At 41.2% G+C, this 144,179-nt stretch overlaps 1 protein-coding gene and 1 long non-coding RNA gene across 3 annotated transcripts; both read left to right on the forward strand.

Annotated features, from left to right (window-relative positions):
* The first annotated feature begins 33,260 nt into the window (after nucleotides 1-33,260).
* On the forward strand, nucleotides 33,261-116,169 carry LOC134631013 (ephrin-A5b-like). Of its 2 annotated transcripts, XM_063478906.1 has the most exons (5): nucleotides 33,261-34,143; nucleotides 103,297-103,589; nucleotides 113,764-113,829; nucleotides 113,966-114,046; nucleotides 115,692-116,169. In XM_063478906.1, exons 1-5 carry the CDS (start codon nucleotides 34,019-34,021, stop codon nucleotides 115,814-115,816), a joined length of 690 nt encoding a protein of 229 aa, XP_063334976.1. In that variant the 5' UTR covers nucleotides 33,261-34,018; the 3' UTR covers nucleotides 115,817-116,169. The 2 variants fall into 2 exon arrangements, with proteins under 2 accessions (XP_063334976.1, XP_063334977.1); XM_063478907.1 differs by lacking the exon at nucleotides 113,966-114,046.
* Nucleotides 116,170-137,026: 20,857 nt separating this feature from the next.
* LOC134632210 (uncharacterized) lies at nucleotides 137,027-138,623 on the forward strand. The gene is made up of 3 exons (XR_010094481.1): nucleotides 137,027-137,347; nucleotides 138,238-138,321; nucleotides 138,445-138,623. It is a non-coding gene; the product is annotated as an uncharacterized LOC134632210 (long non-coding RNA).
* Nucleotides 138,624-144,179: the final 5,556 nt, after the last annotated feature.

Here is a 144,179-nt window from a genome sequence, read left to right on the forward strand (position 1 = left end):
ACCAGTCTATGGAGTACGAACAGTGTTGTTGAGCGAGAACGTGCTGTCTAAAAGGTGGGGGTGGGAGGGTTAAAGGGTTAATGAAGGGAATAAATTAGTTAAAAAGAAGAAAAAGCAGTGTGTCGTCTTGTTTAAAGTCCTTGGCTTAGGCGTGGGGTCATATCCCTCCCTCTGGAGGCTCTTTGGCTCTAAAAAGAGCTGAGTGTTAGGGTTGGATAAACTCAAAGGGAGTAAAGACTCTTCAAATCAGTATGAGCCACAACTATGGGTTCAGTCACCAGGATATAAAATGTAACCAGTGTCCTCTCACGGAGCTAACGAGCACTAGGTTGTGACCTGTGACCCTTAATGTGGTAAAGGTCACTACACTCATGTGAAATTAAGAGCTATTAACAGACAGGTCATTGCTAATGAGGACCCCTGTCTGGATGTCCGAGGAGCGCTCAGCCTGTGGAATGTGGACTCCTCGTGCGCTCAGGAAAAAGTTATCATAACAAACTCCTGCGAGGCGTGATGAGGTGGCGTTGCAATACACATCACACTGCATTTTAGGAATTTAATTGTGCTCTGTGGGACTTGCAACGAATGCAGGTTTTGCTCATTACAAACAGCAGTAGTTGCATGATAGTAATGCTGTAATGATGAGGAAAGAAAGACAACAAACATCTTTTTCCCTTCAAAGATGAAGCATAGCTTCTGTTTGCCGCAGGACGACAGAAGTCACTCTGATCTGTGATCTGATGAACTGTTCCCTTGATTTCAGAAAACTTTTGTGTTGATATTCAGCCTCCAGTGGTTCATTAGTTGTTCTTGTTTTTTTAAATATTTTCTCCGGTCTTTTTTTTTTTTATAGCACCAACAGTGGACCATGAATTTTAAGTCTTTGTGGTACACTTATCTCTGTGTACACGAGACAAAGTGTACACTTGGTCACTACTTTTTTGGTCAGATATTACTGTAGTCTATGAGTCTACAGTAATACTACTGCAATATCCAATGCTTGAGTAGATCCAAGTGAACAATCTGCACTAGGCACAAGGTCCATCACAAGTGAAAGAAATGAGGTCCTGCTGCTGTTGATTAGGTTGGTTCATAACTTATCGTAACTCTTCTCAAACCCCTCTAAATAAAAAAAAACATTTCCCTTTTTATGAATGATTATTAAACAGCTTTCATGCTGTTTAATAACAGCATGAAAGTATGAACAGTGCTCCAAGGCCTAAGTAGCAAAACAAAATTATCACATGGCTAATTAGCATATCATTACATAATGCACATTACCAACCACTGTTATTTATACTATATATGAAATACTTGCTGTTTATACTTTCTCAAATTGTGCTCCCTAATATAAAAAATGGTTTAACAGAGTCTCTTTTGAACAAAGTATTTCATCACAGCTTGGTTACTGTTAGCTCCCTACAGCAGGCTACAGTAATAATGGAATCCCTCCTTTTCTCAGTCATGGTTGTCACGTAATTCCCCTGATGTGTTTTTGTTACATAGTCTTACTGTTTTGTGCAGGGTGGCTGCAATTAACTTTAACAACATGTAGCTATGATCAACGCCTTGATGACTAATGTAATAAGAGCTTACCAAATGTGGCAGCAGCTCAGACAGCCCGTGTACGTGTCTCGATTTCAGAACCATTACACCCCTACTCTTGGTGGAGCATCATGTTCCAGCCAGTGTGGGTGTTGTTTGGCCTATTTCAAGCCCACACTCACGTTTCCTTTTGGGTTCCTTTTTCTTTGAAAATGTTTTATACGTGTCATATTGCATGTTCAGCTAATACAGTACTGTTCGAAAGACTCGAACGAGCGATTTCTCATTTTTAAATACTTTGCTAGAAAAATGGGAAATAGGTGCAGCGATTTATTGAAACATATGCAAACATACATGGAAATACAGTATATAAAGCAGACTTTGTGCAATTTTAACAAGCTTGAAAGTCAATATTTGATATGACCATTTTTATTTTTCAACACATCCTGAACTCTCTGAGGCAAGCTTTCTTGTAATTATTTTTTCTTTAGTCTTCAGGAATAGTTCTCCAGGCTTTTTCAAGGACATCCAAAGCTCTTCTTTGCATGTTGGCTGCATTTTCTTCTGTTCTCTGTCAAGATGATCCCACACTGCTTCAATAATATTGAGGTTCGGCCTCTGGGGACGTCATTCCATTACTGATAGGGCTTCATTCTGTGCTTTTTCGATCCATGTATGCTTTTACGTTATTGGCAGTATATTTGGGATCATTGTTATGCTATTAAAATAAAAAAACAAAAAACAAATCAAAAATCAAGCAATTGCCAGATGCTTTCCAGTTGTTATTTCATGGTGGATCCTTCTACCACCTGCTGAAACGCAAACTCAAACCATGACAGAGTCTGAACTGTGTTTTACAGATGGCTCCAGACACTCACTGCTGTACCTCTGTCCTGACCTCCTTCTTATGTATTGACAATGATTTGAACCAAACATTTCACTTTTGGATTCATCACTCTATAAGATCTGTCAGCACTGATTTTTAGTCCAGTTCTTGTGTAATTTGACATACCTCAGCCTTGCTTCCCATCCTTAAGAATGACTTTTTGACAGCCACCCTTCCACTGAGACTATTTCTGATGAGGCTTCAGTGAACAGTAGATAATTCAACTGAAGGGCCAGATGGTTCTCTCAGGTCTGTATCAGGTCTTTGCTGGATTTTTTCCCCCCTATTTCTTAAAGGCATAACTTTCACATACTGTTCTTTTACTGTAGATAGTTTATAGGCTTGCCACTTCTTTTTGTCCTCTACTTGTCCACTGACAGGTTGCTAGTAAGAAACTGCATAAAGATACAGTTTAAGACTAGTTCTTTGTTCAGTTATCTGTTATGTGGAGACATAACGCTGCGACATTCTTTGAATTAGGTGTGTTTTTGCACTTGAATGATTCATAGCTCAGTGTTAAGTGGTTTAACAAAAAAGTCCATTGAAAATGATCAGGTACAAGAACAGAAAAGAAAATGAGCATCGACCTTAAATCTTTTGTCAAAGTTGGGAAAGGTCAACTTGTGGTCCGCCCACTTCATATCATTTATGCTCCAGGTAGCTGAAATTCATTCACATTTAACAGTCTCTGGTCAGTATACTGCGAAAAGACTTTTAGATTAAAAATACAAAGACATTATTGTAGAATATTTCTCATTTAGGATATATTTTTAGCACACACAAACATGCACACTCTGAGAGTGTATTTTCTTCATCAACTTCTTCAGTGACTGGCAGAAGGGAGTTAAAGAAATGCCCTAACTTAAAACAGTTTTGCCTATTTAACTTGTGAGATATCATTATTATGTTTCCTTTTCTCTGAATCATTATTGTGCATCCATGGCTAAATGCTCCCATATGTGCTGTTCCCAGACCTGGTGTGTCTGTGATTTAATTTTCTCCATGTGAATGTAGCTACTGTCTGTGCTGATACGGACTAATTGGATTCGGAGTATCTCATTGTGATTATTTGATTACAGTTCATTACCCTGTGAACTCACACCACCCTGAGCTGCAGATTTTCAAGCACCAGGAGGTGCTGCGGGTCATACAGGGGTCCATCACTTCCTGTGAGGTCTAAAGTAAGGCAATGATAATGTCTCTCCTTCACTTACTGGTTTGATTTGATAGAGAACACACCAGAATAAGATGATTATGGGTGGGAAAGCAAAGTGAGCACAGACTGTGTTGTGTGTTGATCCTTTTACCAGAACAACTATGTGTTATAATACAGTATAATATAAGGGGAATATAGAAACTGTGGATTGTAGACAGTGATGGTGATAAAGTTTAAGATGGAGGCTCGCATGGGGCTCTGAGTGACCAGGGTGAGGCAGAGATGATAGAACTTGGTTGGATTAATACGAGTGCTAAAGGCAGAATGACAGAAGAAGCACACAGAAGGCAGGCAACAAAATGATTGGACTAGAGTAATGATGTCAGCAGTGAGGCTGACAGTGTGGGAAAGAGGAACTGATGATCAGAATAGACTAGCAGACTATCCTAACACCAAGAAAAGCCGGCAGATGAGTGATTACAGATCTTCTTTATTGAACTTTTTCTTCAAAGTGTGGCTCTGTGACCTCAGGAAACATTTTCCTTATGATTTTATGGGATCATTCACCAGTTGCTGTCATGGTCTGTAGCTTTTGTGGACTTTAGTTTTAGCTTTTCATTGATAATTTTGAGATTTAGTTTTGGCTTTCTATTTTAGGTTGAGTTTTACTAGTTTGAGTGATTATTCTTGGATTTAAAATTCTGTTATAATTGTGTTCATGTTCACTTGTATTCTTGTATATTTCCTTAATGTTTTGATGTCAAGACTTTGTTTCTGTGTTAGGTGTTTTCCTGTTTTTTTTTTTATTGTTTTGTTTTTTTAATTTGTCCCTTGTCTCTTGGATTTAGGTTAACTTCCCCCCTCTTGTCTCAGTGGTCTTGATTGTCTTCAGCTGCATTTTGTCACCCTCCTGTGTTCCAAACCAAATTGACCTCATGTGTACATATAATCCAGTCTTTACCTCAGTCTTTGTCACAGTGTCTGTTTGGTCCTTTGCGTGCCTTATGCTCCAGTTCCTAAGTTTGGACTTTGTTCTCTTTGGGCTTCTACACTCAACCTAATTAAAGGTTAGTTTTTCCATTTACCTGTTTGCCCACATACCTGGATATGGGTCCTCTTCCTTTTTTCTTTTTTTTTCCCCTGTCATATTTAGTAATACAAAGCTCAAATTATGATTATTATTAGAGTCAGGAAGATTTCATTAGTATACTCATTGGCTAGCCACTGGTGTATCCAAACCTTCATTTAGGTTGAATGCCCAAAAAGAAACTAATTCAAATCTAGGAATTCAAATCTAAACATGCAAACTAGGAAGTACATGAGGACAGATACCCAGATGCTATGAGTAAGAACAAACGTGAACGACAGGACTATTTATACACACTGAGGTCTAACTGGGGAACAGGAAATGGGTTGGGAACAAGCAACAGCTGCTATTAATTAGGACAACCATGGGGGAGGAATCAAAAATCCAAAAAACCCAGGCATATAAGACAACCGACTATCCCAAAAAACAACAACAAAAAGAGGTAATAACATAAGCGATAGCAAGGAGGCTACAAAAGTAACCCAAGATGCAAAGAAAACCTTAAAGGACTAAGCTCAAGTAGACAACTCCATTACATCTAACTAGAACTCCGATATAGCAGATATATCAGAACTTAATAATAACAGAAACTAAAATCTCAAAGAGACAAAGTAAACAACAAACCCACATACCATGACACCTCCAAAGTGTAGACATTGGTGGTGATGGAACAGGATAAGCACATGAATGATAGGATATTTTGGCTGAGATGCAGTTGGCGCTGAGGAGGCGACGATGGAGGAGGAGAAGGAACACATGACAGGAAGCCTGAACGGTAGAATGAAAATTTACAATAAATTCAATCAGCAGTCAAACTTTCCTGTATTTCCACTGCCAAGCCCTTCCAACCTTCAAATGTGGACCGATCTAAGTGGTACACTTTTTATACCTGTAATAACTTCACTTTGTGTTCATGCAAATTAAAGTAAATTAAAAATGTATGTTCATCCATAGACTAATCTTTGTATTTAATGAACTGCTATGAGAGTTAGTTGCCTAGTTACTGAAACCAGAACCACCGTTGACAGAAAGTCAGAAAACAATAATGGCGCTGTGATTTCTGAGAAAGGGCGTTTAAATATGAAAACATCAACAATGAACTCTTGGCAAGCTCAGTTGAGCTTTGATATGTCAGCAGCTGCAATGAGCCGGAAAGGTGACAAGTTCTCCAGGCCTAATTAAACACAGATGATTTAACAAGTAATGCTATGAAAATAGTTGCCTGTTTTTTTCCCTCCAAAGAGTGTGGGAGGTAGGCCTACCAGATTTTCGCTATGATGGTATGATTTTTATATGCCTCCCATGACTGACAATTCTTAATAGCCTTTTTGGAGTTGATGTGGCTCCTAAACGCTTCCACTTTGCAATCACACCACTTACAGCTGAAGATGTTTCACGGACTGACTTGTTGCAACACTGGCATCTTATTAGAGTACCACACTTTAATTTAGCGAGCTCTTTAGAGTAATCCATTCTTTCACAAATGTTGGTAAATGTAGACTTTATGGCTGCATGCCTGTTATTGTTATACACCTGTGGCAATGGGACTGAAAACACCAAAAATCAAAGATTAAGAGGCGCGACCCAATACTGTCCATATAGTGTAGTTAGCATTATATTTAATCACTATTATCTACTCCATTCACCACTGTCTTGCTTTTTTCTCATCTTCACTCCCAGTACTATGCCTCACTTTTTAAGTGGCTTTCCTTCTTGTAATTAGGTTTCCTTAAATCAGACGGGGCCCTCTTAGAGAGACTGGGCCTCTCCTACTGTCACTGGAAACTGCATATCACTACTGCTGTAGTTTAAAGTTTGTCAGCCTTTGGGAATCCAAAGATGTTCCCTGCCCTGCCTGCATCTCTGAAAATATCTATGCAGTTACCTCCTTTGTAAATAGAGGTAGGCAGTGTTGGGAAGGTTACTTTTAAAATGTATTCCATTACAGATTACAGAATACATGCCCCAAAATGTATTCTGTAACGTATTCCATTACGTTACTCAATGAGAGTAACATATTCTGAATACTTTGGATTACTTAATATATTATCATGCTTTTTACAACTACGTGAATGTACTATTGCTGTGATTTATTACTGTTACTGAAGGTCCGCGGCTCCGAACCGTAGTAAAGGGACCTCTGGCTAATACAGTGGGTGGCTCGTAACCAAAAAATAGCTTTACTTTGTTGTGTGGGTCAACTTTGCTTGTGAGAGACAGAGAGAGGCGTTGAAAGGCTGCTCCAACGGAACTTATTGTTTCGGAGGAAAACACGAACACAGTGTACAGTCGAGTCTTAATAGCTTACTTACAACTGGGCTCGTCAGGCACTCTTCTTGGCTGCAGTGGTTATTATTATATTTACATGCTTCCAGCTCCCGTTTTTGCTCGATGACAACTCGTAGGACAACTCACAGACACATAACAAGTATGGCAGTCCATTCTCCCTGCAGCACGGACTACACTGCCCATGATGCTACATTCTTTAGAGCCATACCTGTAGCATTCTGCCAACAACAACAACAAGGCGCTCTCTCACCCAGGAAACACGCAGAGAGAGAGCGTCACCCTGTAACCATGGCAACCGTAACGCTGCCGCCTGGAACAACAAAACGTAGCTGTCAAACAAAACCCAAACAGTCCTGACCCGCCACAATATGAAACAGGAAAGTACCGCCGTGTAATCCATTTATTTCAACAAAGTAACTGTATTCTAAATACCACCTTTTTAAACGGTAACTGTAACGGAATACAGTTACTCATATTTTGTATTTTAAATAAGTAACGGCGGTACATGTATTCCGTTACTCCCCAACACTGGAGGTAGGTTTGTGTTTCTTCATGAAGTAGTTCTCCTGTTCTGGGTGATTTAGATACTTAGATACTTTCTATATAAGTCTATATCAAATATGCAAATGCTGCTTATTGCAGTTTGTTAGATTAATGCTGGCTTGTTTTCAGTTCAGTTTTATATTAGGTTTCATTTACTTTCAATTGAGCTTTTTCTGTTTTTCTTGTCAAGCTACTGGGTCTAGATTTAAGAAGTTCATAACAGCTTACAACACTTGATTGACGATATACTGTACAATGGATGTGTCTGTGTTTTGTAATTCCTGGGTGTGTACAGTGTGTTTGTACTTTAACTTGTTCTTTTTTTTTTCTTTTAAATGATTATATTCTTTGTATGTGTATCTTTTTTAGTTTAGAAAGCAAGTGTGTGTGTGTCCTAACTGTATGACCACTCAGGAAGCACATTTTTGTACATCTGTACAATTACAACTAAAAGGAATTCTGTTTCATTCTGATATCAATATATGCACCAAAGTCTCCTAAAACTTGACCAGTTGAGAAACTGAAACTAAAGAGCTGTTTCTGTAACTTTGTAAGTTCACGGCATTGTTTTTGGTCAGTTTATATGTTTAGAAATTGAGCATTTTTCTTGTTGTGTCTGTTTCTGTGTCATTTTCTTCCTATAGTGTCCTTTTTGACTTTGAGCAACTTTATGAGACAATCTTGAAAATCTGTCAGAACATCACAGCTTTCCCACGGCTGTGAGTGTCACAGCGTTTATGTCTTTTTGGAGTGTTTGCCACATAAAGCGGTCCATCTCCACTCCCTGGGCGATGCTGACCTGTGTATCATCAGTGTATCTGCTGCTGTAGCATCCGACAGTTGCCACATAATGGATAGCCGGGGCGGTAGAGTAAACAGTCCGGGGCGTGAGCTGTGTGCAGTGGAGGTCAGGCATGTTGATTTATTGCCTCTGTGATAAATCGCCTGCTCTTTCAGGGAGGAGGTCACCATCAGGATCTTCCTGAGTGAGGAGCATCTGTAGATTCAGCTGTGGCCTCCGTGACCTGCAGGCGGGGCTGCTGATGCAGCCTGGAGCCTCAGTGCCAATCGAAGTCTCCTCCTACTCCTTGTCACTCATCTCCTCCTCCACGTCTTTCTTTTCTTCCCTTCTTTGCCTCACATTTGCTTTCCTTTTGCCATCCATCTCATCTTTTTCATTCCTCTTGTCCCTATTTTCTGCCTACACATTTTTGTCCTCTTCTGTTTATTTCTCGTCCTCTTTCTGTCTCAAATATCACAAAAGTTTTCTTGTCGATCTCCTTCTTCTTCTCCTCTTACAGTTTATTCTTCCCCCCTGTGTCTTGTGGCTATTTGCCTCCTACTCTTTTCCCCCTTGTCATCTCTTGCCGCTCCTTCACCCATCTTCTTGTATCCTCTGTCAGCCGTCACAAGTGCTTCTCTCCTTCCTCCCCCACTTTCTCCGACTTAATCAGACGACACGAATTAATGTTCACGCAGATATCATTTAAGGGTCATGCAAATGCTTATTTCAAGGGAGACTGAGGACACACAAGAAAGCGGCATATTTACCAAGCCCGCCTCAAAATCAGCGGTGATTATCGCACGTATTTTCAGTTCAGCAGGGTATTTATTAGACTAAAATGTTAATGAGTCCAGCTGCGGTTCATTTGCATTTGCATGAGGTGCCCCTGTTGTAAATAACACCTGATGCCTAGATATTTAGACACATGTTGCACATGTCTGGAAAGAAACGGAGCACAAAGTAAAGTGTCTGCTCCTATATCACTAACCAGGCTTCAAGTATGGAGCTGCTGTGAGCTGTTAAAAGCCAAAAAATAAGAAGAAGCCAAAAGAAATGATCATGGTGTGGGGAAAATGATTGGCCTGCTTGTAGATGTAGTCTGACTATACACTATATAACCTTGCTTGTTTGAAAAAATACTAGTATCTACAAGTACGGCACACAAATGAAAACAGACTTTTTTCAACCCAAGGTAATTACACTCTGAGTATGATCATCGAAAGTGACTGCTTCTATTCTTTCATTGTTCATTTGCTCATAGCCCTGAGTGTTATGAAATGCTACTGAAGGGAAGAAGTCCGTGACATGTATTAAACTTTCAGCAAACATACATATTTCATTTGAGGAGATTTATTTACCATTTTTTGCTTTAATCTCTGTTCTTTATCTACTTTTTTGTAGGATGTTGCCATTTTGAAACTGTCAGTCAAGGCTCATTTTTCATCTATTCACTCCTGTGTTTTCAGTATAATGTCTTTGTATGAGTGAGCCCTCTCTTTGTTGAATTGCCCTCATAATTATGAACATAGTTTTACAGTCAAGGAAAAAAAAAGAAATATATGAATCTCTGACTTAAAAATGTAATTTCTTTCATAGAGACTTGTTACTATAAATATTGTATTTACATTGCCCTTTGTGCCTTATATTTATTACAAAAATCTCCTAGAAGAAGATTAACTCTAAATAGGAATACAGATTAAATATTATTGAAGGTGGATATGTGCTTTTTTTTTTTTTTTTTAACCCTGAGCACAGTCTGCAGGTATTTTTTCCCCGCACTAACCAGTAGGAGATATCATGGTGGCTACATTCAGTCACCATGAGCCTGGTTTCTTCCTGTTAAAAAGGAGTTTTTCCTTTCCACTATCGCCAAAGCGCTTGCTCATCTGATTGTTGAGTTTTTCTCTGTTTTCTGTGCATTGCATTGCTGTGATTTGGCACCATATAAGTAAACCTGAACTGAATCGAGTATTCCTTGATAGTGTAATGTAATGGTCCAGCATGTACAAAGAGCTCGTTTTAATTTATATTTTGTGACTTATATGAGACCCAAACCAGGTAAAAAGGAAAACAAAAACACTTTGTAAACCTGATGCTCTGTTTGAACCCAGTCACCCAGCGACAAATTGAAATAACATTATCCGATCAATGTTCCTCATCAGCATGGGACAGGTGATCTCTGCGTGTCTGTCTCATTCTTCACTTCTCTAATTATCTCAAATTCCAGTAAACACACGTGGATGCAGTGATGGGAAGCATTCGCTTGGGAGATCTGTGTATGCGTTCGCAGTCTGGATTCATCCAGCATGTCTGACTGTGTTGGTATTTGCATGTGATGTTTTGATACAGAGATGGGCAGAAATCACCTTCTGCAGTGTCTGTGTGTGTGTGTGTGTGTGTGTGTGTGTCACCAGACCCTGTCATTCGATTACAGGTCACACTAATCTAATCATCCAGCTGTGAGCTCAGTGAGCAACCATTTATGAAAGGGGCTGTAGTGCTGGTGAACACAGACCTCAGTCTGTCACCATGTTACCTTTTGCTCAATGACAAGCTGTGTCTGGGCTTACTCTGATAGCCCGCGGCTATTTCCCAGACTGATTGCTGTGGGAGTGAGCAGCCTTTGCTTCAATTTAGACACCGCACCAGCTCTAGTTAGACATGGAAGTGTAAACAAGAGGTCACATCTGGCCTCCCAAACGCATGCAGGTCTGTGTGAAACCTGGAAGATGTCCAGGTGTGATGGAGGACAGAGGGACCTCGGAGATAAATCTGTTATCAGTGTGACTTACAGGACTGGACAGGACAAGCAACTCAACTCTCCTCGCTGAAATCATATTGACAGGAAATACGGCTCCTTCAGATGAACTCTGAGACGTTTCGTCTGGTTTATCATTCTCATGCCCGCTTGTGAGGGTTGGCAGCTGATACAGATTTTCTCAGGCTCAATCAGCTGAGCGGCTTGAGGTAAAGGAGATCAATACTTTTCATTTTTTACCACAGAGGCAATATCGACCGTCTGGAGCTGCCTCTTCAGTGGGCACAGAGAGGCTTTCTGCGCCACGATAAGAGGCGTATTATTTTAATCATCCTCATCTCTCATCTGATCCCTCTTATCTGTCGCCCGTAAACAGGAAGATGGTGGAGGACACGGTGGCAATATAAAAAGCTTGACAGAATGCTTTGGAGTCACATAGGTGTTTAAAAAATAACGGGTTGATTCATGTGTGAATCGGCGACTTCTAATTTTTTTACACCCTTTTTTTTAAATTAAAGTCGGTGCTAATAAAATGACATGCTATCAGGTTGTGAAAACAGGCAGGCTCATAGATGCAACCACCACCATAACGTGCTACCGCTATCACATCCAAACCTAGAAGTAACCACAGTCAACTCATACAGATAACTGGAGTTTTAGCACTCACCATTGGTAGCAAAAGTGTTACAATACTTTTAAGGACAAAGTACATCAGAAATAATTTGTCACTGAAGAGAGGCAAAGAGAATTAATTAAGAGCAAGAACTACCATCAGACTGTTCTATTCAAAGGAAATGCAGAGTGTGATTAGCAATGAACAGATAAAGAAATTGGAACTAAGGCTCTGAAATACTTACTGTCTATTTTGAGTATGACTAACAATGGTTATAAAATTGACAGGCCAGCATCGTAGACCTGTGAGCCACAGAGTACCCCGTCTTTTGCCCTGTGACTACTGCGATAGGTTCCAGACCTGCCCGAATGGGATAAATGCCAAATGGATGAATGGATCATACTTTATCAACATGCTGTAAATACATGGCTCACTGTTTCAGTTCGAGACAGCATATAGTGTATCTCTTGTACTACATGATGAAGTGCAGTAATACAAGTATTTGAATTCTCCAAGACAGCACCATTGTCCATTTATTTTGCTTCCACTCTTCCTCTGATGAGGCTTTGGTAAACAGTAGATGGATCAACTGAAGGCCCAGATGCATGTCTCAGCTCCTGTGTCAGGTCTACTGTTTTATGCCTGTCAAACTTTGTTATCTTTAACATTTATCACAGATTCAGGTAAAGAACTTGGAACAAATATTCTTTGTATTGGTCTTTCACAAACAACTGGAAACTTTCATGTGTTAATCTGATGCACATCTGGCAAAGTAGATATATTCTTAATCAAACTGAAGCTGAAGTGTTGTTTTAGTGCTGCTGCTGCTATGTGGACACTAACGGACCCACCTGTTACATTAGGCGGCCTTCATAGTCAGGGGTTAAAGTGGGCTGGAACGATCCGGACCAGCCTTCTGGTACCTTCAGTTACTGAGCAATTAAATCTAATAGGTTTCATATCGATTTTGAATGAGTTATAGTGTTGCTTTCAGTGACGGCATGGAGATACTTGCTCAGTACCTAATCAATCCAACTTCCAATCCAACTTTATTTATATAGCAGTTTAAAAACAACAAAGTTGACCAAAGTGCTTTCCAATAATAAAACAGAGATAGCAGTTAAAAACCATACATTAAGCAGACAAAGAAATAAATATAAATAACAATAAAATGAATACATAAATGAAAAAGAAGATAAAAATAAATCAGTATATATATATAAAATATTAAAACAAGAGTAAAATAGACAATAAGATATACAATGAATAAAATTAACAAAATATAAAGATTAAGAGAAAAACAGCTGATTAAAACTGACTACAAGCTGACTCTGGTACTACTCCTAAAAAGCCTTTGAAAAAAAAGTGTGTTTTTAAAAGTGATTTAAACATTTCAAGTGTTGGGGCCAGCCTAATATGGAGGGGCAGTTTATTCCATAATCAGAATGTAATGTTCATCCTTGTGATGTACTCATGGTGCAGATGTTAAATTTTGATGACTGCTCTTTAACACTTAGCTCGAGCTACAGAAGATCAGCGAGCCTAAACAGAGTTTCTTTATAAATGGCAGTTAATTTTAAAGACAACTTTTCTAATGATAAAATAAATTTCAGGAAACACACAAACTGTTTCTGTGCAGTTTCCACAAAATCTGTCTGCAAGCTGTGTGTTGCTGTATTTCCACAGGAAGGGAAAAAATACATTAACGTGCAAAACTCAGAGACAGAGAAACATGTAAGAAAATCAGGACAAGAGAAGGCGATGAGAGATTATCTGAAACGGTCTGACAGCAGAGTTTACTACAGGCAGGCATTGGCGTGGAGTGGACATCGAACGTGCTACCTCTGCTTGACAATAGATTACGCTTGAGTAACATGAAAAACTGATCCTGCCTTAGACCCTGCTCATCACGCAATACTTGAAGCCTTGGTGAAATTTAAGTGGGTAACATATATAAAAATGAACCTACAGTGAATGAAATGAAATCATCTCTAAACATGTTTTATTTCTTCTGTAAAGTTCAATATAGGAATCTGTGGATGTGACCATGTTTTGAACCAGCCTCAAGTGGCAGCTAGAGGAACTGCAGTTTCCAATTTCTTTACTGGCTTAATGTTTAAGCCCCAAAGGTTGCAGCTTAAACAGTACACATCAACGTACTACTTCTCCTCTGGCTGCTGCGGCCACAAGACTTGTTACCTCTGCTGCTACAGATTTACTGTTTACAGCTTTATTGCTGCGGCAGCCACGACTCAGCAAGTCGAACCCATTGATCGCAGGTTTTGGTGTTTTGATCCCCGGCACTTCCCTGAAGTGTCCTTGAGCAACATGCTTAATCCCTAACTTGTTTATAATAGTAAATCTAGGGCCTTACATGGATGCCTCAGCACTGGTGTATGAGCGGCAGAATGCAAAAGCACATTGTAAAATCCTTTGGATAATGGCACCAAATGATCCCATTTTATGCGTATTTAAGAGTGAAACTACGTGTTCTGCATCTGCAAGAATCCATTCTGCTGACATGCTGTTTAGCATGACTCTGAAGCCCACCTAGATGCCGAGGTGGTGCTGACACAGTGCTTTGACCTGCCTGCGGATGGGGGCGAGCGAAGAATCGTTTCTATTTTGGGACAAGTGAAAAATGGTTTCCATCTTGAGATCACCATTATCATGAGCTGCAATAACAGATAGCTGTGTAAACACTCAGAGGAGCCAGGAGACAATGTAATGGTCATATTATCATAAGAAAACAATGATTATTTATATTCACATGCATGCACACTCTATGATGAAGCTATAATATTTCAGAGAAAAAGAATCATGTGATCACGTACCATCATGCAGCCTTATGAAGAGGAGAACAGTTGGGTTCCATCACAGTTTTTCAGGAGGCAGAGAAACCAACAAACTGCTTATTGTAAATTTATTCATTGACCAAACTGGCATATGAAATGCAAACCATTTCCATAAAGTGGCAAAAAGAGGCAGATGCAATACAAAGCTAATGGCTGCACTAGTAAAGTTGTTGTTTCAGTGCACTAATAGACTCTTGAGGATTAAACTGTTGTTCAGAAGTAGTAGAAAGAAAATGACGTAATTATTCTGACAAATTAAATCATGTGGACCCCTGCCTTTGTCCTTACGTTTTGATAGTCTCCATTAATGCAATTCGAAACGATTACTTGTCTCACTTTATTGGATTTCTTTGTAAAAGTTGCAGCAGATCCTCATATAAGTCTTTCCAATTGGTCCGTGTGACTGCAGAGAAACAAGGTGTGTGAAAATCCCACTTTTACAATGGAGGTTATTAAGTTTAGTTGACTGTAACTGTTTTGTGGTGGTCAGGGAAAAGTCATTGTCATGGTAGATGGGATACATTGGGTTCTTTTCTCTTTAACCCAGCTCACTTCAGTCCATTATGTTTTGTTTCATCGTGACAAGGTTACAATAACCAGGCACCTCAGTGCCGCCAAATGCTGATTACCTTGAACTATCGCTGCCAGCTCCCATTCAGCCTCCCTATGAATCACTTCTGCTACATCCATTGTGTGACACAAACCAGAGATAGTGAGGAATTTACTCTCTCTGTGCACCTCTGCTGTCAGGAATGTCAAAGTTTCGTTCTTCTGGGGCTGGAAAATATATTTTCAGATCGAAACCATTTATTATTAGAAGACACTTGATTTTTTTGAACCCAAGAGATGCTGAAATATTTCTTAATGATCATCCAGTTCAATAAGCTCACCAAGATTGTAGTCAAGGGACTCAACCTTCTTAAAAACATGTGACCCATGCTTCCACTTTAAGCAGTCCCACACAGATTTACCCAATAATCCTTGCTGACAATTCACCAGCGAGAGCTTTCAGGATGGTAAAGGAGATTAGCTAAACAAATACGGCACCTTTTGGAGGCTAAATCTTTCTTCAAGGAGACTGGTGAGGAAAAGGCCTCTGTGCAGGGTAGTAAAGACAATGAATGGTGTGCGTATGTGACGACAGGATGATCAGATAGCTACTGAGGACAGCCTGTGCCCTGGAAAATCACACATTTCATCTTTACAGCATTCAAGCGTCACTCACTGTTGAAGTGTCCTTGAGCAAAAGCTTTATACAAAAATTGAAGGAAAAAAAACAGAAAAACAGTGACTTGCTTTTACAAGCCTCTGATCTTCTGGTGTCTATGACCTTTTTGAGAGTAATACAGGTAATAAGGTCTTTCTTTTGCTTTGTGTAAAAACAGGGAATTAAATAAAGGAGCCACAAGGTCTCCACCTGGAGATCAATAGGGTGCATTAAAGCACTGAAGACTTATGACTTTTGAGAGTGGTGGATAACTAATACAGTTTCATCATTTTTGCAATTTAATAAATGAGATTATAAGATGATCTGAATGTTATTTTGGATACTATGGGTTTTCTCTTTTTTCCCCTCACTGCAACATGCAGCGACATGAAAATCTCAAGGATGGACATCACATCAATTGTACCTTGTTGGAAAAAATAGTATTCATAGAGCAGTCCTTCAAGTACAAATGTCCATAAAACAGAAATATATGTAAACGAAAACTCTGTCAGTCCCAATTCATGTTCAGCTAAGCCATTGTGGAAGTGTCAAAAATCTGCATTCTGCAGTGGCAAAAGCAAGTTCCTACATAAACAACCCCTCTTCTCACTTAAGACTCAATTAATACATTCCTGTTCAATTTACACTTTATTAGAAACACTGGTTCAGCTGCTCACCAACACCTAATCAGCCAGACTGCTTCAAGCTGATAAGCAATAGTATCCTAAATAACCACTCATTACAACCAAGGTATGACTTTGACCATAGCACGGTTGTTGGTACCAGAGACGCTACTCTACTGGGATTTTCCCCTCAAACATTTCTAGGCTTCACAGGGAATGGTCCAAAAAAGTAAATATCCATTGAGTTCTCTGGCAGAAAATCTCTTGATGCTGGAGTTTAGAGGAGAATGGCCAGACTGCTGTGAGCTGACAGGAACGCATCAGTAACCACTTGTTACAAACGAGGTATGCAGAAGAGCATCTCTGAATGCACAGTACATCAAGCCCTGAAACAAGCAGACTGCAGCAGCAGAAGACCATACCTGGGGCCACACCTGTCTGCTAATATGAGAAAACTGTTATTTGTTTTCTTTAATTTGGCAAAAGTGACAAACAATCACACTGTGCTCTCACTATCCTTCATGCAGTGTGAGAAACACAACCCAGTCCATATGTCCTTGGAGAGACTGTCTGAAAAATACAGGCTGTTATCCTTGTTTCCCTTACCTTACCTGATACGATGGCCACGCTTCACCTTCTAGGAAAGCATTAAAAATAGCTACAAACACAATTTGATTTTAACATGGTCAGACAGCAAACCTGAAGAATTTGTCCTGAGAGACTACACAACAGCTCTTATTCTAGCCTGAGAGTAATATGTAAAATTGTCACATTTTGAGAGGGGCTAAAATAAATCTGAAAGATATAAGCATGTTTTTGGCCTTTGGCTCTCACTGCTGCTAGTGAGACAGAAGGCAAACAACACACACCTGTGCTTTCTTACCTGATATCGTTCGCTCCTCTTATCCTTATTTGTTTTCAGAATCACACCTACTTGTATCACATCTCTTTACGGTTGGTTGTTCTTTTTTTTCTTAGGTTTTGAAAAGAGAGGCGTTTCCTTTGGGAGTTTATCTATTTGCTTTGTGATTGCCTCCTCCTTATATCTCCTCTCTGTCTCACTCAGATAAATGTGTTTCATTTTTGTTGTGGAAATTGTTATAAGAAGCTCTGCCATCAGCTGCCTCAATGGTCTACTTGGATTCTTTCTTCACAGGTGTACAGAGAGCTGAACTGTGTAATTTTGTCTAAACAGAACAATTTAGTGTATGAAATAGTTTGGGGTATAATTTTGACTTAATGTGGGGACCTCCTGATGATTACTAGTGTACCAGCAGTGCCAGTCTATAGTCGTAAAGGCAATTTTAGCTGCAGATGTAGTTCTTGGTGCAAAAAATTACTTTATCTTTGGCATTAATCAGACAATGGTTACCATCTGTTATCTGTAAGAATTCTCAAAAAGACGATAGTTTTGTTCATTAATTAATTAACTTATTGAGCCCACAATCCTTGAAGTTGGCCTTTCTAGTCGGTATATTTCAGATGAGGTGCACAATCTACGCTTTAGGTCACACAGGCTGAAAGACTGGTCTGGTACCCTCAGGTTGCTTGGGAAAAATTTGTATAATACTGATTTCTCTCCACGTTTCTATTAAACCTACCTCCAGCCAAGCTTAGTAGATTCATGCAATATCTGACCTTTTTGTTATATCTGTTGTCTTTGATGCTTACTCTAACTTGAGACCAGAAGAGTCCTTGTTGCTGCTCTTCCAGCTTTAAATCGGGGTATCCCCCCTTTAGGGGACGCCCAAAAACAGAGCAGATCTACAAAATTGCAAATTTTACATGAGCTAGTCAAGACTGGCAGTTGGCATTGTGCAACTATGCTTCTTTAACTGTACTTCAACAGCTTGTGCTAAGCGGCGATTTCTTTTAGTTTGTACCTGTGATCTGTGAAGCAAGACACATATAAAAGAAGCATCCAATTAACGGTCCTTTCCTCCAGGCATTTGGAGGCAAACACTAATGCGAACTCCCATTAACATGAATGACACTCACTATTGCCCAATGAAATTTCTGTAACCGGGTACTAAATTGTGTTGTTTTTTTGTTTTTTTTATGAGGAAACTGCTCTGAGGCATTGTTATTCGGTTAATGTAGTTTAACAACGACAAACAAGACGTGTCTCGTTTTCGTGTTCAAAATTCATGTAACTGTATTTCAAACGTGGAGCGTAATGTTGGTCTTCTTTTGCTGCCGGTTCAGTGAATTTTGGTGCTGTCGGGTCAATGGAGGATTCCGTGCTTTGTGTTTACGTCATTTTGTCGATTTCTTTTATATGCTCTTTTATTTGCTTGTTGTTTTAGCTGTGTTTGGTTTGTGTGAGACTTTAGCTTACATAAGAGACCTGGTGTAGAGGCCCATGAAACTGGATGTTCCCCCCACCCCACCCCCGCCCCGGTACAAGCGGCGTTGGGGTTTAAGGGGTTTTTAACAAATAAATAAATAGATAATACTGGTCTCAGTAGACACAATGAAAAAAAAAAACACAAAGCAAACCTTTACAAATAGGCTCAGCTATAATTTACACACTAACAAAGGTTAGACACACATCCAGTAACTGAGCACTCGAGGGAAAAACAGATTTACACGTCAAATGTCAATGATAAATCTGTAGCTGGACACTCATAGCATCAAAAGTCTTTATCATAACACTTTCCAGCTAACAGCACTGGCTGTTATGAAAGGCACATTTACAGCATATCTTTGATGATCAAGAGCAAAACAAGCATCAGATTATCAATGAACACTGAATAACACTCTAACAGTCATTTATGCTGACAGTATGGTGGCAGAGCATGAGAAGGGGGGGGGGGGGGGGGGGGGGGAATAATCTACGGCTAATACTCCAAAAGTATGTTTTCAGGATATATCCTCAAACTTTTCACCGTGCAATTATTATCCAAGAAATTCTGAATTTATTCACTAAATAGTGACATAGTTTCTGTAGGACGGCACTTTGACTGCAAAATGATCCTTGACTTTTATATAGAAATGAAACCAGCTGGAAAACGGCTGAGTCAAAGCCCCTATTGCTAAAAGATGCGTTCCAGAGGAGCTGTACTCATCAGCGCTGACTGACTCAGACTGATTGCATCACGTTGGCAGCAAATAATGTAAATAAATTAGACAAACCTTCACCAGCCTAGCTGACGGTGATTGTAGTATAAGGCAGACCGTGATTGTTTGGAGACAGGTTGACTCACACCAGGCGACCTGTGCAACTGCCTCGTGATCGAAAGTGGTTGCCTAGAGTTTAATGCTGTTGTATGCTCCACTTCTTAGTGACCAGCTGGTTGCTACAACTATTTGCGGTTGGTCTTCAACTGCAAAAAAATAAATAAATCAGTGCGATCATCACTGATGTTGCTGTCCTGTTTTGTTGTAGCCCACCCGAGCATAGCACTTTCATGCTTTGTGGTTTGCTTTTATCAGATCATTGCGAGGCTCTCCAGGAAATAATACTGAGCTGATACTAAATCAGTATCTGTCAGCAGATTTGTCATTGACATATATTGTGTAAATCTGTTTCTTATTAAAGTATTTCATAAAATTTGAATTCATCATAATAGAAAAAATACTGTAGCTATAAAAAAGTGGAAAATCAGTGTCCAGAAATCAGTGGATTCAAGGTTGTAAGTATTCCACACACTGCAGTGAGACTGTATTCCTAATTAGCTGTTATTCATATCTGTGCAATGAATGCAATGCAGTAAATAAAACTTGTTAACCAGGCTAGACAAGGCTACCTGAAAACTTCTAAAGATGAAGCTTAAAAAACAGAGAACCATGATGGCTTCACTTCGATGGAGACACAAATTAATGACAAAGGCATCAAAATGTACAAAAGACTTATCACGCCACACCTCCAGCATAATTCACTGCTTCATTGACCCATATGTTCAATATGTTTTTAATCATATTCAACAAAAAACCACAAAAATAATTATATTGTATTACACTGCACTAGTTCACCTTGTAGACTCACTACATGATAGAAGTAGTTCCAAACATGCAGATATTTTGCAGCTCTCTCTCCTCAGAGTCCCGACTGTGCCGCTCTGCTGGGCTGGCACAGATGCCTGTGATCCATCATTACCAGGCACAGCCAATGCGAAGTCACCTCATCCCCACACTATCTCTGCAGGCTGTCTGCTAATTAGGGGAAGCACAGAGTTGTGAAGTAGCTGCGGTGTAATAAAATAACATCTACAGTTCGAGTTATGCGCACGCTCCCAACGTGGAGCAGTGATATTTTAGCTCACTGAGGGTATGTTTAAATATGCCGTTATATCAAAAGTTTTCCTCCAAAATTAGATAACTTCCACTGGAAGCAGCACAAAATTGAAATTAAATGGAAAAGTGTATTCCAGTAAATAGCTCGAGCTGGAAGTTAAGAGCTCAGTGACACATGCTTTTAAAAAGTCCATGCAGCATGAGTTAAAATTAGAAAAATCATGCTGACGAATGATTTACCATTGTGTATTTCTATTTTTTTTCCCAGGCTGTATTTTATTACAGTTATGTGTCACCACTTGTCAGAAACCAATTAAATTTTTCACAGCAAACAAATGCCAGTAAATGTTGATGACTGCTTTCAGCTGATCTTTGAAGTGACATTGGGTGTATCGCCCACATAGCGGTGTAAAACCACATGTCCTACCAATTGCTGAAATGCTACCGGTGCTGCACCTGGCAGCTGCTTTCTGTTGGCTGTTTCACAGCTTCACAATGATTTGGTTGCTCGCAGGATGCCATGCACAGATTCTTGGTGCTGCGCCAAACTTTGAAAGCCAGGGATACACAAATGAGGAAGGGTAGGGCTGACGTGCCATATCTGGTGCTCCGTGGATTAAATTAAATCATGTTGCAATCCACATAAGGGTCTTTGTCAGGTCTAAATGTTGTAATCTAATAGAATCCTGGGAGGGAGATACAAGCTGTAAGTACTTGTTCTTTATTTAATGGTATTTAGCACTCAGGGGGTATATGGCTATGTTTCTTGTGAATCATCTCAACTAGTATGCTTTAAAAGAATGCAATGCGTTTGAGATGAACTGGCTGTTTTTTAATGTAAACTTTCAGCATTTTTAGCTTCAGTATCAGCTAAAAATGCTGTATCAGCTGATACTGAGTCATATCATCCTCAGTATCAGCCTGTTCTCACTCCTGGTTGAGGGCTGTATTGCATAAAATATGGCCAGAAGTATGCAGACAAATGAGCGTTACATCCTTCTATTTCCAATACTGCCATACTGTCTAAGCGTCAAGTGTCTTAAACTTACCTTAAACTTACCTGGATGTGCTTTGGCATTTGCGCTGATACACCAAAGTTAGTGAATAATGATGGGAGCCTTTCACTGTAATTCATGTAAAGCAGCTCTCGGTGTCATATTTAAAAGCATGTTTACAATGAATCCTGTGGAGTGGCATATGTTAAACGTGAAAGCAATACTGTTGCAGCAGATGGCCTCCGCTCCCGGAGCCTGCTTCTGCCGGAGGTTTCTTCCTGTTAAAAGGGAGTTTTTCCTTCCCACTGTTGCCAAGTGCTTGCTCAAAGAGGGTCAGATGATTGTTTTGTCTAGTCTACCTTATAATATAAACCACCTTGAGGTGACTGCTGTTGTGATTTGGCTCTATATAAATAACATTAAATTGCACTGAACTGAAAACACAAAGTGAAGCACACAAAACTCCCAAAAACGATATGATCCACGGGTCTCTTTGCTGCCAAATTTCTGACATATTGCTCTGCTGCATTTTAAAGTGCCAAATGTGAAATTAATCAGTCTTTAAAAGAAATGAACTGTTATCTCTCGCTGTTCACTGTTGCCATGGTTGGTGCATCACTCATGGAGACCAAAGGACAGTTTACATCTGGTGGCAGTGTTTTATGCGTTGACTTTATGCTGATCGCATAGGATAAAATACATAGAACAGGGCTCAGTTAGCCAAAATAGATTGCCATTTTCATGACTGTTTCATGTTTTCTTGTGAGACTGAGCTAATTTACATCATAAAAGCAGCCCCACATTAAATGTATACAAAAGCATGTGGTCACGGCTTCATTTTATTTGGTGGTTGAGATTTTTTCAAGACATTAAACAGATGGTCAGGACTAATGTGTAAAACATTTTCTAGATATGCATTTAAATGAAATATGCAGACACACAAAAAAAGAAAGAAAATAAAGACCAAAAACCAAAACTTAAAAATGAACCATGTATTATTAGTAGACAGTTTTACAATAAGACCCAAACAATTATCTGAAAAACCATTACTGTCAAAACAGAAAATATATTGGCTGTACATTTGATATGTATTAAAAAGTCTTTGGGTTATTTTTAAACTTAATAAAAATGTCCAGCTCCTCAAACAGGAAGGCTTGCTGACTTTCTTACTTGTCTTTTGCAATCAGAAGCTCATTATTGTTTTAAAGTATTAAAATAAGAGATCTCTATACAATGTGCTAAAAACCAAATGATAAACTTTGAAGATAATCACTTTGATAAATCTGTGAACGATAATTAGCTGTAGCTCAGCTGTAAGTTGTCCCGTGGCTGGCCTGGTTATACTTGAACTATAACATAGCCCAAATCAACGCTGCCACTCAGCAGCTGATTTTTTTTACTATTGAGTGTCTTTTGCTGAACTATTCTGGAACTCTCTCCTGCAATTATTTGATGTTTCCATTTAAAATTTTGAGGGGCGCTTTGTCAGCCTGACTGCAGCAAAAATCATTTATTTCCAAAATCTGTATTAAAGGCCACCAGCTTTATTGAAAAATGTCTGTTTCATTTTCACACAGACCTTCCCAGAGGGGGATCAGATAGCTGTCGGAAGCAGAGCCAGACAATGTAGTCCCTCCTACCCTCCCACCCCCCTCTAGGACAATGACCCGCCACCGTATGTCCCTCCCACCCCCTCCTTTTTCATCCCGCAGACATATGAGCTCATGAGTTCCCTCGATCATTATCTTCAGATCAATTTTAGCGTGCATGAAGCAATTTTGTCTGATTCACCGCTCCCCAATGTCCTGTTCATGATCAAGTGCCCACTTCAGCTACAGATACCTTAAACCAAAGGCTAATAAATTAAAGCTGACTGGACTAATTTTGAATCATTTTTCACTGGATGAACTGAAAGGTGTAAGTGCATCGCGTATAATTAATCACATAAATTGCATAAATTAGCTCAGAGAGCTGTTTCTTATTTACATGTTCCACATATTTCATTGTACAAAATGTTTTGCTGTTTTTTTAAGAGGGGTCTTAGACCTGGCCACTTGGACAAAAAATACAATCCAATGTATGTAAATCTCTATAGCTATTTTCCATTCTGTCATTATTCCTCTACCCAAATCTAATCTGGACTCCTGCAGCTTTAGAAATAAGCTAATTTCAGGCTGACAAAACTATGTTATGAGAATGGGAGTGACTGGATTGACTGAAAGGGCAATAAGGGACGATCAATGTGCAGATCCACGTTGGACTTTTAGCCCCACAGTATAGAATTCCCTGAGGCAGATTTATCTTCGATTTTCATGACATTTAGACACTCGTTTTAGTCTTTGGAACAGTAACCCACAGCTGCGACTCTTCCCATTTCATCCAGTTCAGCCCTGCTTTCCCACACAGGAACTGAAAGATCAGTGCCGTGCTGAGAATCTCTGAGGGCCGAGGGCCTCAGAAAAAAAAGGAGAAACTCTCCTCCTGTGAAAGGGTGAAGGACTTCTTTCATTTATTTTATTTTGATTCACTGGAAGGGTTCTTCATCAGACTAAAGCTCCCTGGTCTGAAACGTAAAGCCGACCCACAAGTGCATTCTTTCTAGTGGTCAATAGGGTGTGACTGCTCCAGTTGTAAAAACTACAAGATCTGTGATCTGTGATCTCAGTAAACACTTGCCTGATGAGTTTACGACCTCAAACGCTAGTTTCAAGCCTATGAATTGAACATGATGTTCATTTTGTAAATTATGGTTCTCCTTAGCATCCAGAAAGATACACATAACAGAGTATGACTAAAATTGTACTGTATGATCATGTAGTTTCAGAGCCACCCTGCATTTCGGAGACCTAAAATGATGGTGACAATAAAGACGCAGCTCAGTCCTTCAAAAACCAGACTCTGCTATACAGTCTATGCCAGAAACGAAGCACTTCGGTCATTCTCGACTGCGTTTCAGAGCACTTTTGTTTATCACTGCTGTACTTTGTCCAATGACAAGGGTACTTGTGCAAAACAGCGAAATGGTCTTAAAGGCATTTTTGGCACACACAAATACTCCTTTGATGTGACATTAAGGCAACAATAGTGCCAGTTCATGAAGGCTATAAAGAAAGGGTGCTTTCATCACCTTCTGCCACTGGTATAAATGTACAAATCTGGTGAGAACCTCCCCCATCAGCATAGCAAGCATTCCAGTGTCAGCAGCCCTCAGTCTGAATGACTTTAAGCAAGGCGGGCTCCATGGGTCACAGGCATCACTTACCTACATGCAGGAAAACATCTCTGTGAAAACATGGATGGAGAGAAGTTTTTTTTTTCCTCCATAAAAACATGTAAGAGATGTATGTGTGTGCGTATGTATATTTTTGTGAATTTGCACCCTCTGGCTTTTGTGCACAAGTGTGAGTTTGTGTGTTTGTGTTCGCAGAGGTCATGTATACAGAAGAGTTCAATCAGGTGCCACACACAGACCTACAAGTGCAGATTCAACAGGAATAACTCAGACCTCCCACGTCTTTCTGCGTCTGAGTCAACCTGTCATCATGCATCTTCCTCACACCCCGCCACCCCCTCTCTCAACTCCTATTTCAGCTTAATTTGTGTATTCTTCACCGCGGCCAAATCTTTTATTAGAGGCTATTCTTCTTCTAACCTTAACATCTAAAACCTACGTGGAGCAGTGTAGCGAGGCCAGCTGGTAAGGTTCAGGCAGGAGTTTTCGACAGAGCGATGAAGAAGAAGAGGCCGAGGAATAAACTAGTCCCTCAAGGGAGATATAAACATTTACTTTTCCATAAGGGGATGGCCATAGCGTTGCAAGCAGTCGGAAAAGAGGCACAGAGAAAAAAAAAAGGTGAAAGTAAAAGGAAGCAAGATAGATAGAAATGGAAGTGTGTGACTCATCAGTGTCCCTTAAAGCAGTTTATTCAAACAACAGCAGCTGACCTGGACACTTCTTTTCTAAAATCCTTTTAAAAACAAGCAGAGCAGATCATGTAAAAGTGACTGTAACAACCGTCAGGTATTAAACTGCAGTGACCAGAATGCATTCTGTGTTTAATGAGAAGTTTTAACATTTAACCCTGACTTTCCCCAAAAAATCTAAGCAGTATGCTTTGCCGTCGTCTGTTATTTTTTTATTGGGCTAACTTATATTTTTTTTAAATCCACCAAACGTCACTTTGTATGGAGCAAAGAGCCACATAGTCTGCACTCCCAACGAGCTGTTGGTAACACCACATTTAAATGTATTTATAGATCAATAATTAGTGGCTGATTTGCAGGCCAGGCTGTAATTATTTGGACTGTTACACTCGTCTCTGTTCTTTAAGCTCCGCACTTCAGCATTCAATTTGACATTTAAAAAATGGACACTAATAAAGTCCTAAGTCTTATCTGCTTTCATGGGGATTTTGCACATGGAGAGGGGAAACAGCACACAGGCGCTGTCCCACGCCTACGTCCTCCCATAACAGCGCAAACACAAGGTTGTGACCAACTGAATGAATCTTTCCTCATTTTAGGTCGACAAAGGTTAATTCAAAACTTTTCTTTGAGTTTCCAGATGCGTCACGTTGCCCCCCGATGTGCACAATGTAGCCAACTTTATGTAAATGAGGAGTGTGCTATTCGACACCCCCCTCGCTCAAAATGCAACGCGACACCACAAGAATGCATTGCATGACTGCTCACACAGGCTGTGAATTCTAAGTGTGGAAATGATGGCCCCTGTGGACATGTACCTTCACAGGAAAGAGGTTGCATGCAGCTCAGTTATTGCAATAACTATATAAAAAAGGACAGTAAGTGGTGATGTCAGGCAATAAAAGGTGATGGATAACATTCATTAGATAAGAAAGAAATGCCAGTGAACAAACCTCAGAATGTGCCTCTATGGTCCTTGGAGAATGGTCTTGTAAGGAGCTAACATCAGAGACTAAGGCTTGCAGTATTTCTGTGTGGATAGATTTGGACTGCATGAAAAGAAATGTCCTCTGCGTTTTTTACCCACAAAGTAAGCTCATACATTTGATTCATATTTTACTTGCAAAAACTGAAAATCTATGCAGAGGTGGGAAACCAGGCAAGGTTTGAAGTCTTTCATCATAACCATGTCTGCCTTTAGACCTGGTTGGATGAAACAAACGAGTCTAAAGCAGTTTGCTTTGAGTATTACTTGCATATATTTCCTCCTCAAGTGTTTCGTTTCCCACTCATATGAAAAACAATTTAATAAAACATTTAATCACTCTAACAAAAGTCTTAGAAAAGTTGATATGAACACAGATACTTTCACATAATTTTGTTGTATGTGATTGGGATGCATCTGCTTTATGAATGGAGTCAAGCTCAGCTGCATATGTATTAGATCACTTGATCTCAATGCCCTTTTATTTGGTTTTAGTTTTTCTTATAAGCTATTGTAGCCACTTCAGTCCAGTTGACCATGCATCACACTGATGACTTTGAATATTCATTTTTATCACTCTCTTTGGTACACACTGTAAAAACTACAAGAAAATAAAATAAAAAGTTTACAGCACACTTCCCTCTGTCTTTTTCAAAATCTCTCATGTTTGTGTGCGACAACAAAAAAATCCCAAATATACTGAAAGGGGCCAGTGCCTCTATAATGCTTTTCTATTTCAACTGAGCAAGCGTTTTATTTTTCAAAGCACTTTTTACAGACCTCATTCATATTTTACAGACCTCATTCCATACTAGCGCTTTTTTCTATACTTAACCATCTTGTCTAGTATTTCCAAACACACTTGTACAGATGCATTTAGTCACTTAAGGTTCAGTAGCTTGAAGATACTTCAATATGCAGACTGGAGTGACCGGAGATCGATCCACTACTTTTCCATTTGGTAGACAACCTGCTCTACCTCTTAAAGCAGTGTTGCATAAAGTCACTCAAAATAGGTGTTACTGTCCAAATAAAGGCATATAGGCAACATCACACGCAGTATAAACAAATTAAGGAGACACAAATCGCTTTGGGGTTGTGTCAGGAAGGACATCTAGCATAAAAATCTGCCAAATAAGGAAGCAGCTGAAAGCAGCTTTTACACAGAATGTAAACAAATAAAGGCTGCACCTGTGCACCTGGACCACATGCAAATTAAGGTTGTTTTGGGACTGTATGTGTTTCCTCTGCATCTGTTCTAGCTCTCACCACAATGTCGTGCTCTCGACTAAACTTCGGTCATATGACCAGTTACAAGCTACATGAACCAAACGTTACATAAAGACCACATTTTCCCTCTTATTTTATACAGTTTTGATCATTTTTTAAAGACTGAACTGTGTAAAATGTTTCTGGGACAGTTACAACTGCTTTTGCCTGCCTATAGGTGTCTCACATCTGCAAGTCACTTTGCAACCCACCTCTACCCAACTCCTCTTCTTCATGCTGTGTCTGACACATAGTATAAAAGACTGATGTAGCTGTGAAGCTGTGATGTCACCAATTGGTTTAAGAAGTCCTGTTCTGAAGTCTCGAGATGAGCATTCAAGCCATCGCCCTCTGAAACTGGATATGATGAAAGAGAGGGTGAGCTGACTATGAGACCACAGTTTCAAAAAATCAAGGTTACAGCTGTGCTGTCCCCACAGACTTCTATAGAAAGGGAAGTATTTTTGCAACCTCAGGTATCGCCCTTGGTGGCTATATAAAGAATCCAGCTTTAAGGCACTTCTGCATTGGCTTCGGAAGCTATAGTACGCCCCTTTTTTATACCGTCTGTGGCCCTGTCCTGTGCTGAGGTGTCGCTGCTGCTCTCCTGGGTCACAGAACCGAATCAGGCTGCCAAATACAAAATTATAGGACTGAATATAGGACTGAGCTTCTAAAGACTGTTGTTAATGTATAGCTTTTTCGTTTGTTTCATGTTTTTTCTCCACATCATATAAATATAAAGTGGGAATATAAAGTCAAGATTTCACTTAAGATCTTTTTTAGCCGTGCATACACAAAGCCCGAATTAATCAACAAAACATAAATGACTCAAGCTGTTACAGCAGATATTTAACTTTTAGTAATAAAAAGAAGCAATTTGTTCAGTTCTTTGGTTGCAAGATCGAAATATTGAAATGGATTTTTCTTTACAGAGCACAACGTGATTACAGTCTGTTTACCAGCTGCTAATGGAAGAGGACTGGGAGGCTGTAATGCCTGTGTCACTACATAAACACTCAGTGGCACTTTGATGGTGCTCCTTTATTGCAGATTGCATTCATAAACAACAGGGGGAAAAAAAGCTGAACAATCTGCACCCTCGCTCTGCTTATGTGTGTGTGTGATTCAGAACTCCTGTGGAAAAACTGTGTGTGATATATACATCAAAATGAAATCTCATTCCTCTCTGTGTGTGACAGTCGAATCATAAGGCCATGAGAAACATTAGGATGCTGTGTGTTGTGCTGGCAGCCCCACTGACCCTAATTTATAATGACTCCATTGTCTTGGGGAACACAGACGTATATCAGGCATAAATGAAGTAGGACAGGCACTTTAGCTGGGGAGATGAGGTGATTATAGCTCATGGATTAGTCTGCCTGGGTGAGGTGGATCATCAGCCCCGGGCTGTGCGCACACACATACACACACGCATGCACATGCACAAAAGTAGAATACGCTCAAACACGCACACACACAAATCACTTGACCAGCCGGTTTGCGTATGCACACTGATGAGTTTGCAAGACGCGCACAAGCATGCACACTTGTGCACACACAATGACCTCACAAGAAAGCCAAACCAAACACAGCGTACGGTGGATTTACTGTAAACAAAGCCAACGGGAACATGAGCGCAGCGCTGCCGAGTTCGGGTTCAGCTTGCTCCCCAGCCTTCTTAGGATGTGTGGTGCACAGCAGGCATGTGTCACGGTCGTTTCACGAGATTTTTTTCCCATGACTTTGTGTATTTGCATGTGGTTCTTTGCCAGTTACAGGAACAGAGAGCTGTTTCATAATGGCAGTACAAGTGTAGTCAGGCTTATTTCAGTAATCCAGGAAGTTTTGTTTCATTGAGGTGTTTTAAAAAGTTTGACCTTAGATATAATTAAAGAATATTCCTTAGAAAAACAAGTGATGTCCTTGTCTGGATTAAGATTGTCCAGTGTTACAGCCAATCCAGGCTGGAACACTGTTTTCTCTGGAGTTACTCCTTGGAAAGCTCTTCTTTACTGCTGTGCTGTGAACATGAATCTGTTTAAATTCATTTTAGTTCAGTATTAAAGCTGATATGACACTGACCCATGGCTGGACCCTCATAGCATGAAACATTTTCAAAATCTGCTCTCTATTTAAATACAGGTCCAGAAACATGCAAGACCCCATGAACCTGGCGAAGTTATTTAACATTCAAATACTGTTGTTTCCATTCGGCCTTGTGATGGCGCTGTTATGTCAATGATTAGTGCCAAGAAAGGGGAAGAAGTTTCTTTATACCAAAAACTTTGTGGTTGAAAATAAACCTGTTGCTGAAGTGCACTTCCTCCCATGTCCACTTGAGGCTCTCTTCAAAACTGAGTTAATTCCCACAGACTACCATGTTAAAATTACTTTACAGCAGAAATAAACATATTTTACCCAAACAGTTTTGATCTCTTTAGCTAATTTTCCCATTTTCAATAGCTGGGGTTAAATTATACAATTAAATTGTTGCTAAAGCTGCACGCTACTTAATAGGCTAATTCAGGTCACTAGCTTGACGCTTCCACTGGTATTTGAAGCCTTTTTAATTATTTATCTGACACCCTGTTTATAAGATTGGGGAAACCTGCAGTCAGCTGAGACTGAAGAAGTCACTTGGATGAGCGACGAAACGTTTCTCCCACTGAAAACGCTACGTCCAGATCAACAGAATCAACCTTTTGGGATTTACTTACCTGGATGATTGAGCATGCATCAAGACATATTTATCTGACAGATAATACAGGTTAGGATCATCCAAGAAGTTTGGATTCCATTGTTTTGGTGAGTTAAACTCAAGTTAGTTGTAGGTAATGCAGCCATATGGGTTCAACTTGCTTACCAACTTAGCTATAACTAGACCATATCTTAGAGCTCTGGAACACAAAAATGATAAAAAGTCAACTGAAAAAGAGTTTTCACCGGACTCTCTGCAGTCCTGTGAAGAACTAAGTCCAGCCTTACCGCTTCCATAGGAATTAAGAAGGTAAATAGCAGCCAGGTTCTGATAATCAGATGACCCTGATTAAGTGATCATCCGGAACCTGACAAAACTTCTTTAAAAGCAGGAGTTTTGGGGTGTTGCTGTTGTGGGGATGTGGTAACACAATGCATATATGGTTTTTCCAAATTCACCCTGCAATGTTCAGAGAAACTTCAGAAAACCTAAGCAGTGTTTCTACAAGCTCTTGAGTCATGGGCTGTACTTACTTAGAGTCAAACTTTCTCTTTTACATGACTGTAGTAGCCCACAAAACAATAGAAGATCTAATGGTACTGACATCAATCTTTTCTATAGTCTGTGGTTTATACTTACTGTTTGTAAGAACATACTGTGGAGCACCCAGGTGTCAGGTTCAGTGCAGAGCAGCATTTTCTTTCATACTGGAAGATACTGATGACAGGAGCTCTATAAGTGAAGATGTTCCCAAAGCTAGCGATGAGGATGAAATGGTTTATTTGCCATTTCTCAGAAAACTGATGAACGCCCACCCACCCAGCATCAAATGACAGAGACAGATACCAGCTAACATCTGAACATGCAACAGGCACTCTTGGAGAACACTGCACATAAAAGACTCAGTGGATAAAAACATATTGAAGCCATCTTTCTCTGAGGCAGCTGTGTGAACCACTTAACCACTCAGCTGCGGAGTCCCACTCAGAAAAACATTTGATTTGATTTACTGTATAAGGCATTTGATGTGATAATTCGATGTGATATCTACCCTATGCCCTTTCACTTTCACATTCACATCATTTCAAGCTGCTCTCACCCCAAAGCTTGCCTCCTGGTAAAATAAGAAAAGAGTGGGTGTGGTGGGAATCTCATCATGTGGAGGGAAAAAAAGTATTTTCTTCTCATCCATTTAACTGTTGCTTTTATTGAAGCAATTTCACATTGTGCTCTGAGTAGTTTTTAAAAACTAAGCTAAACTTTGAAGGAGGCGAGATGGAGTTCAGCCGGCCTTTTTCAGCTGGAATAAATCAAGCTGTTAGTGAACAGAAGCCACAGTGTGAAGAGCGACTGTTTAGTGTCTTAGTGCAGTTTACAATCCTCTTGCTGAGCCCAGTGGCACTCAGACGAGCTTCCTCGGTGGTACTGTTGTTATAAGGAGGATTAGTTCAACCACCAGGCTGAGCTCTGTCTGCGTCTGCCTCGCTGCAGCAAGAAAATCTCACCTGATGACATTTATGTAGCCTAAACACCCCAAAACACACAATTTACTTTAATTAGTTAATATAATCTCGTCTCTCATGAGCACAGTGTTGCAATCTTCCTTAAAAAAAACTGACCCTCCGTGGATCCTCGTGATCTGTGGAGCTTTTCCTGTGACCACCACTACGTGGCGCACTGAGTCATAAACTCAAACCAGCACACACGGCAGGGTGCACATGCACAGCACTGGAAGCTATGAAACAAAGGTCTTATAATGCCTGTGTGTGGCCATGGAAAAAAATGAAAGAGAATAAAAAATAAACCCGGTTTCCATTTGTTCAGACAATAAAATATGTGGCTATTTAGAGCAGAATGGAAATGTTGTTTTTTCTCTCCAAAAAAACAAGTGAAAACTCTGCCAGCAGAGCGCTTGAGATCGTTTTACAGGTTTCAGAATGGCAGCTTCCCAAGTGAAAACAGTGCTTTTGGGGAAAAAAACAGAAAATGAAATTAAAAAAGCTTGTTTTCAGGCCACCAGAAGAGCTCTTTATTGACATAATTATGTCAGTAAATCCATTAAACGACTGTTTGAAACGCAATCTGCACGCTGATGTCACATTTGAATAAAACTTTTCAAGTAGAAAATGAAACTTGGACACTGGGAGAATGGCTGCTTAGTTAAAATGAAGCTGAACCAGTGAAAGTGGCTGGTTGCGCAGCGATCTGAGGTCTGTCTGCGGGCCTGTGGGAAGCCCGCACACACCAGCCACCCCCACCAATACCTCCCCCAAATCCTCTTACCCCCTCGAGTAGGAGAAGAGGTGTTGTTTTTGTAAGCGAAACGCACGTCGTTCAAAAATCCAAATCCGATGGGAGCGCGCGCACCCGTGAAACTGTACACTGCAAGAAATATCTGCAACAACAAACACCGCTGCAGCGGCTCGGCTCCAAAACCCCACCGTGAAGAACTTGATTATGACCCCCACCTCCCCCGTGCACGAGCACGGGACAAATAATATGGTGAATTTGTGAGGTTGGATCATTTTTTCATTCAAAAAACGATCTCCTCGGGGGGAAATGGTTTATTTAAAAGTGGGAACAAAGCAAAAACAGCCGATGAATCCAGGTTTTATTTGACTTATTTTCCTGGGGAAAGAGAATCAAGAAGACTGAACAGTCCGAGCTCTAGCCTCTCAACTGTCAAGATTTTTTTCCAGTGTTTCCCGGCTGGCCCAGTAGAAGAGAAAGAGAGAGAGAGAGAGAGAGGGGGGGGGGGGGGGGGGGTGTAGAGGAGGAGAAGGGGGGGTTGGTCCGGGAGAGCATGGCAGCGGGAGCCACACGGCGCTGCTTTTACTTGCTTCGCACCGCTTCTGGCGCGCTCTCGGTTACGTGGCGGAGCCGCTCGTCGGGGGACATTTAACCTGAAGACCGCGCGCGTTTCCACGAGAGCTTTGTTATCTCGTGCTGTTGCTCTCGGTCGCTTGGATAGGAGAGATCGGACAGCTGCGGATTCAGCCGGAGCTGAAGCTGCTGCTTTGAGTGGTTGTCGCTGGATCCACGGAGAGCCAGAGGAGAGGTCCCGAGCTGGCGAGAGCGGCGACACGGGGACTGCGTGTCTGCGCTTTTTCTTTTTAAAATCTCTGCGCTAGCAGGAACACTTTCTCTCTGATTCTTTTATTCTAACAGACACACACACACACACACATATATATAATTCTTCTGTACTGCGTAGATTGCGCAGGGCTGCCTCCTGTTTTGAACTGTTTCACTGCGAGTTGGAGAAACTGTTCGCTGCGCGGTGCGGAGTTGAGCCGTGGCTGAAACGGTGATTTTGTGGCGTCTCTTGACTTAAAGTAGATCCGATCGAGGAAATGATCTGACTGCTAAAACCCCAAGTTGCTGCTTTAAATGAAGAAGACGGCGTTTAAGCTCCAGGTACAGAAGAATAGAGCTCCATCTTTAAGGAAATAAAAGTGGACTGTCATTCACACAGGCACCACCAGCACACATCAGAGCTTTTAAACCTGATTCAAGAAGGACTTTCGGCCAATTTTCAGTTCATCGGAGTTCCACAGCAATTATGCCGCAGGTGGACATGATCCTCTTCCTCATCCTCATCATTGGGATGTGCGTGTACGGCCAGGACCCTGCTTCCAAGGTGGTTTCCGACCGCTACGCCGTCTTCTGGAACAGAACCAACCCCAAGTAAGTAATCCCGCTATCCCACAGGGACGCAGCGACACGGAGCGGGGAGAGGGGGCTCCCTGTGCCCCGCAGGAGCGCCCTGTGCGCTGCCCCGTGTGCAGCAGTGCAAAAGGCTGATTGATCGGTTGAGGTGGTTACACTCTCAGCTCCATTTGTGGCATTACAGGTGCGCGCAACTGAAGGTAATGCACTTTAGGAAGCAAAGCGAAAACCCAACGTTAAATACTGATAATTTAATGGCTCAGCTGTTATCACACCTGTTTGTATCCATGATGTAACGTTTGCCTTTGAAGTGCCACCATCTTTAAATCTTCAAACGCAAGCCTGGCAGATTGCTCGCTGCCTCACTCACCTTAATAATTGTTGTCCTTGTTGATGGATTGTTGCATTGATTGAAGATTGTCCCTCATGTCTGAGTCTTCTTTGTAATGAACCGTGCACATTTAGCAGCATAAATCTCCCCGTGACAGCTCCTCAACAACAAGGTGTTTTTACACAGGCTGTCATTTACGTGCTGTTATCCATTAATGCTCACTGTTTGCTCCACATTATCAGGCTGGAAATTTGAATGCAGAAGTGTTACAAGTGCTGCTGGGAATGCGTTACTGTGCTGCTTTAAAAATAATGCTGAGCCGCTTGCAGTCTGCTGTCATCGATTAGAAATGACAGGATCGTTTTGGTGCCAAATGGAGACTCATCCTGTGAGGGATTGCTGATATTCACTGTCAGCTTAGGGTTAATGTTATTGATCTATCACACTCACACATCGCTTTGCCCCGAGAGAGCTGATAAATTGTAATCTGATGTGTTTCTTGCTTCCTGTTTGAGAGGTTTCTCCCAGAAACTTTTGCTTGGATCCTGAGGTGACATTTCTCCTCCGAAACTTCCTCCTGCCTGTGCCCGGGCGCCTCCCTCCCTCAGTGACTCAGTGCTTCACTTTTCCACCTTCAGCACCGGAGCACATAGTGATATGATGAGTGTTTGTCACTTTGTTTCAGCTTGAATATTTTCTTTATTAGCAGGCTGCAGTTTCAGCATGAGTCAATAAATAAATATTATATCAACATTTGCTCAGGGGCCAGGAACTGGTTTCTGGGCTTCAACAGTCAAAACACACATCAAGAGCCTTCGCATGTCTTTGTAATGGTCACCCTGAGGGCAAGCGTGTGTTACAGAGGAGTTAAACTGACAGGATGTTAATGATAGAAATGCAAATGCTGTGGCGGTGACATCAAAGGAGGTGATGCAGTTCTTGCTCTGCTGCTAACAGAAAGATATCTGAGTCTGATAACAGCCTTCTGTCACACTCGCTGGCTGCAGGTCCTCTCCTCCCTCCATTTTTGGCATTGAAGCAGTTCCCAGTTCCCAAGTCTAGTTTCTTGGTTGCCATGCTTCCCCCCCACCCCCTTATCCAAGTGTCCCCTCCGCCTCCTCCGCCCTCCTCCTGGCCCATGCTGGGGCAGACAATAAGGGGGTACACAGGGGTATTTCAGCAGCGGCCAAGGCACAGCGTGGCGCTCGGTCTTGTGAGAGATCCACACATGCTGAGGTCACACACTTGGTAGTAACCAGGCAAGTTGCGGGTTAAGCAGCACAGAGGGGACCGTTGTCAGGGTCAAAACCAGGGCAGTACCGCTGGCCATGGGGCCCGATGACGGGCCCAGCACGGCACCCTGCCTGGGCTTTGTCTCGACAGAATAGGGACTAAATAAATGAGTAACTCTAAATGACTGTCTCCTTTTCTCATTCATGACTTTAATCTAAACCTGACCCTTGCTGTATAATGTAAAAGAGGGCCATGCTAAAAAGCCCAGGGGCCCCTGACCCACAGCAGAACTTAAGAGTATTCCATACAAGCTGGCGGGTGCTGAATCCCCGCTGTTTAATGTAACCATACTCAGTGTTGGAGTCCTGGGAACCTGCTGCGGTACAGTCCCAACTTCCAGATGAGCTTTCTTACCCCCCTCTTCTCCTGTTTCTGCTGCATATTTGACCAAAGTGAGGAAAAATGGCATCCGGAGCAGCAGTCCATACTCAGCCATTCATGAAATGCCCTACAGGAGCTCTGGAATTGAAATGGGAAGTGAGTCGTGAAAAATGGAAATGCTTTGACATTTTCATGTTTTTTTCCATTGTTTCAGAGGAGCTGGAAGGAGCCCTTTTTTGTAATTTCGATAAACGTTGCGTTCGTGTTTGCCTTGCTTTCATCTTGGGGAACAATCTTCCTGCGCTGATGCTCGGTGCTGATTAGGCTCAGATGAGCGGGACTTGGAGCGGTGGTGGAGGGATTTACAGCCCTCAGGATGGCTCAGCCTTGCCTGGAGTTTGAAAAGCTTTCACAGTCGGTGACAGCGAGTCGCTGTGCTCGTATAAGCTACTTAATGAAATTAAAGAGAACTCCAGTATCAGGGAGACTTGTTAAAAAGAAACAGCTCACACATAATTGATATAATGACTTATAGTTATTTTTTTAAATGTTAAATCCCTCAAAAAGAACTAAAAAGACTTCAGATTATTGTCTGTCAGCTAAATCTGTCTGGTGTAGAGGCTGGAGGAGACAGGAAAAATCTGTCTCATTAGTTTAAGGGGGTGTTAGCCGTGCACTTGGCTGCTATGCTGCTTTGGAAAGCAGCTAATTTGGATATAAACTTTAAAAATGCTGGTGTTTTACATAAATCTGCAAAGAGTGTGTGCCTCCTCTTAGGTCAGATATTGTCTGTGTGGTGGCCGTGCCGTTTGAGAAGGTTAATAAGAACTGTGTACTTAATAAATTGTTCATAAAAAATGAGTTTATTAAAGGAATTATGTGTATCGACAGATGTGTAGAAAGCAATTTTGCAGACAAACTTTTGTGTTGTCGGGTTGCAAAACATTTTTCTGCTATTCACATTTACAGCCCAACCGTGATGGAAGATTTAGTGAGATTTACAGATGCACTAATATTCATAATAACACACCTCAGGGCGTTTTAGGACCTCATTTCTGCAAAGTGATCCATTACGATTAGTATGTTAGTGTATTAAAGTCAGTAAAACAGGCATATTGTGTCCATTACGTTATCTTTTGGGCCAGTTGAAACTCTCCTATGGTCGTGACACATGATATCATGAGACTATCCGCTTCTCTCAGGGTGTAACGGACCATTCCTGCTGCTCCGTAGCTCGGCATTTTAGCCAGCTAGCCAGCTGCGAGCATGAAGATCCATTTGAGTGAGTCCACATCGTCAAGTGATGCTGAGCCCCAGCCACTTAAATCTGTGTTGGGATTATTCTGGGGTTCCTTGGAAGATTTTCTCCTCTGTAAGAAGTCTCTGGCCCCAAAAAACACTGAGAACCTCTCATTTAGAAGGAGAGAAACATATGATCAAAAATAAAAAAAGTTTTTGAAATGTTGTTGATGTATTTTCAGGTATTACGGTTAACTGCTCCTGCAATCTGCTTTAAAAAGTTGTACCAAATGTTTAAGAAATAACTTTAAATGTTTAGTTGAGCAGATCTTGGAGTGCCAACAAATATTTGTTAATGTCAAAGTAATAAAGCATTAATAACTTATCTATGACTATTAATTTAATGTCTATCCTACCTTATAAAGTGTTTTCCTGTGAAGGTTTTAATGCTCATAACAGTATAGAGACCACCTTTAGTAATAACTATATGAAGTATGATGTGAAAACTAGCAATAAATCCAGTTGTGGCTTACAGGCCCTCAATAAATCTTATGAGATTATATTATTAAATGTTCACCTAGTGTGATCCATCCTCATAAATGTAACATATGAAGCGTTTATTAAAAAAGTAACAGCAGGGTAAAAACAGCCCACTCAAGGCAAGAAACCTGGAAAACAAAAACTGCAGCTTTTCCTTGTGGAAACACTCATGTAAGAAAAATGAGCCACAGATGTTCCTTGTCAGCTTAGCCGGCTGTGTCAGTAACCAAATGATGGAATAAAGTGAACGAGTTGGGTATTTAGTGCTGCTCTGACAAGGAGCTATTAGCGAATTCCCCGCTCACCAGCTATTTAGCTGCTTCATTAAAGCCCACCCGGGTCCATATGGTCCGCATGCAGGCGTTGCCTTCGCCCAAGGTGTTTATTTGTTGCTGATAGGTGGGATCAACTGAGAATCAGGGCTGAGTTCCGACCCTAATCTCCCAAGCTGTTTGTGTCTCCGATGCCATGGAAACTGATACCCCTCGTCATCAAAGAACCTCATTGGGTGGGACTAACGACCTGACAGCTGGGCAGAGAGGGATTCCAGCATTCAGGGGGAGCACTGTCACCCCAGGGGTTTCCTTTAATCCTTGATAATGCTCATCCAAAGCTTTCCACAGCAGATGCAACATATTTCTCCATAAGACAGTCAAAGAATCTTTTCAGTGGCCTCTTTTCATGTTTAAGTGTTCACTTAAAAGACCTCTCTGATGATTGGCCGTTTGCAGTGAAACCCTCCGCGTGCACAGTTCTCCTCATGGCAGAATGATCTCCGATATTTGCTTTTCCTACACCACTCTCTTTTTAATCTCCACTTAAAGAAACAATACTCCATTTTTCACTTGGTGGCGAGCTGATGTTGTGATAGTTTCCCAGTGGCATTGTGAGTTGCCCCATTTGCATTGTTCCCAGTGTTTACCCTCGCTTTCCCCTCTCAGCCTTTTCCCGGCTCCCTGCCGCTTGGTTCCGCTTGGATTAAAAACGGACACAAAAAGGCAACCACGTCCAAATATTGACTGGGTCTCAGGACCGTAGTCCTCTCCCAGCGCTGGCACAGAACGCCTGAAAGGCCGCTATTGTTCCACTCGTACTCAGCAGCCCATAGCCGGCTTTTTAGCTATGCAGAGACAGAGAGGAGGAGGAGGAGACGGGAGAGGGAGAGGTGGAAGTGAAGAGTGTGCGTGTGCTATCTAAGGTGGGGCAGGGGGTTTCTACGGAGAAACTTACACATAAGAGGCCAGAGGCTACAGCAGGGGAACAGTGTCCAGGCCGCGGCATCCCAGGGTGGGGTCAGAACCAGTGTTTCCACCCTGAGGAAGTGTCAGTCTCAAAAGGCATCAAAGAGAGCAGAGCAAATGTGATTTCCTGCACCGGGGGCTTCAGAAACTGTCAATAAACTGAGCACGAGAGGCATCTTATCTGAGGTTTACCTTCCATTTTATTACAGAGTGCAGAAGCATTAAGCCCGCTCGCAGCACTTCAGTCTCTCAGTGCATGAAATGAAAGAGCGTCAAATCTCAGATAAGAAATCTCCCATATTCAACTTCTCATATGTCCGTTTCCTACCACTCTGTGTACTTTAATCAGTAGTACCTTACAGAATGTACTTCAGGAAGGGTGAACCTTTGGGTCAATTAAACCGGGAGCTTTATAGTCTCAGTTTTCTGCAAAGAGGGGGAAAGCTTTCCTGTGGAGACCCGTCAATCTACATGCCGTCTGTGACTGCCTGGAGAGTGAAGCTGCCTCAATCCTCCCTTTATGCTCTGACTAAAGACTCCCTCATGGTACTGCATTGGTGCTATGCGGAGCTTTGCATATATACATCTACCTGTTATAGTAGTCTGCTGCCACTTGGGGGCTGTTTCATAAATATGTGGAATGCCTGGAAATATAGACAACTGCAAAAAGGTTTATGGTTTAAGCCAGTCTTTCAGCCTGAGCGTGGTCACTGTTAATGGGTGACTAGCTGTTGGCCTTTTGTAGGAACGACCACAAATGTGTCTCCATCGCTTCTGTTGTTGGTTCAACTCCCACAATTCTTACACACTGTCATCAGTGTGGGACCATAAATCAGCCTTAATAAGGGCACGACCCCAGGCTGCCAGGGAGTGATTGACAGGAAACAGTGTAAAGCTTGTGTAGTGGGTTTACTGGTTTACAGCAGTATCTCTTTTGAGGTCCAGCACAGTGAATGCACTGTAGATACAGCAACATATCGATGCATCTCATTTTCCTTTGCCATTTTTGTTTTTCATTGCCAGATTTTCCATCTTTTTCGATTCTAAATAGTTTTAGTTTCGTATTCGTGAGAGCAAAAAAAAAAAAAAAAAACAGCTGACAGTGCAGCACCACGACACCAAACAGATTCCAAGAGAAATCAGCTCACTTTAAGAATTTTCAGGAATCAACGCTGGAGAAAAATCACACTTGAATTAAGTGGAAAAAATTATCTGTTGACCAAAATTTGAATACAACCTCATTTCAGCAAAGCAGGGAAAAAGGCTGATAGTAGTTTAGATGACTGTGTGTTAAATTACTGCAGTTCTCCAATAATTTTAAGTAAAATTACTCCAAGAGTCAGAAAAATCTAAAGTGCAAAAAAAAAAAAAATCCTAAGAAGTATAATTTCATGGTACACAATTAGATGGTTTTATGGGATAAACATTGATATATTGAAAGAATAATAAGCTATGAATAATTCAACAATGATTAAAATCAATCATTAAATCTCCAATAAAGCACCCCAGGAAACCTGAAAATGTCTTTGCATGTAAAATAATAATGAAAAATCTCCTTTACATCATCAAAAGACTTTTTAAAGAATAATACCACTTCTTGGATTTAAAGAAGTGAAAAAAAGTCAGCTAATGAGGTATTAATTTAATTGGAGATACTTGTGAACGTGTGGTAAGAATTTTCTAACGCTTAGTATTTACAAAAAATACCAAAATGAAAAACATCTGCCGAACACAATAAATTCAACTTGTTTTCAGTACAAATCAAGTGTTTCGAAAGAAAGAAGAACAAAGCAACTCAAGAGCATTAAAAGTGTATTTTCACAAAAGTTTAAAAGAAAATGGCCTTATAGTTTTATAGTACAGTGTGAGTTACTTTTACTACAAATTCTCTCAAATCATTTTTTCTTGAAAAAGATCAAAATAGTTCAATTAAAATCATAGAGGAAAGAAAAACTACCCAGTTCTTGAATTTTATAAAGCGAAAAAATCTGCCCTTGCAGCATAACTTAAAATTCACACACATGTAAAATGTATGTGAATGTCGATATTATGCTTGTTAATTTGCATGAATGAAGAAAAAAGTCAGTTTGTTGCACTTTTAGGTTTCTTGAAATAGACTAAAAAGGCGGTGCTAGAGTCTAGAGTGGCTCTTGACGTATAGAAAAATGTGCTTACTGTAGATTTGAAAATGTATACTTTTGTGAGGAATTCAGTAAAAGTGAGTGCAAGTTGAAAAAAGACAGAAAACGGTAAATATCATCTTTCGGTTTAGGAAAAGTGGAAAGTAGAAAAACGCTTATGCAACAAAACTTGTGTCAAGTTTTAGAAAAAGAAACCAGAATAAGGCAAAATGCCATTAAAAGTTTTTTGATCTAGTGAAAGTAAAGAATGAGCCAGAGCCTTTCACACATTGTCCTGTCAATCATGCAAATCTGCTCAGAATCTAGACCAAGAAAAGGCAGATTACAGGACCAGACTCTAGAAAGGATCAATAAATCATGTCTAGATCGGTACAATTAGATTTTTATAGCTGATTTTTAAGAGTTGTGATTAAAGATGAACCAGAAAGAATGTAAAATGTGAAAAATACCAATTTGTTTCAGGGAACCGGTTGTAATATACAGTATATATATATATATATTTTTTTTTTTTCAGATTTTTTCCCTTTGTGTTTAAGAAATAAAACTTTAACTGTGACTTAGCAGATCCTCGATAAGATCCATAAGAGTTCAGATCAGATACTGTGAGAGTTTGGCTTCTTGCGTTTGATATGCGTGACAGTCACTGTGTTAGTGGGAGACTCTTCAGGCCTGATCTCACACCGTCTCACTCCGCTGCACAGAGCTTCACTTTTCTGCCGTTTTAATCTTAGCGGGCCTTTTTTGTGTGTATGTGTGTGTGTGTGCTCTTTAAATGTGAGTGGTGAAATGGCATCCCCTGTGTCTTTGTAGGCACCGGTGAGGGTATTAGCAAAGAGGCTCTAAGGGGCTTAAGAGGTCAGCCTCCCCTTTGTGTGGAGACACAAAACACTTCCTGTGAGACCCTTCACCCCTCTCTGTTCTTCCCTCAGAAAGCCAGGCCCTGCCTGACCATTCACATTAATCAGTCTTAACTCCTAATGACTGCAGTAAAGCTTCAAAAAAGTGCCTCCAAAAAGTCCTAAGAGCCACTAAGCTGCTAACAGACTGGGCACGGCTGCCGCTGTTTGCAGGGCATCACTTAGTATCAAAGATGGCAGGGTGGTTGCTCAGCCATCCTGGCGTCCCTTTCTGGACTCCAAAAACTGTCGAGACGTGCGTTCCAATTGTTTCTTAAATCGTGTGCCACCGTTCACACTAAAATCATCAGTTTTGGAGGAAAATGTGTGGGTACTGTGTGAATTATTGAACCAGATTACCTCATGCAAACCCAGTGCCAGTCAACTTTAATCCATTTTTCTTGATTGTAATGCATTTTTTGGCCTCACTCTATGTTGTTTCTTACCAGAAAGTAAGAAGAAGAAAAGTGCTGGAAACAAAAGTTCAAATGATGTTGCTTAACTGGGACTTTTCAGGAGTTATGACCGATAAAATGACTTGACAACAGTGATAAATTTTTGCTTTAATGAAGTTAAAGGTGTATTTTACTAAGTAAATGAATCAGGTGGAAAAGTTTTCTTTGACATGTTTGGATTATTTAAAAGTGAATTAGTCTCCTTGAGCTTTTTTATTTTTAGACTGATGAGGATAAAAGTTTGATTTTTCTGTAGTTTTTTCTGACTCAGCAAAGAAAAAGGTTTTGCTGTCTCCTCTGGTTTAAGACAAATGGATGTAATGAGAAAATTGGCACTTCAGTGGATTCAAATCATACACAATTACATCTGAAACCTAAACTGGCTTCAGATATATGCTTGATGAAAAGCAAATGTGATCATTTTGACAGCAGGGGCCAAACCTCCAAGTCAGTGTTTCTGGAACTAAATTTGGGTCAGTGCGGCTTTTGGAGGGAGGCCTGAAACGAAAAGTATGCGTACCTCCTCAATGGGACGATATTTCCTGATTTTAAACGGCTGCTGACTTTGGGTTTTCTGTGTATCTTGGAAGAAATTAGACAAAGCTGATGTGTGAGCGTGTTACTGTTCCAGTCAGTTTGTTGAATCATGTGTGATTCACAGAGCGATGAAGCTCTCGGAGCTTCACGTACCATAGGCATATTTTTTTTGTTGTTTTTAGCCACAAAGACAAACCAAAATATCTCTGATGAACCAAAAGCTTTTGTGGGAGACTCTGCTGCTGCCTAATTGCTTTTGTTTCTCGGGTTCAAATGTCTCGTGTAATCGTTTTGGTATGGGGGTTTATCTGATGCTGGTTAAGAGCTGTGATTTTTTCATACCACAACAGAGAAGGCTTTTTAGCTGTTTAGCCATTTTCAGACTCCCGCGGTGAAAAATATTGACTGTTATTTATCTGCGTGTGTTGTTTAGTGAACTTGGTGTGACTTTGCGGGACCTTTCGTGTGGCTCGCCGGCCTGTTGAAACTCAAAAGTGTTTCCTCCTGTTGGATTTCAGCAGACTTGGTGCTTTGGGACCCATGAAATATTAAAAAAGCTGTTTGTGATCTCACGATAGAGCCTGGACAAACCTTCACACGCAAACCAGGAGAAATCCAGGTCAGGACCGCCATGACTTTAGCAGAAGGGTCGACACGATGTTGGCCTTTTTAAAAATTTTTTATTATTTCTCACAAATCCTTTCCTGGCCTCTGTTGCTTTGGTGATGAATGACTGTGATTAAATTGTTTTTGGTATTTTATCATTGTACAGCTCGAACTTCAGGGCCATTAATTGAAATCTCAGACTGCCAAGATCTGTACACTTTCCATAGACGTGGCTGACTGACTTCCCCTCCTCTTCGCCTTTTTCTCTGCGGTGTGTGGCGGAGCGGTGCAGCACAGGCAGCCATTTTCCAAATTCGACTCCATTTTGTTTCAGGGGAAAAAAAAGTAGGTTACGAATCCTGGGCTATCACACGAGCAGTTTCTGATGTTTTCTCATTCCACACTACTGATCCTGGCGTATTTTACGCCTCCTACCGAGTCCTTAAAGTCAGGTTTTCTTCAATCGAGCGCAAAGAATCTTTTAAAATATTCCTTGTTTTTTTTTCCCGAGAATATTTTAAACGATTCCTTTTTTCAAGAATATTTTAAAAGTTTCGCTCTGACGTCTGGTGAAAATGAGATTTTTTTCTGCGTTGCCAAAATTAATTTTCACTTCTCTGAAGATAATTCAGGTTTTTTAGACTCGGTTATGGAGGGAAATTATTTGACAAATAGAATTTTTGTATTACTGGAGATAAAAATGTTTATTGTACGTCTGGAGCTTAAACTTTAAAAGAAAATAGATAAAGGCTAAAAGCAGCAGAGTAACTATCAAAATCAGCATGAAACACTAAACGAGGCCACTGCAACTTTTCCCGCCCTTAAAAAGAGTCAAAAAGACTCGACATGTGCACTGAAATGAATCCAGATTAAACAAATCTTGAAAAATGATGTGGCTTCTAGTGTGGTTTTGATTTCTTGAGGCTTTTTCGAGCACTCCAGCCTCAAATTAATCAAAATTCAAGTCCAGTTAGAAAGAAGCTAGTTCAACAATGAGGGCAGGAAAAGTTTAGCATCGTAAAATTCTGCTCTTTCACCTTGTTGTTCATGCTGCTTCTGATTGACCCACTAACACAATGCTGAGTGTACACGCTGCGTTTGATTTTTGCACGAACCCTTCGGTGTGCGCCGCCACAGCTGCCCTTACATGAGCTGGTACCTCGGCTCATATCACTGGTCGCAGCAATGGCAGCAGCACGGTGGGAACACGCGGGCAGACGCTGCGAGCGCTCGCGCTGATGATCCCCTTTTATGTCTTGGCTCCATCAGGGCTCTGAGTTATTCTAGTGCATAATTGATGGAGGAGTTAGAATAGCAGAAGTAATGCGATGAGAGGGTGCAGCCAAGCGGAGCGAGGGATCGCGTGCGTGGGGCTGCAAACATTGCAGGGGACGAGAGGAGGGCATCTGGCGTAACAGGTCCCAGCGCTGAGTCGACACAGCCTATGTCACCGTCTCAGCCAATCGCTGCTCTCCTCTTCCCTGCCAATGAGACGTCTCCGCTGGAGCGGAGTACTACGTTCTCATGAATCACACAAGAAGCTGTTATCAGCTGTTATTACCCCTCTTATGCACTGGTTTTAATCTTCAACTTGACGATGTTTAGCTAAGATAAATTTAGTGGTAGTTCTACTCTGACTGGTTTGGAATGCAGTAAATAACTTTGGGGTATTTTTGGCCCCAGAAGACTTTCTTTGTCCCCGTAGTGCATTTCTTTAGGTCGACTGCGGGATCAGCAGGGACAGGGTGGATATCACACCTAGACGAGCACCTACAAAGAAAAACTAATGGCCCAACAAGCCCGCATTGTCTGTTTAACAAAAGGGACAAGGTCACAGATAACCTGCCACATCCGACATCAAAGAGACTCTGAGGAAAGGCTTAAAGAACAGGCGAGCGGACGGCTAAAGTTTCACTGCGGTTTAACGTCAAAAAGTTATTAGACCAACAGAAAAGTAAAGGGATAAATAAACTGAATATTAATAACACTCACAAAAAGTTTTCTTTAATTTCTTGGAGAAAGAAGTTACGTTCAGACTTAAATAAAAGCTACAAATATTCAATTTACAAAGGTAGTCATGAGTTGATTTAATCCAGCACATAAATCACTCAAATTTTACCCTTGCATACATGAAAATGTAGCTGTTTTTGATGAGGGTTTTTTAAAGTTTCAGGGAATTGGAATGATGGAATAACAGATTAAGTCAAGAATTCCCCAACGTTAAAAATACTTAAACATTAATCACTGCTTTTGCTGAAAAATTACTGCTTTAAAAAGAAAATATAGGATTAGAGCGAACTAAGTGGAAAATATGTTGATTATTGCAGTTTAATAAGCACAGCCAAACCACCGATTTTCTATAAAACCTTTCATGGAACTAGTTTCTCTTACTCAGACCATATGATTCCTACATATACTGAGTTTGTTGTGTTTGAATTAGTCTCTTATGCAGTGTTTTAAAGTGCAAAATCGCTCACAGCTAATGGGAATTTATTGCAGCTTCACAGGCATAGAAAGTGTTTTTTTTAATTATCCAGCAGGCAGCGTAATAAAAACAGTAAGTTGTGCAGAGTTTTTGCGTGTGGCTCTGCAGACAGTAGCCGGTGGCTGAAGTCGGCTCTGAAACACAGACCTGTCCAGCGGAGCACTTAGAGGCCACTGGACCGGGAGTGTGCCTATTAAGATCATAAAATCTCGCTCATAAAGATGTTTTATTTGTTTCCTGAATGTGCCGGCTGCTTAGGTTTCCATCAGAAGTCTTTATGGCTCAGTACTCATATTTCTGTCTCTGGACGGAGGTGACTATTAAGTTTTAGTGCACTTCTGTAAGTTTCAAAAGCCTGGTCACCAAAAGTTCACTAATTATTTTTTCTTTGCATGAATGTACTTAAAAAACCCCAAAAAACTACAACTCGATGTTGTGAAATAAAAATCACAGAAGGGTGTCATTTTTTTTTCTTTTTTTATGTTAGGTGTTATATAGTTGTTAAAGGGAAGAGAAGTTAAAAAATTATTTTTCGTTAAATGTATAGTTTAGGAGCTGAATCAGCAACTTTAAGTAAATGTACAAAACTATATTAATAACTGTACTTGCATCTACAATAAATATGATCATATGTCTTCATATGTCTTTTACATAGTCAAACAAAAAACAGTTATACATTTGTAAATAAAATATGTAAAAAGGTACAATTTATATCAACATACATGTATTTTTATTAAAAATAATTAAAGTTCATATTTTTCTCTGAAATTCAATTCATAGTTCATATGTATACATATATATTTATTATACAAGGTGTGTCAAAATAAGTTTTAAAGATATTATTTTTAGCACACATAAATAGCATTTCAAAACAGTCTTGAGCATTGATATGTAATTTTGTAGTTTACTAGTTGGCTTAGACTTTTACTGTGACATATGACAGTATGGTGCTGTAAACTTGATTTAAATAATAAAATTCGAAAGAAATTAAATGTAATGTTAAAGTCAAAGATTTTAATAATTCAGGAACATTTTTTATATCATGAAAAAATGTTAAAACAAAAAAGTAGTCAATGTAAGCCTCCATTTATGTTTTAAATTTTCATTAAAATGTGGATTTTTTTTAATCTTTCAATAAAGCATTCAGATGTTTAAATCTTATGACTGCTTAGCCTAAATTATGGGGGGAAAAAAATTTCTTTGATCATTTTTCAAAGGCGAACTGGATTTGGAATGAACCTCGCCTTAATGCCGCCACGTCTCGTTGGCGCTGGTTTCCCCTTCTGTCGCTTTACCTCAATTTCACTTATTTTGAACCTCTCTGATTATTGGCTGGAATAAAAGGAAAGAATTGATTGAAAAAGAAGAGGACGGGGGGAAAAAATGGACTTAATGTATGGGTGTCGAAGTCCTGTGACTGCTTCTTTGGGTCACATGGTCTTTCCAGAAGTAGTGCTGGTGAGGTCTAGACACGCGATACACAGGGGGGTTAGAGAAACACGCCGGCTAAGACGTCACACACATTTACCATCCACCAATCCACTCCTGTATGGAGGCAGGCCCATTCTAAATTTTGCCCAGCAACCCAGCAGTGTAGTGGGAGATGTGGTGCTGTGGTGCAGCACGACTCTTTGACACACTTCTTGACTTTTCCAATTAGTAGCTATTATTTGGTGATTATTTGAAATCACTGCAAAGAAATTTTTGATTCTGTGTGGGCCGAAAGTTTGCGTCAACTTTGTTATAATGATTTTAATTATTATTTCGGGTTAAATCAACTCAACTCGCGAGGCCAAAGCCCCAGCTGAGAAGTCTTTTTTAACAATCTGGCGATATTGCGTCCATGTCGTTAAAAACCTTCAAAATGTTCAAAATTAGGTTAAAACCCTCCACACTACAGTGAAAATGGATAAAATGCAAATTTGATCCAAGCACCCCCCCACCACCTTCCCTGATACCCCCACCACTGCACCCATAATGAAAAAAAAAAACTGGGTGTGTTCTTGTAGAAAGTCACCAATCAGGATTAAATCATAACCCCTCAGCAGCCAATGAGCCATGGACCAGCTGTGCTTTCATTGGCCCGCAGAGCACTGATAACCAGAACTGTGCCAGATACACCAGGGTAGAAATAACCCAGAATTACTGTAGCCTGAAGGGAGCAAAGCTCTTAATGCAGCATGTTGAATCCATGCTGCAGAAGCCTGCTGCTTTCTGGGAGATGTAAACTGTATGGTTACTATGTACTGTGGCACACATACACACTGTTGCAGTGCCCATGACATGATAGAAATGTTAGATGGTTACATGGAGCTGAGTTTGCTTTTTTTGCTTCCACGCATCCTTACTTACTCTGATTTTTATTTCTCACTTTGCTTTTTAATGAGAATCCAAAATGAATGACGACAAAACCGAGTTTGCAAAATACTAACGCGCAGCTGCAATATGACTTTATTAGAGAAACTGCCTTTGTATAGGTCAGGGTTAAATCGGTGCATGGTAATAGTAGGTATGTGAGGACCCCGTTTTAGAAACACAAACTCTAATATTGAAAATGTATGCTAAATGTTAAAATATGTCAGAAGTCACAGAACTTCGATGGAAAAAAAGTTAGACAAAAAACTGAAAATTCACTTAAGAAAAAAAAAATATAATAGAAATTTTTCTCTCTGTTAGCTAGCTTTTGCTCAAAAGTAGCTGGAACAGCTTCCTAAGTCTTGTATTGCGTTTGTCATAATCCCAAAATGTCTTTTTGGTTTGCCAAAAGTATTTATTATAATTGAAAAAGTTGTTAAATCCCTACAAAACAGGTGCTGTGTCCCTGTAGAATTTGCATGTATAATATTTGAAGAAGAATTTGCATGTATAATATGAAAACTTTGTTTAGTAAAATACTGCAATGCACGTGAATCTGTGCATGCGTGAAACTAACATATTTTCATATATGTTGCTAAACCATGTAGATTGATGTTATTTTCTCTTCATATTCACATTTTGGTGATGTTGACCAAAAAATGTGTTTAGCATCATTTTAGAATTTGTAAAAATCCTAGGCTTTGTAGAGCTTTAGTTTTTATTTACACTCCAAAATATGTTTAATTAAATTTGCCATTTATACAAGCTCACAATAAAGCAGCAGAAAGCTGTTGTAAAGCAATATCAATAAAATTTGGGCCTCATTCCCAATTTTTTTTTCTTTTTTTTGTAGGAACTCTTCTAAGCTAGCATGTCGTAAACCAATCAAGTGTACATCATAAAAATATATGAGGATTAACAGCAAAGCCCCGCTAAAAAAACAAAAACAAGACAACAGTTCTGATTTTTAGTACATTTAGGGCTTTCGTATTGGCTAACCCTGCTGTCCAGATGTTAGTCGACCAGCTGTTGCTGCTCTGCTATCAGAAATGAGAAGGGCAATTAAATCTTCTCAGACTTGACAGCTTTGTTCTACCGTATAAAAAAAGAAAGAATCCACTTTTACCCCTGGCTGCTCTGCTAACTCCTCAGCTCTCGGCCAGGATTGAGCTGAAGTCCCTTCCTCCATGTGTGCAGCACACACCCAGTGGACATTTGTTAAAGCTTGAGGTTATTTAAAAAATATTTTCCTCAGCTTTTTTTTTCTCTTTGCTTTTTGCATATTTCAGTACAGTATCAACTTGCTGAAAACACAAATGTTTTAAGCCTTAGTCCAAATCTGGAGCAGTTTTGTGACCAGATCCTCGCAGCAAATTGCTTTGGTTGTGATCCTGTAAGAAGAAGTTCAGGTGCTGCACAGATGAAAGTCAGCGCATTGGGGACTTTAATTTGGCGGTGTGCTCTGTGGCTGCAGACACACATTTAATCTGCTGTGGAAAATGAGTGTGCAGACTTTGGGGAGACTTTTACACACGCTCAAAGGCCATGCATGTCTGCACACAGAGGAAAACACACACACACACGGATGCAGACACAGACTTGTGTGCAGGGTGTCATATGTTTATCCTGTAAGTCAGCTGTTTGATCATAATTTGTGATTAATCAGCCATGAGAGCTTTTGAATTAAGAGCAGCTTTTCATGTCAGAGTAACTGCAGCCTAATCCGTCTGGCCTTTCCCAAATGCTTTCTAGTTTAGCGAGCAGATGACACAGAGCAGGGTGCTCATGCTCGTACGTACGGAGTCTCTTATAGCTAGAGTGGCAGGGATCGACTTCTGCCTCACTGATTAAATGTGTGTTTTGGGGGATACTTTCCATTTCCGGAGAGTCTGCTTTCACATTTAGACACTTTCATTTATATACAGTCAAGCAGGTGAGGAACCTGAGGAGCTTCTCTTTCTGGAAAGCAGAAACTGAAGGAAAATTACTCCGAATTAAAAAAATCTAAGTGCAAGGAGATGGATGTTTTAGAAGATGTCAAAGTAGAATTACTCCACAAAAATAAGATTTCTTGTACCAGTCTTTCAGGGAAACTTGTCAGAAAACACTACATGTTCAAGTAGCATCACTTCATTGTTTCCAAAACATTTATACTTTTAAAAACTTCACATTTTCCTTTTCATTCCGCAGGAATAACATGGAGTAAATAGACTAGCATGTGGCTGATAGCGCTAATAATTTGTCTCTTTGGTTAACGATTTTTTTCCAGCTTAGTTCGCCGATTTGGAAGATAATTTAGCTCCTTTATTTTTTAATCGTGTAATGAATGGACTAAAGTAATAAAATATTTGTTACGCATGGACTGTTTGTACACTAATGTCTGGTTCTACGCTATTATAGTCGAATACGATATAAATGCTGATTTTTTTTGGAAATTTAAATTACCATTTACGATACAATACGGCATTTGTTTCGATGAAAGTTCGTTAAAAGAGGATCGTTTAGAGGTGTTGTAATGATTTTTGTGGATGTGTAATATGGCCGACTAAAGTCTTATGATTTAGCTAATAAATGTGCGAGTATTACCAAGACCCTTGTACTGCTCAATCATGTAATGCCACAGTATTTGCTACGATGGTTAATACAGCAGCATTCCTGTAACTGTAGGGGAACGGTGACAATGCTCATCTTTCCATGCCCATGAAAGATCAGACTGAATTCGTGGTATGAGGTAAGGACATTCACTTATCTTTCACACAGACATTACTATAGGATTACTATAGAAACACTCAAATGGCAATATAATGGTAACCAAACAGCTGGCAGTATTATACTGTAAAGCTTGCCTGCTATACAGCACAGTGGGTTGTGTTTTTATGCTAAAAAACTGTTATTCTATTTTGCGGTAAGTATACACTAAAATAACAGTTAAAAGCATCTGGACTTCTGCTGAAATTTAATTTCTTAAAGTTCTTTTTTTGGGTGAAACTGATCCTAATTTCCAAGATGATTCAGTTTGAAGCTAGGCTTTGATTCCAGACTGTGAAGTCTTTAATCCAAAGATTTGCAAACTCCCCTCCCATCTGGTAGAGTCAAGTCACAGCTCGGTTAGACCCAGACATTTGCTGAAAGCATAATGTGGACAAAGGGCGGACAGCGGCTCAGGCTAGTGCAGCTCTGATTTTCCTGTCATTTCTGCCACACGCTGCAGGATCAGCTGCAAAAATATCAGATCCTGCCATAAGGAACACTTGGCACGTATGTATTAAGAAATAATTTCCCCCTAATCGCATGGGTTATATTGCCATTAAAATGCATCAAACTCACCCTGCATGGCATGCCCCGGGCACACTGTTCCCTCCCCACAAATGTTTCTCCTACTGCCCTTTTGTTCCGCTCCAGAATGGAGTTGACGCGTGTGAAACCGAACGTGATACCAGGGGCCCGAGAGTTCATTATTCCCTGCTGTTCTCACGGGGCGAGTGAAAAATCACTCCTTTGTGCCAAGGAAGAAAGAGCCTTCCTCTGACCTCATGGTTGCGCAGTGTAATGTCAAAAGGCCCAGAGGTTTGTGTGGTGTAGCCACACCCACTCTGTTGTGGAGCCGCCATGGAATCCGACCGGGGTCCCTCGTCTCTGAGAGTGAGAGCTACGGAAAAAAACCCTGCCTTTTGTAAACAAATGTTTGGATCCCACATCATATACCACACTAATTGGACTTTGGCTGCTCACAGCATCTTTTTTTTGGGGGGGGTTCATTTTCTGCCTTCTCCGTACACTGACCACTTCAGACCACAGCCACTCTCCAATTAGGCTCTCTCTTTTAACAAACATCTTTTTTCCTTTTCACTTTCTCTGTGCTGCAGTGCTGTGCAGTACCAGATAAGTTGGAATTATAGGTTTCTTGATGTCTCCTCAGTTAGGGGCTCTCCTCTCCTCGTCACATCTCTCAGAAAGTCGACCAGCTTCAAACACAGTCCTCTCTTCATCAAAGTGGCTGCAGAAAGTTTCTTAAGTGCAGATCCTGTACGGTGGTGGATCTGAAGAGGCGTTCTCAAAGCTACAATCTGAATGCTACCAGATGACATAATGACCCACAGGAGCCTGCTGCCTTTCAGGTGTTACTTAAAGCTGTGTGTGGTATGTTTATATCTGTGTGTGTGTGTGTGTATATCTGAATGCCATAAGCATACACAAATACAAAAACTTCTTTTTTGGGGGAACACCTTGAAATGCTTGTTTTGTTAAAGTGAAAAAAATAAAAAATAACTACACTTAGTGGCCACTTTTTTAAGTACACTTTGCTAGTGGTGGGTTGGACCCTGTTTTTTCCTTCAGAGCTGCCTTCACGCTCTGTGGCGCAGTTTCAGTGCAATGATGGAAACATTCCTCAGAGATTTTGGTCCATATTCATAACAACAGCATCACACCAAGCTGTGACTCTCATTTCACTGTATCCTAAAGGTGGATGACTGTGGAGGCCATTTTAGTAGAGTAAAGTTTGAGATGATTTGAGCTTTGGGACAGTACATTACTCTGCTGAAGTCATCACACTGTAGTTGCAAAGGGATGGACGTGGTCAGCAGCAATACTCAGGCTGTGGTATTTAAACGATGCTCGCTTGTTTCATGGTTGGTTTATGGTTTCCTGTTTCTAGCAGACAGAATTTGGACTCGGTGTGGTCTTCTGCTGCTATAGCTCATCCGCTTTGAGGTTTGACATATTGTGCAATCAGAGATGCTCTTCTGCATGCCTTGGTTGTTACAAATTTTTATTTGAGTTACTGTTCCCTATCCCCTGAAAATTCCAGAGTTCATTGTGTGGGAAATCACCAGGAGATCCAGAGTTTCTGAAATAACCAGACCAGCCTGTCTGGCACCAACAACAACGCCCTGGTCAAAGTCACTGAATTAATTTTTCTTCCTGATTCTGATGCTCAGGTTGAACTTTAGCAGGTCATATCGACCCTGTCTGGATGCCAGAATGGACTGAGTTATTGTGATTTTCCAATACATTTGGGTTAACAAGCAGTATACCTAACAGGTGTGTCTGACAAAGTGGCTAGAGAGTGTATTTCCTGAAGAGAATCCCACCGTATTTCTTTTTTCTGGTTAGGCAATCTGCCATCATTTTTTGAAAAACAACAATTTCCATGTGTTTTATCAAAAACACACTTCAGAATAAACTTGATAAAGTTAATGGGTAAAATTGGAATCATTTAGTTTTAATGAGCCCAAAAACGGTAAAATTCTCAATGAGCAACCAAAGATTATTACATTTCTCAGAGAAAAATGACCACTGGACATCAATAACAGAAAGAAATGTCTCCAAATACTTTAGACTCTAGACGAGAAATGGTCTCATTTTTAGAATATCTTGAAAAAACAATGTAATCAGTTTTTACGGTTTGATAAACCAAATTATTAAACTGTAAACAAATATGAGGGAGCTTTGTGGACGCTAATGTTGGTTTATTCAAGATTTTGACGACACTTATTTTATGGAAATTTCCTGAAGCTACAATACTTTTTTTCTAGACAACTTTTGCAAAACAATAACAGATTAAAAAATGACCTTAAATGATTTAAGATTTTGCCACAACTTCTAAAATCTTTTGCTTTACTCCATGATTTTTTTCCCTTTAAAATTCCTGCTGATGCCAAATACTTAAATGCAAAATCCTTCACTGCAATCTGCAGCTTCTTAACACATTCAATGTTTAGTTTTTACGAAACATTTTAAAGCGTAATAATGCACCAAAGATGGTAATGTTTCTGCAGCAGCTGCTAAAAGCTTTGGCAGATCCTGCCTGGATCTGAGGCTGTAATGGAGTTTTCATAGAAAATCCCACTAACTGTGTGATATATGATCGCCAGCTTTAATCACTCATAATTATGACACGACTCAACCAAACCAGCGCTCACATAAGGTTGATTTTGGAAGCAGTTCCGACGTTCCATGCAGCACGTCCATCTTTCCGTCGTCTCCCACCTCCCCCATATAGCACTGCCTTCTTAGCCAGGAATGTGGAAACGGCGCATTTCTACAGAGCTAAACCTTCATGGGAAAAACGTTGCTTCTTCAGTGGAGGAAGAACTGTTAATGGATTAAGGCGCTGCTGTTTCCCACCCGGGGGGCCAAGCCGCGATCATACCGTGGTTTATTCAAGCTACATGTCCCCCCCCCGCATGTGCACGCAGGCTAATAGGCATGGCTAGCGTAGTGCAGCTTTAGACCCTGGTCCTCCGCCATGAACTTGGCTTTCCTGCCCCTCTTCACCCCATTCATGTCAGCAGGCCCTGGCATTCTTGTTGGGCTTTTTTTAAATGTGTGCACTTTGGGCGGCGATGAAAGGAGTCGGGAGAACACGGGATCTTAAATCACTTAATGAGGGGAGACAGGCAACGCTTTTGTCCAGCTTGTTCTGGAGCTACGTCCAGCCAAAGGCCTCTAACGGGCTCTGACACCTCGCTCTGCTGCAGACCTAAGTGTGTGTGTGTGTGTTGGTACATTGCCAACATTGCTTCAGCCAGCTTGGCTTCTGCGTCCTTACAAATTTTTGCTCTTCATCTCAGCATTCATTCGCATTTCCTCACCAGTCTCGCATGTTTATTTGGTCTATTTCGTGTCTTTGGGCAGCGGGAAGCATATTTGAGTGTGCGGTGAGGGTTAAGTGGGAGTTAGAAAGAACCCTCATCATGGGTTAGGCACGGTGTGGAGGACAGGGTCGCTCCCTGTGGGTGTTTGGCCTTGGCCTACACTTAGCATGTGCTGACTGCGACAGAGCATGGAGGAAAAAGCCAGAGAATGAAATAAACAAGTGGCAGCAGAGTCTGACGTGCTCATGTTTGGTCATTATCATAGCCTTGAATTAACCAACGCAAGCCTCTGTTGATCCGATGAGCTAAACATACAAATATGTTAATGGTGGGTGTTTAAAACTGTTAAACACTTTAATGAGCCCCAAAAGTGGATAAGCTTGTTTCCAAGTTCATTTTCTCAGATACTGAAAGTCATGCAACCCTCACTTTGTGTTTTACAGGGTGCATCAAGAAGAAGAATCCGATTTCAAAAGGCTATTTTTTTTAAGTGGTGGACATAGAAGCGTGCAGTAAATTGTAAAATACATGTCTGAATATAAAGAGTGTGTGCCCCTCCAGATGCACGGCATGTGTCCAAACTCATCCCGTCCTTTTTGTGAGCATGTCTGGATTCAAAAACTGCTGTTTTTGTGGTACCTACTGGTAACCATGTGAAACTCATGAATCCCCTCTTTCTAACACTACGTGTTTCGATCATTACCGGTGAACAGCTGCGGAATTAAAACACTTTGAAATCGTATGATTATTTTTGAGATGCCCTGTATTTTAGCAGCTTAAGCTCAAATTCCGAATCTGAGTAGTAGCCGTTTGAGCAGTACTATTAGCCATAAGGTGATTTTCCTTTTACAAATAACTACAAAAGAAGGTAGAATAATTTTTGTGTTTTTGTCCTTGCAATCATCTTGTCGTGTCTGCCTCCTTGGGCACCAGCTGCTCTTAATAAACTAATTGATAATTAATTTTTTTATGTCAATAAAATAGTATATAAAAATTGGACATCGGACATGTACAAAGGGACAGCTCTACTAAAACGTCCAAAATAGCACGCTATTCTCCAAATAGCACTTACATTACACACACACACACACACACACAAAAAGAGTTCCCATCTCTTATGCACAATCCTGTCTCCGCACTCTCTTTGCAATTACAGATGCCAAAACCCAGTTTGCACTGGTGCAATGTGTAAGTCTTGTATACAATATTAGGATAGTATGTGCTCACATACTGCTGCTTGTTAGGTATTAGAAAGTCAGCTGAAATTGGCACATTAGCACCAATGCCAAGCTTTGAGATTTTATGTCCTCGGTATCCACCAGCACTGAATTCACACCGTGTTGCCAGAATGTGTATTAAAATTTTGAAAATAAGTTCTTGAAAGATTATTGCGACATGGGAGCATGGGAATGTGTACCTAATCAAATAACTCGATTACTAAATGAGCCGAGCCTCAGATGCAAGAATTCTCAGATAGTTAACCTCACTCCGTGTTGCCTGTCGTTACACCATTTGGATGCAAGATTTGGTAAGATATTTGCTGCGGCTTGCCGAGGAGTTAAAAACTCAGAAAAAACAGCTGCAGAGGCTCCTTTTAATTAGCAGTTGTATAAAGGTTCGGAGAAATAGTAGCCTTAGTCTCTGCAGCTCTGTAGTGTCACGATGCTCTTGGTTGAAACACAATCAAGAGCATTGTGGCAATGAATATCCATGGCTCATTAAGATCGCATTTTATATCGTGACTACTGCTTCTGTCTATATATACATTTTATGAATGCCTTGACCATCAACTTTTGTCCTTCAAATGACCCTACATGTGTGGGTTGTCTTGAACCGTTTTATTATTATTATTTTTATTTGGCAGCCAGATTTCAAATCAGACTTAATTACAAGATTGCTCATGTGTTTCCCCCCTGACTTAATTGCTGATATTTATTATTTTTAGAGAATTATAAACCTGTCATAATTCCCAGGGTGACAAATACTGTGGTTTTTTTTTTATTGTGGCTGGCATCTTACATATACACACAGGAAAGTCTTTGACATTGGTGCCTAAATTAAACCAGGTAGCTCTGGTACCTAAGCCTAAGCAAACAGTGAGCAAAAACAAGGCAAAGCCATCACGTTTATGCAGTCTTTATAGCTTCAAACAGGTTATTTTCTTTTGGGAGTCCAACAATGCCCGGCACAAATGCCCAAAAAAGTCCTCATCCTTGTTTTTGTTTTTTTTGTTTTTATTTTATATACCCTTTTTTAAAATAGTTTTTTGCCCTGGTGGTCACTTTAGAAGCAGTAATGGTGACCACTGAACATCAAAGTTATGGATGTCTCCTCCTTTATTTAGATAGTGGCTTGTTAGCTGCCCAGTGGTGTTACCAAGATGGTTGGATTTGCTTGTAGAGCCACTATTATTGGAGATGATCTGAGATGCCACTTTCTTTGATAAAAAAGTCGTATTTGATAACCAGCTGGAGTAGCTTGATAATAGGACTATGAACTTGTCTCTGCTTCAGTAACACCACAATCATAATTAGGATCAGTATTTCTGGGCAGTCATGGTTCAGTTTTTAAGTCCAGCCCTCCACCAGCTGACATCACTGACCATGAAACATCCCGCACCCCTCGTCTACCAGCTCTCTCTCACTTCCTCGACACCCACTGCTCCACACTCCTCCAGCCGTGAGATGAGCTGCTCTCTCTCTGCTGTCTCCGCCACTGCTAGTTAAGTCTATTCACCTCACTCAGTCCATTTTCACTCGTGCGCCGCTCTTAACACTCTCCCACATTCTTCACCCTGTACTCCTTCCTCCCCCATTTTCCTCTGACATTTCTGCCCAAGGTGCGTGTTAGCGCTGGGATGGCTGTGTGGATTTGACACTCGTACTCCCTTCTCTGGCTCTCTCTCTCTCTCTCTCACTAATTCATTGTCTCTCACTGTCTGCCGCCATCTCCCTCTCCTCCCTGTTTCGCACATGCTGCACGCACATATTTCACACATGCTCACGCACACACTGACTGCCTGGCAGTTACAGGACACCTTTCAGTGTTTCTCTCTTGTTCTCGGTGTGTAAATGAGTTTTTGTGAACTCCTCTTCATTAGACTCGGTGCTTTTTTAAGGCCACTTTGGGTGCCCTGGTACCAAACTTGCCTGGGATGACCCATTAGCATATCAGTTGCAAACAGCCACCGCAGAGCTGCTGTGCATGTGTGTATTCACATGTGAGTGATTGCATGTCTCCAGAAAGTCAAGATTTATATGTCGTCCTCAATTTAGCTTCTCTACAGCCGATTCTTGGCTGTTAGAGCTCACTGTTGTTTTCAGCTGGCTCAAGTCCGGTTCTTTTCACACTCCTCCAAAATAAAAGAATGGCATGAAGTTCCCATGGTAAATCACATTTACATTTTAGGCCTCAGGCAGCATTACAACAGACATCATGAGACTGGCTGTTTTAGACTCACATGGGCACTGCATTAAAAACCCATAATGGGCTAAACTCCTTTGCCACAGGTGCTGGTGAGATTTAAAACTAAAAAGAAAGTAAATTTAAAGGCTTGTATCACATGAGTATAATTTACAGCGGTTTATATTGCGGCGAGGCATGATGTTACAACCCTGCAATGCAAAGAAATTTCCTCAGGCTTCTATTTGTTTGAGAGTGTATGTGAATTAGAGGTCAAGATGTAGGAATGCAATATGATGGTCTCCGACATAAAACTTAGAGGTGTAAATCAACTTCTTACGGAAACAAAAGGAGTCCTGCATTCTCCTGCACCAGATCCAGAAAACTACATTCAAATAACAACAAAAATATATATATACAAAAACAAAGCCAGGACATATACATTTGATTTCAGGAATCAGTGCTGTAAATGTCAGGGTCATGTTTTTTACAGATGATGCTGCTGTATTTTTTTGGCAGCACACAGGGATCTTATTGGATGAAGCCAGGAAAGATTTTTGATGCTTTGTTGCTAGGATGCTAAAGAGTTGGCTATGACTGGATCAGCTGGTTAAAGGTAAACATATACATATACCATGTAAATAACACAAGCGATAAGAGGTTTAAAAACAGCAGGCTACATGTCTTTCCAACACCATTAAGGCATATGCTTCCATTTGCTCTCTTAGATGACATTTATTTCTATATTGTGGCGGTACAAAGCCAAGCTAGGCACAAGGGTTGGAAATTGGCAATAGCTGTAAATCTGTTCAGCACATCAGTTTCATCTTCTGTATTGAAACAAAGTTAAACTGCATCATTTGTTTAAAATAATAATTGAAGCATTTCTGTTGGTTGACAGACAGAGTAAAGGGCACAGTATTCTTATTGGTGAAAATTAACCATTTTAATATGATATCAGTTGTTTAAAGTTATAGCATGTTATGTTGGGGACCTCACGCCTATAGAGCCCTGACCCACGCACCCCTGACTGTCCCAGGACCCCACTTTGAAAACCACTGACCAAATAGGCATGGTGTCATTTCATTCCAGTTATGTCCCACTGTAAAGCACATTTAATACACTGTGAATGCACCATGAAGCTGACTTATAGTATTAGCCCTTACTTTAAACAGCCTTGTCCTTTATGATGAAACTTTTACCCTTATTATTATAGGGTGGAAACTGTAATAGATAAACCTGTAGCCATTGCTAATGTGGTTAGTTGATTGTTTATTTCAAAAAAATGTCACAAATTAAGACTTTTTTTTTATTTAATAATTTTAATGATCTGCAATTTTGGAACAACATTGATTTTTTGTTAAAATTAAAAAACAGCCGGTGCTATAGTGTTTAAATGAAATGCTCTTTAAACAAGTGAAGCTGAAGGCATGAAGGATCCTGAACCTGGTTTCAGGAGCCCCGGCAGCGCTTTTGGACTTTTCCGGATGTTTACTAGACTAAATGACAAGTTTATGCAAAAAAAGAAAAAAGAAAAAAAAGAAGCACCAGCTAAACCGCAGTCCACCCAAGTAGTGGCTCAGGAACAAATCCCAATTTCCAGAGACTGTATTCGTGCCAAGCAGCCTTCTGCCAGTGCTGCCACATCTGTGCCTACTCAAAAGTTTTCTCGCTACATTCCTCTTCCCAGAAATATGTAGATATGTTTTCAATCAGAGGATCCCGGAGGGCTTTGGGCTTTAAGACAATGTGATTGTGATTTGATCATTTTTTTCCACATTTTTTAATACAGAATTTTTCTCAGGCTTTTAAATTAAACTTTTTATTTTAGTTATGTGATTATTTATGTAAACACACCTTTAGCATTTTTGGCACTAGACTGTTGTCTGCCAACATCAAAAAGTGCAGAGTGTGAATTTTTGCCCTGCTCATATAAATATGGATTTGTGCTTGTGCGAGCAGACTACAAACAGACATTGTGTACCTTGCTTTGGAACCTCTTTGCAAGGCATTTGAATGGGCGGCTTGATAGGCCATGAGACCATGAGAAACACCCGACATGAAAGCCGTCGTCTGCACACCAAGGAAATTCTGCTGACACCTAATCACAAAAAGAGAGGAGTGAAAAAAAATCAGCCGGAGCCCACAGCGATCTCCATGGGTTATCTTGAGGGAGCGTAACCTTTGTGACATTGATAGGATTGTACACAAAAGAAGGCGCTGCGCTTGTGCATGCACCAACACACACAACTGCACCAGCCTTCTTTCACTGGGCTTTTTAGGGGTGTGGGTTTGCTGGGCTCTGAAGCTACAGCAGAAGTGATGGATGTCAGGTTGCCCTCTGTCGCTGTTTTACTCGACTCGCCTTAATGGACCTTTTACAGACTCAAGTGAAATTGATGGGAAAACTACTTCAAAAAAATGAATCGGGGCTCTTTTCTCTTTTCTCAGGTTTGCAACCGCAGAGCGCCTTATCAACACCTAATATTTTACATGCAGTAAAACCTCCCGTAAAAATCTGTTTCTCTTTACCCCATATAGCTGGTCAGAGCTTAAGGAGCTGGAAGTCAGACTCAGGCTGGAAGGCACCCAGTGAAACCAGTCACTCCTCTCCTCTCACAATTATTTCTCAGTCTTTTTCTTTCTCATCATTTGACAGAATGTTCTCATGTCAGGCCAAACATGTGATTCCCTTTAAGCTCTGCCCTTAAGCAGCTGATAGTCCAGACATTTTCTCTCAAGACAGACAGTGGAGACAGAGAGAGGCGCGACTATTTATTTTATTTACTTGTCTATGGAAAGCGGCTATTTCTAGTGGAGGTGTAAGGCCGACTTGATGAGGTGTTTAAAACGGGGGGGATAACACCCATACCAGGGCGCTATGATAGCCTCCCTGTACCCCTGATGGACTGCATTTAATGTTTTTTATGTCAAGTAAATAGTTTGGAATAGTCAAAAAATGGCCACACCAAAGGACCAACTGCTACAAATCTGATGCAATTAATTATTTTGATACTGAAACACAATCCAAGGTTGACACCCTTAATGTGGCTGGCCAAAATCCCAACAAACTCCACATATAAGCAAAATTGTCTGCTTGGTCTGGCCTAATCCTACAGACATTTGACTTTAGGATAGGAAACCATATGTCTGGGAACTTATCGGCTATCATCTGGTGATTTATCCTCCAGGAAGAGTGATTAATATTCTCAAGCCTCTGGTGTAGCCAGCAGATATCTAGGCCAGGACTTCCTGTTCTTTCCATCATATACAAATCACGACAGGAATTGAATCATTGGCAGACATCTTTTTGAGAATGAACCTCCCTCCATCCCTCTTTTTCTCTTCATGTGAACAAAGCATACAAAAATCTGACTGATGGCTATAACTCTGATTAAATATGGAAACCCATCATTTGCAAAAATCTTGGCTGTTGTCTACATCTAATGCAGATTGTCGTCATCCCTAACTATCCCAAAATTGGCGATCAGGATGACCAAATCACATTACCTGTCTAATAATTCATTGGTTTAAATGGCAAAAGGTGCCTGTAGGACCATAGCAATGTGTTTCCCATTTACACCAATAGCAACAAAGCAACTATTGGTAGCAATATGGAGTGTTGTACTCTGCCCAGGACTCAGGCTATATATAAACTGTTAAAATGGTGGATTCTCCTGTTAAAAAACGTTTCAAATAATGAGGACCGTGGGAACCAAAAGCTCTTCAGGCTTCAGACTGCTCTAACCACTTTATGTAAGAGAGTTTTTTCTACTCTTGGATCTATGTGATGTCAAAGAGACTGGATATCTCTAATATGGTCATCTCAAGCACACAGCTCAGCCTCTGTGGACAGCCAGTGCAAAGAAAGTTGACTTAAAGGGAGAAAAGCTAAAACATCTTGTTTAGACAGGGGAACTGAAGGGCTGCATGAAGGCCCAGTGTAAGATATAAGGACATTTTTGAACTTTAAATCAAATACTACTCTACTGCTACTCCATTATATTAGGAGCTACTCAAGTATAGAAACAATAGGTCCCAATTAAGGTGTTTTAATGCTCAATATAACATCCTGTTGGAAAATTATTCACATCACGTGTGAATATTAGTAATAGTCATAAATTGTTGTATAATTCCAGCCAGGGCTGTATGTAGCCATTCATAGCAGTGCTCTCTGTTGTTAATATAAAAGTGCAAGAAATAGATGTGCATTGAAATCCATCTTTATGAAATGTGCTTCATCTTAATAATGCCATTTCACTGGACCTTTAATTTGTTTCTCTTGACAAGTTTTTTGTGCAGAAGCAGTGACTGTGAAAACAAGCATAGAGGAAGAAAAATAGAAGATGGTGGTAGGGGAGACAAAGGGGGAGGGGTGGACACAGGTAAAGCACCACCTGAGGAGAGCAGAGCAGATTGAATCCACTCAGATCTTTAGCTTTTCTGAGACTCTCTCAGCAGAGTCCAGGGTCCCGCCATGTGCACCGAATCACGACCTAATCTCATGTCTGCCGCCTCTTCACCCATGCTGCTCGGCCTCTCGATGCGCATGTGTTTGATGGCTCTCGACTCTGAAGTGCGTTTGTTGATATGTTGATATCGTTTCTGCCCGAGTCACCACCTGCGGCGAATAATGGCGACATAACAAGCCCGATCTGATCAGAGGTACATGCATGTTTGCACACGTGTGTTTAATGATCTTGTGTGTGATCAACCTCTGGCTTAGAGATAAGAAGGCAAACAGCCCACAGGAAGTCACTCCGCACACCCAGCCGGAGACAGACTCCTGTTCAAGCGCAAGTGTCAGATTCCCGGCGTGAATGCATCGTGTTTGGACCATGGGCGGTTTTGTTGATGTCATATTTCTTTGTATGACCATTAGTCAATCTGCACAGATGCTGCTGTTAATGTGAAACACGTCCAGATAGAACGACGAGCACAAATTTGTTACTTTTAGTCGAGATTTGTGTCGCCCAGTTTGTAGAGAATTTATTCTTTTCTTCTGCACTGTCTTCACGATATCTGGCACCTATTGGAGATTGAAGACATCTACCGGCACTTTTGTTCACACTGTATTTTGTGCTGATTTTTCATGCGGTTGTGTAGTGTAAATTTTGTGGCATGTCCCTGCAGTGGTGCAGCTGTGTTAAAAGCTTGCTGGCATGTATGTTTCCTCTTCCTCGCAATATTACCCCTCAATCCAAAGAAGTTCTTCACAGCAAGGCGTCAGGACGGGATGTGGATGAGTTAAATGAGGCACACATTTTTTTGGTTTGTTTTAGAACTCTTTTACCTTTTCACACCAGCTGGGATAATTCGCTTGACTAGGGAGAAATTATTGGACTCATCCCAGCCTATGTGGCGATACCTTCTATAAACCAGGATGAGCATGTTGGGGCGAAACAGAAGAAGAAATCAGCTATTTTAGGGGTCACCATCTGATCATCTGAGGCCACTGCTTAGTTTCATTATGAATAAAAATAGGTCCAGAAATTTCAAAAGGAGGGATTTACATGCAATAGCATGCACATGAAGCTCCACTGACTACCAGTACAGAACAGAGAAGCTCCGATTACAACGTGCACAGAGAGTGTGACTTCATTCGCAGCTAAGAAGGCCATTAATCCATTAAGTGTTCACTAAACAAATAGTTGTTTGCTGCTAATGTTCACAATCTCATGTATATATAACCTTTAAATCTGAAGAGCTACATTAGTAAGAACTGCAGTGACAGCAGGAAATGATTGATGGTAGCATGATGTTGAGATCAAATGACAAGGCATTAAGAGGAAAACCAACATCAGTGCATTATTGGTTCCACTTTGCTCGTGTTATTTTGCGCCTCGGTGTCAGCAGAGGTCAGTCGGTCTTGACCCGCTGAACCTCTGTTCTTCATGAGTCCACAAAAACTTCGGGTGTCACTCAAACGATGGCCTCCCCCCCGCCTCCACCCGTCCCTCAGCCATTGTCTAAATGTCATCTGGCAAACAAAACGCCTGTTCATACAGAGCCGGAACAAAACACAGCATCCTCCGTTCACACTGCAACTGTCAAACACTCCCAGCAAACGCTGCCACCTCCTGAAAAACACGCCTGTCTCGTCTCTTTTTTTTTTTTAATTATCGGGGGCAGAGAACTTCTCACCCCAGATCAAACGGGGTATCACAGTAAACATGGCAGAGATCCCAATCCTGAAATCCATCCTGTGTGTGTGTGCGTGAAAGAGAGAGTGTGCATGATTTGTGCATGGAGGCCATGAAAAAGCCCATTGTGGTTGCGCCAGTGTGCCTAATTAGTGTGTACACAACTATGTCAGTCGTTCTGTGATCTCCTCTTGTTCGGCTGTTGTGTGGGGCTCTATTGTGAGCAGAGTGGGAACACCGAGGGAAATGTAGATCTCTGTGTGTCCCCTATAGTAGTGTGTGTGTTATCAGAGACACACATCAGCGTTCCCGTCTGTCTGGTTGCGGTCTCGTCTTTGCCTCACCCGGCGAGCTCAGCGTCTTGGATGCAGCTTGATTTACAGCTGCGAGGCCCCGCGGCTCCAGGATCGGGTGGCGCTGCTGCCCTGTGTGCCAGCCGGGGCCTCGAGGAGTCAAGTTCAGCCTGCCTGTTTACTTTATGCACTTTAATAACTAACTTTATGCCCTTATCAACGGGTGTGAGGCCACTGTCTTTTTTTATCGTGCAGCTCCAGGGTCTGGTTTCCCCAATGTACCCGAAGGTCTCGCCTGACTTTTATTTGAGAACATGCATGAGTTGCTCAGATAACGCTTGCATTTAGGTGCTTTTTTCCACTGATTATTTCCTGTTTTTTCATCAAAGCTAGTTAAAAGATAGTGTCCTCTAAGTCAGTGGCGATAAGTAAACAGGTTTGATGAGTTTTAAAGTTTTAAACTTGACACTGAGAATTAAAAATCACTTTAGCTGGAAATTCTCAGGAGCACTTTGCTGACTTTTAGTACAGCCTCAAACAGATGCTGAACTTTTATCTTCAGCAAGAATGAGTGCAAAATCCTTGCGTTGTTCAAGTCAGGGGTTCAATACTAATAATATTCATTTTTATTTTCACCTTCTTTTTTGGCTGCAGTGTTAAATACACTCCCCAAGTGTACGAAATGCAAAATAAAAAAAACAACAACACCTGAAAAGAGGAGAAGAATTCAAGCCTTTGATATGAAATTGTATAAAAATGCATTCCCATCACCCAGGGATGCCAGGTTACAACACAGAAGAGACATTTTTGTTCGATAGTTTCCCTCGAAAACAAAGCTCGGCGAGTTCAAACTGTTGGAAGATTAACTTTGACTTAATCTAATGTTTTCTGTTCACCCCTGCCCTGTTTGCGCAGATGAAAGAGCTGACTGAATGGGCTTTGTACTGGATGAGGGATAAGACTATTGTCTGGATTTAGCTATTGTCACAATGCCCAAGGATTTTCAGTTTACCTTGTCGGTGTTTGAGCTGCCAGGTTTTACACCATGGAGACAAACTGTCTGACTTAGTGGAGTTTCTTTCATGCATTTCTTTTTATTTCTCAAAGTTTATTTGCAAATAAGATATCCTGTTGGGATGAAGATCATTTGATATTCCCCTGATAAAAAAGGCTCCAAATTACAACCGTGTCACTTTGCCACATGAAGTGTTGTTTTAGTGATAAACCATGTGTCTCCAAGTTTGGTATTTTTGAAAGATGACATCCTCAAAAGGAAAAGGGAGAAAAAAAAGCCTTCAAACGGCCCATTCTGGTGATGCATGAGGCGGCACCGCAGGAGCTAGATAGATGGGAGGAGGAGTTAACACCCCTATCTTGTTTTTGTGCTGATATCAGTAATCAGTATAATTCTGCAGTTGTGACTTGATAAAAATCTCGTTGTCGAGCAAAACTTTTCAGGAGGATAAAGCGTGCATTTGATCTCCTGTAAACACTTTAAGATGGATTCACCGTGTTGAAGCTCCATGCCGCCTGTCTCCACTAGAAAAAAAGAAATAATAAAATACAGGAGTATGTGTGGTGGTGTACTGGAAGACAAAGCAACATGAAGATAACACTGAGGTGTGTTATCATTCTTTGATGTTCTGGTATAGCTCTTTGAGTGTGTGTGAGTACGTCCTGCTTTATCAGCACACAGAGATGTGAGGGGGCCTGACCTTATCGCTGCGTCTCTTCAACCTCCTACATCCCATCCTCCCTTTCTGCTCTTGAGATCGTCAATACAGACACACGCACACACCCAAACAAAGCAGATCAGAGGAAATGCTCTAAAACAGTTCAATACATCCGTCAGTGACACTCTTTGATGGGAGAGGATGGCCGCCAGTGTGTAGTGACGCATCCCGGCAGCTGATATCGATGAAACTCTGGATGTCGATGTTGTGGACCGAGTGGGAAGGCCCCATCATTGACCTGTGGTCACTTAGAGAGGAGAGCCTGTGGTGGTAATGGATTTTTAAGCCATGTTTACCTGTGCTGTGCTACAAATGGTGTGAGAGTTAGCTTGCTTTGCTGTTTACTGAGCGTGTGTGTAAATGCAGCGATTGAACGCTGCCAGAAAGCAAGTGATCTACAGCTCAATACTGCGCCTGAACGCATCCTGTGCGGACACATGCAACACTGAAGCTGGTGCTCTGCTAACATCCGCCTCATGCTGCTCCTGTACAGGCGACGTGAAGGCTGTCTTTATTTCCTGTCTTATCTCTAGGAAACCCTGCATTCACCTTGCTTGCACAATGTTAGAGTCAATAATCTCAATAATCCTAAACTTATAGAAAACAGGAACTTGTGGTTTCTTGTGTGCAACGGAAAATTATAGCAACTAAACAGCTTACTACATCTTATGCATTGCTCAAAGCTGCATTCTAATATGGAAACATTTTAATCAGCACACATACAGGCAACGGAAATTTTCTAAAGCTGAAAATAAATCTTCTAATCGTCTAGCTCTTTCTGCGCAATGACAACCATATTAGGACACATAGAAACAATAAAAGCATGTGACTTTGCTCAAATGACAATCTTAAAATAATCAACTCTAACATGTTTGTTTCTAAAAATCTTCGTCGCCTAGATAATTGACATTAGTTTGACTTGGAACACCAACTTTATTGTCAGTGTTTTTACTTTTTTTCTCTCATATTACATCTTTAAATATTTAAAACTCTTACATTTATATATATAAATGTATATATATTTATATATATATATATATATATATATATATATATATATATATATATATATATATTAGGGGTGCAACGATACTCGTATCGATATTGAACCGTTCGATACAGTGCTTTCGGTTCGGTACGCATGTGTATCGAACAATACAAAATTTTTAATTTATTTTATGAACTTTTCTTCTGACGATGCTGTCTGTGTTGAGAGCTCAGTGGATCTGCGTTCGACTACTCCGCCTAGGCTGCACTGTCGAGCGCAGATCCACTGAGCGCAGCGCAAGCTAGCAAGAAAGAAGCTAATCGTTGCAACATGGCAAATTGAACCTCCCCCACCCTCATTCAGATCTTGCGTTTGGAACTATTTTGGTCTTCATGTGAAGTATGACCCTGAAGGTAAGCGCGTCATGGACAAAAGTAAAACAGTATGTCGGATGTGCCACGCAATGCTCAATTACATGGGTGGGAACTACTGCGTTAGCGCAGTTTGCTCGTTAACGTGTTGCCCCCACGCACGGGGCGATCCGCGGTAGCTCGTTAACGGAGATTTGCCGTGTTGTGGCGTTAATGTCATTTCAGATTAACGCTGACAGCACTAGTGGGAACACAATGAATATGACTGCACATTTACTCCGACATCATCCTAGTGCAAAGACAAGTGGAAGCAGACAAAAACAACAAGCACGCATGCTACAAACTTTACCCGAGTCATTTAGACAGCCGTTAGCACATGATTCTCCTTATGGGGACCTGATATGTTTAATATGCTGCTGAGAAGAAGAAGAAGCACATAGTATAGCTTTTATTTTGGAAAGAGCCATTTCTCTGTAATAAACTCTCTTTTCCAAAGATGAGGGATTTCTCCATCAGATATTTATTTTTTTATTACTTTGTCGTTTCAGCAACATTAGATTTAAAAACTGTACTTTTGAGTTAAAATATATATTTATAATTTTAATAAATGACAAATTAAAAAAGCATGAACATTTTTTTGTATCGATAAAATATCGAACCGTGACACCAAAGTACCGAACCGAACCGTGAATTTTGTGTATCGTTGCACCCCTAATATATATATACACATACATATACATATGTATATGTGTACATATATATATATATATATATATATATATAGATATATAGATATATATATAGATAGTGTATATACACACATATACATATATATATATATATATATATATATATACATAGAGAGAGAGAGATATTGTAACCTTTACTGGCACGTTACCTTTTAGGTGTTTTTTTCCTCAGTTGTTCCACCCCCATGACTAATGTAATGATGCTTTAGATCATTTGTTTTACAATATGCATGACTTAATCATCATTAGATAATGAAAATGAAAAAAGAAAAAAAAAGTAGCTTTTCACCACTATTAGCACACTTGAACTTTTAACAACTTCAGCACTGTGTGGCTAATTAGCATGAGCAACTTGAGCACATAGCTAATTATCTTAACATATATCTGTTACCAAATGTTTTTCTCAATTTCTAATTCTCAGTCTATATTTTCACACAGTCTACAGCAACACAAAACTTGCTATTAAATTGGTCAAACTATATTTCTCTCAAAGCTACGTTAACAAACCACTAGTGTCCCTGCAGCTACATAATCCTTCTCTTTTGTCTGTGTGTGTTAGTTTTAAAATATTTCCCTTTTTAAAATATCACATTATTGCTTCTATTAGTAAAGAAATGAGACCAAGTGTAAAGCATAATGGCAACAAGGGTTATTGCGACATGAACAGCCAAGACTGTAGCCTCGCTGTCTACATTATACATTTAAAATAGTGATTTAAGTGTGTGGATAATATTTGAGAAATTTTAAAATCAATCACTGTTTAGTTAAAAGTCTGCTTTTTAAGCAAATAAAAAATCCGTGTTCTCAAGTGCACAGCAAACATCTTCTATGTTAATAAAGTTTAAAAGCAGACTGCTGCCTGATTATATTAAATACATCAGAGCACATGTTGTTCGTGCTGCTTTCTCCTCTGAACTCCACATGTTTTTTAATCGATCACATCGGCTTCTCTTGTCATCACTGTGCTGGGATGTGTTGTTCGTGACCTTCGGGCTTGCGTCTTTGGTATGAATCTCTATGCCATTTATTTGAGGATTTTTGAGGTCTAGTTTCCCAGGGCTCGGTGAAGTCTGCTCGACTGTTTGATTTAAGGCTGTTACTTTCGCCCATCATTTCTCCACCGGAGGAGAAGGCCTTAATTTATGTCCTGTTTTTTGCAGCGCGACTATGCGGTCGCAGGCCTCATCTGTTTTAAAGCACGGAGGGGAAGTCATTCTGTAACCTCCACGCACGTGTGACTCGTTAGCTAACATGGCTATTAGCCACAGTTAATTCCTTTCTCCTTCGTTGCTGAAGGCCTACCGAGAGACACATAAATATCCTGAGTGGAAAAATTTAAAAGTGAGGACACGTGACTCCGATCGCTTCCTGACCACCAGCTGCCCATCTAAGCACTTTTCGGTTACGACAAAGACCTTCGCATACTTCATAACCACTGACACCGTGTTACAGTGGAGAAAAGGGACGTTCCCGGGTGTCACTTGGTCCTGATCAGAGTGAGATTTACGGTGACCTGACCCAGGAAACGCCAGCACGGGGTGGCTGGAATTATCCCAGGTTGACTCCTTTAGGGAGTGACTGCTAGAGGTCAGGGTGAGAGATCTAGATTTATATAGCCTGAGCTACATGCTGTACAGGCTCTTTCTCCATTTAGCTAATGGGCCTGCTGTCATAATAACCATCCTTTCAGGGGGGAAGAGTTATGGCCTCATTGTCTTCCTGCTAAAGTTGTTTGTGCGTTTTCTTCTTGGAAAGCTGTGAGAGCCGAAGGTTGGCCGCTTATGTAAGGAGGGTTGCTGGAGCTGCAAAAGCTACATTAATGTCCTGAATGCTAAAAACATTGGGCCCATATTATAGTCCCACTATCACCCCAAGTTTTCATGTGTTCAGTAGCATCGTGAATGTGATTTCTTAAAGCAATCTGTCTAAAAAAAGAAAGAAAAACTGAAGCATATTCATACCTTATGGTACTGTAAGAGGGTGGGTTGAACCAACTTTAGCATCCTGTCATTTTTAACATGAAAAAATAAAAATGAAACAACAGTTGTGTTAGTATTCAAAAGAAGAAACGCAATGATTTTGTCAGCGTTCGACAACTGCAGCTCCTGCAAGATTTACACAGAATGCCAGTACCTAAAGGGCGACACACACCAGCCGTGTCACGCAGCATCGTGTCATTTAATGCCGTTGGCGTGCACACCAAATGTGCCGTGCAGACCGAAGAAATAGTCAAGCATATGCCAAACGTGATAAAACTGCTGTTTTTCTACATCATTGCCTCATGTTAGGGTGACATTGTCACATGTCAGCCCACGGTCACGCCCAATGGTGAGTGGGCTTACAGAGAACACCATGACGCTCTGGTGTTGCGAGTCATGTCCTCACATTGAACACAGCGTGTTACCCTTAAGTCATGGAATAAATCCTAAATACCCGTAACGCATCTGATTACATTTGCAGGTGACGAGAAACAAAATGCAGAAACAAAATTATTCAGAGTTTTGTTGTTCTTCTCGAGAGTCTGAGTGGGTCGCTGTGTCAGCTCATCATCGTCTTTTTTTAACCTCAATTTAAACATAGTTGCAGTACATAGCTAATAACCGTTGCCACGGTTTTATCTGTTAAAATGTATTATTGGACAGCAGCTGAAAGTAAAGTTTCAATCACGAATTTCATTGCAAATTAGAACATTAATAATACACTCTAATAAATGGCTGTGAAAATACGGTAACATACCGTTCTTAGTGACAGTTTGGGCTCAGTATTATAGCTGTTTGAGGAAAAATTATTAACAGCAAACTGCTCTACGTATTCATGTTGTAATAAAATAGGTGGACACTTTCAGGTGCTCCGTTTGTGCCCAAGGTGGTTACCACAGTGGTCGGATCCACATATTCCGGGGGCCCTTCCTGTTGCAACGCTTCCATTTATCCAGGCTTGCGACCAGAACTGGGGAAACAGAGCTTTCTAGCCTCTGAGGGTGGGCTTCTGTTTCCTTTCAGTTGTGATCTGCACATCAGACAAAGGTGACAAACAATACGCTATTATTTATTTTTCAGATGAGTCAGATGAGTTTAATCTCACTGTGATGCTCAAGCTCGCCCATAACTCATCTGAGTGACTCATGATGCATTTGAGTTGTGCCGTCTCACTGAGCAGTGAACAGAAAACTTAAGATAAATTAAAAGCCAGTGGATTCAAACCTGGGGCCTTCTCGTGAGGCAACTATGATACCCAACTATGATACAAGCAGGTTTGTTTGGTGATTGTAAATTGACCCTAGGTGTGAGCATGAGCGTGAACGGTCGTCTGTCTTTGTTAGCCTTGTGGCAGACTGGAACAGTCCAGGGCGTACCCTGACTCTCGTCCTATGACAGCTGTGATAGGTGCCAGATTTCTTGTTGTGGGTGGTTGTTAAAATATTAAATATGACGTTGTGGTGCAGAGAGTTGATGAATTGCAACAAAAGCTGATATCTTGTTGAGATCATACAGTTTGAGCCTCTGTTAGGCAGGAACTTTCTACTGCAGTCTACTTTCTACTTTTACATTAATAAGCTCAACTCGAGGAACATTAAAATAATGGCAGCCAACAGCTGACAGTGTTATAATTATTACATTATATCCTGCACAGCACAGTGCCATAAACAGTACTGTACTGTAACTGAACAGGAAAATGTGTTTTGAAGTCACACAAATGCAAGTGACAACACAGCTAAAATGAAGCTATTTTAAACTGGAAAAACTTGCAGGCTGACCCTACATATGGTGCATTTGAAGCAGCATAAACAACGTTATGGCGTTTTACAGCAAAACAAACAGCTAACCAGGAAATCAGAGGAGAAGTTAAATAACATTGCAGTCAAGCAAAGGCAAACACACACAGAGAAAATGGACTATGAAACAACAAATTCCTCTTTGTTTTATACAGTGACACAGGTTAGCACGAGACACATCTGTGCCACATTCCTCTCCCATTCTCAGAAACGCGCCGTAGCCTCCAGCTAACCCCAGCTACTACGGATTAGCAATGCCACGCTGGCTAACAGCACAATACAAAGTGTTGAGTGGAGCTAACAGGCTGTTCTCCGGCTGTATGCGGAGCAGGTGTGTTGGAAAAACTTTAAACACGTATTCATGCACAGTGACATTTATCATAGTCTTATCACAAACCCGCACAAAAAAGCACATACTGGCCAGATGGGTGGTTATAGATCGGCGCGGGCCATGTGCCAGCAAGCGGCATGGTCATTAGAGGGGAAAGGGTGTGCAGAAAGAAGCCAGTGAGATTGCGAGGGAAGCCTGAACCTCCTGGGAGCTATTCCTCTCTCTGCCTCTGTGTATCACATTAGGAGGAACATAAAACTTTATATTGTCTTAGATGAGATTTTAACTTTGTTTTAGACTGGGTCTCGCCCCAGAATTAATGTCGGCCTCTGGACCAGCACTGAGCTGATGCACTACTAAAAATCCCCACTGAGACCAATGCTAATTACATTGTGTGACATCTCAGGTGCAGCCTGCAAAACGCTGAGGGAAGCTGGAGCAAATACACTTTTTTTTCCCTCCCTTTTCTGCCAGCAGCCATTTCATCTGTGAGAGTAATGTGTTTTTGGTATTGGAAATTTTATTCTGTGGGACAGATCATCCAAATCTGTCAGGAAAAATCCGCTGGATTCAAATGACTGGTCAGATTTGTGGCCTTTTTAATATATTCTTTGTATTATTGCGGTTTATATGTCAGTATCAGTTTCCGCTAGTCGAATCCCAATCCTCTTATCAAATCTAATTAGGTTTAGTTTTTATCCTTTGGAAGAAACTAAAGCTATAAATAACTTGAACTTCTTGGTGTGTTATCAGCTTTTGTTGGTTAAGGAGGCAGAAACACTACAATTTTTCTGTGGTAGCCTAATAAATGGCCATAATCTGTAAACTGAATCAGGTCCAGGCTAACTAGTGTTATTTTTCACAAAGCTTGCTCCAAAGTATTTGGAGTCCAGAGGCAGAACTAATTACTGGCTTAAAATATTTATATGATACGCATGAAAGTTTAACAAGAGATTATCCTGCAATTAATGTGACATAATGGTCTACGTTGTTCCTCAAGTGAAAAGTCAGCATTCTGCTGGGCTTGCTACCCTGCTAACCTTGATGATTTCATGTTAAAGACTTAAATAAAAGGTTTTATTGAGATACTTATTAGCTTCAGAGCTGATAAAATCCAAGAACCAAGGCCACATCTGCCATTTCAGTACTCTTAGATAAGTTGGGGAAAAGGACTTGGGAGTTGGAGTTGTTTATGAGGAATTGCAAAACCGATTGGGCTAGATTCTTCCATATTCCAGTCCTAGTAACAGATGACAGTGTAAATTTATTGCTTCAATTTATTTTCTTACGCGTGTGTGCATGCTTCTGTGTGTATGTGGCGTATTTATTTAGGTAGTAAATCCCCGGCAGGCAGGACCGAGCCTGGCAGTGTAGCTGTGTGTCAGGACTTACTCATCGGTGTTTGGGGAAGGGATTACGGGGGATGAGAGACCTACATTCACACAAAACAGGATGAAGGGAACAACACGGCGAGAGCGAAGGAGTCCATTTACTAACAGCAGACAAGTTCTCCGCCTGTCTCTTCTTCTCTTTTGTTCTTCTGCGCCATTTAGTGAGCGCTTTCATCCAAAGTGCCTCACCGTACCATGCGTGCATGCATTTTTAGCACTGGTGGCTCCACTGGGAATGCAGCACCAGCCCCTCCTCACCTCCACTACCCTGGCGGCGGCGGTGCCATGCTCTGCCAGTTGAGCTATGCGGGACCACACACATGCACGTCTTTCCTCCTCGTTAGTCCTTGCTTCTGTAAATTATTAGAATAATGTCCTGCTATTTGCGACAGCTGCTTCAGTCACAGCTGAAACAGATCTACTGTGGTGGGCACGCTGTTGGATGAAAAACGCTCGCATGCAGATACAGTTTTTGCAAGTATTTTACTGGAAGCAGTCAAAGCTCATTGTTTGTAATGTTTCATAAATGTGCTTGGATAGCATTGTTATTGTTATAGAACATGGTTATAATTGATACACAAATGAGTATGTAATCTGGAAGATGTTGCTTATAGTCCTGAACCTAAAATGAATCATCAGTCAGGCCAGGTCTATACAGAATAATACCATCTTTCAGCTCATTGTTTTGGTTTTCCTGAAAGTAACCCACAGAGCAATTTGGTGTTGATAAGACGTCTAAAAGCACAGCTCACTGGTTCAAAGTGGTTTGGTGTGTGTTAAATTTGACTCTAAGGTGGATATTTTGCTGCTATGTTTTCAACAAAAAAAGTGCAAATCTAAATGTTCCAAGCAGGAGTCTTAACCAGTTCACTAACAATAGTAACTTAGCAATAGGGCTGAGCCATATCATACCGTTCACGGTAATACCGGTATAATGTTGGGCAACGATAAGAAAATGAAATATCGCGATAGAATATGGGTTAAACGCGCATGCGCAGTGCCTTTGTTTTCATACGCACATGGCGACGACGGAGAATGAGAAGGGCGAAAGCATGCTAGCGGGCCGTCGTTATTACCGTGTTTTTTGGAAAATACAGCACACTTAAAATCAATCCTTTGATTTTCTGTAAAATTGACAGGGCCCTTATAATCCCGTGTGCTTTATGTATGAACTCTGGTTGTGTTTACTGACCTCGAAACGATTTTATGTGGTACACGGCGCTTGAAAATCTGTCAAATGTTTTAGTACGACTTTGCTAAGCTACGAACCCGCACCGCTTGATGGATTGTCGGAGCATTACGGCTATCGTAGGCTGGCGCCTCGCGGAGTGATACGTACTGTGCTTCAACATAATATTACCGTATTGTGTGTGAATAACCTCTTTTTAAGTTTTGTGGATATTATACATGGTTATGCTGAGGATATGTCGGCCAATTTCCACTGGAAATGCCTTTTGGTTAAACTGTCAGCAAGGAATTTGCATTTGCACTGTTACATTTTAATATAACTTTGATGCACATAAAAAACAGCTGCTTGTTTAAGTGAAAATACATTGATGGGTTTTTTTGCACTAATAAAGTTGTGGAGTTGTAAAGTATTTTGTCTAGTGTCAATTATATCGTCAGTTATATCGTTATCGCAAATTTTCAAATGTATATCGTGATAAATATTTTTGGTCATATCGCCCTGCTCTACTTAGCAAGATAATTTACTGTATGACAGAAACACAATAGTTTTATATTGCCGACTGTTAGGCAGCGTGACGATCCAGAGCTACAACATCTATTCTATAAATCTAGTCTGGTGCTCACCAGAAAAACTACAGAAAACTAATTAGCTAGCTACTAGTTAGCAACTTAGACTTTACTGGAAGTTTTGGGATGACCAAAAATGAGGCAAACAGGAGAGCGAAAATTGGACTGTACATAGTAGGCTAAGAGAATAGAAACACACTCCAAATTAAGTCTAATCTTGCTCTGTTTATACCAGAGGTGGGCAATTAACTTTCCCAAGGGGCCACATGAGAAAGTGGGACTGTTGTGGAGGGCTGTGACAATAAGCTGAACTCTAGTCTGCACGATATCAGTGTGGCCCTCCACAACGGTCCCAGTTTCTCATCTTGGTAAAGTGAATTGCCCTGGTTGATGTGCACTTCTGTTGATATCATCAAGTTTAAAAGATTGGTGGCATGCTTGTTACTTGCTTCAACCAACCAACAGTATATGTCTAATAACTACTTCCAGAAATCAAGAAATTATGCATTCCTGTCATAGATGGAAAAAAATGCGCTACCTAGACACTAAATAACAAGTGTGAAGTCAATAGCATGCTTTCCTCCTCCACTCTCGTTTTTTCTTCGTCCTCTGCTGTATCAGTCTGTCGTTGGTCCTCTACAGCTCACCCAGACCTGTCAGCCCTAAATCAGGGGAACAGATGAGAAACAAATGGGTTTTGTCTTGCACACATGAGGGAGGGAGATACGCTTATCAGTGCTTTAGTGGTGGGCTTTACCCAATGCACCACCACTGCCCTGAGCCACAGCTGCCCCTTTAACTTTCTCCATTCCTTCTCTTCCTCTACCTGCCATTTTATCTGAAGAATGTGGGAATGCTGTAAGGCTGGGGATAGAGGGAAAGGGAAAGAGGGATAAAGAGAGGGGAAAGATAAAGGGGGGAAAAACATGGTGTTTTTGGGTGTTGACAGGTCTCTTCTCTACACCGACACCTTCTCCTGAGCCGAGGCGGATTAGAGCCTCATTGGAGGCCAGTAGATCTCCTCCTCCATGACTCTCATTTTCCCAGGCACCCTTCAACCCATTACCAGTCCCCCTCTTCTTCTGCCTGAAACCAGCCACTAGTCCTTATTCTCAGAGGTGGAGTGGGACTTAACTTGTTCCTGGCATTCTGGCAAATTTCACCCGAATGGAAAGTGAAGCTGGCACTTCTCGGCTTAAACTAAAGATGGTTCACCGTCTCTCCCCCCCCCCCCCCGACTACACCATTTTCTAAGGCGACAACAAGATTGTTTTAAATTAGAGGCCAAGAGGTTCTTTGCAAGCTGCCATATGTGATGACTTAAGTTTAATTTATACTTCTGAGTTCAATTTTCATAGATCCTACAACATAGCCTAGTGGCTGACACCATTTGCAGCATTTATACGTGTTGCTGTGCAATTTCAGCAGCACAAGATTTATCTGCGCCAAGGTTTCTCTCACGAGTTCAAAACACGGCAGCACTGACTGACCCAGCTGAGTCATGTCGGGCTGTGTTAAAGCAAGGAAAAATATTCTATAATATACACATGGTGCAAGATTTGTAAACTCTTTAGGTTTACAAATGCACCTTGGAAGCACGTGAAGTTGTGCCACTTGTGCCTACTTTGTCTGAAGGTCGCTGCGGTCAGTACATGTGCTGAAGAGAGAGGACTGTGGAAGCAAACACTGACGCTCTTTGCTCGGGATCCACTTGGGACCATTTAAAAACTCATCGACTGTAATATCATCCTATTGTGCAGCGTTTACTGTCAACACCATCCACTTAAAGCGGCCACAGATGCGCATATCGTCCGTCGCTGGCACTGAATCTGTGACATGTCATTTGTGGACCGGTGCCGCTGACCGCCAGGCCACCCCGATGCTCTCATCCATTTACGGCGAGGCTCTGAGTGCTTCAGTCATGACGAGGGGGCCCAGAGGCAGAGCTGGCAGAGCCCATGAGTGTTTGTGAGTGTTGGTTAGTGAGTGATTGAACGCAGCTCCCTGTGATGTGTGTGTCAGAGGCACAAGAAAAAAAAAAAGAAATTGTGTCAAACATTTGGGCATGCGTGTGTTGAATGATTCCGCTGATAGATGCTTCATTTGCAGCTTGCAAGCTTTCATTGTGTGCGTGCGGATGCAAATGTGTGGGGATGTGTGTGCGCACCTTTGTAGGCATACATCTATGAACTTCATTGCGGTGTTAATAAGAAGCAGATACGCCTGGAGGGGTGTGGGTATTTGTGTGTGTGTGCGCGTGTGTGTGTTGTGTGCATATGAGTATGAGTTCTCATCTCCGGTGTCAGATCAGTGGTGCAAAGAGAGGAAACACAGAGGTGAATATTTATTCCAAATGGGGGAAATTCCTCTTTATGAAGACAAACAGAGGATGAAACAACGCCGGAAAGGAATTTCAGAATTAAAGACCTGTCGAAAATTCATTAGCAGTTATTAAGATGTACTAGTTTCCTCTGTTTTAATCATCTGTGCTGTGATCTTCTATCTTATTTGCATTAAATTTCGGGACAATTAAATGCATGCAAACGGCTTGACAAGGGAGCATTTTTATGATCACCAAGAATCAATTCATTACAGAGAAACATTAAACGCAGAAGAATTTGTTTTAATGACGCCGCCACGGGGACCTTATGACAACAGTTTATTCCAAAACATATGGCAAAACATAAATAGGATCTCATGTGGGCACAGAAAAACTCAATGTGCAGAGTATACATTTACATTTGCATAGAAATATTCACTTCTCTCTAACTGTGTGTGTGTTTTTTTTACTTATTAAAAGACTATAAATACTCAAGTTGACAAGAGTTGACAGGTGTTGTGCACATTAACCACAAAAAGTCAATTATGTCTACTCCCTTGCTTATTATCTCGCGTAATTTTTCCTCCTGCCCTCCCCTTCCTGTTCTGACTGATATGAAGCCAAGTGAGTACAGCTGGTTTGTGACCCTTCAGTGGGGTCTCTGGCTCCTCCTTGAATCCCCCAAACCCTACTCTGATTCTTGTCTGCTTGTAGCCGGGGAAACCGTACGAGCGCGAGGATAGCACTTTAGCACGAAGGCGAAACACTCCAGTACAGGTGCCAGAATTCTGACTTTGGTCTCAAGAGGAAGTTTGATATTGAGGTGTGTGATGTGACTTTGATACCACAATGATACCAGTGGTTTCTTTTAAGTGTTATACCAGTACCCAAGAAACTTTAGCTGCTTTCCATACTTTCCATTTGAATCCAGTGCTGAAATGTCAATAGTCAAAAAGCAAACTATTTACGCTTTTATAAGCTTTTTAGCCTTTATTGAGACAGGCCGGTTAACTCGAAAGCTGGGAAAAGGCACTCAGAAAATATCCTGGGGCAGATTCAAACCCGGGCCTCTGCAACAGCTCTGCATCATGGGTCACCTGTTCGATCCAATGAGCTAATTTGGCAATCATGTCACTTTTTTTCCTGTCAGCCAGGAGAGCTTTACAACTAGTGTCATTCAAATAAGTATAGTTGTGTCATTTTTAACTCAAACCAAATTGTTTTTAATAATAATGAATTATTCTTATTCTAATGAAGTGTAAAAATGTGTAACACCTCAAACTGGGGTCTCTGATATGAGTTACATGAGTTACACTTTAAAAGTGTAAAATCAGAATTTTGATGAGATGGGAGTAAAAGAAACAAAACTCTGCTCAGGTACGAGGCAACAAGAGCTGGAAATTAGTACTCAGGAATGTGAAAAAATGCGAAAACTTGCATCCAGAATGTGTCACGAATAAACAAATCATATTAGAGGTCATAACTTCCATGGGTCTGTGCTCTGTATTTGGTTTTAGATGTAAAAAAAATCTTTTAATTTTCCCTTTTTACTTTCTTTTAAGTATGACATGCATATATATTTTTTTGTTTATTTTTAGTTTCATTAGCAGTCCAAGTTCTGTTTGCGAAGGACATTTGAACTCGCTTTGGTTGCCTGAAGTGCAATACAGTGGATGCAGTCCCTGTTTTCCTGTTACATCAGCAGAACGGGAAAACGGGGACTGCGTTTACCAATCTCAAAAATCATGTGATTCGTCTTTATAAACAGTAGCTGTCACACAGGTAAGGAAATCTTAACTTTAATCTACTGGCTACACTGGAACCCTGATAAATCGTCTGTTGACCCTAAAGCCAAAGTCTGCAAACTAGGGTTCACTGTATGTGAGCTGTTACTGTGGCTATATTTCTATATAAATTGGACGGTTAATGTAAGGTTGAGTCCACCCAGTTGGAAACTACATAAATGTGACCAGAAACACATGATTTAAAATGTCACCAAGCAATAAATAGAAAGGTGGAGGCCCACACTGTGTGAACTGTTGATTTTCTTACATAAGAAGATTAGCCTAATGGTTCCCAGGTTATTCAGTGTAAACTGACTTGTAACATGCCTGTCCAGCTGTATTGATCTGAACTGTACTTGTACTAAGATTTTGTTAGGTAGCCCAATAGCTGAGCAGAAAGATGATACCCTCCTTTCTCGCCTTCAGCGCTCTGACTGGTGTACCGTTTCATCTGCTAGTGGAAGCAGCTGCCAAGTAGCATGGCATCAAACCTATTTGAGACTGAAGAAGATTGAATATGCCTGCTACTGCCAGCAGTTCAGGGTAGATAAGATATTTCCTTTTCATATAAGTGAACCACTGTAAATATGTGAAAAAGAATAAATCTCTTTTGTTCTACTTCCAATTAAGGGCTTATCTGAAGTCCATTGCTGTTTTCTCTTACACGCCGTTTAGCTAAGAAGCTCTCATTAGCGATGGCCTCACTCCAAGTGATAACAACTCGTGCTGAATCAGTTTGTTTTGTTCAAATTGTGAAAAAATGGCAATGAGGATTGGATTGGCCAAAACAAAATGAAGGACAAAGAAAAATATCCAAACATCGCCCCTCCTTTTTAAATAAAATAATTTATCAAGAAAAAAAAGAGAAGAGCCCGAGATCCAGGTCTGATAGGCGAAAAAGGTCAGAAAGGCCGTTTACATTCTCCTCATGTGCAGTCTGTCTGAAACCTGCTTCACATCTGCTGCTGAGATGAAAAGAGCAACGCTGTTCCTCCCAATTAAGACCCCCTAACACACACATCACCACCACCACCGCTGCGTCCGTCTGTCTGACTCGAGCTTTGTCCACCCAGATGTCACCGTGTGTCTGTCTGTAGTGTTGTTAAACAGCGTGAGTACATTTTTATTACTTCTTGTTCTGTGAAGAACAAGACATACTACACTCCAGTCAAACCCTGAATGTGGGATTTATGACAACTATCACAACTCTATTGTTATTGTGAAGACATTTTAAAATGATAAAGCATAGTCTTTTTAAATTTGGGGGGTTTAAAAGTGTACTTAACAGTAATTATCAGTAGTAATACCAGTATCACCAGTGTAGGCCCCTACACTTTTAAGACACACAGCTTTATTATTAGACATTTTTAAATGTCAGTTGTATCTGTTACTTGCTCAAAGATCCAGCAAGTTGCAGTGATTTAAATGTACAGTTTTTAACATTCTCAACGATGATATAAGTGCAGCAGATTAGCTGACAACAAACAATCCGAAGGCATGATTTTTCACTCGGCTCTGAGCTGAACAGAAGTCGTTTTCCCTCCGAGAAGTTGTGCTGTTTCTTGGAAACAAAGCTCCTGAATCTCGAGGCTGGAGCGGCCACCAGCCTCCATCTGCGTCCCTGCAGCTCCGACTCTTGTCACTTGACACCATCTGCATGCTAACAGCCCCGTGAGAGCCTCTTCAGGCCGGCCGGGCACACACTGCAGGGCCCTGCGCTGTCCGGTGACAAGTGTGGTGGGACGAGAGCCAGGAGGCACACAGGAATGCAGCAGGCACCGTGGGTGTGTGCGTGTTTCTCTCTCCCTCTCCCTCTCTCTTGCTCGTTGAAGGCAATTCTTATTGTTTCCTTAGTTTGTTTGCCTCTGGCTAACCTGCGTCACTTCCAGAATCTCAACCAGCTTGCCTTTCACTTTGTTTTCATGTCACACCAGCTGCCTTGCTGCCTGTTTGTCCTTAAATATCTTAATTATTATTTATCAAGGATGGAATTCATTTATGTGATAGTTCTTTTAAATTCAAGAGCCATCCTAGCCCCATGTCATGCCCAAACCCTGAAATAATTCAACTGAAACTAGCTGCTTTGAGAAGGTTTAACGTAAAAAGCTCATAAAGGAAAAACAGAGAGATATGAAAGAGGATTGGGGCCACTAAAAAAATAAATAAATAAAATGATTTGTAGGTTTGTGCTTTTTTTTTTTCAAAATTATGAGAGAAAACTCACAATTCTGGCTTTTTGCCTCAAAGGTCAGAGAAAAAGAAAAGTCTGATTTTTAAAGAAAAAGACAGAATTCCGACTTTAAGAGTTTTTCTCAGAACTAAGAGAAATAATAAATTTGGAGGACAAATATTGAAACGAAATAAATTATATTGGGTGATTTTACATGTAAATTAATGCAAAAGATTCATTATTGAAATTGTACCTTGCACGCGAATGAAATGAAATAGGAAACATGGTCAGTCTTATTTTTTATTTTTATTTTTTTTTAATCTTTTGAATAAAAATTAACATTTTTTAACATGTCCAAAACATAACCCATGTCTGGTTTTGGATTAACTTACTTAACCAGATCCTAAAGTGTGCCAGGATCAAGCAGTAAAGTCTTTCTATTGTTATCTGGGAGCGATAATTTCCAAAGGAGGAGGTAATGTGGTTGATCAGCAGACCTATAATTTTAATAGGGATCTGCTAAACAATGAGAAACATGCAAGATTAATGAATCTGTTGCTTATCACACAGCTAGACTGTCGTGTTTTATCAATAAGATGGATTTTTTTGCATGTGCCTGCCATCACTCCTGACTTGAGCTCAGTCGTTTTGAGGGATTATGGGGATTTGAGTCTTTAGATGCATGTGAGAGCAGTTGACCTGCGTGTGACGGCTGCAGCCTCGGCTGCACAGCTATACTACACTTCCCTCCGAGTGTTTGACACCTGGAAAGGTCACATGTGCATACATACAACCACAAACACAGGCGTTTGATAAACACGCGGTTCCTCAAATGTGCTTCCTTCGACCTTGGCTCACACACAAAAACACACCCACCCAAACACACAGAGCACTCAGTGAAGCCACCTGTGTGAACAGTGCTCAGGTTGGAGTAGTTTGCATTACCTGAATGATTATCGCTCAGGCTGTCAGAGCAGCATAAAGGCTTTGTTGAGGTGGATTAGCTGCCTGTAGGGCAGGGCTCGAGTTTCTCCCTGGGTTAGGCTCAGCAAGCGCCTAATGACAGAAGGAAGGTGCACTCTGTGACCTGTAGGTGTTAAACCGAGACCTCTTCTCGGCTGCGATGACCTGGCCCTGCGATGGGACAGGTTGAATGTGCGAGATGACATCTCCACTGCAGCCACAAAGCCAGCGAACTTTGCCAGCATTAGCAACACTCAAGTTAATCTGAATGCAGCGGTGGCTAGACTGAATTGTTCCTTTGTCTTACAAAAACAGTAGTTTATATCCATGCAAGCAAAAAAAAGGAGTTCATTTGAACTAAATAAATGGGCCGCTCCTGCTCAGTTGATTGCTCAGCTAATTAATCATTAGGCTCTTTGGTCAACCAAAAAATCTTTAGACAATTAGTCATCTTAAAGGTCTTTTTTTAAAAGAGGAAAGACCTATTAGTCTGTCGTTACTGGAAAAAATATGGGAGAGATTAATCTTTGGATTAAGGAACAATAAAATCGTTTTAAGTTTTTTTTTCTAATTTCCTGTTAAGAAAAATTGTAATGAATTCTTCTAAAAAAGATGAATTTAGTGCTAATTACAGGAAAACTGAGGCAATTTTCAGGTGCTGCATGTGAAAATAATAAATACTAGTTCATTGCTACGAGTCATCGTACAGCAGGTCAGCAGAACCTGGAAAAATTACCCTACGTGCAATTTAGCAAGTTCCAGTAAAAGTCTCTGAACTTTACCTCCGCTTTTGCTCAGTTTGTCAGCTAACAGTGTTTGACTTTATGATGTTATGCGCCTAAGAATCTGCTGCCAACGGTGTCTTTTAAAGTGTAACTGTAAAGTGTAAAGTATAACCTCAAAAACTACAAGTCCACCAAATGCCTGATTATGAGTGTAACAGGAGAACGCAGGAGTGCAGGGACGGATAATTGAAGTGACGGTGTGTTTAGGAATATGCGTCACATACATGACATATAAGAGAAATATTTCAGAGAGTGGGATAAACAGGGTTAATAGCTACTCACAGCTAGTATTTTACCCTGGGGCCCTCACACAGTTGAAACAACCAGACTTCCTGTCATGTAGTTTTCATCAGCGTGCCCTATAAATAGTGTAAAAATAAAAGAAAATAATTGATTTGAGAAATTGTTTCACTGATGGCGTTCAGGATGTTTAAAAGTTAAGTCTTTGTTGAAAAATGGCATCAGCAGCATATTTATCTCTGCACTGAGTTATGTTCTTCGCTTTGATAATATTTAATTGAATCCAAACAGCACTGTGTTGAATAACATAAAAAATGTCCAAATGTTTGTGTCTCTGTGATTACAGTGGCGCTGGGTTAGCTGCTGAAAGGCTCCCTGTCCATGTAATTGGCTGTTGTTCGGAGGGTAAACACTATCTGAGGAGTGTTGAGCCCGTGAAGTGTTCTCGGTGTGCGTTTGTGTGTGTCTGCGTTAACGTGGTGAGTGCTGAGAGCAGTGTGTGCACAGTACTCTGTGTGTGCTGACTGATGCTGGGTCCAAGTCATTTTAAACTCTGGCCCTCCGTCTGATTCACGCACAGAGATTTGCTGATTTTTGGTGACACTTATCTTGTGTCACACCAGCATCACTGACTCTGAGATAAGCCCACATTTATTTAATAACCTCGAAAAGCAAAAAGATATTCTAGATTTCTAAGGATTATCACTGACTTTCAGTCAGGCTCTGCTGTCTTTAGAGTATTTTAGTTTTAAATTTAAAGATTAGCTTAGTTAAAATTAAATTAACATTTTTTTTACATGTCATTTGAATGTTTCACCTCTGTCTCAGAAATGGCCAGGTTGTAATGTAGGCAATATTCTATATATAGGTTTGATGCTGCCTTTAAATGGATGTTCCATGTTGGTTTCATTATACAACCATTGTGTTGTTCCCTTCTTAAAAACAGTAACACATGTATATGTATAGCAAAGTGGGCCTGCCATTTTTAAACTGATAGATCAGCGTCTAAGTTAAAATCTTTAATGTTTTTATACATATCCACAGCCATGGTATTGTAGGTAGTCTGCAATGCATAGCCATAAGTTGTTAACAGAAATTAGCATGCTAACATGCTAAAAGAGACAGAAAACAAAGCATCATGCTATCTGTGTTTGCATGTTAAATTACACAGAGTGATGTGCTGTTTTTTCTTTGTACCAGCTACAAATTGAGCAGTTGTGTTTTTTTAACCATATGTAATGTACAGCTGAGAGGTGATAAAAGTGTGGGTGACTTTTTCTAAAGCTGACAGAGATGAAATTGGCTACAATTTAGCAATTGTTCTCAGTTGGTCAAAGCTGCCCTTTATTTGATTGCTAATTTGATTGCCAAAAGTCAAGGAACTATCTATCTGTAATGCTAGTTAAGTAGCTAACAGAAGCAGATTTTACCATCAGATGTTGATGTTAATTAGCCATTGTGGCATGATATATTGGTATTTCTACTTGTTAAAATATTGTATTCACTTGTTTCATGCTTAGGGTTAGGTTACACGCTGCGTAAGGAAGTATCTACAAAATACAGTCTACTGCTTGATGAAAGTATCTGAATTTAGACACCCTGCTTTTTATAACTAGAACTTCTTCAGAGTTTCATAAAGACAAGCATGCTGACATGGAGCAGTTGTTGGATTTAACTGACATATTAGCTATGTTGGTGTTGCATAGCACATACATGTGCTTGGAGGGCTACAAACACAACAACCAGCTTATCCGAGCATCGTTGGCAGAGCATAACAAGCATAACATTTTTAAAATGCATTGTGTTATTATCTTATTAAAAACTAACAAATAACTATACAAAACAAATGTTAGGGGAATCTAACATAAATATTGGTCAATATATCAGATTTTTAAATCATCAAATATCAGTATTGGTATCAGTCTTAAAAATCCTGTATTGATCGGGCTCCACTTTAAAGTGTTTCTTTTGAAATTATATACGCTCTATAAGTGAATCATGCATTACCACAGGTCAGCAGCAGTACTAGATCATGATGTGATTTTAATGAAACAGGATACCAGTTTATTGAGTTGCTGCCCCTCCCTGGTCAAATAACAGCAGCATTGATTAAGCTGTAAAACTCTTCTCCGAGCTCTGGTAATTGGTGGAGAGATCAAACCTGTGGCTGTTTTGACAACCGGATGGTTTCTCCCACCGCTAATCGTCCCTACTCCTCTGGCTTCAAACCCTGAAGGACAGGAAGGATGTACATTAAGGGCCGAAGTACTCAAAGTCGTAAAAAGTAATGACAGTGTCTGCTGGTACTGGCGAGCAGCTGCAGTCCAACCGTGTGCCTACAGTCCATTATTTGAAGACAACGTGTGAGTGGTCGTATCTTTTTACAATGTTCCTAATGGTTATGGATGAAAATGATGGCACACATGATGACGGCGCTCTTTCCACAAGGCGATAATGGCGGTCACATGCCATTTAGGACAGGAGAGAGCGGGTTGCTAATGGCAGTGAAAGGGCAGGGAGAGGGAGGAAGAGGCAGAAGGTTCGGGGCTGTATTAAAATGATCAGAGATGGCAGCCCTGAGAGGGAGTGAAAGAAGAGCAGGCGGAAAGATGAAGAAAGGGATGCTAGTGTAAAATGAGCACAGAGGAAGGGTTAAGATGGCAAGTCTAGCCCTGCTCTGCTCTCTCCGTCTCCCCAGGGGGTATATGAGAGATGAGAATGCCTATCATTCAGTGAAGGGGAGTATATTTATCCAGCCCTCCACCCCAAGACTCCCATTGAATGTGTTTGAGCTCTTTTCCTCTTTTAAATCTTTCATTTTCAATTTTCTTTCTTCATTTTTCCTCTCCTCTTTTTTTCCACTTATACATCTCCCATTGTCTCCTTGTCTGTGAAACTGCTACTCTCCTATGCCACGAAGCACAGAATTGATGATTTTTCAACTATAATTAAATTGATAGCACAATATCAAAATATATTAATGTACAGTAAGCTATATTCAGTACCGTTCCGTTTTATTTATTACGTGCCAGTTCACAGTACCAGTCATCGCCAGGCTTGTTAAATTTCAGGTAAAGCCAACAATTCAGTAGTCCTTTTTGAGCAAGCAGTTGGAGAAAGCGGGGAGAAAGAACTCCGTTTTATGGCAAAAGTATAGAAAATTTACATTCAAAATGTCAAAAATGTTTAGAGTTATCTGAAACTGTGAAACAGCAATTTTCATTAAAAGAAAACTTTATTGACCACTAGGGGCAGCAAACTGAGCTGTGCTGGAAATGCACGAGCGGGAGATTAACTATTTTTTGAAGTGCAACCAAGCATCATTTGTTATGGCAAAATGTTTGAACACAGAAGATTAAAGAAGACAGTTAGCAGCAGCTATCCTCGGTCTCTTTCATTCCTGGGAGCATCTGTCTTCCATATCAGAGTATTTACACCCTCGGATCATTGTCTTTGAATTCCTTGCATGAGTGCTGACCTGATAATGACTCAGTCTTCATGTGAATACGTATATTCGAGTGCACCCATTTAGCAATGGATATTTGGCCCAGATCAGCAGTTTTTTATAGGTCACATTTGGCCTTGACTGAGAGTGAGCCTGACTGCCTCAGCTCAGTCACAACTTTGCCTCATAGAAGCTAAATATCAGGTGTACTGTGGCACATCTGGTCCGCAAATTAACCATTTCAAGCTAAGATTGTGATTTTTGGTTCACATTTAGCTCACAGACCATTTACCAGTATCATAACTAAGCTATAAGTTAGATGAGAACAGGTCCAAATGTGTCCCCTGCCTGAGAGGTGTTGGTTCTGTGTTGCCCTAACCGGTCACTGATGCTTTGCTATTAGTAGCACTTGGCTGGGGAACCTAGCTAAGCTGACAAGAATCAAACCTACTCGGACAAGTGTTTCTCAGACTACAGTACGTCTACAAGCACAGCACCAAGTCTCTATCAATTATTAAACAAGGATATAGCAGCTTTATTGAAATGCTGTTCAGCCAACATTTACATTTAGCCCAGACATAAAAGAACCATCACGATGATAAAGGAATCATCCTGCAACTCAAAAAGCTCACTTGAACCATTGTTTCCTTATCCTTGCTTTTGTTTTTTTTGGCTCAACAAATCATCTCTTCCTCTCCATTTTTGGTCTCCAATCACACATTTCAGTTCAGCCTGAGCCAAATCTTGATATTTCTTTTCTTTTTCTTCTTCTTATTTTCCGACTCACAAACGAGCGTAGGCAGTGACGGTGTTGCGAGCAACTGTCAGAGTGAGACAGAGAAGAGAGTTGTTGCAGTCTGAACAGCAGGCTAGTATCTTCTCTCCAATAACAATTACATCAAGTGGTGTGTTAAATGAGGTGGCCCACGGTTCAGGGGCTAGGGCTAATCACTGCAGTCTGCTCCCTAAAATACAGCGATAATGACGGGTGGATGGGAGGATTTAGTTGCCGCCAAATGCCTAATTTAACCCAGGCGCATACTGTACGTGGAGAGAAAGGCACCATGAATGAAAAGAAAAAGGACATTTCTGACAAAAAAAACGGAGACACACATCTGTCTTACGTCTCCTTCCCTTTGGCGAGGTGTGGAGGTTAAAAAGTCATCTGCTTGTGTTCTCAGATGGAAGCCGGCCCGCGGTGAGGTGATCTATCAACGGCGGCTCTATCTCTCCTTTACGGCCCTCTCTCCATCATCACATAGCCGCAGTAAATCCTTCCTCAATCTGACGTGCAGCTGCTGACATGTGGTTCCTATCTAGCCATTTCACCGCTGGCCCGGATTCAGCCGAGGTGGCGCTCATCGTCACCGCCATCATCGATAGCTGATCCGGGGTCAGTTGTAAAGTTCAGAGAGCAGGCCGGAGAAAGACTGGATGTCAGGTGTTGCGAAACATTTGACGAGGACGTGTTTGCGGACCACATGTTTCTTGGGATGTGATGAGGATGTGAGTTTATTGAAACCTTTGAAAGGGCGTGTCTGTGTATGTGAGGGGGCTTGGCTTTGTTTAATGCTGGTCAGCTGTTGGATAGCAGCTGGTGATATTTTTTTTGGCCAGTCCACCGTATCGGACAGGTCGGCTTCGTCCTGAGCCAGATTTCTGCTGCTCTCTGTGGCCTTTTTGCTCAGAATAATATGAGCCGGGTCTGCAAAAGTCACGTATGTGTGGGCGGATGGGTTTATAGTCACGTTTTTCTCTTAAATTTTGTATCCAGGGAGAATTTAGCACTTTCAACAGTACGATATTTAACTGTTGGCTTTACTTTGGACCGTTTCCACATTAATGACACTCAGTTAACAAAAAGACTTCATTTCTCTTACCCTCAGTGGTTTTTAGTTAACATTTTGCTTGCATTTTTCCAGAATTTGAGATACTGATGCCATATTTGTAGTACAACTATTCTCAATAGTACTGGGCTTCCCAGGAATCATTTCCCAATAATCCAGAGCTGCTTGAGTATATATTACTAAATTGTACTTTCTGTCACAAAACTCCCCATGCCTCTGCTTTTTGATTTATTTAAAACTTAAATGTTCATCACTTTTGTGGCCACAAATACTTGGAAAAAAAATCAAGGCCTTAATTCTTCTTGACGTTATTCTTGTTAGTCACAAATCGGTCTTCCTAAACTTTTGTCTCCTGCTGCCTCTGTGTGCATCAGCATCAGCAGGTATGTATTCACGTGAAATTCTGGAGCACCTCTCACCTTCATTTATGCTCCTTAGCAGCAGGAAACCGCTTTATATGCATTGAAATTTGCCCACTGGAGGTCCTAAAAGATGGGCCATTACCTCACCGAGTGTACGACTCTCACTGCGCCGAATATGTGAAAGAGGAACATGGCCTCCACCGGCTCTGACAGTGGAATGCTGTGGTGGGTGTGAATATGAAATACAGACTCTTAAGGAGGAGCGTGCGAAACTGAACCCAGGACTTCTAAAGGCGGCGCGTGTGAATCCGAGCCGAGGCTCTCTTAAGGCGGTATGCGCAGATCTGAGATAGTCTCCGGTTTGAGAGCTGATGGACGAGACTCTGGCAGACATTCTGTGTCATGGGGATGAGGCGGAGGGGGCCCTTCAGGGGCAGATTGAGCGGACCAGGTGGTACAGTGGCGTTGGCATGCAGAGCACTCAGGGGATCCTTCTATGTTTAGCCTTTACATGATATTACATGTGCTGTTTTTTCTCGACCTGCTGTTGGGTGTAAAGTGGAGTGAGCCCGGCCTCCTAAGTGGTTCTCCCACCGACATCCTTACAATGAACACATCAAACTTTATGAGTCTTTAGAACTTTAGTAATCGCCCTGCACCAATTGGAACTTTACATTATAAAAGAAGATATAGAAAAACTTCATTAATTAGATTTAATTTAAATCTGATTTAACTAGTTTAGAATGTCTGCTTTTATTTTTCAAAGCTAAAATCAATGTAAATGAAGTTTGCGGATCATTTTGGAGGACTTCAGATCAACTAATTACATTATTTACAGACATCCCAGTATGCGTCATTTCAGTTAGTTTCAATAAAATATATATATTCACTGTTTTCTGGATTAATATTAGGCTGATGCTTTGTAAAGTTCATTCGTACCTATGTTTTTAGATTTCAAATATGTTTAACAGTTTTAGTGGGATAATCTTTTTCCACATTTCTTCAGTTTTCAGTTTTGCAGTAGCAATCACAAGACTACATCATGGATGGATGGATAGATGGATGAGTGGTGAAATGATGTGACTCAGTTATTTTCTTCTGCATCTCCCTTCTTCTGTATTTCCAGGAAACTCCGAACAACAATTACTCCCTACTTTTTTCTTAAAATCTTCAACACAATGAGTGGCAACTTAATAACTGTAGTAACACATTCTCAATTTGCCTTGTAATTAGTATCAAATTGCATGGGACTTTTGAAGTCTCCTAGTAATTTTCATCAGCAGCAGCAGGATGTTTCCAGACTTCTGCCAAAAGAAAAAAAAACCTCTATGCGGGGAAAAAAACTGATGGCTAATTTTTGTGAAATTAATTGGGAAAGATTCCTGGAAATCATAAGGGGAATGCAGGAGCCATGAAATAAACTGTTACCAGGTTTTTTAGCTGATTTCACCAGAAAAATCTTGAGGGACCACCATGACATGAGAGTCACAGTAATCATGATAATCACAAAAAATTATAGAGGCAAACGAACAGAGAAAACTGTGAGCAGTGCCTTTCCAAAGAAAAGCTTCTCAGCATGAATGGACAACAAGGATTTTGAGGAATGGGAACCAGTGGTGTTTCGAGCCTGTAAAATCCATTGAGACTGTGAATGTTAAATTGGGCCAAACAAACTCAGAAAGACACACATTCACACACAGACCTCCTAGTTTGTATACAAGACCTGTGGGAGTTTTAAATCAGGGATGTGCTCGTTCCCAGTCCCCTCCTTTGCGTCCTTTTGGTTTTTCTCACATTATTTTGGCTTCTTCTTTCACTAGTTAATCCTTCACTCTGTCGCTTCCATTTTATCCTCTCTCGCTCTCTTGTCTTTAGGCCTCACATACAACCCTCCATCTCCACCCCTCCACCTCCAGAACCTTGAACACAACAATTTTTCCAAGCCTGAGTTTTTAGCATTTCACCATCTCCCCACAGAACGCCTATTACTCAGCCAAGTCAGCTCCACCACACTTTGATGTGTGTGAGACCTCACTGGTGGATAAGTGCTGGTGTTGGTGTGTGTGTTTGCATGCAGTCGTAGCGGGGTGTGTGTGCGTGTGTGCGCGTGTGTGAATGCATTGCAGGCTTGTCATGGGCGGGTGATTGAGTCCAGACGTTGTGGGCTCCTCTCGTCACCGTTGTCCCTCCCCTCCGACATCACCACCAACCAGTCCTGGTTGTGGGTTCAGAGTGTTTTGGGCCCAGGGCGGCCTGGAGGGGCGGGGCCATGGCTCCCTGGGGTGCAGTAAAGTGATAGGGCTGCACAGGGGGTTAGGATCGCCCCTGGGGAGTGAGGTCGGAGGTCAGAGTCTTGGCCTCGCAGTGGGGATCAGGGCCATGTTAGTTAAACATGCTTCAGGTGGGGCCTTCCTGTAGAAATCACTGCTGCTTAGGCTAGCTCGCATCTGGCTTTCTGTCTGGTTTGTGCGTGCACGTGCACTAGTTTTGCTTGTTTGTATCGCTGCTTTACTCCTTTGTGTTACTTTTTACGGCTAAACTTTCTTTTTTTAATGTCCTACTTATATTAAAGGGAGTAGAAACAGGGATATTAGCATTGATATCCAACTAACAAGCCTAAATAAATACATACTAAGTATTTTTGCATACTACGTCTGGTGCTTGGAGTCACCATACGTTTGTGCTACATGAAATTATTAAGACAAATATGTTAAAGACAGAAATATTTGCCTCATTCAGCTGCAAAGATGGAGCAAGGAAGGTTTTTTTCTCCTGTCTTCATGTGCTGACTGATGCTCCAGTTCTACTTTAAGTTTTTGAAAATCTAGCCGCACGAGGTATGAAATTCGTCAACAGCTCATCTGAACGAGTGCACGAATGGACCACGCAGTTTGTGGTTTTCCATTTGTGTTTGGCACTTTTTCTGCACTAACCTTAAGGTCCAGAATGGAATAAGAAAAATAAAACACGAAGGTTTTTCAGAAAATACAACAATCATGATTTCAGCCTTTTCTTCCAAGAGTGTTATAGAGACAGGAAATGACATTAACTGGTGGCCATAGATGTGAATTCTTTCATTTGAAAAAGAAAATGAGTCTTTTTGTAAAGTATAATGTTGCATTTTCTTAAATTTTGTTGTATTTTTTTTGTTTTATGGTTATGATGTGGACCTCAGAGTAGAACGATATGTAGGAATGCTAAAGAGCCAGCTAAGGCTGAATTGAGTAAACGTTTTGGCTGACGTGTCTCCTCCTAATGTTCATTTAGCAGTCTGGCTCCTTGTTGAACATATTAAACTTGCAAAGTATTAAATTCGTAAAGCATAGTTGTGTAATAGCGCCAAACCTGTTACGCAGCTATGCATACAGAGCTCAGAGTGTATGTCAGCAGTTGCTGGTTGTTGGCCTGAGGGTAGCTGTTGGTGAGGCAAGAAAATAAAAAACATGAATCCAGACATTACTGCACCACAAAGAGGGATTTCTTTTTTCTTAAGGATTATAAAAATACTTAATGACACAGCAGTGGCATCAAACATCTCTACATGCTATTCTAATACAATGTGGCCTCTTTAAAATAACTACTTTGGCTTTATTTTATTCAATTCTAACTTTAAAAAGCTTTATGTTTAATTGAATCTAGTTCCTATGTAATTTTTAAAATATGTGAAAGGAATTAGCTATACATTGTTCATAACACATATTACAAATTACCAACATAATCAAAAGTTTAAATAAATAATAGGTCTGGTTTAATGTGGATATTTGTTGATCATTTAAAGCAGGGCAAATAAAAGAAAGAAACAAACATAAAGAAATGAACTTTATTGATTCAGTAAAGTCACCCCATTAAGTGGAAGACAATGAAATGCCTGCAGAACACAAAGATGGCGGGGAGAGAGCGGGACTCCTGTCTATAGCAGCAAAAAACAGAATAAATGAAGCATGAAGCATTTCATGGGGAATTGAGTTTTTTAAGAGACTTTTTAAACTTCACCTTCCATCCCTCAGCAGCTTCTAAGATGGACGACAGCGAGGTCAGGCCGTCACCTGGGCTCAGACACTGACCAAACACTGGTTCTCAAGCTGAATAATGGGCTGTCACTAACCCCTGACCTCAGCTCAGAGTCTAAGGTGTCAGATCGATATCAGCCGAGCACGGTGAGCGTCTCGTCTGACGGGAGGCGTCCCGGGATGTTCAGCCACTGAACCCTGCACGAGCGCCCACACTCACTCCGTGTGCTCGGGAGCGTGCTCGCCACCAGAATCACGTGCACACGCCTGCCCATATCTGCAGCGCCTCGCAGATTGTTCCTCCATCCACTTGGGCAGGTGCTGATTGGACATATGCTAGCCGGGTTATTTTAACCAAACCTGCTGTGGGCCTCCTGGAGTCATGTGACATTAGAAGTGCTTGTGTGTCTGCGCTCATGTTTAGTGCTTGTTTGCCTGCTTGCACACACTCTCAGGTATGTGTTTGTTAAAAGCGGCGATTCCATGGCTGGAGCGCTGTGTTGCTGTAAACTGCGGTCATGGAAACCTGAACAAGCATCTTTAGCACAGAGGGGGTTTATGAGTCGCTCTGTCGGCCCCTTGGGGTTTTACACTGACTGAATGATGGAGCCCTGCTGTGTGTGCGTCTGTGTGCTGACTCACACTAACCCCATGCTTCCATTGCTGCTTTGACCTCCTTGACACCAGAATAGCGCTGTCAGTAATTAACCTGCCTCATTCATGTAAGACAGGAGGAGAATCGCTTGTCTCACTCAGTTTGTGCACAGTCAGAAATACTCATCTGAAAGGGTCGGGTCACTCAGAGTCGCTCGGCAGCAGTCTGACCAGCAACAACTTGTTTTAAAAGTGGAATAATTCGCGATCAGCTTATTATCAGCTGATCGCTCCATAAGAACATCAATCGGAGTTCTATATTTCATTTCAGGAGACCCATATAGGACTCAGACTGTAAAAGTAATCAAAAAGTTATGTTGTTAAACTTTTTTATTGAGCAGCAAATTAGCTGCACACATTAGAAATCTGCCCACGAGCTAGAATTGCATTCAGCATATATATAGTGAGCAATTATCTTAGTATAAATTATTACTTGGATATTAAGAGACATTCCGGTAATTTGCACTTGAGATGTAGGCAGGGATGCTGGAAGCAGGAGGGCTGAGGGGCCACTGGGGTTCCCGCTTCATTAGGTCAAGTAAGCAAACACAATATTAGGTCTTATGTTTAACATCAGAAGTTTGATTTTTTTTTTCCTCCCTAAATCGAATAAAGAGGACATTGCATTGTTGGCTACAGTGACTACAGTGAGTTCTCTTTGACGCGTTTGAGCCTTTTTAAATTGTTGTGAAGAGACAACTTTAAATTAAAGGTGCGTTTCAGGCCCCGCTTCATTTTGCTGTTCTGTTCTTCTGGAGGAATTTTGTAAAGTCAGAGAAAATAACCCTGATTATATCACACTGAGGTCATCGGGGTAACGCGAATTTCAGGCTGTTGAGTGTTGAGTTTGTAATAAGTGGGCATTTACCAGGAAAACAAGGCCTCTAATGGAAAAATGCTGCATTAGTCGCATTATGTGAAATGTAGCCTGACTCGTGCTTGGGTCCAGCTTTTCCATTTTCCAAGGAATGTTAAATTGAACATAAAGTTCTTTCCAAGAAATTAAAGATGTGAAAAATAAGGCTTTATTTAAAGTGTGCGTGTTTAGCAAACTTAACATTGCAAAACATCTTTCAAACACTATTTTGAGAGTTCAGCATCACCTTTAGTAATTAGTTTGTTCTCAAAGTTTGTGCTGGTACATGAAGTGCTCAGAAACAGGAGCTTTGTGGTAAGTTTGGTTAGAGTACGTGAAGCTTTACGTAGATCCTTGTCTGTCTGTCGGAGCTCCTGCAGCTGCGTTGAAGGACGAGTTAGCAGTTGACACAGTCAAGACCGCCAGGAACCAACGACGAACTGTCCGCTCTCGTTCCTCCCATCTCATCCAGCCTCTGTTCTCCCTTTCTGAACTATCTGAGGTGCCTTCCCACAAGCAGCAATGTGTTTTCAATCAGAGGCCAATTATTCACCTCCACTGGTTTTGTTCCCAGCAGAAAAAAAAGAAGCAGAAAACGGGGAACTGTCTATACTTTACAGGCTCCATTTTTCCCATCTCTCTGCTGTCAGCACCCAGCCGGCCTGAGCCCTCTGGCAGACACATTATGTGTTTAAATGCAGTCTGTGCCTATGTGAGTGTGTTTGTGAGTCTATGGACAGATGTGTGTGTATATAATTAGCCACCTAAGTAATGGTGGCTTTAACTTTCCAGAGGCGGAAAGCTGTGAATGATTGGACAGGTGGAGGGAGGGCGATCAAGACCTCCCAACCCTGAGGGCAACGGGGTGGACAGACCCCATCTGGTGACATCACATTACATGATCAGGACCTTATCGGGCCCATTAAGGGCTCCCCCTTGAGGGTGCGACAGGGAACTACAGACTCTGTGGAAAAGTAAGAAGCAGCGTGAGGTCTGCACTCTGCGGTTGTTGCATTTGCATCTTTCAAGTGTTTGTGTGACAGGAGCTTCATGTGTTTCTGTGGGCTCAAAGCATCGCTTCTTTTCTCTTTTTGTGGAATAACCCTGGGAAGCTGCCCCTCGTGTGACCCACCGTGTTCATTAGGAAAACAACAGGGCGGCTTTATCCTGCTCTCCTCCTTCCACTCGTCTTCTACTGTTTTCTTTTTCCCGATCAGGTCTTACGTTTATCAGTCTTCCATTTGATTTTCTCCTCCTCCACTCTTCTGTTTTACCCTCTTTTCTTTGATAACTACTTCGGTTTATTTTCCCATCTTTCATTTTGCTCCCGCTTCCTTTCTTTTGTTTAACCTCACTTCCTCCACTCCCTGTCTTTGCCCCCTCTACTCCCTCGTCCTCACTCCTGTTTCCCGTTTTGTTTCTCCAAGAACTTTCCGGTTTGTTTTGTTATCTCTGAATTTCCTACAGGGCAGTGTTGTAACTTCTGTGCAGTCAAGGTTGTGGCTACATTAAGAAATCTTCACGAGGTTGTGAACTTTTTGATGGGTGGTTTTAGTTCTTGTAGGTTTACTTTTACAAAGTTTTTACTGTCATTTTTTCAGTTTTAAAGAAAACATTTTTTCAGACCCAAAACAATTAAACTATGTCAAAGAGATATCTCTTTGACATAGTTTAATTGTTCTGAGGAAGGTAAAGGAGATGTGTGCAGACTAGGGATGCACTGATATATCAGCCCATTAGTTGACTTATATTGGCCTTTTGGGACATAGGATGATGTTTTCTGATGTAAGTGGCTGATAATTGTGGACATTTAGCCAGGATGAAGTCAAACAGAGTGATGAAAAACTGAAAAACCTTTAACTGAAGATTTCTTTATTTCACTGCACAAACAGAAGAATAAAAAAGAATAAAAACAAAAGTAAAATATCAGTAAGTGCATCAGTCATAGGTTAAATTATTTTAAACACAAATACCAACCCAGATTTTCACAATCGGTGCTTCCTGAGTGCAGACGGGTTTTTTTTTTTCCTTTTATTCGTGGCAATAAAATAAAAAGTAAATACATATAGTTCTCACTCTCTGCCAGAACATAATTCCTGGCAGCAAAGAGAGGGCCTGAAACATCATTTAAAACCCTCATGTTGGGAAATAAAACAGTAATGCTTTATTTACGGTTCTGCTGTTTCTCAAGACTTTCCTCCAACGTTTCCTGGAACCCAAAAAAAAAAAAAAAAAAAGAGCTTTGTAATATGGGAGAAAAGCGAAAGCAAACAACGTTCTTCTAGAGATTCGTGAGCACCGTTGTTTGTCACAAAGAAAGAAATTAAACCTTTAATGCAATAGATATGAAAAAATCTGAATAGTGCAAAGGCACCTTTTCTTGTTTTCTTTCCTCTTTTCACACCCTTCCTCCACCTCTCGCTCTCTCTCTGTGTTGTGGTTTCTCTCTAATCTGGCTCGACCATTCCCTACCTGTGCCAGGCCACGGAGTGACACAAACACACCAGATGGGGATAGAGAAAGCAAACAAAGTGGGAGAGCTGACTGAAAAGAGGGATTATCCATAGATGTGTGCTTTGTTAAGAGCTCCGGTTACTGATTCATTGATTAAACCCCTCTAACTGGGCATGAGTAATTCAGCCAATCGGGGATCATTAATCCCTAAGACAAATGGACTAAGGTGCTTTTGTTTTGTTAATGGCTCATTATGACACATTTATAACTAATACTGAACTGTTGAACCATGATTTTTTTTTTCTGCTAAGGTCTAATCGTTCTTTCTGCCTCCTGCTATCAAACCCCAAAGCCTTGTTCAGCCTTCGACACCTCCTGCTGCTCAGAGCAACAGCAAAAGGAAAAACATAAGTGTTGAAATTGCCTCGATCAGCCCTGTGAAGGCTTAATGACTCACTAAATAGCCTATAACAACAAAGCCATTTAGAAAAACAGATGATTCTTCATTTTCATCTTTTTTGATGAAAATGAAGAAACCCTATTGCTGGTGACTGAGAAAGCAGTTGAGGCTTTTTAGCTGGGTAAAAGAAAAAGAAAAGTTTCTTTCACACGCTTCAGTCCAGCCCATAATGGGGGTCCTTCTAGTCTTAAGTTAGACGAAGTAGAGATCAGAGCAGAGATCAGCAGGAGACAGACTTTGGTTAAAAGAAGAAACCCGAAGGCAGCGAGGGCTGTAATCTCATTTATTCCACTACATCGCGGGTCTGGCGGTGCGTTTATGGCTCTGCGTCTTATCAATATTTCACTTGTGCCACTCAAAAACGTCCGTACAGCCTCCATCTGGCAAACATCTGGCTCATCTGCTGGCGCTCTCGCTTCTCTCACCCCGCATTTTATCGTCTTTCGCAGTAAACACCTACAGTCCATATGCAGCCCGCTTTTCGCAGCACATGTTTGGCTCTGCTCGGAGCTAGAATCCAATCCTGTGTTTCACAGTCTGACCGTAAACGAGCAGCAGAGAGAAGCGCATCCAAGACATGAGTAAGAAACCGGTCATTCAAACTACATTTACAGGCAGGCAGGGGTGCACGCTGTTTCAGGGGGCACCCTCTCTCTGCTTAGAGAACATTTTTTGGCAAAAAGAAATATGTCAAGATTAAATCGTGAATGGTTTCACCAACAGCTGTTGATCGATCATGGGCTGTGAATAAAAGCCAAAACTGAGAGAGATAAAGGTGCCGCATCAAATCCTCCCCCCGACCCAGGTGTCTGAGGAATGTTTTGACACCCCACCCTCCCTAATCCCTATTCCATGCAATATCTTTCTAGTTTATTTATTGCAAACTTTCCAGATCATTTGAGAAGCACCCTATAATAAATTGCCTGTATTGATCTTTTATGGCTGGAAGCTTTGGGCAGGATTCAGACAGCCTTTCCAGCGAGCGGCATGTGAACTCCAGCATAGTTTTACATTCAGCATTTAAAGTGCAGCATTGTCTCGAGGGTGGCTCTTCTCTGTCGTTGTAGCTGCCCTGATGACTGAAGCACATTTTCTTATTGTCACATTGTTTGGCTCACATAATGTCACACAGTGCTGTCGGACTGTGATTTACAGCCCAAGTGTTGTGTCATTGTAACACTGTGGTTTGTTGCAGAAATTTCAACTGAATTTCTTGCAGGAAAAAGTTTAGCAAGAAAGCCGTGTGAGCAGCTTCTTACAACATCTAAATGCAAAAATTTATCACCGTGTGCCAGAATTATGTTCAACTGGATTATTGAAGTGAAAAAGAACATTTCTTGATTGATTATTGAAGAGAAATCAAGACATTTTCTGGACTACATACACTCATGGGACACTTCATTAGTTACACCTTGCTAGTACTGTGTTGGACCGCTTTTTGCCTTAAGTTTTCATGGCACAGCTTCAACATGGTGCTTGAAAGATTCCTCAGAGGTTCTGCTCCTAACTCACATGACAGCGTCACACGGTGGCTGCAGATTTGTCAGCTGCACATCCATAATGAGAATCTCCTGTTCCACCACATGCCACAGGTGCTCTATTGGATTGAGATTTGGTGACTGTGGAGGCCATTTGAGGACAGTGAACTCATTGTCGTGTTCAGTAAACTGGTTTGAGATGATATGAGCTTTGTGACGTGGCACCTTATCCTGCTGGATGCAGCCATCAGAAGTAATAGTTGTGCTTCCACTCCAATAAAGAGGAGATGATGTATGCAGTGTTTAAACTTTCTAATTTCAAGAGAAACTTATTCTTGCATAAAGTCTTACAGTTTATATCTAAGAACAGTTTCACTTGGATAAAGTAGCTACGGTTTATTCTAAATGCTGTTTAAAAATCTTTAAAAAAGAGTGGAATCTAACATCCCGAGTGAACTTATTGTTTTGATTCCCCTGCACTTAAGCACTGAAGAAGTGAAGTGAAAGCTAATCAGTCACTGGAGACTAATTTTACCACGCTTGTTGATGCTTGAAGTAAACTCTGGCCCCTCTTCAGACATGATCCGGATGTATCTGGAAACAAATACTCAAGCCCAAGTAGGGTCACTGTCACTTTCACAAACTTTCTCCTCTTTTCTTTCACAAAGGAATTAGTTAGAAACTCTTTTTAATCCTGACTAATCTTAGCTGTTACTCTGGGGTCGTGTTTGATTGACAGCCTCTGACACTTACTGGGGCACAGCTATAGTTTACAGCTTTGTAAAGACACAGGACAAAGCAGTCTATCCCACTGTGCTTCTGGCTGAGGACATGATACTGTGGAGCCGGCTGACCCCTGGTAGTCATAATATCAGCAAGCGAGTCTGAAACTAAGGCGCGGGGAGGCCATGCTGAGACTGCCAAAGTGCTCAGCTGGTGCTCGAGGGGGGAAAAAAACTGGGAGAGAAAACAGGGCTTTGGTTTCACATTTGACCAGACTATAATTAGAGAGAGAAAAAGATTAGAATATGGCCAACGGTGCCACAAGACACCCACACACCCCGCTATCATGCATACACACACATCCACTCATTTGTGGCCCTTGCAAACCCAGTGGGCTGGCCACTAATCCTGCAGCACATTTACAATCTGTAACGACAACCTGATACCCCCGGCAGGCCACGGCGAGCACACACGTCCCTTTATGCTGCTCATGTACGTGTCAGTAGCAACAGCTGCATCTAAAACCCTCCTTGTCTGTCTCACCTGGCCGCAGATCAGCTGATTGGTTTTCCCATTCCCTCGGTGAGGAGCAGAGACGGGCATAAAATGTGATCTGTGGCCAGTGAGGGCCTGTGAAAAGTCAGGATAGAAAACCCCCTACGGTGCTCTGGCGAGTTCACCCATATCGGATCATCAGCCTGCCGCATGCTCCAGCACGGTCTCTGGCCCCATCTCCCCTGACGGTCCTCGCTGTGTCAATGAACAGAGGTGGAGTATTGAAGACATCCGCAGTATGTCAGTGATACTGAACCGCGGGCCATTAGCAGCTATAGAGACACATCCAGCCGGCTGTCCAAGCCTAATCTGTCTCTGCTAAAAGCCTCAGAAATGCAACCTTATATGGCGCCTATGGGAATATATGTTTCCAATCACTCTCCTCAGGAATGAATACCTGGCATATCTCGCTATTACACTTTTTCCCCACTTCTTGTGTCCACTCGGTGTACAGTAAACACAAGGGGCTGTTTCAAGGCGAGGCTTGAGAACAGGCCTCGTTTTCTCAGACTCACAGATTCCACAAGGGGCTCCTACATCATGCTGTCATATTGGAGCTAATGAAAATCGTATTCTACGCAGGGATCCTCTTAGCGCTGCAAAAGGCACATGCTAACCAGGGGGATTAGTCCTGTAATGCTAGGGGACTTTAATTTCAGCTCCAGCATAAGTCATTGCTGCTGAGTACTAACATTGATATATGGCTTAGGAGTGACTAGCATGTGTCAGGAGAGCTTTCTGCTCAGGCGGGTGCCTTGCGGAGGAACTCAGTTGAATCTCACAAGATGCTGGGGATGATTAAGGCTGACATGATGAGATCATGTAAACAAAACCAGAGCCTGCGTGCATCTTTTTGACGGTCCAGCCTGAGCACTTTTTCTTCAGCTGTGGCCTTGTTGAGTTGCCCAACTTTTCACCACTTGTCATCAGGTATTGCTGTATTCACAACTCTTTGGGGAAACGCATCATCGGTGAACATGACGGGTAGAGACTCCCCAAACAAATCAATAAATAACTTCCTGCACACTTAAACAGCTGCTCCTGATGTACCCTTTAGCAAAGCACTGCTTCAGGGGATCTGAATGTTAAATGTGAAGAACAGCACAAACCAGGCAGCTGCAGAGAGCAAGCATGCTCAGTGTATCTTCATTAGGCAAATACATGATTTGAAAGGTCAAGACCAGTAGTCACACTTTGTATGATGCTGCCAGGGGAATCATCTCTTCATGTAAATGTGCAGAGCAATCATTACAGCCAATAATAAACCAAATATGGTGGCATTATTGCTGCAACATAAAACCTGCCCTCACTCTTGATTATAAAGACAAATATTCAAAAAAGTCTTGCTTTTTATTTCAGTCATGTATGCCAAATGTGGTTCAGGATTTGACACTAAAATATTCCTCAGATAACATTTGCACAGTTGGCTTTTTTTCTTTCTTAGGGAATCAGGGACTTAACCTTGAAGGTTTGGGCCTGGTAAAAATCCCAGTGGGGTTTATAAATATTGTTGCAGGTGAAAAAGTAAAACTGACGCTTTACCTGCCTGAATAAGGGTTCCCACATTAAACCACAGACAGCAGTTACAGTAATGTCACCAACTGATTAGTAAAATCATATTATGAAGAAACGAGATGTTTTCACTATAGTCATCTTGGTGTTTTGAAACATGTCAAGGGAGTGTTGGATCTGATTGTGAAACCGCATGCTTATTGAGTAACGACTTTTCAACCACAAGTCGATAGCCAGTGTGCATATCGTGGATTGTCCTTCTTTCTCGCTCTTAGAATGACCAAAATGTACAGAATGGACTTTATTCATGACCCAAAATGAGTGACTGAGCCCATTAACTCATCAGGAAAGTGTTGAGAGGTTGAGGCTGAGGGTCTTTTTCCCATGGATTTCTATAGGACAGGAAGCCTTGTTTTCCCCCACCACCACCAACCAGCTGTATCGCCCCAAGGTGCCCATTAACAAGAATGCAGGTTTCAAAGCCCTTCCGTACTGGCTTCGCTTTTCAGACCCTGCAGCTATGTCTGTCTTTTAACACTCATAAGTATGCTCATGGCGGTTATGTTTCTTCTGTTCCTTCCAGATTCTACCGGGGTGACTACCACATCGACGTCTGCATCAATGACTACCTTGATATCTACTGTCCGCACTACGTCGGCCCAGTTGCTGATGATCGAGCAGAGCGCTACGTCCTCTACATGGTGAACTACGACGGCTACAGCTCATGCGACCACAACTCCAAGGGCTTCAAACGTTGGGAGTGCAACAGGCCTCTGTCGCCAAATGGACCGCTCAAGTTCTCAGAGAAATTCCAGCTCTTTACGCCCTTCTCCTTAGGCTTTGAGTTCCGCCCTGGCAGAGAGTATTATTATATCTGTGAGTATCTGCTTTTTCTATATTGCTAGCATTGCAGTTAGAATTAAATGCTTGATCTGATTTTTATTTTTTTCCTCATTTTTTATGTATCAAATTAGTCCACATTATAGAAATTCAAAGCTCTTTATTTCAGTAATTTTCTACAAACCAAGAAATTATTATTTTGGCATTGCTGCTAACTCAGTGGTACAGGTATACTATGTACACACGTCACCACAATAAGAAGCTCCAAGTATGAAACACATCTGTAGACCAGTATGAAAGTTATCTTGGAATTTTGCAAAAAAGACATCAACAGTGTTCAAATATTGTTTTGCAAGTCCTTGGAACCAGGGCCAAACCAAAACACAAGCCAGAGGGAACAAAACATCTCTACTGTTGAGGTCTCGCTCGAGGTGCCGTTTGTTGCTGACTGGCTGAGCTCAGCTTTCTCCTCCTCGTGAGAAGACTCGGGGAAAACAAGCAGCTGGGAAGTCATGTTTTCATAAGTGAAGTCAGTGCCCTGCAGGGCCAGAAGACATGGACTAAATGAGACACAGAGCGCTCGATGGTAGATTTGAGGTATTTAGCTGACACTTGTGGTCGGGAAAGACCCTCACTGGTACTGACATTAATAAGGAGTGGAAGAGTCAGTGGAAAGACTGCTTTGGCATCACAACAAAGATAATAAGATAATAGAGAATATGTAGAAAGCTTATTTCCCATACTTCCCCCACAGTGCTAGTGCAGCTTGGCAGCATTGCCTCCAGACTGAGGACACTGATTTAACCCGTCAAACAATAATTTCCACTTTAAAGTACTTTTATTGTAAGAAAATATTTCGGAAACTTTAATGACACAGCCAGATCAAAGGTGACACCAGAGATTTTCGAAGGTACTAACTTTGAACATTTCTTTCCTTCCATGGATGTTTCCCCGTGCTAGCATCTGGGATCTTAATATCATCAAGACTGCCGTCCTGCGAGTTCTACCGGATCTCATTCTGTATTTTCATTGCAGTATTTTGTATTGTGATATATTACCCGTCACTGGATGTTTCTGTTGGATCTCTGTGTCAATTGGCTAGTCTGTTTGACTCCATTCTCTTTATTGTTTAGGGAGATTGCATTGTATTGATAGTGCTGCCAAAGAATTGTTGATGTTGTTGCAGTTCCTCAGATGTGGATAAGAAAAGTTATAGATTGCTTAATTCTGCTTCATTTGTTGAGTTGGCACTGAACTGACAGAAGCCAAGGTTTTCTGCAGATTGATGATGATTGATCATCGAAAGAGAGAGAAGAAAGGCAGAGAGACAGTCCATATGGCCCGAAACTGCACAAAGCCATATGGACTTTATCTTGCTGACTCAGATTCATGACTCATCAATCAGATACTTGTTTCTTTTCTTTTTCCTCTGAGAACACAGGGTCTGACCACAGGATTAAATGACAAATGACAGACACCTCCAGGAGAATACCAATGCCCTACAGGCAGAACATCTCATATGTCTGTAGTCAGGGAAAATGCTGGTTGCAGAGGTACTTCTGCGACATGGAAACATGTAAATCTCAGATCGTGTATAATGAATTGCAGCTGTATGTTTATTTTGTGTCCATCTCTTTAAATATTTCATTATTTGAAGTCTGGTGGGTGGATGGATGGACTGTCAAGTTTGGTGATGATGAATGGCAAGTCTCAGATGATGTGGAAAGAATCAATGTCAGGAGATATTCGCGTGTGAATACACAGAAGCATTAGGCAAGTGACAAGATTTTTGGTACTGGAAGTTCTCTGGTTGTGTTTAATAGTCCACCTTTATTCCCATCACATTTGAGCAGGATTTGGCTCGGCAATGCATAGAGCTAAGGAAAAAATACAGGCCATCACTTGACAATGATGTAGCTTTTCATCATTTTAATTTATATGTATTCATATATATTAACCAGTGAGACTGAAAGGGAAGCCTTGGCCTGGAAGACCCTTGGCTGTGCTGGAAGCTTCAAAATACCATTGCCTCCAAAGTGAGCTTTTAACTCTTTCCTGCATAAAGACAAAATTTAACAATGTCCTCTGTACCCTTAATGATGAGTTTTGACACCTCAGTATATATCAATAAAAGCTTGGTCTGATGGCCATTAGAATAGGTTACAGGTTTTCCAAGGGTAGCTGCATAGGAAGAGCTCACCTTCACTAAGACCCGATGTAAGCCCAGTCATTTTCTTCTATAATCAGGCCCAAAATATGACAGAAACCACTCAGTTCCGAAAAGAGCTTCAAAGGTTACTCCTAGTAGGTTATGAAGGGTGTAAAAGTTCAAGTAAAACCAGACAGAGCAGACCAGAGTTATCGGCAGGCCGATAGATCTGTAAATAGCTAATATTGGTTGATACTATCAATGTCAGCATATTTATAAGTACTAGTAAATGAAAATGTAAAAAGTAAAACAGAGGCGGGAGAAACACCCTCCAGCCACGTTATAAATGTTGACATCACATAGTTTGTCCACCAGAGGGCACCTTGCAACGTCCCTTTTTGCTCGAATTTGCATAATCGGTTGTTGCGTTTGTGATGTGGAACATGTTACAGAATTGGGCAAATCCAAGTAAGATATTCCAATACATTATACAATTTTTAAAATATATCTGTTTTATCACAGATAAACAAAACATAAACAGACTTCCCTACCATAAACATTAATAACACTGTGTAGTTATTTAAATCTGCAAATATCAGTATCGGTTGTAAGAATTCTGTATTGGTTAGACCAGCGGTCCCCAACCTTTTTTGCGCCACGGACCGGCCTTTAAGGTGTCGCGGATAAATACAACAAAATAAAACTAGTACCGGTACCGAAAAAAAGGATTTATTCATAACACACGTGAAAAGACCCTGGAAAACCGAGTTAACGATAAAAACGATAACAAAATAACGCTGAAAACCGATAAAAACCCTGAAAAACATACATTTCACACCTGAGCCTCAACTCTTGCGGCCCGGTACCAAACGACTCACGGACCGGTACCGGTCCGAGGCCCGGGGGTTGGGGACCGCTGGGTTAGACCATACAGAAGCACCAACCTGTTTCTACCTGCTGTAAACATCCACCAGCATTTAGATTTTAGAGCATTTAGAGCATTTTTTAACCACCTAGAATATGTTATTCTAATAATCATTCTCTTTTTTTGGAGCAGTTGTGGCTCAGGTGGTAGAGCGGGTCATCTACAGGTCGAAAGGTCGGTGGATTAATCCCGGAAACTTCCAGTCTATGTTTTGCAGGATCCTTGGGCGAGATACTGAACCTTGAGTGCATCAACCAGAGTGTGCGTGTGAATGTTAGACAGGGCACCTTAGCATAAAGGAAGCACTGGATGAATGTGTGCAAGTGGGTAAATGTGAATTGCTGCTTTTATTTTGGTCTCCACCAAGCATGGTTACTTACCTCTCCCTTTAGCATCTAAATGCTTAGAGGCCAGTAATATTTTCTGTTGAGTGCTGGGGAAGTAGGGTGCAGTCTGTTTAATAAAGTGCTTTTCTCTGTAACTAAATGTTTGCGCAACTATTGATGGACAAAAGTATTTTTGTGTTTGTATTTACCACAAAAAAAAGAAAAAATATTAGCGGAAAGGAGATAAAATGCTACTAATAATATAATCCTTGTTGGTTTTTTTGTATCCACATAATTCACATAACACAGTTATCTAACTCACTTAATATATATAAGTGTAGATTACTATGATTTTTTTAAGTTTCTATACAGTGTAATGGTTAACATTAGCTTGACTCTAACCAGCACACCAGCAAAACTTTAAGCACGGTAAACAAATATCTTTTTTTAGTATGTCTACAGACATGTACATTTGACGTTTTTAAGCGATCGTTTGTGTTTGTTAAGTTTCAAATGAGCCGTGAAATCCTGAAATTTATACCAATGACAAAAAAAAAATATTTCTGTTTATACAAGAAACCCATATTTTTCCAGATGGATCCGGGTTTTCTTCTCCAGATTCTGAAATCCTGGCTGTGTTACATTAAACACTGTTTTATCAGCTGCTGATATCAGTGTCATATTGCATGTTGACATTATCCTGCACCGGCAAAGCCTAACAATAGTTGATAGTTAATACCGGTGTTATACATGTGGTTTGAGAAGCTGTTGTGTGGGCATGTAAATGACATATTGAGAGGAGTGTTCATGCCTGCTCGTCTCAGTGAAGACAGATACTCCTTTGTCCTCCTCTGCAGTGATTGTCACTCGCCTTAGGCTTGGCAAAGGGGGGTGTGGGTGCATGTCAAATGGATGACACCTGCAGCTGCATGTGGACCAACCCTTCAGGCAGACAGACAGACAGACTCTTAGGGGAAAGCCAACCTGGTGTGAGATCAGTACTACGGCTAGTCCTAGAAGGTCAAAGGTCACCAGTATGATGACGAGGTTTTTGCTGCAAGCTTCTCCTGGCCTCAGAGGGCGGCATGTTTTTCTAATAGAGCCACAGTGGAGCAAGGGAAGCCTGATCCTAATCTCAGGGGATAGAAATCCAATTTTCAGAGGAGACAGTTGAGAGTCTGGCTCTCCCCGCGTGAGAGAGATGACTGTCTCCCTGTAAAGCCCTCCTGCTTCAAACGCCCGAGTCCCGCTCCATACAGCCAGCGCAGATCTACATTGATAATGACGTGAACCTGGGCAGCACAGGACCCCGACAGTTCTCCTTTAGCTCCTCGCTGCTAACGCAAAAACAAAAGGCTTTGTTCCCCAAGATAAACCAATCACCACAAGAAAAACATCTCTTCCCAGAGTATTTATTTCAGGATTTGTCTAATTCACCTCAGAGTCACACTAAAGCCCAGCCTTACACGCCATCCCAGTCTGTTTAGAGATATGGAATATGTACTGCAGGTCTGGACTATGCGATTGCATTGATTCAGTCCACACAGTACATGACTGAATGCGCAAAGCGTGTCTAAGCGTGTGACCGGGAGGTTTACCGTTGTCTCGTCGTCAGATGACCTGACTATAGCTGGGGTCTAGAGTTGCAGGCAGAGCTGGAGTTACAGTCATGGGGAAGCACGGCTGTGTTGCTTGAGGAAAGAAAACCCAGACTGTGACCTCAGTGGTAGACACAAGAGAAAGGAGCAGAGACGGTCGGGTAATTGCATGTGTGTGGTGGAATCTGTGAAGCGATGGTGGCAAGGCAGGAGAGAAGGAGGGTGAGAGAATGCGATGAGAGAGAAACATTGTGACCTAATGCCAGGGAGTAAGAAATACAAGAAAAGAAAAGATTCTTCAACAGTTTTGCAACTGTACATTAGAAAAAAACAGATCAAAGGAATAACAAGTTATCTAAAGGACACAAAAAACAGTGCATAACAGGATCTAGTGATATATGACACCACAGAGTGCATTTTGAGGCGTACACCATGGTCACCTGCCAAAGGTAAATAAGAGCAGCTTTGTTTTATCCCTCCGGAGGCTATTCTTTTTTTTTCTTTTTCCTTCCACTTCCTTTTTGTGTATGCCCACTGCTGATTGTCTGACTGATCTGGCTGGTGCTCACATGGAAAGTAGGAAACTTTCACTTTCAACTGAATAGTTTTAATAGCAAAGAGTAGCAATGAGTTTTACAAATTTTAAATTGATGAGAAATTATTTCCAAGCCTGTCTCAACCCAGGGTCAGTTACTGTAGTTCTATCACATACCTCTGCTGTCACAGAGGGTTTTCTTTGGCTGTGCATTAAGGCACAGCCTGCAGCAATACTGGATGCTGAGAGATAACAGTCCTCCTCTAAAAGCTACAAAGTCCACAAGGTTGAAGGATGACAGTGGAGTAAATCACAAGTGTGTCAGTAAGGAAACCACTTGTAAACTTTGTGTTTTGCATTTTTCACCTTTTTTGCTTTTGTTCATGGGTAGGTTTAGGTACTAAATCCCATTTTTTAGGTTCAGTGAGTGTCTGTGTAGGCTTGTCTGAATCAGGAATTATACTTTCCGCGTCTGCGAGTCCGTTAGGTTCTGCTCGGGTTCCAGTGATGTAAATTTTGTCATCTGACAGTACCCATGCAGTGCATCAACCACACAATCGGAGGTCAAGGAGATATAACAGGAATGATTACTCAGGTCTTCAGCTGTCCATGTCCATGAAGTATAATCTGGGCTAAGGCTTCACTAACAGACCAGTTCTGTTGTTTAGCTTAAGTTTCATGAACATTGTGTATTCCCCACTTGGTTGGTTAGATATTGCTGTAGATTGCTTCCTGCTGCTTGCTCAAATTGGTCTCGAAGAGGTACCGAAAATCTTCTTGGGATTTGCTTCGGTTAATAGCAGATTGTGACGGTTGCCTGTGGTTTGCATAGAAGACGCCAACTCGTCTGCAAAAACTTGCACACCAACAAACCAATTATTCAGTAAGTGGTTGTCAAACTGTAAAAAATGTGATACAAACGGAGGCTGCTTGGCTTCACAGTAAAAGGCACGCCTCTTAAAATGTGTTTGTTTAAGAAGGCACAGTTTTTACTTTGCCACACACTGTTTGCAACTGATTACATAGCGACAAGTGGGAGCTTCCTGTAATCACTTGCCAATATTTTTCACTAGTGACTGGAGGTTGAGAGTGGGTCACTGAGCAGTCTCTAGGTCTGTGTCACTAAGGCCCAACTATTGCCTAAGCCTGTTGCATCACAATCACCAGAGAACACCTTATGCTTACCTTTGACATAACAGCATCTTTGAAAAAAGGGGCATGGGTTGGAGGATGGGCTGAAATTTACAGGTTTGTGATGAAAGTTATAAAAACTGCTTGTTTGTCACAGGATGACTGCAGTGTCTGCAGATGAAGTGGGTTTAAATTGTGTTTCAGTACTTTAATAAGTCATTGGCAGTACAGTATACATATAACTTTTAGGTTTTCATTTCAGCTTTTTTCAAATGTTTTGTAAAAAAAAAAAGAAGTAATAATTAAAATGGGAAAATAATCAAGAAGTTATTTTAAAGGCTAAAATGATTCCTATCTTAGTTGCAGCTCGAATCCGATAAGATTAAAAGAATGTCTCGGATGGAAAGTTGGGACAATTGTTTTTGTCTGTGTCCTTCCAGACGTTCCGTGCAAGTATGCAGAAATAAACTTTTTATAGCCATTGAGCAAAGTTAGAGCGAGATAACAAAAGCCAAGGAAAGCTAGACATAAGGAGCATGAGCGACATAAAGAGTCAGTCTGGCCAGTCGAGTTCAGTTCACTCAAGTTCTGTTCCAGCCACCGTTGGGCTGTGAGGTAAGTTACTCGATACCCGCGGACACAGACAGAAGCAGCGTGATTGACAACGTTTCTGTCATTCATTTCCTCCCTCTGCTGCTTCACTTCCAATATTTCTCTCATGGTAAAGTTTAAAGATGATTTTTATCTCCTCTCACAGCCGCGCAGCATCTGATAAAATGCCTTTTTGAAATATGACGCCCCGAGTCATCTGCAACTGGAAATACCGACATGGTTTACTTTTATCAGGAATTTACCGCTGGGCTAGAATCTATCACATGGAGGGTCTGGGTGACGGGGTAGCCAGGTGTCCGTGGACAAATTGTGGAGACCTCTTTGCACAGATGTACATACAGAGACCACAACATACATACATGCGCACATGCATGCTTATCAAGACATTTAGGGCGTGTGTGTGTTTGTACGGTCAGATCAAGAGCAGTTTGAGACACTTGACAGGCAGCAGGAAATGGCAGAGGTCGCTGTATCAAGACACGTGAGGCGAAGCTAGAGAAAGAGAGGAAAAAAATATTGTGGGACTAAGATAAGAAGGCAAGAAAAAGAAAAGCAAAATATATTATTGAGAAAAGTGCAAACCATTCGTCACAGCTGGAGACACCCTCAGCGCTCTATTAGCTGCTCGGACCCCGGCACTACTTGAAAACTAATTAGTTTTGTTAGCTCGGGAAAACAATCACAGCAAACATGCCCAACCCCAGAAACACACGCAGACACACACACAAATTCTAATCTTTGCCTTTCACAATCAGGAACCAGAGGAAATGAGATTTCGAAGGTGAGCATAACAGTGTGCCACACATCTGCAGAAATGACTGCCCCTGGCCAAATTCGACTTGGAAATACGAGGGTGACATTGACATAAAATATAGAGCAGAAATGCTTTTACATCAGGATGAGAGGGAAGTTCAGACACCGAGATAAAGCTCTTCAGACCGAATTTAAAGGGAGATAAGAGTGGAATACCTCTGATGGAGAAACAATCGACCTTGTCAGATTGTTCGTTTCTACTGCTCCGCTGATGTTTATGAATGAAGGTAGATTTAGAGAGCTAAGAGGCCGCAAAGTGAATGCGAATAGATAACGTCGAGTGGATTTGGACCAGAAAAGCAATCCTGTAATGTAGCTATGCAATTTTTTTTTACCTTTCTGCTGTGTAGAGAGCTCTCTGTGCCTCCACTGGTCACGGCTGTGGAGCATGTCATAGAAATGGTCTGGCTTTTTTAGGTAATACATCAGGAATACTGCAAACACCACGGTTACCTGTTAATAATTTTCCCTACAATAGGGTTCATTATCAGATAATTAGGCAGTTTGATCAACTTCATCTGGGACTTGGGTGATTCAGAATTATTGAAGAATGCAAACGCAGAAGGTCCGACTACAAATAAAGTATCTCGCTGATATGACTAGGCTGAAAATATCAAAGCTTCAGAACTGGTAAAACGTCCTTTTTTAATTAAATAGCTTGAAGGAAGCCAAACTCCTTGAATATTAAACACAAACAGCAATACAAGAAGTATCCAGTTTTTTTTTAAAAGGGTGATCACATTTATGACCAGACATTCGATGTCAGCTAAATACATTTCGATACTAAGAGCAAAGTAAACAGTTTCCATCACATCACACATCCATCGTTACCCATCTCATTGGTTTAAAGAACTCCAGTCCCTATAATTTTTGCAATAGGATGGTTAGATTTGGTTCCACAGATTCAGGTAACAAAGAACTCCTTACACACAGTGCAGTTGCTTTGTTGGTGCAGAACCTTTTTAGCTTTGAGAACCCATTATTGTGCAGCATTACAAGCTTAAGTTGTATGTCTTTGTGTGCTGCATCTGCCAATCCTGGTAGTCCTTTCCGTTGCCATTAATGTCAGTAGGTCTAAATTTGGACCCAGCAGTTTTTGCGTTGCAATGCTGGTGCTGGATTTGCAAGTGCTACAGTCTTTTATTTATGGTGGAAGTTTTTTGAGCCATTTCTAAATTGGGCAATGATACTTTGGTGGAAGAGGGATACAAGAGGTATGATTGCTTCTAAAAGCTCCCATTCACCATCGTTGGATCCCTTTTAGAATCATTATTAAAAATGTGCATGTCATGCTTGGCCAGTTTCCACAAAGGCTTTAGCTAAAGACACCACCAAAACATTTTAAAGCATGCTATAATCAAGCTGGAATTTTCTACTGTTAAATGCAATTACTTATTTTGGATGTGTGGCCTGATATAGGTGTCTGTCTGTGTATCACTTTGGTTATACAGAAACAATAATTATGGGGATTGTAACCATTATAGAGGCTAGGGAGACGACAGCGATGAACCTGCACATAGGTCATGTGCAGATTGGTTGCTAAACAGAAAGGGGAATGCACAAAGATAAACCATCAAAGACATGGATGAGAAGCACAAACAATGGCTGGAGATTTTTTATTTTTAATGCTTGGTTTCATAGCACTACAAAGCTCTTTGGGTTTTGACTTTTATCTTCTATGCAGCAGGTGGCGAGTTAAAGACTCAACAACAGCGCAAACGTGAACAAGTATAGCCCACATTGCCAGTTGTTTCAAATAGTTTTGACTCTGCCCCCAACTTCCAGACACATGTCTGCAAACTGCAAAGCTCTCTTTAGCACCGGCACATCTGAGTGGCTGGTGTTTGGGTTGCGTGTTAGAATGAAGCCTGATAGGGTGCAGCGCTGATACTCGTGCTCTCAAAGCTGTTTTATTACAAAGTATAAAGGTATCTTTTGTCAAATTAAGAAGTTCAAGTGTGGTAATAATAGTGACATTTTAACTGACATTTTAATTCAGAATGACATTTCCCCTGATCACGCAGCAGTAGATTAGATCAAGGAAGGTATTTCGATATCTGAAACTGAAGCTGGCATGTTTGAAGTGCCTTTGTTTCTTAACTCCGTGTGATGTGTCCACAGCCTCCATCTCTGACGACAGAGGAAGAAGGAGCTGCCTTCGACTCAAAGTCTTCGTCAGGCCTCAGAGTGAGTCCCAGATTGTTGTGTCTGCTCTGCCTGGTTTTCCATTCTTTATGTGTGCCAGCGTGTGATCGGACTGCGCGCGTGTGACGTTCAACTCGTCTAATCTTCACATCTCCTCTCTCCTCTTTGTTTCTCTTAGACAATTGTGTGAAAAACTCTGGGACCGTGGAAGAAGGAGTCAATTTTGATGATAATAGTCACAACTCCCTAGAACCTGGAGGTTGGTGGGAATATACTGTACAGTTCATGATGTTTGTCAGTGTGTGATGGTGACAGAGTCATGTGGGATAGATAAAGATTATTCTGAACACGTTGTGATGGACAGATTAACCATCGAGTCAGAGGTTTGGATGACGTTAGTCAATAAAATGATCGACAAAAATTTAGTTGATAGACTGACATTCAGGTAATCGTGATATACCGAGATTTGGATTTGCATCACTATTTCCCAGTGTGTCACTTAAATACAAAGCTGGAGGATGAAGTAGGTTAGCTATGATTAGCAGAAAATAAATGGCAGCTCCTTTTAATTCAGTTAAATGTAGGTGTCGTGTCTTGGCTAGGTGTCGTGACTTCCTGGAGTCTTTGGTGGCTGCAGTATCAGGTGACATAGATATGAAAGAAAAAAAACTTGGACATAGGGCAGATGGATAGATTTTTTAGATGGAGCTTTGAATAGAGTTAAGGTATTAGGTGCAAGGCGTAACTCTAAAATTACACCCATAACAAGGAACTAGCAAAATCTGATGTTTTTAGCCATCTTCTATGACAGGACATTGTTTTAGCACCCAGCATTTCCAATAAGGCAATAAAAAGCTTAGTTAGCTGTGTGTTAGCAGGCTAGTTAGTTAAGGCATTTGTAAATATAACAACATTACTCACTGCATACAGGTTAAATATTGTCAAAATTTGCTTTAAGCTTAATTTAATCTTTTAGTGCCGCTTGTCTTGTGCCTGGGATCCACTTTTGTCACATGCTAGGCTCGTTGTTTTCTTCATCAGTTTAGAAGAGCTCAGTTCTTTGTTCTTCAACGTGTTTCTAGCGCATCCCACCAAACTGCAGCTTTTAGGCATTTATCAGTTGATTTTTGATAGCAGTTAGACGTGACAAGGAGGCCTCTAAACTAAAAAAAGGCAGTCGAAAGCCATGACTTTTTCCTTCTCTGTTGCTGGTGGGACTTTATTGGGCTCCATCTCTATATAAAACATTTGTAAAGCTCTTTCTGAATCTTTTGTTGCCTTTTAAGATATTTCTGTCACTAAAGGGAAAACAGTGGTACAGCTGCTATCAATTTGTGACTGAATTGGGTCAAGTTACAGGCAATCTGTTGGAGATTAAAATTAGCAATAATCGCAATTTGTTGTCTGCAAACACAGAAATTTGTGTTAACCAGAAAACTATATTCAGTCCAACCAGAACCTCATAGATATAAAACAGAAATTCAGAAAATTCTTCATTAATAGAAACGTAACTTCTGCAGGACAGCAATTTAACCACGCACGGCTGGTCTGCAAACGATTCATTAGTGGGTCAAATACACCTTCCAACCATTCCCTGCATGCCCCCCCCCCTCCTTGAGCCTGGTTCTACTGGAGGGCTCTTCCTGTTAAAAGGGAGTTTTTCCTTCCCACTGTCACCAAGCACTTGCTTAAAGGGGCTTGTTTGATTGTTGATGTTTTATGTGCTATTGTAGGGTCTCTGCCTTACAATATAAAGTGCTTTGAGGTGGCTGGGCCATATATAAATAAAACTGTATTAAAATACACAATCAAAATTTTGCATGAGGGAGTCTTCTACTCAAAATCATCACACAATTTCAGCAGTTTTCCCTGTTAACTGTGCATTTTCATCTGTTTGCTCTTAGATGGCGTCAGTCACGAGTCACCAGAGCCAGCAAGAAGGGATGTGAACTCCGCTGGTCGGTGCCAGACTTCAGTTCTCCTGCTCAGCTCCACCCTCATACTCCTGGCTGTCATCTTGTCTTTATAGCGGCGAGATGTAGAAATCAGGGATGGACTGTCCTACCTGGAGCACAGGCCGCTCTACCCTGCAACCTCTCCCCTCAAGGAGCACTTTTAAAAGAAAAAATGAAATAAATAAAAAAAATTAAAACAAATCACTGACAATCTCTCGTTACAAAGAGAGAGGAAGGGACTTCGGTGCTGAAGCCTTTGATGTTTTTTGACTTTGTAAAATGCCAACTAGTTTGATTTTTGACTTTCTGGCGAGTACCGATGGTCGTGGCGCCCCCAGGTGAAAGCGTCTTTTACCTGTTCGCCTTGCTACCATTTAAAGTATGCAGATATTACACCTTTTTTTTTTTTTTTTGCATTTAAAACAAGCACAGAAACATGCTTTTAAACATATAAACACACAGGACACAATGTCTACACAATCAGTACACTTTTTAACGCGAATGGCAAAGAAGCACAGCAGGACCCCTCTGAAGTTTACAGATGAACTCTGTTTTTTTTTTGTTTTTTTTACATTACATAACCTCCAACATGTAACATGATTAAATCTCACTTCAACGTGGAAGAAGATCCTGGAGCGGCACATCGGCAAAAAGGAAAACAAAGAAAGATGCTATTTGTTGGAGACTGTTGGTACAGGCGTGGAGGTACTGGGCGGGTCTTTGATGGATTAACCTCTCTCTCAGGTTAAAAAGGATGCATTGTCTCAGACTGTGGAGGACCCTTTATGAGAGATTAAAAAAAAAGAAAAAGTTAAAGAAGCACTCATCTTTTAGTGTTTGGATAGGGGGCGATTTTAATGGTTGATTAATGTATGTGTTTGTTTTATTTTTTAATAATTCACATAACTCAATTGTAGCAGCCAACACGGGTGTACAGTAAAATATTTGAATGGCGCGTAGACAACGATACGGTCTTTTGCCTGACGAAATGTATTTTCCTATTTATTGTGAAGTCCTTGTGCTTTTTTCTGTTCTGGTTCAGTCTGTAAGTACAGTAGAAAGGCAATAAAAAACAAACACCCTTACCCGTTAAGTTAGTTTATATTACCCACAGTTCATTTGATACTATTAAACAAAAAAACAACAACAACAACACAGTTTTACGTATCTGTTTGGACTGCTCGCTGATGATGGTTTTTAATTGTTTTTAACAAAGTCCGGGAAGAAGAGGAAAAAAAAAAAAGTCTGATGTGCTATCAGGGTTTAGAAATCGTAGAATATTTGTGTTTGAAATGTCATTAATGAATGTCACAAATGTAGTTTTACTGTTACACTATTGTTTTTGTGAATCACTGTCATAACACAAACTATTGTAAATAGAAGGCAAAGTTCCTACAAAGTTCAGGGATGTGTCCATGCCTAACATGAGGTCCATTTTTTCTTTGTTTCTAAATCAGGGAGAATTCTCTTCCCTAAAATAAAGTAGAAATTTTATGTGGCGAAAAAAGTTTCAGTGAGATGGTGGGCGAGTTACATAGCAGGTGGAAGAAGTGTGCGTAGGATGGTCGGGACTGTGATTCATTTACCCTCTTTGATGTCGTGTAAAGTGGCGTCTGTACAGAAAATACACCGGGGGCACCCTCGTACCAGTTATTTCTGGAATGAAAAAAATCGACCACCAGGGGAGATGGAATAAACACGAGGTGGTGTCCTGTTCTCTTGGGGCAAACTGAAACTGACCTGAGAGAAGGGGGGAAAGAGACGAAGAGGGTGAGATGTGAAGCACTGTAGTGCCCCTGCTGAGATCAATAATGCTCTTCTATTTTCTCCTCATGCGGCAGGAACATGTGGTAAACAGATCCTACCGTCACATTCACTCAGCGCCAAATAACACAGCCTTGCTAATGTCACTGCTAAAGAACAACACCTGTACTGCCTGCTTGTTGGAAGCACGGGAGTGTTAGGGCCACTGTGGGTTAAAATAAACCAAGTTAGGGAAAGAAACTGAAGTTTTGGTAAGAAAAGAGTAAAAGATAGTAATTACATTGCATATTTTTTAGGTTCAAAGTTGCAAATAAAAGAGAATTTAATCATTTTATGAGAAACAGTATGATGTATGTAAGCTACTTTCTAAGAACAAAGGATCATTTTACAAGTATATGAGTGCAAACTTAGTTGAAATCTTAAGATTACAACATAAGATCAAAATTTAAAAATAGTCGTAGTGGGTCATGTATTGTGACAATTCACTAGTATGAAACTGTTTTATTCCCCATATAATGTAGTAAAGTATTGCAACTTTTTCCCCTTAAATGAACAGTTGAACCTAAAGTCAAATATATATAGATATATATATACATATATATAGATATATATATACATATATATATCTATATATATATAGATATAGATATATATACATATATATATTTTATTTGATTGGCTACGGTGCTAAATATACATATCGGAATCAGAATCAGAAAGGGTTTTATTGTCAAATGTTGAGCAGGTTTACAACATTAGGAAATTGCTGCGGTACTTAGTGCAAAACATACTGTCAGGAAACTAAATGGAAGGCCTACATAGGTTAAGTGTATTTTTATAAGTTTTACAGCTTTTTCTATTGATAAAGACCCCCCCCCCCCCCACACACACACACACACACACACACACACACACACACACACAAACACACACTATAACATACAACCATAGACAAAATATAAATGACAGAAAAGTTCCTGTTTTCCACCAACTGCTTTAAAAATTTCATTTTTTGCCCAGTCCACAGTAAAAGAAAAAAAAAGACATTTTCTATTAATTAACAAAAACTTTTTCAATAATTTTACACATTCAATGTAGTTTCACTGGTTCACCCCACTTGAATTGCCCTGGCTTAGAGATAGACTGTAGAGATTTCTCTTGAATATAATGGAACTAAACTATGTTAGCCTTGTTATCCTCAAAAGGCGCCAAAAATATACATTTAAAAAACTTGGCAGAAATTCTTTGCAAACCTTCTTTTGAGCAGGAACTATTTTTTTTCAAATTACAACAGCCAGTTAAAGAAGGCATGCAGTTTGCTAACATCAGATTCATCTGAGGCAGGCGTGCCATGTCACGAGCACGTAATAAGACGTCACTTGCTTGCTAGGTGGTGTTCGTAGAAAGAAAATACTTCTTGCATAAAGTTTTTATTAAACAACCAGAAAGAGATACCTCTGGAGGTTTTCAAACATATATTTTTGGGAGTTTTGTTTTAGTTCTGTTATAAATATGTGTATCACTAATATGTCAAAAAGTTGGGCGACTGGGGTAATGATTTCAGTCTACAAGGATAAGTAATGTAAGTAGTTAAACCTGGCCCTAACACTCCATCATAGTGCAGGACACCTGTGGCATAGAAGAAAAACAACAGTGTGTAACTTGTTGCATAGTTTATAAGTTGGTCCCTTAAATAGCGAAGACAAGACCAAAAAAAATTAATAGCTTTGAGTTTTCAATTTGATCCTCTGTGCCTGGCAGATACAAGGACCACTCTTTCAGAATGGCTGCTAAACTGAAGCTGATGTTTAAAACTGGTGGAGTGTCCCTTTAAATTATAACTTATGTAATTTATAATTATTTCCTCAAATTTTCAATATAGTGGATTGGGGTTTTTTTTTTTAATTAATTCTGTGAAATTACCACCTCTCCTCAGGGACACAAAGGGAAGAAGATGGGGGATTTTTCTGATAAAGCATAAATTTGTTACTTTACATAACATTTGCATTAAATAATCTCAAATTAGGCTATTTGCCCCCTTTACCATTGGCATGCTTCACTTTCTAAACAAAAACTTTATTTAATGGGGACCTATTGTGCTCAATTTTAACTTTCTTGTGATTGGCTGCCCCTTACAACCAAGTTTGAAACCTGGGGCTTCTCTGCTAAGACGACCATATTAGGGTTATCCACCCTCTATGATATCATACAGAACCAAAAGAGGAAAAACTCGTCTGAAACAGAGTGTTTAGAGCAATCCGAAGCCTGAGTTTTGGCCTCACATGGATTACTTGTATATACTTATGTCATTATTTGAATCTTTAGCCATGCTTAACATGAGCACCCAACATTGTAATAGTGTATATGCATGACAGAAATTAAGAAAAAGCATATTAGGTCTTATTAAAAACTAAGCTAAGAACTTGAGACAGACAAGAATAGAGTATAAAAGCATTATTTTCAGGAGAATCAGGAAATTAATAGTTTGAGGTGAAAGGTTATTAATATAGCAGCACAAGAAAGTATGCTGCGCATCTGAATTAGTTAACAGATTTCTTTTCTGTCATTTTTTCAAGAGCCTAGTAAGATTTAAATAACGTTTTCCTCCTTGGTCACAGCTTGGCCACTCGCCTCTCCATGAACATCAGTCACTGTTTTTTAAGCCTGGCCAACATTAAAAGTCCACTATCATTGAAATTATCGCCTCCAGCCACACCATGTTGAGAAACCCCCCCGAAACAATCTGTTTGTTTTGTGGATACTGTGTATCCAACAGTTAGCGTGTTATAACACACAGTGTTAGATACTCCTTTTTTCTCGTCCCACACCTCTTTTAAAGGGCGATTTATCTGACATATTAACGTTCTTTGAGAAGAAAAATGTTTGATACAAAAAAATGCAAACTTTCATTTTATATGTCTTTTATATGAAGCAAGAAAAACAAACAAGGATCATCATTGCACCCACTATCTGTAAAATATGTTTGTGCAAATGTGGCACATATCAAACATGCAGTACGGTTACAATCATGACTCAAATGGCCTGACGAGAGAACAAATGGATGTCCAAGAGCTCGAAAAATTTGTTTCCTTTTGTTTTCTTAAACCACTCTTGATTTTTTTTATTTTATATTTCTTTTATTGTTGCATCCAAAGTGTCTTTAAAGGTGCAGGATGTTCTTTTTTTCCGTTTGCTTATCTACACCTCCAGCTGTTTCTGAGATGTAACAACAATAATCAGTGTAAAAGCTCAATGTGTTAGTGGCAGAAGAAGACAGTCCCACTCAAATGCTGATGTTTCGTGTGTTTTTGAGCAAACTGTGCTGCGAGGAGGGCGGGTAACGTGCTCTAACCTGATTCTGTTATAATGTAGCTTCAAGCTAACACCACTGTTTCTGTTTGCAGCATCTGTTTCCCATCCTCTGTATCTGAAATACAGATGTGTGCTTTTTTTTCTTCTGTCGGTCCATCTAGCAGTGGGAAGCTTTTTGTTAGCCACAACTGTGTTTTCCCCTCCCCCAAGTAGACGTGGATGTGCCACCAAACTGCACATTTCTTTAAAACATTGTAGTAACTGTACCTTGTGCCTATACAAGTCCCATCCTCTCCTGTACTCATCTAAACTATTCTAATGTCTGTTTCCTGCTCAGTCCTTCACTAGATTTTTCTACAAAACTACAAAAAAAAGGCAATTTCTTTGTAAATACACGTGTTGGAGCAGCTATGACTAACTAAAACAAAAAAGATTTAATAAATATTTCTTTGTCGTTGTAATTATCGTGTCTGATTTGTTTTATTAATCGTTATGGAAATGAATGACAGCTTGTGAAACGGAAAGAACATCAAAAAGGCGTGAAGGCTTCGTCGCGGCAGCGCGAGTAAGCACTGGATGTTTGTCTTGGTTGTCGCTCGGTGCATATTCACACAGGCCGAGTCCGGGGGAAGTGGGTGAACAGCTGTTTCTCCATAATCTGGAGGTAAATTCAGTCTGAAAAAGCACAAAACAGAAACAGCTTCAATTAATCTTGCAGGGAATGTGCAGCGCTTCGGGGAGCTCTGCCAAGAAAACTCCGTCTCACACGCTCTTTTGCTCCTCACTCCGCTCTGCCTCTCCTGCTGTCTGACTTAATTTCTCAATTTCTGTCCTTCTTCCCCTCTTTTTGTACCTGTGGTGAGTTTGCAACCTTTAACTGGCTCATTTCATATAATCTAGATCAAGGTTTTTGCCAAATTTAAATAACCTGGAGAGACAATGTAGGCAAGGTGTCTGAAATAAATCTTAACATTTATTTCATGGGAAATGCGTAAATATACCTAAAGGACAGAGTATCTTGATTACCAACATAGATTGCATATAAAAGATGGCTGTAGCTTCTGTGATGTCAGCCACTTGTTCGTAAATCCTGTTATGAAGTGTTTTCACCTTCACTTGGTGTTTTGAAACCAGATGTGAAGAGCGAGGGGCGGCTCTGACTGTGATTGGGTTGTTAGCCCAAGAGCACACCCTGAACAATCCTTCAAACTCTAATAATGACCAGAATTTATAAAACATCGTGTTTTATTTAGTATGGCCTGAAGCTAGAGATTAAACCAATAAACTCATCATGAAAGCATTTGTTGAAGTCACCCTAGACGGAGTATTTCCTAGACTTGGGTAAAAGTTAGGCCTAGGGTTGAGGTTGTCACCAATGATGACTCAGATCTTAATTATTAGTTATTATTAGTCTCTGTCTTCCTCCCCTCACCCCCAACTGGTCGCGGCCGCCCCTCCCTGAACCTGGTTCTGCCAGAGGTTTCTTCCTGTTAAAAGGGAGTTTTTCCTTCCTACTGTTGTCAAGTGCTTGCTCAAAGGGGGTTGGTTTGATTGTTGGGGTTTCATTATTGTAGGGTTTTACCAAAGCACCTTGAGGCAACTGCTGTTGTGATTCGGTGCTATATATATATATGTATATATATATATGTATATGTATATGTATATATACATATAACTGAATTGAGTTGAATCTTAGAGCAGAAACTTGTACAACCTTCTTTAACCTTAAGTGGGCCAGACCAGTGAAACTCCCTTTGCTATCAATGTAAATGCATTTCACTACACATTTAATCTGTGACGTCTTAATACGAGTGCAATTTCAACAGTACGTCTCAGTTTTTCTACATGACAAATGTGTAAAACTACAGATAAAAATTCTGGTAGCTCAGTGGCTAGACAAATGTTTTAGTAGGTATTTCTACAGTACGCAGTGAAAAACAAGAATTTTTCTGTCTTCAGATTGTTCTACTACTATCCATTACATTACTTTGGAAAAGGTGAAGGACTGTATTTTCCTAGGTTTTACAGCTTTTCCAATTGATAGACCTCCTCCACTGCAATTCATACTACACCAAAGCCTTTCAGTGGGTCAGATTGGAGTCTTTGCCAGGCTGATTCTGGCACCCAGGCCTAATGTTTAACACTGCTGTCTTAGAGCCGACTTCTTCACATGGACAAGGAGCAGTTTAAGGAAGTGCAAGACTAAATTTCTAAAGGTAAGAGGTTCTGAGAGACATTTATAATGCAGAAGAGGCAGAGGTGTGCAGTTAGTCAAGGCAAAAACTATCTGAAAGTTGCCTATAAAATATATATTTATATATATATAGTTAAAGATAGTGCATTCACCTTTGACAGCGTGACAGTTTGCAATTAACCATCTAATATAAAAAGCCACACACAACCATCACAGGGCAGAGGCAAATGACCACAAGCAGGTACATATTTTTAATGTGCACATTTAATGAGACAGATCATCAGAAGCACTTCCCAGTGAGTCTAAAATGGCAGAAAAACTAACAAAGATATTCACTCTGACATTTCACATCTTTTGAATGTTTTTGGCTGGTGCACCTGCACTTCAGACATTACGCGTTTGACCTTTTTGAGATCTTCCCTCCTGTTGTTTTGGCAACTCATCGAACCACTGATTGGCAGACCTCTTCAGATTTGCAGATTTTTGCTGCTCATTGTTATTCAAACGATGATCCACACCTTTACAGACAGGCTGAGACTGGCATTGCTTTAGCCATGATCACTTTGCAGTATTTTGACTGTCTCCTGTGGCCTTCGCATTTCCTTACTGACAAACGCCAGATTGTGGGAATGTCTCGAACTGGACTTCCCACTGATATCCAGACTCTTGTTATCTGTGTTTTGGGTCTGAGTGAAATATATCTGTGAGACACTCACACTTCCTGTTCTGTCTGCTGTGTGCTTATGAACTGCGATTATAAGTAAGCCGTTATGAATACGGTGTCAGGACATAAACATGCCATCAGGAGTAACCATTCTAGGATTCTTCTTATATTCAAACTCTTATTGTATGATTACAGGGGATAAATCCAAGAACATGTTCACAGTGACGGGATTACCTACAGACAGATTCACTTTATCTGTTCTGCTGTTGCATAGATCAACTTAAGCTGCTAATTATTGTAAGGGATGATTTCTTTACAATTCACTGTATTTCCAATGCACCCCCCTTTTTTTTTTGGTAATTAACAGCCTTGTTTTAGCATTTTAGCAGTTTTTAAACTGTCACAATGGGGGGAGATTTCAGTGCTGAGCATGAGCTCACAGTTGATCATCTGTGTGTAATCCTGGATTAAGCCACCTGAGAGAGTCAGGGAGGATGGGAAGAGGATGGTTGAATGGGAAGCCCATTTCTTTAAACCAGTAAAGGCCTAGAAGCTGTTTTCTGTCAGCTTCTCTATCTGCAGCGCACCTCACACATCAGATGCCTTAGCAGGAGGTGGAAGGAATGTCACTTTCATTAACTCAGCTGCGATGATACCCGCTACCTTGAGACAATATCAGCCTCAGGAAGTGGAGTCTGCTAGTTTTTATTTAGTCTTCGAGCACTGGAGATAAAGTGGAGACTGAAATAGCAGCTGCAGTGGGAGCTCTCATTTTCCGGATAGTCCAAAACTATTTGGACAATGCTCCTTAATATTTTTGGTCCACATAATGTTTTAGACAGTGCTCTACATGATTTGTGTTTGATCCTTTCCTGTTCCAACGCCACAATGCTCAATGCCTTGCCTTCCTTATACTTGTTGATACCTTTTAAAACAATCAAACTCTGGCTGTTCTCTGTTACTCAGGCTCTCTTGCGCTGGTGCTGTGTGCATTTGGTGTTGCAGGAGATCCTATGTGGAAATGTGGGACATTTTGCTGTCCTCCAGAAAGCAGATTAAGTAAAAACTTTCAGTTTGTTAACCCTGGAATAAGAGAAACTCTGGGTTTTTCTTTCCCAGAAAGAGAGCTAACTTAAGCTCAGTGTCAGATGTGAGGATGCCTCACTGCTCACTGGTAGATTTGATTTTGAGCCAGTGAAACTCCCTTTGCTATTAATGTAAATGCTGAACCAGCTGATTGATTCATTCATGTAGTTGCTGACAAAGCAAATGCCAAAGTGCAATAATTTGCAGTAGTTCATGTTTTAAAAAAAATACTGAAATCCTGGTTTGTTGTTATATTTAACATGAGCCTGTCCGTCATTAATGTGAAATCTACATGTGTTATCTTTCTAACTAACTCTGTGGACAGTAAAGCAGCTGTCAGGCTGTCAGCGAGTTCCCCTGCAGTGAAATTTTTAGTGTGTGGTGGCAATCACTGTTAAAATAAAAATAAATCTATATGAAGCTTTAGACGCATAACACACCAATCAATGATCAATCATTTGTTAGGCTGTCACACGATGTGGTCATACTGATGGAAGAATGTGTCATCTTAGCTGGTGTCTTAGGGATGATTTGTATATTTCTGTGGGAATTAGGCTGAAATGATTTTAAGATTCTAAAACAGGACAAGATGTTGTTTAAAGTTTCTAAAGGCTGCAGAGAGTCTGATTGTATAGTAACTGGATTTTTTGTTGAAACGTCAACACATTTAGTCATTAAAACATACATCAAACACCAAATTGAAAGGTGTAATCTATGAAAATTTAAAAACTAAACCTCAACATGGTTTCCTCTGAAAAAATCACCTAAACATATGCATGAAAACAGCCTGGACACAAGTTTGCTTGTGGACCTGTGAGATTAATCAGACCCAGCAAACTTGTGTTCAGGCTGTTTTCCTGCATATTTTCATCTCCTCTTTCCATCATCTGCATTTTGTCCCCATCATGTTACAGTTCAATAATTAGATTTAAAAATCAAATGTAAAATTTGGTAGGATTCCAGCTTCATCTAATAATGAAAATGAAAGTCGGGTAAATGATTGAGTGGATCACGCTGATTAAAATGACTCTTTTCTCCTTCCTTGTTTTTTGGTCGGCACTGACACACATTCATATTCATCAAGCCATCCGCATCCATTTTTGTCTCCTTGGCTGGTTCAGGGTCACGGTGGGGCTGGAGCCTGTCCCAGCTGTCACAGGGGTGGGGTGCACCCTGTAAAGGTCGCCAGCCTGTTGCAGGGCGAACACAGAGACATAACTATTTACATTCGCATTCACACCTGATTGCATATCTTTGGACTTTGGGAGGGAACTTGCCCAGACAAGGAAGGGCCCGAGCTGGCCAGTGGATTAAAACCCAGGACCCCCACCTCAGAATTGATGCGACTGAGAGTTCAATAAGGAGAGATCATTAAAGAATAGAATAACTGAATGCAATTGATTGAAAATAGAGAATTCTATTAAGCTATTTGGCATTAAGACGCCCTGACGCCCCATCATAGCATAACTGAATCCCACAGGTGACAGGAATTAAGAAAGGACACTGTGGAGTCTAAACACTTGTGGAGGTGAAGATGACGAAGCACGTGAACAGGGAAAGGCAGAAGAGGAGTGAAATTTAAAACAAACAGAATGGAGGCCCATTAGATTGGAGATGTCAGGCAAGAAAATGATTGAACTAGAGCAGTTATGTCAGCATTGAGTTAGATAGCATGGGAAAGTGGACGTCAAGAGTAGACCAGCAACCGAACACCCAGGAAAGCAAATGAGTGATTACAGAGCTTCCTTACAGAACTTATTTACAAGCTTTACTTTGTTGGAGCTACTCTTAGAAACAGCATTCTGAAAAACTTTTTGAATGTTACTACTGCAGGGAAACATCCGGACAGGTCGTCTGAATCTGTTATTACGACTTACAGTTGTGTTGTAAAGGGAAGCGACCACTAGTGGTCAATGTGTCAGCTCCTTAAGAGGACGCACAGCTGGAAACACAGTAAGCTGAGCTTTGTAAAGTTTTTAACTTGGGAAGCAAAGGATTGTTCGGGTCAACATGCTTTTACTATCCTCCTTAACTATTGTGTTGTACTCAGAGAATTTGTGCCATCAGCCATATTTTTTTAAATCAAAAAAATATGTTCTTAATATTGCATCACAGCCATGTATTAGCATTTCCTTTTCCTTAAAAGCCTGTTACATTTGGGCCACATCTGGATGGAAACCCACCTACACTGGCAGACTATTTGAGACTATTGGACCTTTCCTGTGGATGTCCTGATGCCTGTCAGGTTTTCAAAGTTAAACAGCAGCCTTATCCCAAATTCAACACATCTGTGAGTGCAACATCAGCCTACACACATGCACAATCATCCTGCTGACTGGGAAGTAAAAGGACAGGACAACCCCTCCCTGCCAAGCAACGTTAAAGAGTTCCAGGTCCGACTTCAGGCACGAAACTGTGATTACACATATGTAAACATTGATTGTTGGTGCTGTTAAGTGGATCAGTGACATCTGCCTTGTGTCTCAACAGACTCATGGTAAGAATTTATGATTTAATCTAACAGTATCCATCTCATAAGGCAAAACATTTACATAGTCTGATCCGGGTATTACATTGGAGGGGAGGGAAAAAAAAGACAGCTGATGGATGTGTATATTTGGGATATGGTTATGTCCTCTAGAATAAAATAAATAAGGGCTTAAGGGATACACATTGACTGGCACTGAGGTTAAAATGTGATGCAAGGCTGGCCTGAAATATTTCAAAATCTAACATACTTAAGAGACGAGAAGGTTATGAGTTTGACACCTTCTAATTCACGACCCTTCATTTCCCTGATTAATTTTCCTTTCGTCTTGGTCTTGAGAACGTCTCGTGAGACTCATGTTAATTTGATCTCACGGGAGGGCCCCCCCTATAATATCTCCACTTTAATTCTCAACGCTTCCTTTTCAAACTTTTATTCCTGTCCTCTTCAATTTAGCTGAAGGCTCGAGCAGATGGAATGGGGCGACGGGCAACGGTAAATGAATCATTTTAGGGGAGTGAGACGTTAATATCAGCAGCCAAACAATCGCAACCCCTCTTCAGAATCTGTGACCTTCAACCGCGTGGCAGTACAGCCGCAAACCCCGAGGACAAACTCATTTCAGAAATCATCATGGAAAATCATGTTGGCCGTGTGCGTGGACAGCCGGGGACAGGCTGTATTACTGAACTCCCCCGTCTTCCCATAATAGAGACCACACAATGGCACGCAGGCCAATTCTCTGCCCCGCTGTTAAAATGAAGCCCTATTCAGTTTTATGTAGGCCATCTGTAAGTCTACTCAAACCTAAAAATAAAGACTGAGTGGAATAGAACATATTCATTGCGCTGTAGACTGCTCCGAGATGAATGGGATCTCTGAAAGAGGGAGAGAGGGAGCAGCGAAAACACAGAGCATAACACAGTGATTGACTCAAGGCCACTGAAACTGGCTAAATCTATTATTCAGACACATACATGACTGCAGGGCAGAACCCATGCATTAAAGGAAAAAGAAAAAAAAGGAATCAATAATTGCAAAATTGCCTCTTGTAGCGGTGCAGCACAGTATGGAAAATTGCGATTGATCATTAGTTATTCCTCTCTACATTAAAGCCCCCAAATCATATTTGGTCTGCCATGAATCTCTGTGTTGTGTTTTGTGTGTTAGAAAAAATAGCCGTTGCATTAAATCAGCGCGCCACAGCCATGTGGTTCTGCACAAAGGCCAGCAGGATGTTCTGCTGCATTGGCTGTTTTTATATTTTTTTTGAGAAGCAAATGATGTGGTGGTTTTTGCAGGTCGCTCCCAAAAAATGTACAGTACAGCACTTTGCCAAAGGTTAGGGAAAAGCAGCTGTTTATTTATAGACAGTGTAAAAGTGAAGCCAGTGGTGGATCTAGAAATTTTTCCATCGCAGAGCAATGGGGGGGCGGGGGGGGGGGGGGGGGGGGGGGGGGGGGGGTGTCTCGGCAGGGCTGTACAGCAGAGGGGGCAGTGGCCCCACCCTTGCCCCCCTGTAGATCCGCCCCTGGTTGAAGAAAATGTTGAAGTGCATCAAAACTGCAATGGACAGCAGGAGGCATTTGGCTACAAAAAACCATCCAGTTGTTAGAAATCTATGAAAAAACTGTTCTCTTCTCCCTTGATCTACAGCATCAGTAAACAGCGTCCTGATGAGATTAAAGTGTCAGTTGTTAGTTTCAAATCTTACTGAATAAAAAAAGTGAAGTTCATTTTTTAAAATTATTAAATTTAAAAAATATATATTTTGAAATTACAAGCTATATTAGAGTCAAAGAGAACAATAAAGCATGGTAGGCTACTCTATACTCTATATGAAAGATGTAGGTATTTGGATAAGAAATAGCATTAACAGTAGCAGTGTTGATGTAGTATACAGCAAGTGTTTTGAAACACCTGAAGCCTCTGTGCAATCTTCAGCAGCATGTTACAGTAACTGTTACACAACAACAACATGAAGCTGAAACACATGGGACAACAGAGGCTGCAGGCAGTCCACAGGCAGGTGTTCTCCCAGCCCGGGGCCTCGGGAGGCCACCTGGCTCTCAGGAACACACACACACACACACACACACACACACACACACACACACACACACACACACACACACTACATGACTTCAGAGGACATTGCTTTGATTTACATTAGTTTCCTGGTAACATACTGTCAACTTAACCAGTACTTGTCTAAATATAATCCTAACTTTAGCTCACATCTTCAGCTTGACGATTCACCTTAAAGAGGCTTCCTTTTTGTCCACAAAAAGCGGCTATGTAAACAGATCTATGTCCCCACAACATGAGGAATACCTAGACAACACACACACACACACACACGCACGGTTACTGTATGCAGAAACACGCAATTCCCAACAATGTCACTACATGGGATCCCAGGAGCCATCTCACAGACAGGGCACACGTACAACACGCACACAAACAGCTAGTCGCAGCAGAGACGACCCCCCGCCCAAGTATAATTGGTGAAAAGTGGTACAGAGTAACTGGAACAGTCACAGGAGCTGTGTGAGTAAATTTGGAGCAGGTGGTTGCGAGTTCATGTGCATTACATTTCTTGTTATGCGCTGAATTTGGATTAAAACATGAGAATGATGAACTGGCAGAAACACGGTTTGGTTGGCTCGCTCGTGGTTCGGTACTCATGAGCAGTTTATCAAATCATCAATCAGGAGCCTTCTTTATACACTTTACTGGATTTGTGAAGTGTTATTATTGACACTTATGAACTTGAGGACTAAATAATAATTAAAAAGGTCACAAAAATACAGAACAAGTATGAAACTGAAGCAGAAGTATTTAACCCAGTCATCTGGAGCAGGATACCATGGAGTATAATCTGACAGCAATGACTATTATTTATGACTATGCACACTATAACAGGTAACAGAATGTTTACTCTGGTAAACACACAACTTAAAAGTACCCCCAAAAAGGAACATTTAGACCTTTTAGGTGACTTTTGATTATATTTTTAATTGCATAATATTTTATTTCATTGTGTTTGAACTTTATCAGCCTCTATATAATTTACTACTGGTAGCTAATTGTGGTGCTATTAAAAAAAAGCTTTGGACTTCTTAATTGACACTTTTTTCCTTTTCTTTCAGTTTGTGATTCCAAAACTGAGGGAAGCAAATCTAAAGTCCTTTTCTCCACTTCTCAAGTGAGGCAAATTGCACCACTTTGATGTTGTCTTAAGTGCCTTGCTGAATAACTTGAGGCACAAACAGTGGTTTTATGCTAATTTTGAATTAATGGAGTGTCTACATCCATTTGTGGCTAAACAAAGGACTGGAAATGACACCTTGTGACTTTTAATCCTGATTCTGAACCAAGATCTTATTTCTCACAATTACATTGAGAGTCCTAATTAAAGCCCTACACAGCTTTCCATAAGCATTCATCTAAAACCAGAACTTCTGGTTTTCCCAATAATACTGAAAAATAAGTCAATGCAGAAGTAAAATCTGCAGTTCCTCTAGTGGCCACTTGAGGCCAGCTCCAATAGAAAGCCGATCCAAAGAGATATTTCCTCCTTCATAAATATTGCAAGGGATAAACATTTTTCTCAGCATGGCTGCTGCAGCTGATTGGTATCATGCGGTCTGCCAAGCCAACCTAAACTAATTTCCCCCCATTTTTGTGTTGTTGGTGCATTTTTAAATAGAAATAATACAAATAATGTGGCTCGCTGTGTGGCATTGATCAGCCAAGAAAAAAAAAATGGTCACTTTGTGTACTCACTAGGAGTACTCTAGTCCACTGAGCAGATGAGAGACATAACTCCAGTGTGCCCTCCGTCTATTCCAGGACCAGCTCCCACTCTGCCAGGGCTGGGTAAGGTGCTTGTTTAAGAGCACTTGGTGGCCCAGCAATAATCCACAGCACCTAGCCAGGCTCAACACAAACAAGCCATCTTGTGAGTCCAGTGCGATGTGGACTGGGTTGTGGTTAAAGGTAGAGGCTATGCAATCTAATCTCTGGCTGTTTAAAACTAAATTTACAGCCATGAAACGTCACTTCTGTGGTAGCTTTAAAACTTCATGTTAAAGAGCACATTTAGGGCTTGTAAAGATAAGGTTATCAGATCCCAACAACATAAATGCGGGGCAAAGCTTTGGTTCCAGAAAACCAAGATGTGCCAAGATGTGGAAATGTGGACTGTGTAGTCTGGAGTGTTTACTCTGTCAAAGACTAAAAACCTGTCCATGTGTTTTTTTTTTCTTTGTAGGTGCCTTCCATGCTTTAGAAACATTCCTATAAGGGAATGCACAAACACACTTGTTCCAAAAGCATCCAGCCTCAAATTCTGCAGATGTTACAGCTAATGGGAACAGTGACCAGAGTGGGTTGACGATGGTTTGAAGTATCAACCTTTAACAAATGCAGCCTTAATGTAAACTGCTGGAAGCTGTTTAAAAATTTAGCGATTGCTGGCGAGGGGTCTGTAAATGTCAGGGATAAGGAGAAAAGGACCAAAGCACTGAACTGCTGAAACAGTGTCCTGTCTAGCAGTCAGTTTTCATTGATTTTTAAGAACAAATTAAACATGTTAACATCCACATTAAGGGAAAAAATCTAGTTGTGTCTTAACCACAAAGTTAGTTCTTTTAGTCTGACAGCGTGTAATTAGCTTCACCGCTGCTGTCTGATCTGTGAGAATCAATGGTTTGATAATTAAGGGGTCGAGCTTAATGCCAATTTAATAAAAGGGCACAAACTCTAATCAGCTGATCAGCTCAAGTGTTGTAAGCATGTATTTAAAAGCTCAACTGTCCCATCCTGTTGCTGCTGCTAAACAAGCAATTACATCACCTCAGCTCCATTCCCCCCCCCCCCCCCCAGCACTTGTGCTTGTTCTGTCTCCAACTCCGTCCTCAATGTACTAACGTTTGTTTGACTTTTAGGGTTCATTTATTGTCCCTCTAAGAAAAAGAGAAAACGTCTCTCAGACGTTAAACAATTCAACTGATCCTCATGGGCAGGAGGAAAAGTTGGAAAAAGTCAACATGATGGGAGCGAGGAGGGGGGTTACTCGGGGTTAAAAGGGCTTTCCTCCAATTTACAGTGTTTTTATGGTTGGATGGCAGGTTTCCTCCCAGTAGTGCTCAACATCCGGCAGCCCACAATACACCATGAAGCAAATTCAAACGTCACTTTTCATAGAAGTAAAGTGTAAATAAAATCTCTGCACACATGCACTGTGTGTGTGTGTGTGTGTGTGTGGTCACATGAGGTGGATATGCATTTATCGGGGAAATCAAGGAAGTCCTACAAACCACAAACACACTCGCTGGCTTACAGAGCAGGAAACACACAGCTCCTTATAAAAGCCACACCTGCAGCGACAGGACCGCAATCACGGCAGCTGATCGCAGGTGTGTCCACTCAAATCATTTAAAGCACTGCGTCGTAAAGGAGGTGGACACACACGGAGTCAGAAGGGGGGGATATTTTTACAGCAAGGTTGTGGTTTAAGAACATGCAAAAGCAAATTGTGTTTCTACAGCTTGTTTTAAATCTGTGTTGTTCAGGCAAGAAATACACTTTAAAAAGAATTTCTTAAGCAAAACAGTACTTGAGTACTTGTATAGTATCTTCCCTGAAAATGTCTCATTCTACAGTTAGTCTCACTCTTTAAAAAGTGGAAAATATTAATATGCGTGTCTTTATTCCTTCTGGGGCTTGTTGATAAATTTAGGGCTGCCAACTTCTGGGTTCAGCTTGGAGTGACAGTTATCCCCTCAGCATGGGGTGGTGGGGCCAGCCTGTGGGCGCTCTCCCACATTCAAAAAAAGAAAAATGAAGGAAAATCTGGATATTTTTCTTTTTTTAAACATATGCACAGAACCTCATGGATAAACCAAGAAAAACCCCTAGATTAGTTGGACTGAAAACCAAGAATGCATCAAGAACAGGATCGGGACAGCTGGCTTGAGCATAGCTGTTAAGAGAGCTTTGCCAGCTCAACCGCTACTGGGACCGTATCTGTTTACTCAGGAGACATAAGTACTATTGACCTCTGTCTCATAATTGACTGTTAATTGCTGCATTTGTTTTTTTGTGGACTACTTTATGCTCCAGCAGAGCCTGGTAAATTAGATGGTGACACAGCTAAGAGTGTGGGATAGCTTGCTCTTATCTTGACTCTGCAGCTTCTTTTTGTTCCTGTCAAAGGAAGATGTTGCTACTGGCCAGCTACTTCATTTCAAAGGGTCTAAAAAAATAAATATATATATATAGGGATGGGTACCGGTATCGGATAAAACCGGTACCCATATGGGTACCGGTATCGGATAAAACCTAAACGATACCCATCCCTATATATATATATATATATATATATATATATATATATATATATACTGCTATAGGTGTTTTTAAATTCGAACTAGGTGATCTCTGACAAGGCAAGTAAAGTGGTTTTCCTTTTGGGACACATGCCTGTAATCAGGGATTAAAGGGAAATCTGGCAGGTGAGAGAACTCAAGTTGTGTAGCAGGGCAGCACGAGGAAATAACTCACGTAGAAATAAGCCACATAATTTCTATTGTGAGCTCTCTTAGTGAACAGGTGATTGGCTGTGTTCCAGCCAACTACAGTGTAAAAACCTCATTACACAAACCATTATGGCTCCTTTCCAGCCCCTAGCTATGATAAAGGTGGAATTTGGCAAGTGACGAACACAGTCAGCTTCAATTCAAACTGATAAGTCCTTCTAGAAGCAAGTCCTGTTACTCAGCAGCTATGCTCAAAAGCATCTGAACACTGATGTTTCATTATTCTTTATTTTATTTTCTGTATTTTACTTTGAAGCGTTATTTAAATGAACTTTTAAAAAGTAATCTGGACATTAAAAAAATGCATGAACAGAAAATGATGTGAAATTATTGCAGATTTTCTGCACAAATAAGCTTGTAAAAGCTTTTCCCCTGTAAGTTATACGTCTGCCACTATCACTGCAGCTACAAAATTCTCCACTGAGAATTGAGTGATGTGTCTCTCCTCTATTTCTGCTTCTGTTATCATTGTTGCAGGGTAGGGTTTGAATCCTCCCTCCAACCTGTTCCCCTTAAGTTGCAGGTGGAGTTGTTGGGCTGGCTCTGCAAGAGAGCAGTCTTCCTGCTCAAGCCATCTTTTCCACAACTGTTTCAACCTGAGTAATAAAGAGCCTAGTGTTTAAAGGCTGGATGGTATAACTATTCTCTACCAGTTTGTCCTTGTCATTATGGTGATAATCAGCCCCTCCTTGTTAACTGCTAGTAAGACAACCTGCCAAGAACCTCCAGCCAAATCCTCCTGCTTCAGTCTTTCACCTGTTACCAGATCTCCACCTGCGAGTTGAGTAGCCCTCCAGAACCCCTTTTTAGGAATTGAGCAAGTAAGCTAGTGGAAATGCCTCATCAATATTCTGTTCTACTCACCCTCGCAGTTGCTAATACACTCTCTCTCTCCTCTGGTAGTTTTTGGGTCACCCCCTGTGAAATATCCAGCCTCCCCAGTCATTCACCAGTCCTTCAATACACCTTTTTACACTGCTGATTGTTAGAGTCTGCTTTAATGAAAAACATGATTGATGTGACCCAGGACCTATACCAGCAGTGACTGAAGATATCACGGTTTGTCCTGCACCATCGTAAATCATATCATCACACTGCAAACTACCCATCTTAGACTACATCCACACTAGCCCAGATAGATTTGAAAATGGCGTTTTCGTCTGAAAACGCTCCGCGTCCACACTAGCGTTTTCACTCGTTATCACAGAGTTGTGCATCCACATTGAAATGCTTACGTTCCAGTACTGCGCATGCGTGAAGCGTGAGAAGACTCAGCCTGCCTCTTTTCTGTCTGCCGTTTATTTACTTTCTGGCTTGTTGAAACATTGCGGCAAAATGTCGAGGAAAAGCACCGAGTTTTTTTTTAAATGAGACGAACAATGAGGTGGAGTTGTTGCTGCGAGTAACACAAAAGTACAAAGTTGCAAAAGCGAGTGAGAATTAAATAATTTGAAGAAAAGCTATCTGGAGCATGTACAGACTGATATTAATCTTTAATAGGGCTGTCAAAATTCAGAGCAAACAAAAGAACTGCTGTATAGGGCTTTGGAGCGTGATGTCACAGGAGTGGGGCCACGCCCCCTCCCGCCATGACAGTAGGCCAAAGAAAGCACACGGAAGTGTCAGCTATGGTTCGTACGTGCTGTGTTGCAACGTTAGATCACACGATAGGGAAGGCAAGAAGCTGGAAAATGGGCTCTCTTTTCATCGTTTCCCCTCCTGGAGGCAACGGGAGGGATCTCATGTATCCGATATTACTAAACGAAGACGTCAGGCTTGGATTGCAGCGGTCAGACGAGCGGATATCGAGTTCTCTGCCATCCCCAATTTTTTGTTGGTTTGCTCGCGGCATTTTCTTTCCGGTGAGTTCTAAATAAATTCATATCTCTCTTAATAGGCTTTTAGTGTTATTTTGAATGCGCTGAGGTCATAGATAATTAGATAAAACATCCTAATGTGTGATGCTGCAGAACCACGTCATGTTGACGGAGTAGCGTATTATTTGGCATTATTGCAGGCAAACCAGCATATGAAATATGAAACAGAAAAGAAAAGTATGTTTATTTTTTTTTTATTCAAGATCTGTTGACATGTACTTAGCAAGTACATACACATGAAATGCAAACTATTTACATGGCAACGCACAGCTGGCAACCTCTGGCTGTATCTTGGTCATATGGTCAACGTACTCACAAATTGGAGGCTTAAAAACGGCCAAATCTTGTACCCAACCGTTTGTGAATTAGATGTGCGCCTCCAGGAATTTATAATTCCGAAAATGATTCGCCGTGTATGCGCTGACTCCACAGACAAGGTACGCGACGATATCGGGATAGGACAACGGCGGTAGGCCATCTGGGTTTCCGCTCCACTGCCTTTTTTCATACGGGTCCACATTACCGATGCACGCTATTTTTTCCATGTACCGTCTCTTGGCGTCTGGGCGCAATCGTTCGCGATACAGCCCTTTGTCTTTTGCGCTGATTTTAAGCATGGTTCTGGCAGTCCTGCTATCAACACAGTGTGTTTGTTTTGATTTGTGGCCTTCTGACATGGCGCCGCGATCCCACAATGCACTGCGGCGTGACGTCAACTCCAAAGCCCTATAATGTAGTGATGTTCGATTCGTGAACGAATCGTTCAATACTCGAGAATCACTTTACTGACTCGTGAATCATGATTCACAAGCGCAACTGACTCACTGACTCATCCCTGTTGCTGTTAGCAAACTAATTCCATTAGTAGAAATATATCTAGTTTATAATTAAAATTGTGGCGAAAAAAACAACAGCCAGTTTATTAACAAAAACATTCCTGCTGTGAACTGGAAGAAAAAACCCTGAGTAGAAGCTCACATCAAGACAATAGCTCCTCGGTTCACAGTAGCATCACTCAGCTAGCATGCTAACAGCACATTTGAGGTACTCACCCCCTCCCTTGCTGTGCTGAATCATAGCATAAGCGAATCACTCAGGACTCACTAACCCCCTTCCTCCTGGCTCACAGCTCAAACGAGTTGAACGAATCACTGACTCACTCACTCACTCACTCACCCCCTCCCTTCCTGTTACGAATCACTCACTGGCTGTGTCCGAATTCAGGGGAAGGATGCTTAAAATGCCATATTTGGAGGCAATGACGTCACAGTGACGCGACGAGGACTGTCCGAATTCAAAGAGCACTCAAAATGTGGCGACAAATGTGTCCTACTTTTCCGTGAATTTGAGGGTTAGTCGTGTCCGAATTCAGAGGAAGGACGCTTCAATGCCATATTTGGAGGCAATGACGTCACGGCGACGAGACGAAGGCTGTCCGAATTCAAAGAGTCCTCAAAATGTGGCGACAAATGTGTCCTACTTTGCCCTGAATTCTAAGGATGGTCCGATGTATCCTTCATGTCCTACTATATCCCAGGATTCATTGCGGGTCATAGAGGAGATTTGTTTCTGATAACGATGGTGGTCGAAGCGGGAGAGGAAAACACTTTCAAATGTAAGTATATGAAAATCTGGTTGTACAAAAGTTAAATTGTTATAGTGGTCGTTTTGTTAAGCTTTGGGCATCTGCATAGACATGTTTCTTTTCTTTAAAATAACCGTAAACCAGTTTGTATGGGGGGTCCCGCGATTTTTCATGTATTGCTGCTTACATACAGCTAATTTAGATTTTTTCGAATTGGTGATATGTTGTGTGGAACAAAGACCAAACGACTTAATTTATTAAAACGAGGAGAAAACGATCACCTCTTCACTGGGTGAAGAATTGAGCCGCTACAGCGTGGAGGTACAAGAATAAATCAGTTTACACATCATATTCATATGAGTGCGGTCCTATTAACCCTCATGCTACAGCAGCGGTCCCCAACCTTTTTTACGCCACAGACCGGTTTATGTCAGACACGGAGCGGCCTTTAAGGTATCGCAGATACATACAACCACATAAAATGATCCGACCAAGACAAATACTGTGGTATTTTGTAAATATAATAATAAATGTGAATGTGCTGTGTAATTGTGTAACTTTATTAGCAGCGTCCTCCTGAAAATGTGCCATATTGACAGTAACATCCTCCTCTCTGCCGCTTAATGCTCTCTGGTCGCTATGGTAATGTGTAAATATTTCTTTCAAAATAAGACACGAAACTACAACAAGGGAAAGACCCAGGGAAACAGAGTTAATGATAAAACCCCTGAAAACCATAAATTTCACAGCGGAGCCTCAACTCTCGTCGCCCGGTACCAAACGACTCACGGACCGCTGCTGTACAGAACCTGTGATGTCCAGACGGTGTTCCTCTGGTGTTCTGCTGTGAAAAATTTTGGGTTTAGGGATTAACATAGTTGCCATGGTTTCCTTTCTTCTTATTTGTTGTGTGTGATCAGGACAATTCTGGAGAAGATGGGCCTGCAGGGGAAAGTCACCCGCTTACAGGCCAGAAGACATGAGATAACTTTAAAGAATACAAAGTACGTATGTGTGTTATCAAGAAGATAATTCTTAAGAACACAAGTTAATAAATGTGCAATTACTAAGAGTTGTTGTGGTGTTTTTATTTCCCTGCTGTCATTTTTGATTTCCTCTGCCTTTAGGATTGCAAGTATCCAGGCTCAGGAGAGGGGGTCAGTGGGAAGCCCACTGCTGCTACTTGGCCCTGGTTTGCCCTCATGGATGAGGTGATAGGACAGAGGCCTTCCATTAAGCCTCTTGTCCAAATGTCCTCTCTCCCTGAGGACACTCCAGGGCCAAGCACAGCAGTGGGTGACCAAAACGACAGTGATGACGAAGCGGCTCAGCCACCTACGACAGGGAGAAAGAGGAAGAGAGACAGGGATGATGAGCTGCTAGATCTCATCAGAGAGGACATGAGGCAGCAAAGAGAGGCTGAGGAGAGCAGGGAGAGGACGGACAGACTGTTTTCACTTCTAGAAAGATTAGTTCCCAAATGAGTTATGTACTGAGAAATTTATTTATTTGAATATATTTGTTACATTGTTATATGTGTTGCATTAGTTTAAAGGTTTTATGTTATTAATAAATTGATTCGAACAAACAGTAATTGTCACTGAACTCAATTTGATTTACAGGCATTTTTAACATGTATGAACATAACGCTAACTTTGAACAATTTTACTTGGATATTTATTTGATAGCAATAAAGTAAATAACAATAACAATTAAACAAGAATATTTCAAATACACAGTATGTAAAGATGGAAAAACAATATTTTCAGTTGTTCACACAGGATTAACCTGAGTGACCTGTTCCTGGACCGTTTCTTGAACAACTGTAATAGATTACAGGAAGTCTCTGGCAGTGTTGCTGAATCTGCCGGAGCAAGATCAGACGTGGATGGGGTGCTGCAACTGAGGTTTGTCTTTTCTGGTCGGGGAGTGGAGAATCACACAGGGTGGTCTGCAAAGAGCTTTAGGATGCTTCCTCCCACTGTCCACTGCATCGTCCATCTACAGGGTTTGCAGGGCTGGCTCACTCGTGGCTGCCACACCACTAAGATGTTTTCAGAAATATGCAAGCAGGAGATGGTGGATGCTATATTATTAGTATAATACTTGTAACTCTGTAGCAGACAACAGTTTGATAAAGTGCTATGTAAAAAAAACAAACAAACAAAAGATTAGATTCTATACGTTTCAAAGATATTTAGTTTATATATTTTATATGATACAGTACATGTGTAAGAATGACCGATGTTGTGCCAAAAAATGATCGTCTGCCAAAAACTGATTTCTGGTTTTTGCCCTAAACTGATTGCTCGTATTTAACCTGCTATGAATAACTTGTTGGTCTATAATACGTGAAACATGTCAAATGTTTCCCTCATCAATGATATCAAGTCACTTTGAGCCACCAGCAACATTCCTGTAACAAGGTAGAAGCTGCAATCAGTTTTTGGCAGTGACTTTTATATATCCTTTATTTATCCAGTTCACAAACAATCTTGTTGACATTAGAAATTTATTTTTTAAGAGTAATCTGGTCAAGAGGACAGCAGACAGCGCAACAAATATATCAATTGTACCTAGATTATAACCAGAGTTACAAAGATACTTGAACAACAGGTAATTATTGTATATATAAAACCCCTTTGTAAACCATGTTCACCGAAGTCTATTTACCAACATACATAAAGATATTACACATATTACACTCGGAAACATTGGAAATCAGTTTTGCCAGGCGAACACTTTTTTGGCACAACGCCGACAATAATTCAATTATCCGTGTAAATATCTCAGTAATTCCTAAATGCGTCTAGATTAAAGGAAATTATTTTACCTGGATATGATTGTCTCTGATGAGCCTAAGGTACAAAACGTGCGGCCAACGACGATAAGGTTTTTCTAGCTCCTCGAGAATTAAAATTGCCCAAACAACGGAGCGACATTTCTGGGTCCATTTTAAAGTTTTCGCGCTGTGGCGCTAGCGACCGGAAAAACACGCAAGTAAGGGCGGAGTTGAAGGCTAGGAGGCTGTCCACAGCCCACCTGTTATGTTTGAATACTCATTGTTTGTTCAATAAAGTTTCTATGGAGAAAAAAAGGGGGCTGTCCACAGCCGCTCACTTCCTGACTACCCGTCTCTCTAAGGACACTACCTTGTGACGTAGGTAGGTAGTGTCCTTATGAGCATCCTTCCCCTGAATTCGGACACAGCCACTTACTCACCCCCTCCCTCCTGGCTCACAGCTTCTTCTTCTTCTTCTTGGTTGGCAACCAATGTTAAGGCACTTTACCGCCCCCTGGCTCACAGCTCAAAATCAAATCAAATCACTTTTATTGTCACATTACATGTGCAGGTACACTGGTACAGTACATGTGAGTGAAATTCTTGTGTGCGAGCTTCACAAGCAACAGAGTTGTGCAAAATACAATAATGTAAAACAAGCAAAATATAAAAATGGCTAATCTAAAAAGTAATAAATATATGTACAATATGTAAAGGTATATACATTACTGAATGTGTATACTAAATATGTTTTTCTACGTGTGTGTGTTTGAGTGTGTATATAGTATGTATATACATGTTTTACAAATGAAATAAAGTAAACAATAAAATAAGATATATAAAATAAAATATACAGAGGTTGGTATGTGCAAAACAGTGGTATTTATATACAGTATGGAGTGCATAATGTTGAAGTTCCAGTAGTGAGGGTGAGGTGTCTATGAAGTGTTCAGCAGTCTGATGGCCTGATGGAAAAAGCTGTCTCTCAGTCTGCTGGTACGGGACCGGATGCTGCAGAACCTCCTTCCTGATGGAAGTAGTCTGAACAGTTTATGGCTGGGGTGACTGGAGTCCTTGATGATCCTCCCCGCTTTCCTCAGGCACCGCTTCCTGTAGATGTCTTGGAGGGAGGGAAGCTCACCTCCAATTATCCGTTCAGCACACCGCACTACTCTCTGGAGAGCTTTGCGGTTGTGAGCGGTGCTGTTGCCGTACCAGGTGGTGATGCATCCAGTGAGGATGCTCTCAATGGCACAGCGATAGAAGGTCCTGAGGATGCGGGGGCTCATGCCGAATCTTTTCAGTCTCCTGAGAAAGAAGAGGCGCTGCTGCGCCTTCTTCACTGTTTTGTTTATGTGTACTGACCACGTAAGATCCTCAGCCAGATGTACACCAAGGAAGCGGAAGCTGCTCACTCTCTCCACAGCGGCGCCGTTGATGGTGATGGGGGTGTGTACTCCTCTGCACCTCCGGAAGTCCACTATCAACTCCTTTGTCTTTGCGACGTTGAGGGTGAGATGGTTGTCTTGACACCAGTGGGTCAGGGCGCTGACCTCCTCCCTGTAGGCCGTCTCATCACCGTTGGTGATAAGACCCACCACTGTAGTGTCGTCCGCAAACTTCACAATGATGTTGGAGTTTCTAGTGGCCGTGCAGTCGTAGGTGTAGAGTGAGTACAGGAGAGGGCTCAGTACACACCCCTGTGGAGCACCAGTGTTCAGTGTGATGGGGGATGAGGTGGTGCTGCCCAGTCTGACCACTTGGCGTCTGTCAGACAGGAAGTTAAGGATCCAGCTGCCGAGGGAGCTGCTCAGTCCTAGATCCTGCAGTTTCCTGTCCAGCTTCGAGGGAACGATGGTGTTGAATGCTGAGCTGTAATCTACAAACAGCATTCTCACATACGTGTCTCTCTTCTCCAGGTGTGACAGGGCAGCATGGAGTGTCAGGGCTATGGCATCATCAGTAGACCTGTTGTGGCGGTATGCGAACTGTAGAGGGTCCAGTGAGTCGGGTAGTGCAGAGCAGATGAAGTCCCTGACCAGCTTCTCGAAGCATTTGCTCACGATGGGGGTCAGGGCTACGGGTCGCCAGTCGTTCAATGAGGAGATGGTGGAGGATTTGGGTACAGGGACGATGGTGGCCATTTTGAAGCAGGCTGGGACTACAGACAGAGAGAGGGAAAGGTTGAAGATGTGTGTAAACACTCCAGCCAGCTGAGCCGCGCATGACTTGAGGACGCGGCCGGGAATCCCGTCCGGACCAGTAGCTTTGCGTGCGTTCACCCTCCTGAAGCACTTCCGCACATCCTCCTCAGACACAGTGTGCGCACTGACGTCATCCGCGGTGCGCACACTGTCCGGTCTCGTGGTGTTCGCTGTGTCGAATCTAGCGTAGAATACGTTTAGATCCTCACACAGAGAGGCCGTGGTCTGCGGTGTGCTGGTTTTCCCTCTAAAGTCTGTGATTGTGTTTAGTCCCTGCCACATACTCCGAGGGTTGTCAAACTGTTGTTCCACCCTGTCCCTGTACTCACGTTTGGCTGCTTTGATCGTCTTCCGGAGTTGGTAATGTGCGTGTTTGTAGTCCGATGTGTTCGCGGAGGCAAAAGCGGTGCTCCGTGCCGCCAGTGCTGTGCGAACATCTCCGTTAATCCAGGGTTTTTGATTTGGGAAGGATTTAACTGTTCTGGATGGGACGACATCTTCCACGCATTTTCTGATAAATCCGCAGACTGAGTCTGTGTACTCATCAATGTCTTTAGCAGCCACGTGAAACATTTCCCAGTCCGCGTGATCAAAACAGTCCCGCAGCGTAGACTCCGATTGGTCCGACCAACGGTGCACCGCCCTCAGGGTTGGAGCTTCCTGTTTCAGCTTCTGCCTGTAGGCGGGCAGGAGCAGGATGGAGCGGTGATCTGATTGGCCGAATGGGGCGCGGGGGAGGGCTTTGTATGCATCCCGGAAAGAGGTGTAGCAGTGGTCAAGAAGCCGGTCTCCACGAGTGCTGAAATGGATGTGTTGGTGGAGTTTTTGTGAGACTTTCTTCAGGTTACCCTTATTAAAGTCCCCGGTCGTGATAAACGCCGCCTCTGGGTGTGCGGTTTCCTCACTGCTGATCGCGCTGTACAGTTCCCTGAGTGCTCGGTCAGTGTCGGCTTGTGGGGGAATGTAAACCGCCGTAATAATCACTGCTGTGAATTCCCTCGGTAGCCAGAATGGCCGGCACTTAATCATCAGGTACTCCAGGTCCGGTGAGCAGAAAGATTTGACCGGGTGCACGTTCGCATAATCACACCAGCTGTTGTTGATCATGAAACATACACCACCGCCTCTGCTTTTCCCAGTAAGATCCCGTGACCTGTCCGCGCGGTGCACAGAGAACCCCGGTAGTTGTATTGCGGAGTCCGGTACCTTGTCCGATAGCCAGGTTTCTGTGAGGCAGATCACGCAGCAGTCCCGCATCTCTCGCTGGAATGAGATCCGTGCCCGAAGCTCGCACAGCTTGTTCTCCAGAGACTGCACATTAGCCAGTAATAAACTGGGTAACGGTGGTCTGTTAGTGCGCCGTCTCAGTCGAACCAGAACGCCAGATCTTCTCCCTCTGCGTCGGCGTTTGCGGCCTCCACGGGCCCAGAACAAAGGCGTCTCAGGTGAGATGAATGGGGGGTCTGCAAACGGAGGGTCCGTGTTGCAAAACTTGAACTCCGGAAAGTGATGAGAAAGTCCATCTTTTATGTCCAGTAAGGTTTGTCGGTCGTACACAAGGAGACATGTGCTACTCGTGAAAAAATAAAGAAAAAGTAAAATTAAACACAAAAAACAGCTGTTGCTTGGGGGAGCTCGCGACGAGGCTGCCATACTCGGCGCCATCTTAAACTCTAAGATGGACATTTAGATGAGAAAATATATATTTGACACATTTAAGGAAAATACCAATAAAATAAAAAAAAAAAAAAAAATGTTCCCTTTAGAATTTTTTTGCTCTTTTTTGCCCTAAAGAAAATAGTTGTTTTCTTTTACAATCATTCATCTTAGCAGTAGGATTTACATTAACCTCCTAAGACCCGAACTCTTCCACACC

This window comes from Pelmatolapia mariae, linkage group LG7 (genome assembly GCF_036321145.2).
Source record: "Pelmatolapia mariae isolate MD_Pm_ZW linkage group LG7, Pm_UMD_F_2, whole genome shotgun sequence".
In the NCBI taxonomy this organism is placed as follows: domain Eukaryota; kingdom Metazoa; phylum Chordata; class Actinopteri; order Cichliformes; family Cichlidae; genus Pelmatolapia; species Pelmatolapia mariae.

What these genes read in the sequence shown, in the direction of transcription:
- LOC134631013 (XM_063478906.1), top strand. Translation starts at nt 34,019, where the DNA reads ATGCCGCAGGTGGACATGATCCTCTTCCTCATCCTCATCATTGGGATG. An exon ending in TGGAACAGAACCAACCCCAA is followed by an intron (nt 34,144 to 103,296) that starts GTAAGTAATCCC and finishes TGTTCCTTCCAG; the next exon opens with ATTCTACCGGGGTGACTACC. An exon ending in CAACTCCCTAGAACCTGGAG is followed by an intron (nt 114,047 to 115,691) that starts GTTGGTGGGAAT and finishes GTTTGCTCTTAG; the next exon opens with ATGGCGTCAGTCACGAGTCA.